This window comes from Lucilia sericata, unplaced genomic scaffold (assembly GCF_015586225.1).
Source record: "Lucilia sericata isolate MDLA Ls3-8-SP2 unplaced genomic scaffold, ASM1558622v1 Contig000003F_arrow, whole genome shotgun sequence".
NCBI lineage: Eukaryota > Metazoa > Arthropoda > Insecta > Diptera > Calliphoridae > Lucilia > Lucilia sericata.
The window spans coordinates 985,282-1,129,460 of NW_023994044.1; the positions used below are offsets into that span (position 1 = coordinate 985,282).

General features: G+C 32.1%; 6 protein-coding genes across 7 annotated transcripts; 3 read left to right on the forward strand and 3 right to left on the reverse strand.

Annotated features, from left to right (window-relative positions):
- Positions 1-49,080: 49,080 nt before the first annotated feature.
- Positions 49,081-55,098, reverse strand: LOC119599637 (mitochondrial uncoupling protein 4). 2 transcript variants are annotated; one of them, XM_037949503.1, is made up of 6 exons: positions 54,608-55,098; positions 53,873-54,515; positions 52,301-52,410; positions 51,925-52,241; positions 51,667-51,847; positions 49,081-49,708 (listed from the first exon to the last, which is right to left on the reverse strand). In XM_037949503.1, exons 2-6 carry the CDS (start codon positions 54,203-54,205, stop codon positions 49,534-49,536), a joined length of 1,116 nt encoding a protein of 371 aa, XP_037805431.1. In that variant the 5' UTR covers positions 54,206-54,515; positions 54,608-55,098; the 3' UTR covers positions 49,081-49,533. The 2 variants fall into 2 exon arrangements, with proteins under 2 accessions (XP_037805431.1, XP_037805442.1); XM_037949514.1 differs by having other exon boundaries at positions 49,169-49,708; positions 53,873-54,376; positions 54,608-54,986.
- Positions 55,099-56,037: 939 nt separating this feature from the next.
- On the forward strand, positions 56,038-62,885 carry LOC119599598 (5'-3' exoribonuclease 1). Its single transcript, XM_037949426.1, has 19 exons — positions 56,038-56,288; positions 56,477-56,560; positions 56,659-57,096; positions 57,569-58,010; positions 58,071-58,204; positions 58,264-58,359; positions 58,428-58,543; positions 58,733-58,925; positions 58,988-59,161; positions 59,225-59,515; positions 59,574-59,842; positions 59,904-60,223; positions 60,296-60,849; positions 60,965-61,105; positions 61,164-61,371; positions 61,458-61,837; positions 61,906-62,346; positions 62,406-62,468; positions 62,767-62,885. Exons 2-19 carry the CDS (start codon positions 56,486-56,488, stop codon positions 62,833-62,835), a joined length of 4,404 nt encoding a protein of 1,467 aa, XP_037805354.1. The 5' UTR covers positions 56,038-56,288; positions 56,477-56,485; the 3' UTR covers positions 62,836-62,885.
- Positions 62,886-63,298: 413 nt separating this feature from the next.
- On the reverse strand, positions 63,299-68,135 carry LOC119600018 (probable ATP-dependent RNA helicase DHX34). The gene is made up of 14 exons (XM_037950019.1): positions 67,427-68,135; positions 67,208-67,374; positions 66,685-67,048; positions 66,468-66,616; positions 66,191-66,412; positions 65,935-66,132; positions 65,674-65,868; positions 65,471-65,607; positions 64,804-65,092; positions 64,447-64,742; positions 64,158-64,390; positions 63,810-64,095; positions 63,617-63,738; positions 63,299-63,535 (listed from the first exon to the last, which is right to left on the reverse strand). The coding sequence occupies exons 1-14, from the start codon at positions 68,019-68,021 to the stop codon at positions 63,354-63,356; spliced, it is 3,435 nt and encodes a 1,144-aa protein (XP_037805947.1). The 5' UTR covers positions 68,022-68,135; the 3' UTR covers positions 63,299-63,353.
- A 6,566-nt stretch (positions 68,136-74,701) lies between these two features.
- LOC119599614 (dynein assembly factor 5, axonemal) lies at positions 74,702-79,659 on the forward strand. Its single transcript, XM_037949467.1, has 4 exons — positions 74,702-75,695; positions 77,564-78,918; positions 78,975-79,208; positions 79,509-79,659. Exons 1-4 carry the CDS (start codon positions 74,881-74,883, stop codon positions 79,631-79,633), a joined length of 2,529 nt encoding a protein of 842 aa, XP_037805395.1. The 5' UTR covers positions 74,702-74,880; the 3' UTR covers positions 79,634-79,659.
- Positions 79,619-80,399, reverse strand: LOC119599621 (28S ribosomal protein S14, mitochondrial). The gene is made up of 2 exons (XM_037949479.1): positions 80,119-80,399; positions 79,619-80,059 (listed from the first exon to the last, which is right to left on the reverse strand). The coding sequence occupies exons 1-2, from the start codon at positions 80,179-80,181 to the stop codon at positions 79,736-79,738; spliced, it is 387 nt and encodes a 128-aa protein (XP_037805407.1). The 5' UTR covers positions 80,182-80,399; the 3' UTR covers positions 79,619-79,735.
- Positions 80,400-80,559: 160 nt separating this feature from the next.
- Positions 80,560-89,738, forward strand: LOC119616527 (N-alpha-acetyltransferase 15, NatA auxiliary subunit). Its single transcript, XM_037972930.1, has 6 exons — positions 80,560-81,004; positions 85,700-86,188; positions 86,255-87,406; positions 87,483-87,546; positions 87,616-88,262; positions 88,791-89,738. Exons 1-6 carry the CDS (start codon positions 80,948-80,950, stop codon positions 89,001-89,003), a joined length of 2,622 nt encoding a protein of 873 aa, XP_037828858.1. The 5' UTR covers positions 80,560-80,947; the 3' UTR covers positions 89,004-89,738.
- The last annotated feature ends 54,441 nt before the right edge of the window (positions 89,739-144,179 follow it).

Below are 144,179 nucleotides of genomic sequence, written 5' to 3' on the forward strand. Positions count from 1 at the left end.
TAAGGTGCCTTTTTTGAGATATCCTATATCCTTGACTTAGACGTTGTTTTATGTCATGATTCATACCTTGAAACAGAAATATTTTAAATAAAATATTTTCAAACTGCAAGACATAGGTTTTAATTAGGAACTAAAATTAATACTTGTTGAAATCTTAAAAAATTTGAACTTTGAACCTTAATAAAATCTAAACCGTAATGAAATTGGAAATTTTGATGAACTTCGTATTGATACAAAGAATGTGTGTACCAAGTTTTATCAAATTCGGAAAGGGTAAGGTACAAAACCTGTTCGAAAATTTGTTAATGCCCCTAAGAATAAGTATATACATATATATGTATGTATAACTAATAACACTAGGTAACAACGATTTTGTTTAAGATATAAAACCTGTATGGTTTTCTTTGTTTAGGACGTCTAAGACCAGAAAAAGTATTTAAATAGGATGTCAAATCTTTTAATTATTCATTAAGAAAAAAAGGTTTCGGAAGAAAAAATTTAATATTTATAGTTTTAGTTATTTTTTATATAAACAATTTTATGGGTCTTATTCACAACACTTTTGCAGATGTATTCTTATCGCAAAAATATTGAAAATTCAGTTGAAATAATCTTAAATCTTGGTGAATAGATGTCAGATTTATTACACATACTTCAAAGAGCTTTTAGGAAACAATATAAATGTTGATGTAACAAATGAATTATGAGGGTTATATTCAAATACGCAAGTTTGTAATTCTGGAATAAATTGTCAATAATATTTTCGAAATTAAAAAAAATTTAATAAAAATAAATTTCAAAAATTTGGTAAGAATAAAAATAACTGGTTACATTGAATCTTTTTTTCTGAGTTGATTGTTAAGTTCCCAAAAGTAGCACAAGCACCCCAAAATCGGTACTCATTTTCTCCAAATTTAATAGCACTCCTGAAGGATGATGCAAAATTAAATATAACTTTAATAAGTTTGATAGGATCTTAAATGTCTCTATCAAATTCCATAAGAATCGGTCTATATTATATCCAAGCGTCCATAATAACTTGCTTAAAATCATGTGCAGCGATGAAATTCAAGTTTCATAGGTTCATAGTTTACCTCTATATATGTAAATCCTCTTTCAGAAAATAAATTTATTCTTAATAAATTATTAAAACATATTAGTATTATGATACATTCGAAAAAATGATTTGTTTTAAAACATCCTTCTTAGAGCTCGGTCTGTGATCCAAACCATTACCCCCCAGCAAAAAAATTTTGAAGCTATTCAAGAAGAAGGGATACTTTCACGATTTCTTTTGTACGTATTCAATATAATGCGTTTTAAATACATTCCTATATTCTAATAAATTTGTCATAAGTGAACGCATGAAAAATTGCATCCAATTCACTCATGTAACTGTAATATAGGAATTGTAACATTTTACTGTAATTTGGTATTCTCTTAGGATTTAAAGGACACGTGAATTTTAAACCAATAAATATTACAAATAACATTAATTCTATTAGGTTTTTGTATATAATATTTGTTAAAATTAGTAATATCAAGTTCATTTTTAAATCTTAATACGAAAAGGAAAAAACCAAGTTGACTGACTATTTAACGGATTTGAAAATATAATGGGTATTTTAATCCATTTTAAAATCAGTCATTAATGTTTTATTTTGTTATCATACATAATTTTTATCAATATCACGCTAAAAAATTAATTTAAATCGTAAAAATTAATTCATAGTACCTTCAATAATGTATTTTAAAATAAATATAGTGCACCAATGAAAATTCGCATTAAAAACATTGAATGTTCATTGGTTATAAGCACTCATTTTAATGACGAATTATTTTTCCAAATACAAACCCATGTTCGCCAATGACACGCTAATGTTAAAATCATGCATGTTTCACCTAAATATGAACCAGTTCATTATCAGTTAAACCCATGCATTTACTACTTTTTTTGCACGTCTTTTTTTGCTGGGTAAGATCGTATTTAGAAAATAATATCGATACACGATAATAAAATTTAAGCATAAATCTAATAAATAAGCAAATCTTGGTAAAACGTGTTGTGTTGGTGCGTATGTAAGATTCGGCATTCCCGAACTTTTACCTGTTTTTACATGCTCATACATTTTTATTTTATTGTATATTTTAAATTTTAATGATTTTTTTCAAAAAAATGTTTTTGGAAGATGTTAGCCTTTTTAGCATGTAATCACTTCATTGTAGTGACACCAAATTTTTAACAAAACAACGCTCTTTTAGCTGATTTTTTCAAACATTTTTTACAATTATTGCACAATAATATTCAAAATAATTCACTTCTTAATTTAATTTACAGTGTAAATTATAAATTACAATAAACATATGCAAAAAAATTTTTGTGAGAATTTCTTAAAATTTCACAAAACATCTCAAAACTAAATTTTTGCAGTTCTCTAGAGAAATTAAACTTTAAAGTTCATTAATTATAAAAAGTGCAAAATAGAAGAAAAAATGCCAAAAATGCACTTTTAATGCTAAAAATTTCTAGCAAAAGACGAAAAAGTGCTAAAAAGCATCTAGCACTTTTTTCTAGAAAATAAGTGCAGCCGACGAAAATAAAGTGCTAGAATTGCATTTTTAATGCCGTTATGGCAACACTGGTCTATATATATAAAAGAGTAGCGTTACTGACTGACTGATTCATCATCGCACAGCCCAAACGGCTGAACCTAGAATCATGAAATTTTGACAGTAGATGTGTTTTTGGTTATGTAGATCCACTAAGGAGGGATTTTTGAAAATTTGTACATTTACGGGTAAAAAGGGGAAAAACGGGTAAAACAGGTTTTCTTAATTATCTTACACAATATTAGTGATATAAGTAAAATTCTAAATGCACCTGTATCTACTCTTAAAATGAGCAGATGGGTGTCTGGTACTTTTTTAAAATTCGTACTTTTAAGGGGTAAAAACATGTAACAAAGGTGATTTTGGTACCTTTTTTGGACCTTTATAACTTTTGAACTAATTAACATAATAAAATTTTTATAAATATTTTGGATACATATCCCAAAATTATGAGAAACCTATTTCGTACTTTTTACAATTCAGTACTTTTTGGGTGTAAAAGGGAGAAAACTGTATTTATGATACTTTTTTTAGCACATTAAGAAAACTTTTTCAGTTTATTGAATTATTCTTATTAAATTACGGACTAACTCTGTAATATTTATTGTAATAAAATTTTTGCTATTTCACTGGGGAAAAAAGTACCAAAAAGGGGAGAAAACGGGTAATTTAATTTTATTCAAACTCATTGAGCCAATTTTTATAAAATTTGAAAAAGTAGTTTATTTACTCACACAAAATAAGCTGTTGGTATATTATTTTGGAATTCGAGTACTAAGGCCTATATAGGACCAAATTCGAGTAAATTGTTTATTTGTGATATATAGATTTAAATACGGAACATTTTGTAAACTTAATTCTCGAAAAAGTATATTTCTAAGCGAAAAGGGGAAAAATTGTATTCTTTATTAGTACTTTCCACTTTATTTCCAAATTTATTCCACTTTTGGTACTTTTTCTTTCTTCAAATGATACTCTTTATATGTTCTTTAATATGAATTCAAAACACATGATTATTAAACATACACGGTCCTCACTGAATAAGATTCTTTAAGAGAGAACTTTTTAGTACTTTTTATCTCATAAATGGTAATTTTTTAATTTTCTTAAATATACAACCTAGGAACAACCTAAATATACAACCCGGAACACACGGATTTTTCGTTTTTCCGATGGTACTTTTTCATATTTTTACGATATTGAGCATAGATATTGAAAATAAAATTTAAAATGTAGGGACCTTAGTGAATGAGAATCTACTGAAAGGGACTTTTCGTACTTTTTCATTCATTAAAATTATATTTTTTGAATTGTATATAATATTAAACACAGAAACATACAATTTTTGATTAAATGATAATCTACTAGAGGTATTTTATAGTACTTTTTTTAAAATATCTATTTATCTATCTATCTATCTATCTATCTATCTATCTATCTATCTATCTATCTATCTATCTATCTATCTATCTATCTATCTATCTATCTATCTATCTATCTATCTATCTATCTATCTATCTATCTATCTATCTATCTATCTATCTATCTATCTATCTATCTATCTATCTATCTATCTATCTATCTATCTATCTATCTATCTATCTATCTATCTATCTATCTATCTATCTATCTATCTATCTATCTATCTATCTATCTATCTATCTATCTATCTATCTATCTATCTATCTATTCTATCTATCTATCTATCTATCTATCTATCTATCTATCTATCTATCTATCTATCTATCTAGCTATCTATCTATCTATCTATCTATCTATCTATCTATCTATCTATCTATCTATCTATCTATCTATCTATCTATCTATCTATCTATCTATCTATCTATCTATCTATCTATCTATCTATCTATCTATCTATCTATCTATCTATCTATCTATCTATCTATCTATCTATCTATCTAGCTATCTATCTATCTATCTATCTATCTATCTATCTATCTATCTATCTATCTATCTATCTATCTATCTATCTATCTATCTATCTATCTATCTATCTATCTATCTATCTATCTATCTATCTATCTATCTATCTATCTATCTATCTATCTATCTATCTATCTATCTATCTATCTATCTATCTATCTATCTATCTATCTATCTATCTATCTATCTATCTATCTATCTATCTATCTATCTATCTATCTATCTATCTATCTATCTATCTATCTATCTATCTATCTATCTATCTATCTATCTATCTATCTATCTATCTATCTATCTATCTATCTATCTATCTATCTATCTATCTATCTATCTATCTATCTATCTATCTATCTATCTATCTATCTATCTATCTATCTATCTATCTATCTATCTATCTATCTATCTATCTATCTATCTATCTATCTATCTATCTATCTATCTATCTATCTATCTATCTATCTATCTATCTATCTATCTATCTATCTATCTATCTATCTATCTATCTATCTATCTATCTATCTATCTATCTATCTATCTATCTATCTATCTATCTAATCTATCTATCTATCTATCTATCTATCTATCTATCTATCTATCTATCTATCTATCTATCTATCTATCTATCTATCTATCTATCTATCTATCTATCTATCTATCTATCTATCTATCTATCTATCTATCTATCTATCTATCTATCTATCTATCTATCTATCTATCTATCTATCTATCTTCTATCTATCTATCTATCTATCTATCTATCTATCTATCTATCTATCTATCTATCTATCTATCTATCTATCTATCTATCTATCTATCTATCTATCTATCTATCTATCTATCTATCTATCTATCTATCTATCTATCTATCTATCTATCTATCTATCTATCTATCTATCTATCTATCTATCTATCTATCTATCTATCTATCTATCTATCTATCTATCTATCTATCTATCTATCTATCTATCTCTATCTATCTATCTATCTATCTATCTATTATCTATCTTCTATCTATCTATCTATCTATATCTATCTATCTATCTATCTATCTATCTATCTATCTATCTATCTATCTATCTAGCTTATCTATCTATTCTATCTATCTATCTATCTATCTATCTATCTATCTAGCTATCTATCTATCTATCATCTATCTATCTATCTATCTATCTATCTATCTATCTATCTATCTATCTATCTATCTATCTATCTATCTATCTATCTATCTATCTATCTATCTATCTATCTATCTATCTATCTATCTATCTATCTATCTATCTATCTATCTATCTATCTATCTATCTACATTGAAAAGTGTCCTGACATAAACGGTTCTTTAGTAAGGAACCGAACATTGTCCTATTAGGTATAAACTTATTCCGAAACTTTATCGGCTTTGGTGGCGGCCGTAGTATTTTGAAAAAGAAGTGCTCGATGGTCAGAAAAGGAGTGCTCGTCCGAAACTCTCCAATCCTGAATTTCGTTTATAAGCTCTTCTGAACATATAGTTATATCTAATACTTCTTCTCTGATTCTATTGGCGAAGGTAGTTTTATTACCTAAGTTCGATGTGATCAAGTCTTTAGTGTTTGTACTACTCCTAGCTACATGGTGAGAGTTGGCATCACAACCTATTAAAATTTTCTTATTTTTCCTTTGTGCCTCTTCGGCCAGTTTCATCAGCTCCGACGTTGGTGGTAGTGTCGGAGAATCGAAAGGCAGGTAAACAGATGCAAGGTATATGTTGCCACGACCTTGCTTCAGCACCGTTGCATCCGATGTGGATAATCCTGTTAAGAGGAGAAAACATAAGTTCTTGTTCTAAGATACATGTTCTCGGTCGAGACCCTGTATCAGCGTAGAAAAGTTGGAAATTTACGTGATTTAATCCAGAAACCTTGTTGCGAATCGTCCAAGGTTCCTGGACTAAAGCTATATGTATCTTACCTGTGTTAATTTTAGCCATCAGAGCATTGGTAGCTGTCTCGCTCCGATGGAGGTTTATTTGGATAACCTCAATCATTGTCATCCATTTAAACTGTCTTCCAGCGAGTTAGTGATCACATCCCCGCTCGTTGGATTTGACTCCTCCGGGTAACCTGAAGTGGCTATTGATGCAGTGGGTACCACTGCGGTGTCCTTATCAGGCATAGCAAGAGCAGTCTTTTTAATCGACATTTTCCCAATTTTGGACAGCACTGCTATTCTGTCTTCCGGCGAGTGAGTGATTTCCTCCTCGCTTTTAGGATTTGACTCCTCAGTACTTGCTAATGATGCTTTGGTTACCGTCTTAGGTGTTTTAGTGTCCTTATCGGGGCCGGTTTTGACATCCCTTTCAATCGGCGCCTCCCCAATTTTGGAAAGGGCAGCTGCACCTTCTTTTGGCGAGTAAGTAGTAGCATCCTCGCTTTTAGGATTTGACTCCTTAACGTTATCAGTAGTTGTTACTGATGCTGTGGTCTTAGGTATTTTAGTGTCCTTTTCGAGGCTTGTTGTAACAGCCCTTCCAATCGGCACCTTCCCAATTTTAAATATGACAGCTTTAGAGGCGAAGTAAGCCGTACCATTATTCTTGGCAAGACTAACCATAGATTTCTGGTCGATACCTATTACAAATAAAGTTCCCCCAGGTTATTTTTTCCTGTAAAAGACATCCCATTTTTCTACGGCCAGCTCAGCATTTTGACCACCAAGAATTTCCAGTATACGTTCATTAGCCAGTTTACTGCCCCATCCTTTTATGTAGACAGTGGACTTTAAGAGCACCGGAAGCTCGCTCTTCTTTGCCAGTCCCAGGGAGGAGGGATACTTTCCACCAAGTTCTTTAGGGTGCTAACACATTGGTGAGATGCCAACCTCATCAACATCACGCCCATGCTGAACTCACAGCTTACGCTCTCTATTGGTTGTTTGCCCTTTGAAGCGATTGCATGGTCCACTATCTTATTGTTCACCAGATCTTCTACCTTACTCTGTCGGTCTATTGGAATTTTGCCTGTCGGATTACCGGCATCGTAAACTGCATAGCAGAGATCGTCCCTCTGTCTTCTTCTGAAAATTTTGGCGTAAGATGTCGGCACTTTTCCTTTTCCACTGTCTAGCCTCTCTTTCCTCGCTTTTCGGGGCTTCTTTTGAGATATCCGTACCCTCGAGTTTGATTTGCCGACGTGATCGTCTCCGGAATATCTATCTTGGCGTTGTCACCCTTGCTCGAAGGATTCTGACTTGAGGTTCCTTTGAGTGAAGTATGGCTTGGCTTCGACTGTGTATTAGAAGACGGGGAGCTCTTTTTCTTCTTAGGTTTATTCTCAGTTGTCAACTCTTCGGGAGACCTGATCCTCTTTGCCTCAGAGGAGCTCTTTTTCTTCTTAGGTTTATTCTCAGTTGTCAACTCTTCGGGAGACCTGATCCTCTTTGCCTCAGATCTTGTGAGAGAGTCCGATTTTTCCTTTGGAGTGTCGTTGGATTGACTAACTATGATTTCCTGAAGCATCTTTTTCAACTTCCTCCTCTGTGCTCCAGATAATCTTTTCTTAGTAATAGGTAGTTTAGCTATGCTACCTGTTTCACCATTTGCTCTACTTCATCCTTTTTGGGATTTGCTATAATGGTGTTGTTATTATCATTTGAGGATTTAGAGTCTGAATCCTCACCTATAATTAAAGGCTGAGGTAGCTTAAAGCTCTCTCCGAGTACATCCTTCTCTTTCACCCCTATGTTTTTGCCAATGGCATGCTGTACACTTGACGCATTGTCCGCCACGGAGGCCAAGGTACCCACCACCGTAGTAGTATTTTGCTCACGATTGCAAGATGACGACGACACGTGACTCGCGAGTGGATCAACAGTTGCCGCCGGTACTGGGTTATTTAGGCCCTGCACCGTAACTTTCATCTTTTTATTTTCCATGTTGTTTTTTTACATATTCCCAGGTTGTTGACAATCTGCCCTCCCTTAGCTTGATTCAAACTAAAAGTGTGGGAGGACAGATGGTCCATCACCACCCCCTATCCGCCACCCGGGGACGCGCTCGGTAGGAAAAACGGGAAAACTCCCCCGTTAAGGGGGCAACTTAAAATTAAAACAAACAAACAAACAAAATTTAAAATATCTTCAGCGTAGAGAATTTTATAAACGATTCCACATAAACACAACATCAGTTGATTTAGTTTCGTTCACTAATATAGATACGGATAGGATTCATATATCCATTATAAAGAATGGATTTATACTAATCCACCAGCTACTTTTATATTAATACTTTTCAAATTGATCAAATATTTGTAGAAATAAGTTTTCTTATGTCTTAAATAGAAAAGATCTCAAGATTTAAACAGCTTAAATCTATTACAATTCCAAGATTTATTGAACATTACAAACGCCATTTTCTTTATATTTTTATAGCGCTTAGCGATATTTAGTAATTTGCATGTGTGTGAAAGATTTAAGGATTTTCAAAATACATACAGTATTTTTCGTTTATAGCCATCACTGTTATAGTCAGTCACATTAGTCATATTGTCAATTTTATTAGATTTAAATGTCTCTATCGATCAATTTCATATAAAAATATTGCTTTATAGTCCATTTTTGATATAAAAATTTTTTATTTGAAAAAAAAAAAATAGAAGATACAACTGTAACCAACATGCTGATGCTAAAACTGACTAAAATTATAGTTTTCTTTATAAGCACATTGTGGCATATACAAATTTTGTTTATAATCACTTTTAAATTTGAAATATATTTGAAAAATACGTTTGATTTCTAACTGCCTTTTTGTTTGAGAAGGCCATAATTTTCCATTTGAAAACAAAAATTTTCAAATTTGTTCTCAAAGGCTATGTATGAAATTTGAATAGGTTTTCAAATACACATTTACATCATTTCAAAGGTTTTTGCTTATTGGGATAGAACTGAAACTGAGTATGACAAAACCTCCCAATAAGCAAAAACCTTTGAAATGATGTAAATATGTATTTGAAAACCTATTCAAATTTCATACATAGCCTTTGAGAACAAATTTGAAAATTTTGGTTTTCAAATGGAAAATTATGGCCTTCTCAAACAAAAAGGCAGTTAGAAATCAAACGTATTTTTCAAATATATTTCAAATTTAAAAAAAGGCTAGAGGTAAGCTTGAAACTAAAAAAATGTTCAAACGTATTTCAAGTATTCTTTATTATTATTTTCATACATATATCAAACCCTAATTATAATGCTAACTATTGCAAAATTCATATATTTTTTTACATCATCTGAAAATAAAACATTCATACATTTATTTTAGCATATTTTTCTTTTATATCTCCGATTATTTCTCCTATATTTAACGTTTTTTCGCTCCCTTGCTGTAGAAAAAATGTTCTGTTTTTATTTTTCTAAAATAATTTATTTTTTGAAAGAAACTTTTCTAAGTTCAATTAAAACTAAACTTTGAAAATTTTATAAATATCACACATTATATTTTTTTAAACGTTTTTTGAAATTATCATGTTTATTTCAAAGGCTAAACTTTAAAATTTGAAAACAATTTGGAAAATACATTATTTAGTTAAGAAAATTTTCAAAAATATTCACAGGTTTGAATCGATGTTTATTGGGTTGGGCTAAGTCTGCCCAATAAACATCGATTCAAACCTGAGAATATTTTTGAAAATTTTCTTAACTAAATAATGTATTTTCCAAATTGTTTTCAAATTTTAAAGTTTAGCCTTTGAAATAAACATGATAATTTCGAAAAACGTTTAAAAAAATATAATGTGTGATATTTATAAAATTTTCAAAGTTTTGTTTTAATTGAACTTAGAAAAGTTTCTTTCAAAAAATAAATTATTTTAGAAAAATAAAAACAGAACATTTTTTCTACAGCAAGGGAGCGAAAAAACGTTAAATATAGGAGAAATAATCGGAGATATAAAAGAAAAATATGGTAAAATAAATGTATGAATGTTTATTTTCAGGTGATGTAAAAAAATATATGAATTTTGCAATAGTTAGCATTATAATTAGGGTTTGAAATATGTGTGAAAATAATAATAAAGAATACTTGAAATACGTTTGAAAATTTTTTTAGTTTCAAGCTTACCTCTAGCCTTTTTTTAAATTTGAAATACATTTGAAAAATACGTTTGATTTCTAACTGCCTTTTTGTTTGAGAAGGCCATAATTTTCCATTTGAAAACAAAAATTTTCAAATTTGTTCTCAAAGGCTATGTATGAAATTTGAATAGGTTTTCAAATACATATTTACATCATTTCAAAGGTTTTTGCTTATTGGGTGCTGTCAAAAACCTAATCGTGAGAATGTATTAGTTGAAAAATATGTAACCCAACAAACACAAACTCTTTCGTTTAAAAAGTTTTTATATTATTGTTTGATATTATATTTCGATATTTTATGAAATAATGGTTTAAATTAGCCATTTTTATTCAATATCAGTTGACCAATGTAAAGGTATTTTCAGACTACAATACTGAGTATTAACACACTTCAAATTAAAAATATTATAAAAATAATTCGCATTTTCAAAAAATCAATCCGAAAAATACATTTTATGTTTACACTATAATATTTGTAATATTTTTTATCCAATTTTCAATTATTTATGCACTTTTCGTTCTTATTTTTAATGTATTTTACACTTTTTGTTTGTTTTTTATTGTATTTATAAAATACATACCGAATACGTTTGAAAATAAAAAGTTTTTGAATTGTTTAAAAAAATTTATGAATACCGACCGTATGCCAAAAAAATCAGTAATATTTTTGAAAATCAAATTACAAATTATATTTAGACTAGTAAATTGTATTATGATACAAACATTTTTGACAAGTATTAATACTCAGTATTGTAGTCTGAAAATACCTTAAGAAAGATCTTCATTAAAAATTATTTTTAATTTTAAATAAACTCTTTGTGGTTGCTGGGTTGAGTCAATATTGACACTTGAAAATAATATTAAAAAAATAAAAACGATTGAAAAATTTTTTTTTTTCTGAAAATGTTTTCAATAATTTTATGGGAAAACATAACTTTTAGCAGTGTTTATTGCAGCAGCAGGGGCTATTTTGCCAAAGGAATTGTGCTAATGCTAAAATTAACGCTTGATATGAACGATTATTATTAATTTCAAAGCAGCCCAAATGCAGTCAAAATACATCCTACACCACACTAATGGGAACGGTATTTTGTTTACGTCTTAAAGTTTGTAACACCTGCGTCGATGTAATGATGTAATCCGCCCATAAATTAGCCTATTGAACTTTTTTGTAAGCGGTACATGCTATACAAGAATAGAGTACATATTTATAAAATTTGACTCAACAAATTTTATATATACGAAATTTTGACTATATATTGTTATAATGAGTAGTACATTCATTAATTAAGCAAACATCAATCTCTTGAATATAACTTCTACATTAAAAAATACTAAATTACTTATTGCTACTTACTCGCAATGTGGTAGGGTATGGTGTATTCGGATACATTTTGTACTTTCATATTTTTGTTATTTTATGTAAACAAACATAAAAATACTCATACAATTGTATGAAATTCACACAGAACCTGTACATGTGAGAGAGTAATATTTCTTATTCTCAGTTTCAGTTCTATTTATTTTTCTATGGTTGTGACTATAAGCGAAAAGTACTGTATATATAATTTTGTTCTACACAAATTGATAATGCAACTAGTTAAATACGGTTAAAGCGCTTTTAGGGACAGGGCCTAGTATGGGAGATATGACCAGTTATGAACCGATCGGAAAAATTTTTCACAGTAATATTTCTATGCAATACTTATACCAAATTTTATATGAATATCTTAATTTAGTAATGAGTTATGCGTGTTTAAGTGATTTTCGGGAGGGGACCCTGTATGGGAGCTATGACCAATTATGGACCGATCGGAAAAAATTGCATAGTAATATTTCTGTATATAAGAGCAATACTTGTACCAAATTTTATATGGATATCTTAATTCACTAATGAGTTATGTGGTTTTAAGTGATTTTAGGGACCGATCGGAAAAAAATTTCAGAATAATATTTTTGTGCATATGAGCAATACTTATACCTAATTTTATATGGATATCTTAATTTACTAATGAGTTATGCGCGTTTAAGTGATTTTCGGGAGGGGACCTTGTATGACCAATATGGACCCATCCAGAAAATTTTTTCTCTGAATCAATTCCATTTGCATAAGATTTTAATTTGTAAAATTTTGTGAAGATATCGACATGGAGACGGAAGTTATTAACAAAAAACCCATTTTCCGGTAATATGTACTTTTGTATGGGAGGTATATGAAATTGTGGACCGATTCTCGCAATTTTCAGCTCTTGTGCAGAAACTAATATATGATTTTCATGGAATTATATTGCATAGTTTTCGAGAAAATTACATCAGAATATGTAAAAAATGCGTATTTTTTCGAGGTTGTTTTAAATTTTGATTCATAACATTTCCCTGTGTGAACCGATTTTGCTCATTTTCAATACCAAACAACTTAGGGGGTTATTTCGTAAATCCCCTGCGTTAAACGCATCACCTACACTTTACATTTAAAGGTGAACGCTTTAGAAAAAATAGTAGATTTTATAAATCACTTCGTTATTGCGTTGGATTGTCACTATACGCCTGAATTGTGTCTTGGATTAAAATTATTTATCGAATGTACAAACCAATTATCAGAATTACAAGCCTGTTCATATAAAATTTAAGATTTTTACCAAAGCCACTACTAGTTTTTAGTGTAAATGACATATTAGTTTTTTAAAATCCAACAGGTTTTTGATTTGGTCTAAACGGCATATAAATGTACAATTTTCTTTAATATGCCATTTACACCAACTAAAAACTAATAGTTTTGCCTTTATTTGGTTTTTGATTGAAAAACTACTAAAATTTCTTTGGTTTTTCCGTACAAATTAAAAACTACTTTCAACTAGTTTTTGTTGAAAACTTGAACAAAAACTAGTTAAAATTACTTAAAGCCCATTTTCCAACACTTATTTTACAAAATATTTAGCTTTTTTATATATTAAACAAAAGAAAATGTCAAAACAAAAAAAAAAAATAAAATTATAAAATTTTAAAATTTCAACAAATTAAGTTAAAAAAAATATTTATTTTTTATTAACTTTATTAAAAAAATTAAATTCCTGTGATGTGGAAAGTAAAAAGTGCATATTATCGTGAAACAAAATTAATTATGTGAATGTGTTGGTAAACAAATGACAAGCAAAATCCAAAACTGATGGTATAAACATGTTGGTTTTTAAAATTTGGTTTTTGAAAAACCAACTAGTTTTTGTTTTGGTATAAACGGCATATAAGGCCCTAAATTCAATAACTAATTTAAGTTTTACAATGAATAATTAAAACTGAACATGACAGGACAAAACACAAAACATCACTGAACTTAACAAAATTTCTGCAATATTTATTTGTATTTTTTTTCGCGTTTATGCTAAAAAAAATGCAGTATTTATATTTTTTGTTTTTGTACTCTTCTAACTATCATCCGGAATTAACCTAAAAGTATACTTCCAGACGGCGAAAACGTGAAATCAATGTATTTTGTTTTTGTAAAATGTGTGCTCTCGTCTGACATTAGTCCGGAAGTGACTACAATGTAAACTTCCAGATGATTAAAATGCAACATTAATGTGTACACTCTTCAAACTATCTTCCAGAAGTGACATAAGCATACAAACCAGGAAGATAAAAAATTCGGAAACAATGTATCCCTACAAACATTTTCTATTGCGGAAGTTACCCGTGTGAAACTTCCAAACGTGCTAAAAGCTCGCTAGCGATGTTGCGGAAGTATAAGAATTCTTGTCACCAGTCGGGAAGAACTGATTCCGAGCTGGGGAACGTCTAAGAGTAACGCGGAAGATACTTCTAGAAGACCCGCAGAAGAAACTTCTAGATGACTCTTGCAAGTAAGGTATTGCCAAAGACTCTTCTAGATGTGACTAGGAAGTCACTTCTTGAAGTGACTACTTAGTATCATCTAGAAGTGTTCCTATCTTATCTTCTAGAAGATGAGTTTTCTCTTCTTCTAGAAGAAGAGTATTCTTTTCTTCTAGAAGATGAGTATTCTCGTCTTCTAGAAGATGAGTTTTCTCTTCTTCTATTTGTATACTCACCAAGATAAAATCTATAAAAATAAATCTAAATAAAATGAAATTTGATAGTTTTTATTGAAATAATTGAAATTAAAATAGTAGAAAAAATAATTGATTTAACAACTAATCTAAAAAAAGTAAAAAAAAAAATAATATATATTAGACCGACTCACAAAAAATGGTGCTTGAGTTACCCCCCTCACAATATTCGCTGTTATGTAATATGATGTTACCCAAAATATTTTCGGTTAAGTGTTGTCCATTCGTGAGCTGGACAGTTTTAAAGAAAATATCGTATGGGAACACGATTCTTCATGTTAAATTCAATATTTTACCCAGCTTCAAAAAATCTTTGCCATGTTTTATAATGGTTCCCAAAATATTTCTAGTCTATCGCGCAGTGGGGCAGAATGGAAATTTTTTGGAAATAAATCTGGCATTTCGAAACGGCTGATCCGATCGGGATAAAATTTGGCGTGAGCGTAGCCAAGGAGTATTCGAGTTTAAGTTTTGAAGATGAACCATGCAGATGCCCCAGGGACGGCGCTGTGGCGGCTCAAAGTAGGGTACCTACGACATGTAAAATTTTTAAACTCGTGCCATTTTTTTGTTTTTTACCCAAATACAAAGATTTTTATATTTTGTGAAAGCGCTCGACGAGATCTTGAAAAAACATGCTTGGACATACTACTTATCTCTTATAATATCCGAGTTATAGGCATTTAAAAATTTAGTGATACAAAATTTACCATACCTTGGTCCGCCTTTTTTTGAATACCGGGCGTAATTTTGGACCAAATGGACTCAGTTTTTTCTTGTTAGTTAGACAACAAAATTTCCAATAATATACAAAAAATTTCAGATCAATATCGTTTACAGATCCAAAAATATACGTTTTTTAATCTAAAAATTCAAAAAATTTTAGATTTTTGGCGTTTTTTTTGCCAAAAATGTGTCTTAACTCTTTTATTAATAAAATAAAATTTTTATTAAGAACATATAACAATTTTATAGTTTTCTAAAAGGTATCTTTACGCAGAACGCTTTGGCGTAAAAAACTTGTCCTATTTTTTGAAAATGTTGCCACTGCGTCCTTCCGAATATGACCTATTTTTTATCAAAACTTCAACTTTGGGCGACATGTTCTAAAATCCCAAAGCTGGGATCAGAAAACTGAAAGCAGTTTTGGAAACCTCAATATGTTTTCTATTTACTCCAAAAGTATTTTCCCAGCCCTGAAAGAAATGTGGACCCTATGGGCAAAAAAGTAAAAATCCCATTTTTGGGATTTTCATTCCTATTTTTGGGAATTGCGGGATGCCCTTTGACCTTTTCAATTTTTTTTTTTCATATTCTTATTTGAAATGACAAATTTAACAAGCGTTGAAAATTTCATTGAGTTTTGTTCATAAATAAAGATTTTGTCATATATTACATATTTGTTTAATTTCTAAAACTATGATTTATATCAAAATTTTAATAGGATCGCAGATAGCTACAACAATTTAGTCCATATTTATCCCTTAATATCATTTTTTAGTTAGATATGGAAATTCTCGACCCTTTACAAAAAATTTCAAGCCAATATCTCAATTACATTCAAAAATATGTTCATTTAAACCTGTGTCCTTTAATTTCATCTTTTTCATATTTTAGTATTAAGTATGACAGAACATACATTTGGTGTTGAATAAAATATTTGGACAATTTTTAAAAATTATTTAGTTAATTATTTTATTATAATATTGTATATAAAATAAAAAAAATTATAATTTTATTATGAGCCACGCACAACAACACCTAAATCACCCCACACAAATTACCTTTCCCGCCCACCGAAATATAAAACACAATTTAATACAATATCATCAGTTAGTATAATAGCTTTTTTTATTTGAACTGTTTATCTTAAACATAATACAATTAATTCTTACAACCTACTTATATAGTTAATTCCTAACACTACTTATTTTCTATAAAATAATCTGTCATATCGGTATACATATCCAGAAGGTAATATAAGTCCTTTAAATCTTCCTTGTTTTGAGATGATAGAGTTTCATAACAAATCCATCTTTTTCGCATAGTTGAAAGAACAGGATCAGAAGATAGAAGTAAACTATTAAAAATATCTTCATTCTGTGATTGCCTGGAGCATTTTCTTGAGCTGAATAGTTGAACATGCTTAAAATCTCGATTCCTCGCTTCCTGGGCTTCTTCTGTTAACCCTCCAAGTGGAAGAATATTCGATTCAATTATTATTTGACCATGACACAATACTTTGTGTACTGTTGGTGTTAGTTCCCTGCATGGATACAGAGATACAAGTAATTTAGAAATTTCAGATGTGTATTCCCCAAATCGATTTTCATTAATTTTATGTTTACTATTCAGTGCCATTAAAATAGTTTTAACTCTTCGAAGCAACTCCTTGTCGATTCCAGTTATTTTTGAAGTAATTTCAAAATCAGGAAAAAACCTTCTCGCCGTATTACCGTCATTTGTACTACCGCAACTTGAAAGTGGTTTGTCGATGTTTAATCCCATCTGAACTTTAAATCCTTCTTGGATTCTGCTTTTTTCCGCAGCTCTCAGTTCTTTCAATTCTTCATTATTTTTTGTTGATTTAGTAGGATAGTTTGTTTTTTTTTCCTGGATCGCCTTGTATGATGGTAATATATTGTGTCCTTTTTCATGCAGAGCTTTCCTTAATATTTGGTACTTATTTCGACTGAGACCCAGTTCCAACATAAGCGCTATTGCTTCCTCTTCAGTAAAATTTGATTATGATGTTGGAGTTGGTATACTTTCCACAATTCGCTTAAGTCGTTTTGGTGATGCATTAGGAAGAATAGTTGCAATATGTACGACATCCATATGTTGGTTTTCCTTTTTCAGCATTTCGTTAAATGTATCAGCAATTTCCTCATTTGAGATTGAAAAAAGTTTTTGTGTGACCCTCTTTTTTTTTACCTTGAACATAAGTCTTCGTATGACTTGCAAGGCGCTCCTATTGATGTGTTGTTAGTTGAGATTTCCGTAGTAGTTTCCATCCAACTACAAAATTTTAATCGAAATTTCTTTTGATTTCCATCCACAGACTTACTTTTTACATCAAAAAGTTTTAAAAAGTTTTCAATTTTTGATATGCCTGTTTTGTCTACTTTTCTACTATATGTAGTTTTTATATAATTTGAAATGTCTTCAATTCTTTCTGGACCTTTTGAAGATATACTCCATAAAACGGAACACAACTCTTCGTACTTTAATGTAATCTTCATTGTAGATTTATTAAATATGGTACTTAAAATCTGAGAAGTTTACTTATATACCAATTCTTGTCATTTCCGATACAGGTATTCCAAAGTAAAAAATTACGAATTGTCTACCTATTAACATTTAGGACTATATTACTATAACCTGTAATTCAGTCATTGATATTTCTTATTAGTGAATGAATCGAAATTATCATTACCTGTATATTTTTACCTACATGATCATAAACGAAACAGAACGAAATGATCTGTCGAAAAAATTTAGGTAAAAAATAGTTATAAATTTTTGAAAATTTAAGCATAATAGGACCTTTCAATTATAACAAATAGAAAAATAGGTATTTATAAGATTTAAATATGTGCTGTCATACTTAATACTAAAATATGAAAAAGATGAAATTAAAGGACACAGGTTTAAATGAACATATTTTTGAATGTAATTGAGTATTGGCTTGAAATTTTTTGTAAAGGGTCGAGAATTTCCATATCTAACTAAAAAATGATATTAAGGGATAAATATGGACTAAATTGTTGTAGCTATCTGCGATCCTATTAAAATTTTGATATAAATCATAGTTTTAGAAATTAAACAAATATGTAATATATGACAAAATCTTTATTTATGAACAAAACTCAATGAAATTTTCAACGCTTGTTAAATTTGACATTTCAAATAAGAATATGCAAAAAAAATAATTGAAAAGGTCAAAGGGCATCCCGCAATTCCCAAAAATAGGAATGAAAATCCCAAAAATGGGATTTTTTACTTTTTTGCCCATAGGGTCCACATTTCTTTCAGGGCTGGGAAAATACTTTTGGAGTAAATAGAAAACATATTGAGGTTTCCAAAACTGCTTTTAGTTTTCTGATCCCAGCTTTGGGATTTTAGAACATGTCGCCCAAAGTTGAAGTTTTGATAAAAAATAGGTCATATTCGGAAGGACGCAGTGGCAACATTTTCAAAAAATAGGACAAGTTTTTTACGCCAAAGCCTTCTGCGTAAAGATACCTTTTAGAAAACTATAAAATTATTATATGTTCTTAATAAAAATTTTATTTTATTAATAAAAGAGTTAAGACACATTTTTGGCAAAAAAACGCCAAAAATCTAAAATTTTTTGAATTTTTAAATTAAAAAACGTATATTTTTGGATCTGTAAACGATATTGATCTGAAATTTTTTGTATATTATTGGAAATTTTGTTGTCTAACTAACAAGAAAAAACTGAGTCCATTTGGTCCAAAATTACGCCCGGTATTCAAAAAAAGGCGGACCAAGGTATGGTAAATTTTGTATCACTAAATTTTTAAATGCCTATAACTCGGATATTATAAGAGATAAGTAGTATGTCCAAGCATGTTTTTTCAAGATCTCGTCGAGCGCTTTGACAAAATATAAAAATCTTTGTATTTGGGTGAAAAACAAAAAAATGGCACGAGTTTAAAAATTTTACATGTCGTAGGTACCCTACTTTGAGCCGCCACAGCGCCGTCCCTGGGGCATCTGCAGGGTTCATCTTCAAAACTTAAACTCGAATACTCCTTGGCTACGCTCACGCCAAATTTTATTCCGATCGGATCAGCCGTTTAGAAATGCCAGATTTATTTCCAAAAAATTTCCATTCTGCCCCACTGTGTATCGTTCGTGAGCTGAACCGGTTACAAAAAAGTCCCTTTTTAGTTATTTTTTAGTAAATTATACAGCATTTCTTAAACAATATATACAGTATGTGGTTTCTTAAACAATATAAACAGTATGTGGTTTGAAAGGTTTTTTGAAGCCAAGTCTAGTGGTGCGCAAAATTTGCAAAATTGTGCATACATTTTATTTTTCTTAGTGAAAAACCTAACAATTTTATATATTTTGGAATATGACAATTATAAGCAGACGGTTATTTATGATTAATACATCATTGGACGCGGCTTTAAAATACCTTTTAAACGATACCCCGTATTGGATATTTTGTTTCAAAACAAACAAAAATTTAAAAAAAAATAATTCCAAAACGCCTTTTTATACCCACCATCAAAAAAGATGAGGGGTATATTGATTTTGTCATTCTGTTTGTAACACATCGAAATATTGGTCAGAGACCCACAAAAGTATATATATTCTGGGTCCTCATTAAATTCTAAGACGATCTAGCCATGTCTGTCCGTCCGTCCGTCTGTCTGTCTGTTGAAAGCACGATAGAGTCCGAATGGAAAGAGCTAGAGGCTTGAAATTTCACATAAATATTTCTTATAGGTAAGGTTTGTTTGGTATTGAAAATGGGCAATATCGGTCCACGTTTTCGGATAGCCCCCATACAAGTGGCCCCTAGAAAAGCAGCTTTAACAGCTATAACTTGTTTAAAAATACGAATATAGCGATGAAATTCGACATAAGTAAGTTTCTTGTGATCCAAAATCACTGTGCAAAATTTTATGAGGATCGGTCCATAATTGACCCTACCCCCCATATAAGGTCCCCTTCAGAAAATGACTTTAACGCTCATTACTGGCTTAAAAATTCTAGTATATAGATGAAATTCGACATAAGTAATTTTCATACGAGTCAAAATCTATCTAAAAAATTTTATGTTGATCGGTCCATGATTGACCCTACCCCCCATATAAGGTCCCCTTCAGAAAATGACTGCAACGCTCATTAACGACTTAAAAATACGAGTGTAGCGATGAAATTCGACACAAATAAATTTTATACGAACCAAATTCTGTCTACCAAATTTTATGAGGATCGACCCATAATTGACAATACCCCCCATATAATGTCCCCTTCAGAAAATTACTTTAACGCTTATAACTGGCCTAAAAATACAAATATATAGATGAAATTAGACATAAGTAAGTTTCATTCGAGTCAAACGAGGTTTGATGGTGGGTATATAAGATTCGGCATAGCCGAATATAACACTCTTACTTGTTTTTAATTGCTTTTTGGAATTTAAGTATTTTTCAATTGGAAATAATGAGACAATTCCAATATAAAAAATTAGTTTAGATTTTTAGAACAAGCATAAATCAATGCAATTCAATTATGAGATGTTTAATCAATCATTAAAAAATATAAAATATAGAAATTGATGAAATAACACAAAGAATTATTAAAAAACGCAAAATCTTTAACTGTCAAAGGAGAGCGACTTGTATCCAAGCAAAAACCATTGAAGTCCTCATTTATCTTCTCCAAAGTCCATATGCGAACTTAAAAGAACACTATGTTTAAATTTAGACCTCTAAACAGACCTTAGGTTGCTTAGAAACAATATAAAGTGAACTATCATGTGGTACGGGAAAAATACTTAATTTAGATATTTACAAATAGAGGCGGTTCTCATCACCTAAGATCCACAACAGCAATATTTTCAGCTTATACATACACTTATATATAGTTAGAACCCAAATCAAGAATAACTATCCAAATCCAACTACACCTACTGTGTATTGAAAAATTCTTATTGGTATATAGCAGAGAAGCTCAATATGGCCGTGTCATAGCACGCGTGATAGAGTAAGAGAATTCTGCTGACGCTAAGTTGATACACATACACTATAGGTTTAATTCTTCTTCTTTTTATAATGAGCAATATCAGTTGGTTTGCTCTCAACTTGAAAAACAAAATCAAATCAGTTGCTGATCAGCACTTGTCAAAGCAAGGTCTATGCGCGACGTTTTTAAAATACACATAGAAATACAACAACAAAATTTTGAGAAAGCCGAATTAATGTAGGAGAACATGGAAGAACAGTTGATAGTTTTTTATATATAGACGTTGCTATACGCTGGCCGTCAAAATCCATAATAAATATTTGACAGTTAGCATATACTTTATAGTTTGTAGTCATTTTATTAGTATACTTTTATTTTGAATTGAATTCTGTTCTCTGCTGCTTTACCAACACAAATAAAACTATGTTTGAGCACCACTGCTTTATAGGGTCGGAAAATTATATTGTGGAAATTAAAAACATACCAATATTTTACGTTTGTATAAGCCTGTATTTTCCGATGTACATATTTAAGAAAAATATTATTTTTTTACATTTTGGCAAATGTTATGTTTTGAGAAATATTTCTATCGTTTTTTTATTCCAATAAATAAAATACTTTTAAAAGAATAATAAATTTGTTTTTTTATGTATTTCACTAAAGTCTACAAACGATGGATTTAAATGTTTAATAAAATAATAAGTTGCTTTCCGAAAAGGTATTTTTTGGTTATATATTCTATGTAAGTCTATCTAATATTATATATGAACTATTTTGATATGTTTGCTCTTGTAAATTTTGAAAATATTGGCCGCTGGATATTCAGGAGAGTGTTTTAGCCAAAGTATAATAAGTAATCCGACTCTCACATATAGGAAATTACTCTCTCACATCTACTAGTGCCGTGTGAATTCTACTGTCTTGTGAGAAATTTAAACTTGTCAAAACACTTAAATGTTTAACTTACTTTTTTGGCCACTTTCAAGGATCGTACGCGAAATTGCAGTTATCCACAAAAAAACTGCAATTTTTTAAAATAGTTTTAACGCACTTTTGATTTAGAATTTTGTTTAATTTTCTTGAACTGGAAAACAATTTTTTGTTTAATTATTGACATTTCATTTTTGTTGTTGGCTGTCAAGCCATATGGCTTAGCGATATAGAGCGGAAACTCTGCTGTCAAGGACCTAAGTCTGTTGTCAAAAACCTAAGTCGATTGAATGTAGTAGTAGAAATACTTATGGTAGTATTAGTATATTCCCCATATTTGAAATAACCCAACAAACACAAAATCAAACGTTTGAAAAATGTTATTAATTTTATTTAATATTAAACATTTACGGTTCTCTAAAAAGAGAAATTGATTTAAAGTTTAAATTCGATTTAGAGTTTTAAAATTTAAAAATAGTTTGATTTACAACCTTTCTCGACTTTACATGAACCCTCTGTGTTTGCTGGGTAACGACATTTCAATTTATTTTTAAAATTTTACATAACTTCGGCAAAATAAACAGATTTAGGTGACCCAAATTCAAGAGAAAACACTCGACATTCTTACGAGTATATGGGTGTGGCGAGGTCCATATACCCTTGATTCATTCAGTAACTTATTCCTTTGACACCAACTCTTCCCTATCTTGATGTTATTGCAATCCGGTTTGCCGGGATTATAAACTGGTGATGCTAAATGTATAATCGGACATCCCTTGAAATTATTTGAACAGGAGCCGCACCAGGCAGCCTTATAATTTGATACCACGGGGCTGAGTTTCCACCTTTGTCTTGTCTCGGTTATTGGAGTGTTCCATTCTGTATGTACGTGGTGGCTGCGGTTTTAACCCATACTCGCGGGTGCTTAGACCCAGCTAGCATTTTTTGAAATTTTTGATCACATTCGAGTCATTATCATATCATACATGCGCTCATTTTCTGATCATAAATGATACATTCGTCGGGAGAAATGGTACCCTACCCGCGACTCTTCTAAACGAGTCTTTTATGAGCCCCACTTCTGATCGGTTCTGACTCATTTTATAATATTTTTTGAGTCATTAATGAGCCGACTTACTGGTGGTTTTAGAATTATTTTTGAATCATATTATAGTCATTTTTGAGTCTTTTCTGAGTAATTTTTATGTTTGTTACAGACAAATATAATACAACAGCAAACACGTTTTGATCTTCCGACTGCTCGAAATGTAACTACAAAATAAATTTATAAACAATCAAATTTCGAACACCTAGAAGACCTATTTGTGATTACAGTACATGTTATTGTTTTTCAAATAAATCAGATTTTAAACATTAATTAGAATTATTTAGACTTAGTTTAGTGATTAGACACCCAATTATCTTCCGTAGAAGATCATTAAACATATAAAATTATTATAATTAAAGCATAATATAATTTAAATTTCCTTGACAGAAAATCGACTTTATAAATTTCATACAAATTGAAATACTTATACATTTAATTTTATAAGCGAAATGAGAATTATATCAACTTATTTTAGGCCACATAAAATTTTTTGCCAAATCATCTAAAAGAGTCTCTTCTGGTCCCATTTTCTAATCAGTTTCGACTCATTTTTGAATCCTTTTTGAGTCATTTTTAAGTGTAAGTGCAGCTATTCCATTGCAAACAAAAACAATTACACAAGAAACAATTTTTGATCTTCCAACTGCTCGAAGTATGATCACAAAATAAGTTTTTAAAACCATCATATTTTAAACACCAGGATGATAAATTTATGATTGTTATACATTTTGTTATTGTTTTTCAAATAATCAGTTTTCAATAATATATCTGGATCATTTTCGAATCATTTTTTAAGCGCTAAACTTATTAATCACGTTTAGGTCATCAAAAGGAGTCAAAAATGAGTCAGTTTACTGATTAATCATCCAACAATCTTCCAAATGCTAGCTGGGGAGTTAAGTACTCCTGTCAAAGAGTCGGAATACTTGTTATACTTTGGTTTTAGCATTGATCTACCCATTTATATTTATTATTGCTCTGCCAGCAAATTTGAGTTTAATTTTGGATATATGAACTAAATAGTTACTATAAAGGCTCAAATTTATGTTTCTCAGTGCTAAGTTAAAAAATTTACAAGAACAAAATACATTACTTTCTAATTTTCATCATAATTTCGTTAAATTTGAGTGCGTTTAAATATACCAAGAAGAAACTTACATGATAATATTTAGATAGAATAAAAATTTCAAAAACGAATACTTTTTAATACACTAACAAGATAATTTAATGCAGAATCATTAAAAATTCAGAAGAAAAAATGTTTGCACATTTCAGTAAATATATTTATTTCATTGTGATCAGTTGTGTGATATATTGTGAAATTTTGGTTTTGTAATAAATTGTGTTAATTTCAAATTTAATATTTTAAAAACATAAGTTTAACATATAATAAACATAAGTGAGAGATTAGTGAGTATGAAACAGTTTTTAAATTATTCATAATGTAGGTTAGGTTAGGTTAGGTTTTTCAGACTGCTTACTAACACGAGTAAGTCTATACTTGGGTCCTATTCGGTCCCTTTGTACGTCTGTAAAGAGAAAAGATAAGGGAAAACATTTGGAAGGGGAAGAGTAGTAATAAAGAAAGTAGTGAAGAAACAGATATAGAAAGTAGAATGATGAGTATAGAATAGCGAAGAAGTTAAGACTCTATTACCAGAAAAAATCATAGTGTGTATTTAGTTACACACCCACTTCGACAATTTCAAGAATGCTAGTATACACTCAGGTTGAATAGCTGACAGATCAGATAGATCAGAAAAGTGAGACGAACCCAGCGCCTGATGACGGAGCGATTCCAGGGCCGGGCAGTTACACAGAAAATGAGTAATAGTTTCCTCTTCTTCTTCATTTTGACAGCTCCTACAAAAGTCATTATATGGAATACCAATACGTCTAGCATGGTTTCCAAACTTTGAATGACCTGTAAGAACTGATAACAAAGCGCTCAGATATATTCTGTTTAGCCCTAAAATGTAGGATGTTTTATGAGAATCCATACGAGGCCACAGTAACCTAGCGATCGAGCAAGTGTGCTCCTGAGACCATCGCTCCTGAGCTGAATTGAAGCAGTAATCAAGTATTTGCTTCTTGATGACCGCTAAGGGGACACCACAGAACTGGTCAATATCCAGTATGGTCATCCTCGTGCCAGCTTTTGCCAGAATGTCAGCAGTATTATTGCCAATTGTTTCCCCGTGTCCTTTGACCCAAATAAGGGTAATTCTTGAATATCTCGCCATCTCGTTTAGAGACGCCCGGCATTCTTGGACAAGTTTTGATGTAGAATATACACCTATCAGGGATTTGATAGCGGCTTGACTGTCAGTATAAATTCTGATATCTCTGTTGGATATCCGATAGTACCTAAGCCAATTAGAAGCCCTTTTTATAGCTGAGATTTCAGCCTGCAAAATAGTACATTCGTCGTTGAGTCGGAAAGAGATTTTCGTCCCGAATTCTTCAATGAATATGCCCCCGCCGACACCTCTAGTTGTTTTTGAGCCATCTGTATATACATTAAAGCTTCTAACACTTTCAGGTGCTAATTCATTATAATCGCAGATTAAACTATACCGGAAGTTCCTCGAAATGCACGGTTCCGGAATATGGTAGTCAATAGCTTGATGTAGGTTTGGTACAAGATCTACAATCTTTGCATGACCTCTGGAACCGTAGTTCCATCTATTCGTAATACTTAGTCTGGCTGCAGTATTCATTGCCAGTTGTTTAGCAAGAAGATCCACAGGCAGCCAGTTCAGCATGGCAAACAACGCTTTACTGGGCGTAGTCCTAAGTACACCTGTTATGAGAAGAGCAGATTGTCTCATAACTTTAGTAAGAATGTTTCTGTTAGATATTTTGTCAAGTGCATGCCACCAGACAATTACACCATACATCATTATCGGTTTAATCACCGCCTCATATAGCCAATTCACATTTCCTGGGTTGATACCCCAATGCAGGCCGATAGCCTTTCTACAAACGTATAACGCCGTAATGGCTTTGGAAGATCTAGAGATGATATTCAAGCTCCAAGACAATTTTCTGTCGAGAATAACACCTAAGTATTTTGCGCTATCCGACAGTGTGAGAACCTCACCGTTGAGGCGTGGAAGGGAGAATTGAGGAATTTTGTATTTATTTATGAACAATACTAGTTCCGTTTTTCCTGGGTTTACGCTGAGACCGCATTTAACACTCCATGAGCTTATTATCTTCAGCGCTTCTTCCAATCTCTGAGACAGAGTCTCAAGATGCGTACCAGTTACCGCTACTGCAACATCGTCAGCGTAGGCAACCGTCTTAAAACCTAGTGAGTCAAGTTTGACCAATAGTTCATTTATTGCCATATTCCAAAGAATAGGGGACAACACCCCTCCCTGAGGAGTGCCCCGGATGGCTTTTTTACAGATTGTTGTATCACCCAGTGAAGATACAATAGTCCGTTCAGATAGCAAGTTCTTTACAAAACTCACAATGGATCGTTCCACACCCATCTGTGAGAGGGATTGACAGATAGGTGAGGATCTGACGTTATTAAAAGCGCCCTCAATATCGAGAAAGGCAACCAGAGTGAAGTTTCCATAACTCATGTACTTTTCAATGTACCCAACCAGGGAATGTAAAGCCGTCTCAACAGATTTACCTTTCATGTATGCATGTTGAGAGTTTGAGAGTAAAGATTTGTCAATAGATATCCTGACATTGATATCAATTATCCTCTCCAGAGTTTTAAGCAAGAATGACGCCAGACTGATGGGTCTGAAGTCTTTTGCCTTGGTGTGAGATGTCTTTCCCCCTTTTGGGATAAAGATCACGTTACACCTGGTCCACTGCACAGGTATGTAGGACCAGTATAAACAGGCCTTATAAATATTACTTAGCCAGGGAATGATACGATCTAAATTATTTTGTAGATCCGCTGGAATAATGCCATCAGGGCCCGGAGATTTATAGGTGTCAAAACTCCTTATTGCCCAGCGAATGATGTCATCATCTATCATAACATCTTCAGCAGTATTATCTAGTTCAATACCGTGCTGATTATCTGCAATTGATTCACCAGTTGGGATACAACCAGGAAAGTGAGTATTCAAGAGAAGCTCAAGTGTCTCTTGACTACCTGCAGTCCAATTTCCGTCCGCTTTTTGTATATAGCTTGGGACGGAAGGAGATTTAGACAGGATCTTACTAAGACGACTCGTATCTGATGAATTTTCTATAGAACTACAGAATTTTCTCCAGGAGCTACGTTTCGCACTTCGTACCTGATTTTTAAATTCATTAACTTTTGACTTATAAAGAGACCAGTTACCAGATCTCTTTGCCTCGTTAAATAATTTACGACATAACCTTCGAGTTTTCGCAATTTCGGGATCCCACCAAGGGGGTTTGCCCTTAAGCATACCATTTGATAATCTACAAGCCCTTTTTGTGGCTACACTAATAGAGCTTGAGATACAGTTAACGGCTAAATCAATGTCACTTCTACTTTCTATCGTCGGAGCAGTAGGAAGAATATCAGTCAAGGTCGCTTTATGTACCTCCCAGTTCGTCTTTCTCCTATTGAGAAATGGTTTTATAATCTTTGCCTGAACCACTATTTCGAATTCTATATAGCAGTGATCAGAGAAGGAGCATTCTTTTGAGACCTTCCAACCCTGAACTAGGTCAATATGGTTTGCATTCACAACCGTTATATCCAGTACCTCCTTTCTATTTGCAACTATGAAAGTGGGTTCTGAACCTCTATTTACTACTACTAGGTTATTATCTAATAGAAAATCTAAAAGAGACTCACCTCTTGAGTTAATGTCTGAGCTTCCCCAGACCGTGTGGTGCGCATTTGCATCTGCACCCATGAGAAGCGGAATGTGTCGCCTATTTGCCTCACACACAATTTCCCTCACCAGGCGATTTGGTGGCTGGTCGCCATGGTCGTGTGCCATATAGCTACTTAGAAGCCAGATGTTTGAGTTACCAGACTCCCAAGCAGCCGCAACAGTATCTTCGTCGCTGTAATCAGACAGGATAAAGATGTTTAAATGGCTCTTAGCCAAAATACAGGATCTTATATTACCTGAACAGTTAGCATGAAGAAGCTTATAGCCTCTAAACGAGAGTCCACGAACTTTACCATGGTGGGTCCACGGTTCCTGGACCAGGATTAGCTCCTCCCCTCTTTCAGCTAAACGGAGGAGGAGGGCAGCAGATGCTGCTTTGGAGTGGTGAAGGTTAATCTGCAATACCTTCACCATCTCCTAAGTCAGGATCATAGACGACGGTTACGTCGACATCTTCCAGATCAGTATCCGAAAGGGTGTCGTCGTCCTCCGCCACTTTCAGATCGCCGAGAAGTTCTCCCAATTGACCTGTGGTCGATTGAGAGTTCTCCCCGCCTTCTGAAACAGCGGGATCGTCGATGTTTTCATCGTCCTTCTTGGGCGGAACCTCTAGCTTAACCTTCGAGGCAGCGGCGTTGCGTTTGTCGTCACTGCGGTAGGTACGGAGAGTAATACTATCAAAGCCATAGTATACTTTGCTTCCGCACTCTCGCAGTGGCGACACGGACTCCTTATTAAGGACCACAATCGCCTTTCTGATCGTTCCTATCGGTTCGGAGACCTTCACCACCTTCCAATCATGGGTAGGTAGATGAGGGTTTCCGCTCTGAAGGAGCGCCAGAATCTCCGCCGGGTCATGAGGCTCAGTTGGGATGGTGGCAATGGATCTCGGTCTGCGAGGAATTTCACATACCGGGACCACGTCCAACATAGCACCTGGCCACACTTCCCCAAGGGACTCAATCGCTAGCTTGAGAAGTAACGCAGAGCGCTCATTCGAACAAGCCAGCAGTTTTATATGACCCTGGAACCAGCCAGCGTCATCATTTTGGGGGGCGGGTCCTGGATTTTCCTTAAGGATTTTCCAGTACACCCCTAGCATTCGTTGACGGATGATCCCCCATTTATCTTGAGAGATGGCCCCGTCACTATTGCTCCTGTCGATAATAGCCCTTACCAGTGGATTTTTGGCAACCTCACTGAAAGGCCTATTAACGACGACAGTTTGCGCCTTCTTTGGACGTTTAGTCGTCGACTGGATGGTTGACAACGAAGGGGACTATTCCTCTGATCTTTGCCGTTTAGGCGCCTCAGCAGCAGACTTCGTCACTTCTGCTTTGGCTGGAGGATTTGAGTCCTGTTGTCTAGCCAGGATACTTTTGGCCCATTCAAGAGACGATTTCTCGTCCTTGGACAATACATTGTTGAAAAAAGAGAAATAAAGAAAATGTATTATAAAATCGCTTTTTTAACATAAAAGAGTGTAGAATTAGAATAATTTCCAGTTTCCCTATTGTTATGGCAAAACTGGAAATTTACCTCTTTTACGCACTTTTATGTTATAGTAAGTGACTTGAAACTGAAACGAAATCGTTTCAGTTTCAAGTTTCTTCCGAACGGGTTCAATTTTCATTCCCTCAGATTATATCAAATTAGATTATTTTAAGCTTTAAGCTGTTACGTTATGGTCACAATTTGGATAGAAATTATTGGCAGGGTGCCTTAGCATCAGAAAATTATGTTAAATGTAATTGTCCGACACAGAGGTGATGAGAGATTGGCATTCGGATGCAGTTTTCCGATGATTTCAACTATATTGTATTTCAAAACATCCCAGCAAAAAAAGTGAGGAAATTAAGTAGAATTTTCACCACAAATAACATATGTACTTGAACTACTTCCAATTTTGGTGAAAAACTTATGAATTTTACATTAGCGTGTCATTTTATGGATATTGTTAATTTTTGACAACTTTAAACTACATCTAATCTTATTTTTAGAAGCAGTAAAAATCGATATTTGGATGTCAAAAATAAACCACATAAAGCTATTTGGCGTTGTGAGCTATATAGTAGTACTAGCTAGCCTTCGTTAAATCCTTCAGAATTTACTGTTCGATCATTTTATCACTAGTAATTTTTATTCGTCATCGCACGAATTCATGAAGTTTATAAGCTCTTCTTGCTCTTAGGAAAAGTTTTCATCATTCTTACTTTTTGATGACGGCTTTATACCAAATTTTAAATCACCAGGAAGCTTAAGTTATGTTCCAAAAGTAATTTTTGCAGGTGTTCAAGAGATGAAGTCGTGAACGACTGTTCTGCCCACATTGTATTGTAACTCTACACCATAACGACATATCCATAACTAGCACTAAATGCTGTCTTCTCTTTATCTTTGTCTGCAATCACTACTTGCCAATATCCCCTTTTTAAGTTGTTATAATTTAATGTGATTAAGTTCCAGTTTGATACAGTTGTCACCAGAAAAATGTGGAACAGCGAAGAAAATTCCATAAACCTGGGTTTTGCCTTAAAAGCAAATACTTCTGTAGTTCTTGAAAGCGTATCAGCGAACAACAGAAATATGTAATTATGACGACATAATGGAGGCATTACAATGAATGTACGATGGTGAACATAAAAAAGAACTGTACCGAATTGCATGATAGAGTACAGATGGCTAATGAGACTCTAGAATCGCTTGCTACAGCTTACTTATCCAGGAAAACACGACCCGATTTTGGATAACTTTGTTTCTCTAAAAACGCAGTTATAACATTCTCCAAATGTAATATCTGCGGTAAAACCGGTATTCGGTTACACCACTAAGAAACAACTAGCATGCAAATCATCAGCCACAACAAGAGTTTTAATTTGAAAAAAAAAAAACAATGTTTGAATTTAAATTTGATGAATAAAACATAGCCCGAACTGATTTTTAACAGTCTAAAAGATTATAAATTTAGATCTAGTCGTCTGATTTACATTATTTCTTTAATGTAAAAAAAAAAATGGAAAAAGTGGAACACTTCTGTTAAACATAAGGAACTATTATAAATAATGTTGATTTTGATATGTTGGTTAAATAAAAATAATTTATTTATAATAATTTAAAAAGAAAATTTAAGACAAGTTTGTCTATGAAAATTTTACAAGAGAGTAAAGAAATATTCTTTTAATATTTCAGATACTAAAAACATAAGTCTATGATTGCTTTTCTACAATACCCCTTCTCAATCATGCAATCCTAAACAATTACAAAGTTTAACAAATCTACAATTATCTAAAGTTTTTGTAAACATGTCAGCCAGTTGATTTGCAGTTCCAATAGCTTCCATTTTAATTACTCCTTTTTCAATATCTTCTCTGATAAAGTGATGCTTGATATTTGTGTCTCTTGCTCTCAACATTGGACGCCATACATATACATCCATTGTTATCTTCATAAATTGGTACAGCATCATTTTTAATTATTTTTAAATCCTGAAGTATACCGCGTAACCAAATGGCCTCTGATACAGCAGCACTTAATGCTACATATTCTGCTTCATTTGAAGATGTTGAAACCGTTTGTTGTTTTCTACTTGCCCAGGATACTGTGCAGCCATATACCTTAAACATATATCCACTAACAGATTTTCTGTCTACTTCATCACTGGCCCAATCAGCATCTGCGTAGCCCACTATTGGGTTTGAATCATTTGGACTATATATAAGTTTCTTCTTTACGGTACCTTTCAGATATCTTAAAATTCTTTTAAGTGCTTGCCAATGATCATCAGACGGATGTTGTTGAAAACGACCTAGGTAACTGACATGAAAGCAAATATCTGGTCTGACACACAGCATAATGTACATCAAACTTCCAAGCAATTCTTTATAGGGTTTATCGATTTTATTTTGATTTTTGTTTAAATATAATTTTAACCCTTTATCCATCGGCGTCTTCACTGGATTACAATCCGTCATTGAGAATTTTTCCAAAACTTTATTGATACTTGCTTCTTGAGATATTATCATGTTTTCTCCATCGTTTTCAAATTTCATCCCCAAGAAATGCTTAAGTTTTCCGCAATCAGACAATTGAAATTTTCTGCACAATTGATTTTTGAAACATTCTATTAGATTTGAACTACTTCCGGCATTTAGCAAATCATCTACGTACATTATTATATACAAAACGTCGGAATTTTCGAACTTTGTATATAAGCAGTAATCATGTTTTGATCTAGTGAATCCCATTGTAATAAGATGTTGATTTAATGTATCGTTCCAACATTTGGGAGCTTGCTTCAGTCCATATAAAGATTTTTGAAGACGACAAACCATGTCATTTTCTGTTACAACCCCTTCTGGCACTTCCATGTATATTTTCTCTTTAAGCTTCCCATTTAAAAAGGCAGTTTTCACATCAACTTGATATAGAGTGTTACGAAACCTTGTCTTTCTCTTCGGTGACCAACGATGCCGCCTCTTGCCAGCTCAGACTTCGGCGTGGGAACTCAACCCGCATCTACATCACCTATGGCTCGTCACAACAAAAAAAAATATTTCACTCTAAACATACAAATCCCTAACTATACATATTATTTTACAACACCAACATATTAACAATGGGTTTAGATGTTAATCCCATCCTCGTCGCCCACCCTACCTAGGTCATTTTCATGAATTATGACCCCTTCTCAAATTCGTTAACACATTCAACCACTCACCATTTAACGCAACTCACACATCTTCGGCCCACTGTACCTGTAACAATTAAACTTTAAGGACACATTTTGTAACAATTAATCTTTTCAAAAATCACATTTATTAACTAATTTAAACAATAAACATAAATAAAAGCTTAATACTAAATTTTGTGTTAAATTATCTATTAGCAAATAAAGGTCTTTATCAATTTCATTAAAATTGGTCAATCCTAAGTAATTTGTTTCTCTTTTAATTTTCGTTTATAATATTATTTTTATAGTGAAGAATAAAAAAAATCTTTTTCTTTTTAATTAATAATAATAAAAATTAACCGAACGGTCTTTTCAACCTTATTTCGTTTCGTTTTCTCTTTTTTTTATAATCTTTCTTGTAAATCAAAAATTTAAACAATGTGGAATTTTTTTATATAATAATCTTCTGATCTTTATAAATACCAAAAGACTGAAAAATTCCTACAATATATATTGGTTTTTCATAGGATGAGAAACTATAATATTGTGGCTTTCATTAACATCATTTAGTTGTTAAACAACGATAAAATTGAATGAAACTATTAAAAAGGAAATAAAACTTAATCTCTAAGGAAATGAAACTTAAACTAAACAAATTCACTTAATCTACACTATAATAAAAAAAAATCAAAATTATAACAATAGGCCTACGGAAGGATCACTAAAAGAACGTTATTAAGAGTTTCACTTGTACTCAAATCTTATCCGTTTTAATTTTTGCTAGTACTCTCTTTGATATCCCTAAAGGAGCTCCCTGAAAGATATATATATGTCAAGAATACAATAATCTACTTCTTGATTCTTTTTCCTTTTTTTTTATCTTTAATGATCTTTTTCTACACTATTCTTTTAGATAAATCCCTTCACAAACATTAAATGACAACAAATTTATCTATAATAAATCTTAACAATAAAAAAACAACATATCTTAATAAAAACATAAATAAATTAACCTACCCTAACTAGTATTGCCCTAATGCCTTTTTGCTATAAACGTCTAATTATGGATTTTAATTGTATGGATCCTATTTAGGTTTAGGTTCTCAACCAAGGTTCTTGCCCCGACTTATTTATCTTGTGGATAGAATTTATCCTCGGATTTTCACAACTAGGTGGCGTATTCCATTCAGAAATTACCGGGCTACCAATATATTTTCCACTTAGACATATACGGTATTATCTTTCTGTATTACCTTTCTTTTTCTTTAAAATTTGAATATTCTAATTCCAATCGTGTGTCTGTCCTGTGGGATGATATGGCCGAGTATTCGCAAGCTTCTGGAGAATTATCCTTGCTGCTTGGCTTTCTATTTCAGTGGCACAAATCTATTTGAATAAAATATTCATTTTCTTCAAAACTATTTTCGTTTTTGTTTTAGATTTTTTTTTCTTTTTTTTTTTTTATACTCACTGGTTTTTCTTTTATTCTATAACTTAGTAATGAAAGATAAACTGTCTTTAAAATTGCACCATATATAATATGTAATTTGAATTTGAATTTTCGCACAAACATACAATTTAAAGTTTGTCCTATTATCTTTTCAATGATCTAATGTTATCTCGGTAGCAAGTATTTGTTAACTGTCTGTTTATTTAGGCTTATGATTTTCGTAATCTTGATTTTTCCTTAAAAAGTTCACACAAGAAAAGTAACTGAAGTTTTGTAAAAACAAATACTATTAAGAAAAAAAATAACGTATTTTCTACCAAAAAAAAATATAATGTACATCAAGAGAGTTTCAGGTCAATGTACTTTCTGTTGTAGCCTTGAAAAGTTGCCTTTTTTCTTAAGAGAATATAATGTTCAATATAATTTTTTTAAATTTCTCTTCCTTGTCTTAATTTCGACATGGTAACTCTAATTGCGTAGTGATTTTGACTAATCTTGAATCACCCTGTTAGGTTTACATTCCACATTTTGACGTTTATGACTGATAAACAAAACCATGCACATTTAGACATCGAAAGACAAAACATAATGCTGGCAAATCAAAACAATGAACAACAAATCACAGACCACAAGAATTAAAAAAACTACATACAATCAACAAGAAAAACTTAACAAACCTAAGCAAAACAAAAACAAATAAAATAAACTGGAAACAAAAAAAATCTATGCAAGCAAAACAAAGCAAGGAACAACAAAAACGAAAGTGCAAGACGAGCCACTAATGCTTGGAACATCCAGGAAGAACATGCCAACTCCCCCGCTATCAGACCTACAATCTCAACAAAACTCTATATTTCCCAGACTTGGTGCAGGAAAGATAGTGTGAGATTACAAATTAAGGTAAGTTATTTTGCTTGTCTTTTGATCATGAGTGCCCAACGTAGGCTACACCCACGGATACTCCGCACTAGTTAGCCGGGCAATCAACATTCAGAGCATTAGTTAAGTAACTTCACCCCTTTTTCCTAGCGTTGCTCTTCTGTCCTATATGTATATTCCCTATTTCACTTCTACTCTCATAGATCTAAGTTCACGGAAATATCAAATAGTTTCTATCATATTTTATTGTAAACATTGTACGACAGGACATAGGTGTATAAATTTCAGAATAAATTTCACATTGAAGACAGGACACAAATCTTATACTAATATTGTACATATAATAGAAGATCTGTTAACGTATCCTCAATATTGCATCTATCCCTAATTTATTTTCCTAAAATTCGTAGAACATATCATGGACAACTTTGTGTAAATTCAGACAAACAGTTAACACATATAAGACTACAAGATACATAAACTTAACTTATTATTGCACATTATATTTGTCAAACATAAGTCAAATCTATTAAACTTATCTCTCATATTGTACTGCTTTCCTTTACTACACTGTACAACACTTTATATAGGTATAATTTTGAAATATAATTAAACACTTAGACCAACAAAACACATCTTAACTTATTTTTCTATGTATGTACTCTTATAACTATTCTATTTCGTCAAGATAGTGGTTTTGTTTATCCTAATTATAACTACTTATTCAAAATCAAACCATATTGCACTGTTATCATTTTCTATTGTTTTATGTCCTTTGCATGATAAATTCCAAGAGGAGTTCCTGACAGACTTTCCAACTCGTACATATTGTTTCCAATAACACTACGAATTCTACATTTCACGAACTTCCTGCAGAATTTCGCATTTATGTTGTTTTTGAAGTCACTCAAGACAAAGTTTCTTTTATAAACTTCCTGGCCTGGCACAAATCGTACTACACGAGCACCTCTATTAAATCTCAGAGAACTTCGTTCATATGCTTTATGTATGTTTTCCTTTATTCTTTCTCTAATAAGTCTAATCTTATCTGACCTATCCATCATGATTTCGTTGTCTTCTAATGCTCTTAATTGTTTTGCCAATTTGTAGTCAGAGCCACAAGTGAACATATTGTGTCCAAACAAAGCAAAGAATGGAGTAACACCAGTGGTTGTATGGACCGATGTTCTTAAGGCTAGTTCAATTGAAGGTAAATTTATATCCCAATCCCTATGGTCTTTTTCCAAATACGCTCTTATCGCTGATAAGACACTTTGGTTGACCCTTTCGGAAGCGTTCGATTGAGGAGCATATACAGCTGTTCTCATGTGGTTTATTTTATATGTTTCGACCATTTTCCCGAACTCTTTGGACGTAAATTGTTGTCCATTATCCGAGTGTATAGTTTCCGGGACACCAAATTGATGAAAAACTTCTTCCGAGAGAAATTTTATCACATTAGATGCAGTTGCCTCCCTCATCGCTTTTAGAAAAACAAATTTGGTCATATGGTCCACAACTATAAAGATGTAGGCATTACCTTTTTTTGACCTGGGATATTTTCCTAAAAAATCTATGTAAAGTTTCTGAAATGGCCTTACTGTGACTACTTCAGATCCTATTTCCGGCATTAGATTTACATTTGCTGATTTAGATTCCTTACAAATTGTGCATTTCTGTATATAATTCCTAATTTGAATAATCATATTCGGCCAGTAATATTTCGTTCGGAGACGGTGTAATGTTTTATGAATTCCGCCATGGGCTTTATCCACTGGATTATGAGCTTCTTCTATAAGTGCATTTGTCACACTACTGGGGACCCACAATTTCCATTGAAATTCGTCCAAATCATCTAACTCTATGCTTGAACTGGTTCTTTTATAAATCATACCGTTTACAACCTTGAGATCCGGTAGTTTCGCCTGGTTTTCTTTTATGGATTCTATCAATTCCAGATATTCTTCGGACTCGAATTCTGTTGTATCAAAACCTAGTATATCATTTCCATCTAACATAACCTCTTCCACTAACCTCGACAAAGTATCGGCTACTACATTCTCTGAACCTTTTCTATGCTCTATTTGAAAATCGTAAGATTGAAGCTTTAATGCCCATCTCGCCAGTCTTCCACTTAAATCCCTTAAAGACATGAGCCATTTCAAGCTAGCGTGATCTGTGATAACTGTGAAAGGCATCAATTCCACATATTGTCGGAATCTTTTGATCGCCATTACAGCCGCATAGCATTCTTTTTCAGTAACACTGTAGTTAATTTGGGCCCGGTTAAGTTTCTGAGAGAAGAATGAAATCGGTCTTTCATTATTCTCTTCATCTTTTTGAAATAATACCGCGCCTATGCCATAATTCGATGCATCGCATTGAATGTAAAATCGTTTTCTAAAGTTTGGATGTGCTAGGACTGGAGCTGTCGTTAGGGCTTGCTTGAGTTTATTAAAACTTTCTATAGCCTCTTCTGTTAACTCGAATTTCGTCCCTTTCCTAATCAAGTTCGTTAGGGGAGCCGTTAACGTTGAAAAGTTTTGTATGAAACGGCGATACCATCCCGCTGTGCCTAGAAAACTCCTTATTTCTCGGACTGATTTTGGCAACGGTATATTCTTGATTGCTTCGATTTTGACTGGATCTGTTTTCATGCAACCTCCTCCCACAATGAATCCTAAGTATCTAATCTCCTTGAAACAAAACTTAGACTTTTTTAATCCTATCGTAAGGTTAGCATTTCTGAGACATTCAGCTACTTTACTTAATAACTTTAAGTGATCTTCAAAATTTGATGAAATGACTAGTAAATCATCCAGATAGACGAATACATTGGATTTTAATTCCTGAGGAATCACTTTGTCCATGAGTCTACACAGCCTTTGCGCAGCGTTGCACAAGCCAAAAGGCATTACAACATATTGATACAACGGACGCCCTGGTATTGTAAAAGCTGTGTAGGCTCTGGACTTTTGCTCTAATTCAATCTGCCAGAATGCAAATTTTAAATCTACGCTACTAATATAGTGTGTCTCGTCTAACCTGCTCAGTATTCCCTCTATATTCTGTATTGGGTATGCATCTTTGGTTGTCCTTTCATTGAGTTTTCTTGCATCCAAGCAGAGTCTGTTTTTACCGGGTTTTCTTACTAATGTGGAGCGGTTACTCCAAGGACTTTGACTAATTTCGATTACTCCTAATTTCAACATTTCATCCACTTCAGCGTACATGAGTTCCTGTACTGCAGGTGAAACAGGATAATATCTGTCCTTTATTGGTACCGTACCCTCAATTAATTCTATTGTATGGATTTCCATCTGAGTTCGCCCTAATCCATGTTCCTCATAGGTCCGGAATGAAGATTTTACTTCATCCAATTTCTTTTGTTGTTCCAAAGTGAGTTTGTGTTCATCAACATTGTCAACATTCAGGGGAAAATTACTTTCTAACACTTCCGGTTCAATGGCATCTAATTCAAAAATTTCCGGTGCAATTTGAAATTCCCTCCAGAAATTTATCCCTAAATAAACCTTTTGTATCAAATCTGGAACTAAATAAAATTCTACCCTTCCGGATTTGCCTTTGTAGTCAACATTTAAAGAAGTTTTTCCTATTACATTATACTCCTTTCCACCTGCTGTTCTTACTTCAGCCAGAATCGGACTAACATTCAAACCTAATTTATCAACTAATTCTAAACAGTCTTTACCCAGTATGCTAATTGATGCTCCACTATCGAGTAATCCTTCCAATCTACTTTCTCCTATTTGTATTGTAGTGAATGCTCTCGGATCATTATTATTATTATTATTTATAGCACAACATTTTTGGACGGATTGAGTTATATTCTTAAATAAATTCTTCTTGCCTTTAAACCTATTTCTTGTTCTTTTAACTTTTATCAACTTTTCTATATCCGGTTCTGATTCAAATATCCTTTTCCTTATCTTCATATAGTTCTCTAATCTTTCTTCATAGGTGTTACTACTATTATTGTCTTTCAATTTACTATCTGTTCTCTCATTCATTCTTTTCAAACCTGTGATTTTATTCTCGTTTGATACCCTATTTTCAGTTTGAGTACCTACACTTTTGAATCTCCGGTTGTTGTCTGAGTCGAGCGTGATTCGACCGGTTTCCTCACGCTCGCCTGAAGGTTTTCCGAGCAATTAGGACATGTGGTAGTCACTACCCCATTTAAACCACATTTGTAACAAAACAAATTTCGCTGCATCGATGGACATTCTTTGAATACGTGACCAGGTAAGTGACAATTCCAGCATATAATGTTATCTACTTTATTAATCTTTGGTTTGTTTCTAGGGTATATTTCTTCTATTATCTCCCCTTGTTCATTCTCTACGATTTCCTCTATCTGTCTCCTCTGTCCATACCTTATCTGCGGTTGTATCGAAGCTCCTAACTCTCTTCTTCCGTAATTTTTTTCTATTTCCTTGCACTCGTCTCTTAAATGTTCTACTGTAAAAACTTGCATAGGATAAACTATTTGGGATATATTCTGCCTGATATTCCTCTTGATAATCCTTATTACTTCATATTCAGGTAATGGTGTTCTCAATCGAGATCTTAGTTTTCTCATTACCAGAAAATAAGCATCTATAGATTCCCCTGTCCTCTGCTTACGCTCTTCAAAATCACGCATGAACTCGTATTCGCTACGATTCGAGCCATACTGTACCCTCAGAGCCTTCTTTAAATCATCCCAAGTTTCAATAGTTTTCTGTTGTACTAACAACCAGTACCAATCCTTAGCATCTCCTTTTAACAACTTATGAAATTCACCACATAATTCCCTCCATGGACAAGCATGATATTTTTGCAAATACTCAATTCTGAAGATGAAATCTTCGATATTGAGTTTATCTGTATCGCCGTCAAAACTTATGTCCCATTTGTCGACTCTGACATACATGTTATGGGAATATCTCTGCGAATCAGGGTTTACATTAGTTGTAATATTGGTAAATGCCTCATTGCGCACGCTATTCTCACTTACATTCATACCATCATCAGACATTTGAGGAAAATCCAATCTTCTTCGAGGAGGATGAACAGTGTCATTTCTCTTCTTCTCCGGAGCTCTTGTGATGCAATCTACTGGTGGTTCAGTGTCTTCACTAATTAGAGAATCTACGCCTTCAGAAGATTTTTCATTCAAACTAATCTTCCTCATTTCTTTTATTATTTCAGCAAAACCTTCCTGTAAGCTATTTTGTATTCTCCTATCTAATTTATTTTCTAGCTCATCCCTATATTCCTTATTTGTTTCAATAATGAGTTCGCGGATTAAACCCGCGTATGCTCTTGGACTATGTCCTATAGAGATACCTCTCTGCAATTGTGGAATTGGTGGCGGTGGCATACTATAATTGGCTGGTGGTTGAGGATTCTGTACTTTTGGAATTGCTCCTGATGATTGCCCTGAAACTACTTTAACAGATTCTGTACGATTCATCTCGTGAGTATTGTGTGTTTTAATGGTTTCAGACATATCTATAATGTCTCCTACTTCTACGTTTTCAGATCTTGGAGGAGTTCTTTGAATTGGCATAGTGGTAAAATATGATTAAAAAAAAATATCAATTTGTTCACATATAACACTAAACAATACTATACTTGCTAGAACTAAGAACAATACAACACAATAAACATATATCACTATACTAATTTTACAAATTTTTTTCTTAAATAAGATTTCACAAAACACAGGTAATATTAAAGTTACAACAATGACACAAAATACATATAACATAAGGTTTCACAATACAAATATACTATAAAAGTTAAAAAAAAAAAATAATTTTTACAATGTACGATTACACAATTGACAAATAACATATACAAGATACAGGAACAGTGGTTTTCCAGAAGATAGATGAGTTTTTTTTTTTTTTTTTTTATGGTGGTTGATATTACGAGGTTGAATATGTTTTTAAGACGATTTCCAACAAAAGATGTGGTGTTATAAAATAATATATTTTCCTTTAATTTTCCTAATATAATTTGAAACAGAAAACATAAAAAGAAACACGAATCAAATACGCAAACTAAACATATATTTTACTTATTTTAGGACGATATTTGATTCATAATTTTGTTTCCGGTTTCCTGTTAAAACAAAAGCATCAACTCAAAACATGCTAACTTTATTCATTCATTATAATATAGGTCAGGTCTTGATTGATCCTTTATATATTGTCATCAATATAACATGCAAACTGTATCTTACAAAACAGGACATTTATATCAAACAAAAAAAAAAACTAACAAATTCAATACGCAACTTAATTATATTCAATTTAAGGACGATTTTGAATGTTTAATTAATTTCTCCTAAAAAAAATATGAATGTATGATTTTGATTTTATTCCAAAACACGCAAACTAACATCTTTTCAATGGTTAGGACGGTTTTGAATCAAAACGAAATCATAATATCTCAATAAAACTGTTTTCCTACAACGCGTTTCGATGGTATACGTGTCTTACTTCTGATACTACTTTCATATTGGGCGCCATTTATTGTTACGAAACCTTGTCTTTCTCTTCGGTGACCAACGATGCCGCCTCTTGCCAGCTCAGACTTCGGCGTGGGAACTCAACCCGCATCTACATCACCTATGGCTCGTCACAACAAAAAAAAATATTTCACTCTAAACATACAAATCCCTAACTATACATATTATTTTACAACACCAACAGATTAACAATGGGTTTAGATGTTAATCCCATCCTCGTCGCCCACCCTACCTAGGTCATTTTCATGAATTATGACCCCTTCTCAAATTCGTTAACACATTCAACCACTCACCATTTAACGCAACTCACACATCTTCGGCCCACTGTACCTGTAACAATTAAACTTTAAGGACACATTTTGTAACAATTAATCTTTTCAAAAATCACATTTATTAACTAATTTAAACAATAAACATAAATAAAAGCTTAATACTAAATTTTGTGTTAAATTATCTATTAGCAAATAAAGGTCTTTATCAATTTCATTAAAATTGGTCAATCCTAAGTAATTTGTTTCTCTTTTAATTTTCGTTTATAATATTATTTTTATAGTGAAGAATAAAAAAAATCTTTTTCTTTTTAATTAATAATAATATAAATTAACCGAACGGTCTTTTCAACCTTATTTCGTTTCGTTTTCTCTTTTTTTTATAATCTTTCTTGTAAATCAAAAATTTAAACAATGTGGAATTTTTTTATATAATAATCTTCTGATCTTTATAAATACCAAAAGACTGAAAAATTCCTACAATATATATTGGTTTTTCATAGGATGAGAAACTATAATATTGTGGCTTTATTAACATCATTTAGTTGTTAAACAACGATAAAATTGAATGAAACTATTAAAAAGGAAATAAAACTTAATCTCTAAGGAAATGAAACTTAAACTAAACAAATTCACTTAATCTACACTATAATAAAAAAAAATCAAAATTATAACAATAGGCCTACGGAAGGATCACTAAAAGAACGTTATTAAGAGTTTCACTTGTACTCAAATCTTATCCGTTTTAATTTTTGCTAGTACTCTCTTTGATATCCCTAAAGGAGCTCCCTGAAAGATATATATATGTCAAGAATACAATAATCTACTTCTTGATTCTTTTTCCTTTTTTTTATCTTTAATGATCTTTTTCTACACTATTCTTTTAGATAAATCCCTTCACAAACATTAAATGACAACAAATTTATCTATAATAAATCTTAACAATAAAAAAAAACAACATATCTTAATAAAAACATAAATAAATTAACCTACCCTAACTAGTATTGCCCTAATGCCTTTTTGCTATAAACGTCTAATTATGGATTTTAATTGTATGGATCCTATTTAGGTTTAGGTTCTCAACCAAGGTTCTTGCCCCGACTTATTTATCTTGTGGATAGAATTTATCCTCGGATTTTCACAACTAGGTGGCGTATTCCATTCAGAAATTACCGGGCTACCAATATATTTTCCACTTAGACATATACGGTATTATCTTTCTGTATTACCTTTCTTTTTCTTTAAAATTTGAATATTCTAATTCCAATCGTGTGTCTGTCCTGTGGGATGATATGGCCGAGTATTCGCAAGCTTCTGGAGAATTATCCTTGCTGCTTGGCTTTCTATTTCAGTGGCACAAATCTATTTGAATAAAATATTCATTTTCTTCAAAACTATTTTCGTTTTTGTTTTAGATTTTTTTTTCTTTTTTTTTTTTATACTCACTGGTTTTTCTTTTATTCTATAACTTAGTAATGAAAGATAAACTGTCTTTAAAATTGCACCATATATAATATGTAATTTGAATTTGAATTTTCGCACAAACATACAATTTAAAGTTTGTCCTATTATCTTTTCAATGATCTAATGTTATCTCGGTAGCAAGTATTTGTTAACTGTCTGTTTATTTAGGCTTATGATTTTCGTAATCTTGATTTTTCCTTAAAAAGTTCACACAAGAAAAGTAACTGAAGTTTTGTAAAAACAAATACTATTAAGAAAAAAAATAACGTATTTTCTACCAAAAAAAATATAATGTACATCAAGAGAGTTTCAGGTCAATGTACTTTCTGTTGTAGCCTTGAAAAGTTGCCTTTTTTCTTAAGAGAATATAATGTTCAATATAATTTCTTTAAATTTCTCTTCCTTGTCTTAATTTCGACATGGTAACTCTAATTGCGTAGTGATTTTGACTAATCTTGAATCACCCTGTTAGGTTTACATTCCACATTTTGACGTTTATGACTGATAAACAAAACCATGCACATTTAGACATCGAAAGACAAAACATAATGCTGGCAAATCAAAACAATGAACAACAAATCACAGACCACAAGAATTAAAAAAACTACATACAATCAACAAGAAAAACTTAACAAACCTAAGCAAAACAAAAACAAATAAAATAAACTGGAAACAAAAAAAATCTATGCAAGCAAAACAAAGCAAGGAACAACAAAAACGAAAGTGCAAGACGAGCCACTAATGCTTGGAACATCCAGGAAGAACATGCCAACTCCCCCGCTATCAGACCTACAATCTCAACAAGAGTTAGATTTTTCTTTACATCTATAGCCAAGAGAACACGAACCGTAGTCAGCTTAGCAACTGTACATTCACAGCATTAGATCAACTGTACATTCCTCGTCATCAACAGGCACAATAGCATCTTGATTTGATGTAACAGGCATAACATCATCCTCATCCCCTTCTTGCATGTTACTTCTAATTACTAAATTAGGTTGTTCATCTTGTACTTCTGCATATGTTTTCATCAAATTTTACATCTCTTGAAGTTATTATCTTCCTTGAATACATGTCCCATAGCTTGTAACCATTTGGGACATATCCGATCATGACAAGCTTTTGACTCTTAGCATCAAGTTTGTGACGTTTTTGTTTCGGCACCCAAGCATAAGCCTTACATCCAAAGATTTTAAGTGAACTGATGTTCGGCTTATACCCAAACCACAACTGAGCAGGTTTGACATCTTCCGAAAGAGCTTTTGTTGGACTTCGGTTTATAATATACATCCCAGTCAAAGCGGCTTCATTCCACATATACTTAGGCATTTTTGATTGGAGTAACATTGTCCTCACCTTTTCCACTAGGGTTCTGTTGTATCGTTCGGCCACTCCATTTTGTTGTGTAGAATAGGCTATGGTTTCTTCTACTTGTATTCCTTTAGATTTGTACCAATTCTTTTGTTCTTTTGATCCGTATTCCCGGCCTTGATCAATAGTGAGTTTAGAAATTGACGTTCCAAATTTAACAGTCACCATCTCGTACTCTTTGAAACAGTTGAACACATCAGACTTCTTCTTAATTGTGTATATTACTGAAAAGTGAGTAAAGTCATCAATGAATGACACAAAGTACCTTGAACCATCCCATGCTGCAGGTTCTATAGGTCCACAAACATCAGAGTGAATTCTCTCAAGAGGGCGGGTAGCTTTTGTATGGGCTTTGATGAAAGGATCACGGCAACGTTTCCCTTCCACACAAATGTCACAGAAATCGAACTTTTCTGGTTTGACATCAATTCCAGAAACCATATTCTTACTCACCAAATCTTAAAACGATGATTGACCAATGTGACCATAACGTTTGTGCCACAGTTGATTCTTCTCACTGGTACTGCTGAATACTAAGGCGTACCTCATATAAGTTTCCTCGAAGGTAACCTGTTGCTATTATTTCATTTCCATTTGAAATTAATGCTTTGTCTTTGCAGAATCTTATTTCAATTCCAGCAGCAGTCATTTTCTTCACTGAGAGCAGGTTATCTCTTAGCTCAGGAACGTGTAAAACATTTTTCAATGTTATATCAACACCTCTGTTGCTTTTTCCGTTGATTATACCAAATTTATTTGCATAAAGGGACTGATCATCTTTTGCAACTCTAATTTCGATTGGGTTTGGAAGCTTTTTGAACGAATCGAAGTACCATTTCTCGTTTACTAAATGGTCACTTGCCCCAGAATCAAGTTTAAATTTCAAAAAAGAATTACTGTTTTTTGACTCACTTGATTTATCGGCCATAAAATAAACCGATTTCGAATTTTTAACACCTTTGGCGCTTTTTCTTCAACACGATTTGTCATCTTGGTTTCTTCAAGAAGTAACCGTTCTTTAACCAGATTGTAATTTAATTTGGATTCTTCTATATTTTGCAATGTTGTGATTAGAGGATCGTATTTCTCTGGCAATGCCATAAATAGTTGCGTAAGGACATCACTTTCTTCGATGTTAGCGCCAGCCATCTTTAGATTCCTTACCAAATTTTCAAATTTCACTAGATGTTCCATCATCATTTGCCCCTCTTTCATTTGCGGATTCATAATCTGTTTCCTTACCAAGACTTGATTTACGATGGATTTCTTTGCGAATAAATTCTGGAGACTTTCCCACATTTCTTTGGCAGTTTGCTTTTCACGAATGTATCCCAAACAATCATTACTTACGAATGATACCAGCTATCATTCTTCTTAGATTCCAACAAGGCAGTTGCGTCTGTTGGTGGTAGTCCCGTTAAAACCTCCGACAAATTCAAATTTTCAAAATGAATTTTTACGCGAAATTGCTACTCATCGTAACCGCGACCGTTAAATTGCGGTATACCAAAACTTTCTTTTTGATCGCCCATAACTATTATAAATAATGTTGATAAATAAAAATAATTTATTTATAATAATTTAAAAAGAAAATTTAAGACAAGTTTGTCTATGAAAAGTTTACAAGAGAGTAAAGAAATATTCTTTTAATATTTCAAATACTAAATACATAAGTCTATGATTGCTTTTCAACAATAGGAACTATGTAATCCTAGCTTATTCTAAAATCCCTGTTTAGACAATTTCCATAGGTATTAAAACACTTCCATAATATTTTAGCCGCAAATTAATTATTGTAATTGGAATATTACTTTAAGATTAATAAAATTTTATCCAATAAATTTTACAAATTAATTTTTTTAATTAATTAGTAAATCAAAAAAGTTTAACCAAAGGCGCATTAGAAAAATATACTCTAGTTCCAGGACTCCAATATCTTATCTGGTATGCGATCAGGCACGTCCGATGATTGTGTATAACCTTCCAATGTGTCCAGTATACATTGATGACGTGTCCTATAACCGCTTTTGGTTAGTTGGCCTAAAGTAAAGAGCCGTTTGGCTGTAATCGCCGCCTCATATCTTAAATATGTTTCAATAGGTGGAATATCTAGCAACGTTTCCAGAGCCTTGGTTGAAGTACTACACATGGCACCACTTATATCCAAGCAGCATGTACGCTGAACTCCCTGTAGTATTTTGATATTGCACTTTTTGTCTAAAGTAGTCCACCAGATTATTGAAGCATAAGCTAGAATTGGTCTAATTACACTTTTATAAAGCCAATTTGTCATAGTAGGATAAAGACCCCATTTCATGCCTATAGTAGTTGGAGTAAATATCGAAAACATTAAAGCATTTGGCCCGGAAACTTTTTTTAACTGTCAGGAAGAAGGGATATACTTTTTCAACGTACTTATTTATACTCTATGTGTAGAACACAACCAACTAGCAGCATTCCTCGACAGCCGATTCTACGATTAGAATTATTCGGCTAAAGGCTTTCCGGCATTGCTGCTCCGCATCGGTGCCGGAGTTGAATTAAATCTCGGACCATGGTTCTGCACTGTTTGCCAGAACCGACTCCACCATATATCCACTCCATTAAGGTGCAACTCTTGTTTGGGCAAGTTTCATCTCAGGAACTGCTCCGGACTTAATCATCATCTTTGTCGCCCCACGCTGCTTGCGGGATTCAACAGCGTCATCGACAACAACATCGTCATCTTCTTACACTACCCCTCCTCCCTCTCCTCTGCAATCACAACAACAGTCCACCTTCTTAATTGATGATGCCACCACACGTAATATGGGTATCTGCACTAGCTCGCCTATCACCAACTACGCAACATGGCAAGCCGTAGTTTCTCTGGGATCAGACCATTTACCCATAATCGTTTGTCGGGATCGATCTATCGATTTTATCACATCTGAACGCCGTCAATACGTAAACCAAAAGAAAGCAGACTGGCACGACTTCAGAGAATTCACCGAACGCATCTTCAGTGATCTAAATTTTCCCTCCAACGTCCACCATGCAGAGTGGAAGTTCCGTGAAACGGTCATCTCAGTAGCTGCTCCCTTTATACCTGTGGTCGAATATCCGTAATGCGGCCGAACTTCCCAGCAGAAGCAGCAGATGACATCCGAAATACCAGCCCAGGTAATCCAAGACTCGCCCATCTGAACCTTGAATTCAGCATGTTGGTAAATGAGGATAAGCGGAAGAGATGGCTGGATCACTTGAAGAACTGCAACTTGTTAGGGTGTTAGTAAGTTGTGGTCTACGGTTCGATCACTCTCCAACCCGACGAAGAAAGATGACAGGGTCGCGATTAAGTTTGCAGACATCCCCATCCCTGAAGGGTGCTCGCACGCATTTGGCCGGCAATTCATTGAGCACCTAGAGAGAGACAAGGTGAAACGAAGCATTGTTCGCAAATTTCACAACCTTCCAGTCACGGACATAGCACAGCCCTTCATCCCAGCTGAAGTTGCAGAAGTCGTCAACAGCGCCAAACCATCTAAGGCGATTGGCCCCGACGGAATATCCATGCTGATGTTAAAACAACTTGTCAGTGAGCAGCCTCGTAACTCCCAAAGCCTAGGAAAACCGTTTTAAAACCTGGAAAAGACGCGACGGAGGCACTATCATACAGGCCGATATCCCTCCTATCACCGGTCTTCAGGTGATACTACTCCCTCAGCAGCTCGTTACCAGCATGGTTTGCGCAAAATTCACAGCACCAGCACAGAATTAACCGCCATTGCCACTCACAATCGTTTAATTTAAATGCAAAATACAATTTCGTAACAATATTTAAATAAGAGTGCCATTGGAAGAATGTGGTTTATTTTTGACATTTAAATATCGGATTTTTACTAAAAATCTTCTAAAAATAACAACATCCCTTCAATGGCAAGCTATGCCCATGTAGAAGGAGATTTTGAGAACAACAGCTTGTGGGTGGTGGAAACAACAGATCTAAAAGGTTGGATTATAACAGCGGTTCTTGTAAACAGCAGTCAAAGTTTATAGACTTAAATTCCTCATTGTATCCTAATAATGCAAATGATTCACATTTATTTATGATTTTTTCTTTTGTTTATTTTTATAAAAATCTTAATTGGATATTATTTTAAAAAATTATCAGGCACTAGGAAAAAACCTAAATTCATGGTAGAGGAAAGCAAGGATATTTTAATTTATAAATAAAATATAAGAAAGTAACAATAAAAATATTTTAACATAAAGTACTAGTAATAAAAATAAAAAAAAAACATTGTACATAATATATACATAAGAATGTTTAAATAGATTTAACCAACTTTATACATATGTATGCGTGCTTGGGATGATGTTTCTCTTTTTTCATTTCACTTTTTGTTGAATAAAAAATAATTATATGTAAATTTACAATATTAATGACAACAAATAACAACAATAATTATTATAATATTGCATTAGGGTTATATGTATGTAATCAATTTCAGTAAAAATTTTGAATTATTTATGTGTTATTTCTGTGTAACTCGTGTTTAATAACTTGATGCACCCAACATTGTGCGTATTTGTTCGAATGATAACCAGAAAGTAAGTGACCAAGGCGCCATACGAATCCAACAGGGCAAGAAACCTTTGTAGAGTGCAGTTAAGCCTTCTTTGTTTACAGTTTGACGTAAACAGTCCACTGAACCTTTATATAAAAGTCCTCTGAAATTTTAAAAAGAAAAATATTTCAATAAGTTTCCCAGCAAAAAATAATTTATGTAATTTTTTCCAAACGACATCTTAATCACATCTAAAAATGACATTATATATTTTTCGCATTTATAAACCAAATATTTCCTTACAAATGAAAACCAAGTTAATAGTGAGATGAGTGATGTAGATAACATATTCGAAGTATGTACATCAAGTTTTGGAATGTGTGTATGCATGTATGTATGTATGTATGTATGTATGTATGTATGTATGTATGTATGTATGTATGTATGTATGTATGTATGTATGTATGTATGTATGTATGTATGATGTATGTATGTATGTATGTATGTATGTATGTATGTATGTATGTATGTATGTATGTATGTATGTATGTATGTATGTATGTATGTATGTATGTATGTATGTATGTATGTATGTATGTATGTATGTATGTATGTATGTATGTATGTATGTATGTATGTATGTATGTATGTATGTATGTATGTATGTATGTATGTATGTATGTATGGTATGTTGTATGTATGTATGTTGTGTATGTATGTATGTATGTATGTATGTATGTATGTATGTATGTATGTATGTATGTATGTATGTATGTATGTATGTATGTATGTATGTATGTATGTATGTATGTATGTATGTATGTATGTATGTATGTATGTATGTATGTATGTATGTATGTATGTATGTATGTATGTATGTATGTATGTATGTATGTATGTATGTATGTATGTATGTATGTATGTATGTATGTTTGTATGTTGGTATGTATGTATGTATGTATGTATGTATGTATGTATGTATGTATGTATGTATGTATGTATGTATGTATGTATGTATGTATGTATGTATGTATGTATGTATGTATGTATGTATGTATGTATGTATGTATGTATGTATATATGTATGTATATTTGTATGTACTTACTTTTATTATAAATTAATGGTATGAATTTAAAATAAAAGTAACCATGGGTAATTATGTTTATCGAAAAAAAATATATAAATACACATTGGGCAAAAGATAACAGTTGCCAACTATATTGAGTTAATTATATAATAATTATATTAGAAATCCATTGTACCACATGACCCACTATATTCAAAAGTTTCAAAATTTATGTTTAGCAGGACTTTGACAAACACTTGATTTAAAAATTTTCCCTAAAGAATTGCATATTATAAAAGTTTTAGATTATCTTCAAATTGTTCTCCAATAACATTGAAATTTTCCCATTTAATCTGTTTATTGACTTAAGCCATTATCAATATAATAAAATATATTATCTGTACTTTAAGTTGTGATTGATAAACAAACTAACAAACAGGTATGTACATATGAACTATGTATGTACGATAACACTCAATCAACTACAATAATATTCTGCGAAAATAAACAAACGTTAAAAATAGAATGGCACAGGAGAAAATTAAAACATTTTGTAGAATTAGAACTATGCAACAGTTAATTATCAACAATAACAATCTCAAGAGAAGTTGTACACATTAACAGTCAATCAATTTAGATTAGTATTAAGAGAAAATAAGAAACGTGCCTCCAAATCATATTATGGATGTTGTTTGTGCAAAATATTATGAATATAACAATGTTATAGTTTTGTTTGTGTTCAACTGTGCTAATCTTATCAAGTTGTTTAAATCAACAACATCCAAAAATATGAGACCACTACATCAAATATGTATAGTGTGATATTAGTAAGATTTTGTTAATGATAATGTTTAACAAATGATTTAAAATTTATTTTCAAAATATTTGAAATTATAATTTTAAAGTGAAATATGTATATTTATGATGTATGTATGTGCAGTTGTGCATCTAATTAGAAATTGTATAGCAAAAAAAGGAGTTTTAAAAAGTATAATATGGATTAGTATTAAAATTTTACTTAAATAAAATCCATATATGTAATTTTGATACATACCTTCCTTTATCATCGGTAGGTTGATTCATGATACGTGTTTTTACCACGTCAGCTGGAGTACCCATAATAGCTGCTACAAAACCGGCACATATAGAGGCCAGAACATGAACAGTATGACAATCCGGCATATGCAATTTATTCATAATCATATGTTTAATAGTATCGTAGGTTGTTAAATCACCTATTAAACAAAGAATAAACAATTATTTTAATTAGTGCTAAAATAAGTATTTTATATAATTGCCATTAGATTCCTACCCAAGTTTACTAAAGCTGCACGCTGTACATTTGGTATGCTACCTTTCCACAGTCCTTTTATACCACCCCTTCTTATGATCTCTTTTAAAGCATGAGCTGCTCCATGAACACGTGGAGCTTCTCCCATTAAACGTCTTTTACCCTCCATTTGTATTTGTACTTTAACTAAATCGGCTGGTGAGGCCAACCATTGTGCTAAGCCGCCAGAGAAAACGCCACACAGAGCAGATTTGTATAGTGGTAGTGGTATATTACTGCCATTTTCACTTTTTGCCATTTCTTTGCGCATAAAGTCATAAGTACATATTCTTACACCACTAAAATTAAAGTATTTTAGAATAATAATATAAAAATATAAAAAATAATTAGTTTTTACCTGTAAACGATGTGTCTGTAAAGGGCAGGAGTAACACCTTGCCATAGTTTGAGCGTTCCCTCCTCACGGGCAATGCCAACTGCAGTAGCAAACATTCCTCGATATTGAACCTAAAATAGAAAATAATTTTGAATATATATACCCTCAAACCTCGTTTTATGCGTATTTATTTTATGCGAATTTGAATTAGTGCGGTTTCAAAATTCTAAAATTTTTCTTTGCAAAAATAATTTTGAGAAAAATGTTGGTCCACATACATCGAAAAAAATTTCTCAACAAAGTACTACTACTGATTTTTTACCAATTCCGATTCGGATATATAAAGTATTGTTGAAATCCTTTGTACACGAAGAAATATTATTTTTTATTTTTAAGAAATTTTGTACATATACTTCATTATTTGGAATTTGTATTGTGTTATTATTTGTTACCTTTATTTTTCATCATTTTTTAATAGTTTCAGTAGAGAATAAATTTTTTTTTGATTTTTTTACGCGATTTTGTTTGACTTTTAAGGGAATAATTTGAAATAGTGCGCTTTTTTATTAAAAACCCAATTACTATATTTTGTATGGAGATAGTGTATCGTTTTGTGCGAATTCGAATTATGCGTTTTTCTGCGAAACGAATTAACCGCATAAATCGAGGTTTGAGTGTATACATACGTATCTTGAGATTTAATTAAAGTTTTTTTTTAATCTGCAGACAGGCGCAATTTTATATTTTTTAGAGAAATTTATATACAAATAATTCTGTTATAAAACCTCAATTATGTAATAACTTAAATTCGAAAAATCAAAATTTTTTTAAGATCACGGAACAAAGAAAACTTGTATTAGTTCAATATTTTCTTATAATATATTTTTTTCTTATAAGTTATTTAAAAAAATTCAAATAAATACCTCAAAACAATGAAAATCCGTTTTCAAATCATATATGATATTTATATTAAAATCAGAGATATATTTGCAACTAAAGGGACATAACACAAAAAAAAAAAACCTATATACCGTCACCTGAAACGCAGACGACCCCAACTAACAACTTTTAAATTTTCTAAAAATAGTTTTAAATTCATGAAAATTTTAAAATTGTTCCTAACTTCGAAGTTGGAAATGTAAGGTGTTGACTTTTAATGAAGGAAATCACCGTGTGGAGTTGCATCTTCTTAAGCATAAGCCTTCTTAACCTATACTAAGGTGATGGCTTTAGAATGGTTTACAGGGTAAGGGATCAAATTTGCATATATAGAACATTTCTCTCAAGAAATAAGTTTTTATAAACAATTTTTAATTACATTTTTATGAAAATTTGACTTTAAACTATCACTTAAGTGGGTTATATGAAACTTTAAGCTCAACGACTAAAAACAAGTATATGTATATATGTTTTTGAGAAATTATTATATTAACATAATCCGCATTGGATTTGTCCTTTCAACATATTATTTTGCTGCCAGATTTATTTGGGAAAATATTGGATATGATGGTTTTTGTTGTTGTAATTGTAATAACGTACGTAACGGTAAATATAAATTTAATATCTTCTAATAGTAATTAGAAACATCCTCACCTGTGATTTTGCTGTATTTTTACTTCCGCTAACTGCATGATGAGCACTTGCAGCAGCCTCACCCTGTATTTGTAGTCTTGTCTTTGTAAGATCCAATGGATATGTAACTAATTCAGCATTTGATGCAGCCACAACAGATACAATATAGGTACATGCAAAACTATCAGCATAGTCATACTTTACGGGACGCATTTGATTACGGGTAACTGTAGCATTGTCTACATTTGCTGCTGTCGCTCCGGAGGCGGTACTGGTAGTGGCGTTTGTTGAAGCCTCAGCTGCTGACGATATTGTTGCAGCTGCAGCCGTTGCAGCCTGTTTTTGACTTTGCATGGTTATGAAATATTTTTGTTCGAAAGTTCACGTTGACGATCTTGGCGTATAATACAAAATATCACAAAAAAAATTGTTCTTTTCTCTTTGGCTGATTATTGTTAAAAATAACTTAACAACAAACAAAAATCACTTGTTGGAAATGTACAATGAATGGCGCAGTGGCTGGTACTTGCATATGATTAAAAATAAAAAATGTGAGCAATAAATAAAAAATAAATAAAACTAAAACAGTGTAGATGTAAAGACGCCAAGTATTGAATAATAATTTGTTTAAAAATGATTTCGATTCATCACAAATTGTCACAACCTTAAAAAATAGCAAAACAATTTCATTAAAACAAATTCTACTCTGTCCGTCCAACACTTTATAGTTTGTTCAATTTGTCCAGCAAAACTCACATGCCCTCAATCAACAAAACTTGCAGTAGTTTAATGGAATTCCTTCAATTAATTTTTAAGCTTTTGTCTGTCGACTGCACAACAACCAATAACTTTCGCCTTCTAACTAGTTGTTGCTTATAATGGGGCCAATATCACAACTCCTTCCACATCAGTTTTTGCGTAGAAATTTAACTTTTATTATTATTTTTATATTTTTATTCACTTCACTTTTATTGTGTCGCCATCCCTTTTACATAACTTTTTATTTTTGGGAATTTTCTTTAACTATTTTGTAGCTAACAAAATAAATAAATGTTCGTATTTTATATGTTTTTGTTCTGATATTTTTAAGATTTTCTTATTCCTCTAACGTCTTCGATGTTGTTTAATCGAATGTGAGTTTTTTAATTTGCACATTTTATTGTATTTATTTGATTTTGGGTTAAATTGAGTGAGTGAGCCTTATCAATACATTTTTTTGTTTTTATAAAATCAAAAAACAATGCAATAAAAAACAATAACAATAATAAATTGGTCCAATTGGAAAAACAAAAACAAATAAGCCGACAGTCAGCTGATTTATTTAAATGACACAGAGTAGTATTATCAACTTACAGCTTTCTACATTTCTTTTAAGTGCTTTTTTACAATTTGAGAAGCGATTGTGTTTTATGGCAATACCATTTTGATTTGTAACTCCTGATTTCAATGTTAGTTTCGAATTTTTCGCCTTTAAAAAATCTATAAAATCGTTTGATTCTTTTTTACGCATTAAATTAACAGCAACAAAGTTTATATATATTTCCAATAATTTTCGTGTTAAAATAAAAACATTTTTATATCATATTTTTTTATTTAACAAGATACCTGATACCTTGGTTTATATAATTTATAAAAGTGTATATATTAATATATTTAATTAATAAACATTGAAACAGACAAGAAGAAGTCTGGCGAATTTTTTATATACATATGAAGTCAGTTTTATAAAAAGCATGTTAGATATATTGATATACCATAATAATGGTTTAACTGCCTAGACATAAAATTTCATTACCAAAAACGAAACAAAAACTGTTGAAATAGACTTCTCTTATAAATTCGCTATGCTTTATAGGTATACATATAAAAATATTGAATTCACAAAACAGACAAGATAAATATAGACAAAGTAGAACGTATTTACCAATTTTTAATAAGTACGTAGAATTTGACGATTTTGGTATACATATGAATGCAAATCTCTAAATAATTCCTATATAGACGTTTCGTATGTTATATCTCTTTGATCCGACAAAACAAAATCTATAGTGAATATTTTTTTATATAATTATTTTTGACAATAAAATTTAAAAAATTCCTTCCTGTCATGATTTAAATAATATATTTTACCAAATAATAATATGTATTACCAAATAATTTTTCGGACTACCTACTAAAATTTTCTTCTTCTTTTTAATACTTATTCAAAAATCTCTCTGGAAAATAATAACATTTAATATGCAACACTGAATAAAAAGTGAAAAAATAATGACAGTTTATATTTTTTGTTGAATTTGTTACTTATCTGTGGCGAAATTTTCTTGAAAAATTTTTTGCAATTTATAAATTTCCCAAGAAAAGTAATTTAAATATTATATTTAAATAACCAAAAGACAAATACTGTAAAGACTATTTAAAAATATAGAAAGCAAATCAAGTAAGTAAAATAAAAGAAAACTAAAAGCCCAAATGCAAAAAATGCCATTTGTTGATTTTGATAGAAAGAGAAAGGAGAAAAGAGATTACAAGGCATCTGCAAAATAACAACAACTGCACATCTTTTAAGCGTACATACACAAAAAAAGAAATCATACAAAAATAATTTTTTAATTTATTTATTCAAAGGATCTCATCATGGGAGTACCAAAATTTTTCCGCTATATAAGTGAACGCTATCCCTGCCTTAGTGAATTGGCTAGAGAACAATGCGTAAGTTTTGTGATAGAATTGACATTTAGAAGTGGCTTAAATCTTTTATTTGTGGTTTAAACTTTTATTTGTTAAACCTAAACCTTTATTTGTTATAGATTCCTGATTTTGATAATTTATACTTGGATATGAATGGCATCATCCACAACTGTTCACATCCAGATGATTCTAATATTCATTTCAACATTACAGAGGAGGAAATGTTTAAGGATATTTTTAATTACATCGACAAGTTGTTCTTTTTGATAAAACCTCAAAAATTATTTTTTATGGCAATTGATGGCGTTGCACCACGTGCTAAAATGAATCAACAACGTAGTCGCCGTTTCCGTTCAGCAAAGGAGGCAGAAACTCTTGAAAAGTTGGCCAATAGCCGTGGTGAAGTGAGAGAACACGAGCGATTCGATAGTAATTGCATTACTCCTGGTACGGAATTCATGGATCGCTTACATGAGGGTTTGCGTTATTTTATTAAAAGTAAGATTAGTGCTGATCCTCTTTGGCAAAAGTGTCGTGTTATACTCAGTGGTCATAATGTAAGTAATAGGGTTTTGAAAAACAATCTCGTTAAAATATTTTATTTATGTACTGTAAAATTTCAATTAATGAAGTGATTAAGTTTAACTCGGATTTCAACCACATGACAATATATTATTTGCTACTAACTTTTATCAAAAATTTCGAAAAACAGCAATTGGTTTTACATTTCAAGTCTTGAACAATATTTTTCTTGTTCGAGTTTTTTATTTAAATTAGTAATAATTTATAGTCAAGCCTCCGATCTAATAGTCCAACCCTTACTGAAACTATTAGAAAGACTTGTGCAATTTCACTCAAAATGCATACATATAGGTACATTTTTATTTTTTTTCTAACCTTTATATATATGAGGTCAGTACCACATATCCCTTTGTAAAAACATTAGGTATGCTTATTTCTTTTTTAGTTTTAATATAATAAAACTATAATGATTTTCAATAGAAATTTTAAAATTATTTTTATTAATAGTCTCCTGGAGAAGGTGAACATAAAATAATGGATTATATACGCTATTTAAAATCTCAAAGTGATTTCAATCCAAACACTCGTCACTGCCTCTACGGTCTCGATGCTGATTTAATTATATTGGGTCTTTGCACCCACGAACTCCATTTTGTTGTGCTTCGCGAAGAAGTTAAATTTGGCAAGAAAAGTAAGAAGGCATCAGTTGAAGAGACACGATTTTTCTTGTTACATTTGGGTTTATTGCGTGAATATTTGGAATTGGAATTTAATGAGATAAAACAACAAGACCCGAACTTCGATATTGCCAAATTAATAGATGACTGGGTATTAATGGGATTTCTAGTGGGAAATGATTTTATACCGCATCTACCATGTTTGCATATTTCATCTAATGCTTTGCCCTTGTTATATAAAACATATAAAAAGGTTTACAGTAGCCTGGGTGGTAAGTTCTAAGGACTAAAAGTATGGATTTAAAATATTTCACTGAATTATGTTGTTTTAGGCAATATTAATGAAAACGGCAAGCTGAATTTGGAGCGTTTAGAAAAATACTTTGCAGCTTTAGCCGAAATAGAATTTGAAATATTTCAAGAAAATCATGCTGATCTCAAATATTTTGAAGCTAAACAATCAAAGGTGAATAGCGAAATATTTATGGATTTATTCATTTTTAAATAAAATCTAATTTTAACTAGAATGGCGTTGATGAAGCTTTTGACTTTGATGTGACTGAAATTAATAATGAAAATACTGATAACGATTTGGCAGCTTTGATTGAAAGCAGTAGACAGGTATATTTATGACCAACCACTCAAAAAGTATATGTAATAAATATACATCATATCATATTCAATTTTAGTTCCTTGAAGATGACGATGAAGATTTGTCAGATAATGAGCAACACATAAATGATGAATTTGAAAATTACAAACGTAATTATTATATGAATAAATTGAATAAGGATAATTCCAACAGGTAAGTAGATATTTGATTTATTTCAAACAATCTAAATATAAACTTATTGTATGAATTGATACAAATTAGTTCAAATGCAATATTTAAACAATCCCTACGTTTTATCCTAAATCAAATTCGAAAAACTTAAAAGTAATAAGCTAACAAATAAGTTATGATATATGATTAACATGTCTTAAATTGCTTTAGTGAACATACAAGAGAACAGGCAATTTGTTATATAACAGCGTTACAGTGGATATTAGACTATTATTATCGTGGTGTCCAATCATGGGATTGGTACTATCCTCACCATTATGCTCCCTTTATAAGCGATTTAAAAGGCTTCCAAGATTATGAAATCAAATTTAATATGGGTAAACCATTTTTACCATTTCAACAGGTGTGTTTAACAATAACTTACTATTTGTATCTCTCCTGAAACTCTTTCTTTCCTTTTTAAAGTTATTGGCAGTGCTGCCAGCCGCTAGTAAGACTCTATTGCCAGCTGCATATAGAGATTTAATGACCAGCGCTAGCAGTGAATTGATTGATTATTATCCTGAAGATTTCCAAACAGATCTTAATGGCAAGCAACATGAATGGGAGGCTGTTGTTCTTATACCTTTTATAGACGAAGTACTATCTCCAAAAATAATTTACATAGAATTTTATTCAATTATATTATTTCTATGAATTTAGAAAATATTATTAGATGCCATGGCAGCATGCGATCAAAATTTGACTCCTAGCGAACGAAAACGTAATCAACACGGTCCCATGTTGCAGTACGATTATCATCCTGAATCTCAAGGACAAGTTCCAGGCATATATTCCCTAAAAGCATTGTATAGTGTTTTTTGTACAGAAAAACCATTTTGGTCACAAGATATTTTAGTATCTCCCCAAAAGACTGTCTGTGTCGAACTGCCTAATGCCGCTCGCACAGTATTTTTCCCAGGTTTTCCCACGATGAAACATTTAAATTATAAAGTTTGTATTTCTATGATAAAACTAATTATTCAAATTAATAATTATCGTTTTATTGCAGTTTGAAATCAAAAACGCTCGTGTAAAAGTTTTTGACTATCCTAGTCGTAATGAAAACATGATTCTTCAACCGGAAAGTCGCAAAAATTTGGACGATGTTTATACGGTAGCTGAGAAATATCTTAATCAATTAATTTTTATTGGCTGGCCTCACTTGGTTAAAGCTAAAGTTGTAGGAATATCAAATAAAGAAAAATACATAGATATTGATGGCATTAAGGATCTGGAACCAAAAATATTCGATTTTCACGTGAAAACAGCCCAAGAACAGTTGAGTATTTGTATATTTGTTTGTAATAAATTACTAATGCAAGAAATATTTATTCTTTAGTATATCAACACGTATGGGCATTGAATTTCCAGATTATTCTGTTATGGTTCATGTACGAACCTACATAGGTTCTTCGTATGTATATGGAAGCCAAGGAAAAGTTACAATTAACGAAGTGTGGAGTCAATCCACTACAGTCTATCCTGCACAGGGTGTTGTCTCTCAGATTGCTGTTCACAATTCCTCGACAAACCAACACAAGAAGATTGAACAATTGTTTCCTGAAAATAGCAGAATATTTTTTGTGGGTAATCCTTATTTTGGCAGTGAAGGTGTAGTAATGAATCCCATGTTGGTTTATGAATGTGGCAGATTAAAAGGCAAGAGATAAAGGATTCTTTTATTCTTACTTAAACTTCTAATTAAAAACTTTTATTTTTCCTTAATTTTAGTAAATATTACCGTTTTACCGGAACCGGACTTTTCCGAAGCGAAATATGTACAAAATCAGTTAGAAAGAGACTACATTAATTCGTATCAAGCAGCTGCTCAAATTGGTATACATGTAAAAACTTTGGCCCGCATTACGGGCTCTTTGTTAGTGGTTAAAGGTGCTCGACGTCCTAAAGCAGATCTTCCCGAAAATTTGTCAAAATTAAATATCGGCCTACAATTTAAATATATTAAACAACAAGAAGAACTGGCTGGTTATGCTAGACGCGTTGATAATCAGTGGCTTCTATCTTCTAAAGCCATTGATCTTATACAATTATATGTCGCAAGATTTCCCGTTGTGATCGAATATTTAAGTAAAGCCTCAGATCGCGCAGAATTAATTTTCGAACAGGATCTATTTCCCGAGGATGTCGGTGAAAAGAAAGTGGAAGAAATAGTAGCTTGGCTAAAAGAGCAAGATCACATTAAAGCTGAAAGGGTAGCTTGTGGATCAAAGACTATGGAAAAAGAATCTGTAGAGAAAATTTTAGAAGCCATTGAGCAATTAAAGGTTTGTTTTATAATACGCTACAAGCTAATTTTATTTATTACTTCTTATACCACCATTGTAGTTTTTGACGGTCTAACATATTATAACATATTTCTTATTTTCATTGAATTCTTAGACTCTACCGGTTAAAACTGTTAAACTTCAAGTGAAGCCCCATCTGTTGCTTAAGCCAGACGTCAGTTTGCCGGATGTATACAAAGCCAAAAAATCAATTAAACTTTTTGATCGGGTAGTTATTGTTAAAACTACTTACATGGTAAATAATGTGTTTATAACAAATACTTGATAAATAATGTTTGTCTTGTGAATTCAAGGTCCCTCTTGGTTATAAAGGTACTGTTGTTGGAATTTATCCAGTAAGTGATCCAAACCCTGTACGTTTGGAATGTGTTAAAGCTGTGGACAATTTCTATGAAGTTCTCTTCGATAAACACATACCAAATGGTAATGATATTCATGGCGTTGCCCCACAACGTGTATACAAAGTACCAGAATCTTCCGTCCTTTTAATATTTACACAAGGTAATTTTCATTTTAAACCTTATTACTACAGTTCTATTCCTAAATTTAAAATGTGTACTCTCAATTGTAATTGTCAAATCAATTAGAAGACAAGAATGTGCCTACTAAATCCTGGAGACAGAGTACGATTCCAAATACAGTAAACTCTGTTAACAGCAATGATTCAATTGACACGAAAGCAGATTCAAATCCACAAACTCAAGTCATACAAAAAGGCAGTGATGATTTTTGGATGCCTGCTGTAAATACAAAACAGAAACATACAAATACAATAAAAATCATGCAAAATCCCAATCAAACGCAATCAAATTCATCATACAATAGCACTCAATCACAACAACAGCAAACGGCGGCCGCGGCTGAATCGCAGCAGTGCAATAATGATGGTACTCAACTTTTGAAGTCGCTTTTGGGTTTATCCGCTAATCAAGCTCAAATTATGCCCGGACCATCTGTTACAGCTAAAGTAAGCCTATTTCATTCATTCTTGTAAACATAAGATTTTTTGCTTAATTTAAGTTTAATCTGCCACAGCCACAATTGCCGCAACCTCCCACAAGTTGGCGTACCGATGCCCAAAAAATGCCATTACATAATTTCCCTCGCATGACTGTTCCACAACATCCATCAATATCATCGAATGCACCATTAGCTGTAATCGGAGGCAATATTGTTCCATTGCCCACTACTCAACAAATAATGCCCCAATATCAACAGCTACAATTCCAACAAGGAAGTCATACAGCTCAGCAATCTCCTAAATACCAACAATTGCCACAACAGCAGCAGCAACAAAATTTTAAAATGTCACAAGACAAAATATTCAGCTTAAACAGTTTAAATCAAAAGGGTGCATTTATACCGCTACAAGTTTCCCGCGGAGTTAATAGTTTCTCAAACAACACCCAAGCGGCTAGCACTTCTACGAATAAGCAAAATGATTTAACATCAAATAAAGATGTTATCGTTCAAAATGTAAATATATTTATTTTTGTCCTTTGTAAAATCTATAATTCCACTTTGTATTATTTTAGTTGAATGAATTGAACAGGAGCAACGATGGAAATAATATAAAGCAACAAAGTGCTGATATGAAGGTAATTTTATTCAAATATTTTTATATTTTAGTAGTAGATGGGTATCTAATGGAATGAAAAATGACACTAATTTCGAGAAGACGATACGAAAGTAACCACTGAAGACTCTAAGAAAAGTTCAATGGTAGAAAGTGTAGTCGATATTGAATCCTACTTTAAGCTATGAAATTACTTTAGTATTTTTTATAAATTTAACCTTTATTAAATTAAAGGTTTGGATGTTTTAGCGCGTTAAATATTAAATTAACTTAAACTTAAATTTGAAATCCCATAAATAAAATTTTATAATTTATTTCAGCCTTCTTATGGACGCAAGAAACCGCCACGTACTCCAAAAATTGGCGCTAGATTTGATAATGCACAATAAACATGAAATGGATTCAATTAAAATCATCGTCATTATTGTTTTCGACGTCGGTAATAAATAAGTTTAATTTATTTTACTTTGGTTTTTATTAAATTTTACCAATTTTTGGCATCTGTATACTTAAGCTATTTTAATGTTAAATGAAACTTATAATTTTTAAGTTAAGAAAAACAAAGGTAAATAAATCCATTGTAAAAAATAAAACTTAATAATGTTTATGGTATATTTCTTACAAAAAAGCAAATAAAAAGTTAATGGTATAGCTTGTGGACATCATAAGATTAAGTTCACAAAACAACTAGATGTTGTAAACCATAATTAAAAAATATTTAATGTTGTGTTATAGCCGAGACAACAAAACATTTTGTCTGTTGTGAACCATATTTGGGGCCTAAACTAAAATTAAAAAAAAAAAAAAACACACACACACCGGAAATAGTAGACATTTTGAAAAGTAGTTTATAATCATGTATTTATTGTCATCGTTGTAGAGATAAAAAGGATTTGTATTTTATTTATCATCTGCAAGATTTCTTATGTTTTAAAATATCAATTTGACTTAAGAATAATTCAATGGAACATGTGGGACACTTATATTTTATTTTGTTCTTACTGCTGCTACCGCTGCTGTTTTTATGGGATGATGTTGACAATGTTTCATCCGCATTTTTTTGGTAATATCTTTGACGTTTTGTACAATCTATGTGTATAAAAGGCGAAACAAATATGTAAGTTTTAATAACTTATTTAAGCAAATAACTTAACGATAAAATATACTCACTTGTTTTATGCAATAATTTTTCAATAACATTAAACTCCATTTCATAGTCACAATAGTTACAGGTCCACATATGTGTACTCAATTCTAAATCCATATTTAGACACCATTGCTGTTCCTGCAGGCTGAAGAAATGCAATTATCATTTAAGATTTCTTCTTATACAATCTTATAAATATTACTATATAAAACTTACCAATTATAAACTACATTTTCGGAAATATTTATGCCACCTTTCTCCAAATTTATTGTTATTTCATAATCCTTATCAAATGGATTAGTTTTGAATTTTTCCTCCACATCTGCTGGAGTTTCATGATTGTATATATTTTTTAAATCTGCCGGCAGTAGTCGTTTAATGGTATAAGGAACATTGGCACTCATAAGCTCAATTAATTTATGCCACAAATCCTCTTCAGTGTATGTATTTGATTTAGATGACGACTTTCGATTTAACTGGTTTTCTACATTTAGTTCTAAGTCTTTAAATAAACAAAATATTGGGAACAAACGAAAAATCTATATTAAATGTTTTTATAGTTACCAGTTAATTTATCCATTAACAGTTTATTCCATAATCTACGCAATTTAATGGCCCTTTGTAATAATTCACAGCCTGCTTCTGGTGTGGGAAATTCCAAACACAACCAAGAGTCACAAATTAAACGAGTAATGGAAGCATTCGTATCGATACTATAAGAAAATAAAAGCAAACATTGGGCAGCTGGCATACGAATGCAATTCATCAAATAGGGTTTGGCTGTCTCTAATAAATTTCTAATAAAAAAAAAACAAACAAATTAACAGAAATAAACATTGTCCTACTAACTTACTGATAACATAAAACTTGATGCCTTTCACTTAATACTTGTTTGGGTGTATAATACGCAGGTTTATCCAAAATATCACTGTCATTCAATTTAAGAATATCAAAAGCTTTAGCAAAATATGAATTAGGATGTATAGATATGAAAGGCTTTAAAAAAGTATGAAAAAATTGCTGAGTTCCACCCTTGCAGTAATTAAATTCATCGGAAATGGCTATTTGTGGATAAAAGCCGCTAACTATAATAAGTTTTAATAAAAGAACATCACGCAACTTATCCGTTTTGGATGAGTTAAGTAAAACCTAAAGAATGTGAAAACAAATATAGGAAAATAGATACATATCATTACATCAAAATATTTACCTCAAGTTTTGCACTATCGTTATAGAGACGAAAATCTACATCACGTATATCATCTGCAGCATCTTCAAAATCATCTTCGCCATCATCACCTGCATGATGTTTTAGTAGCTTGCGTTTTCGTGGTTCTTGATATTTCTGTTTGCGCTTGATTGCTTTTAACATGCGCACTTCACCATGGCGTCGGCCTCTTTCCGATCTTGAGAGCTCTTCAGTTGCTTTACTTGTAGTCATATTACAAGACTCCAAAATATTTTGGAATTGATTTCGCAATTTGGTAATTTCATAAAATCTGGAATAAAACAAATTAAAATTTTATGTTAAAAAACAATCTTTTAAGGTTTATAAGATTATCGAACTACTCTCGAATTTCGAAGATACATATCTTAAAATCTACTAAAAATATTTTAAAATTCATGACCAGTTTTGAAATATAGCATAAAATATATCAAAGATGAAAGGAGATATAACAGAGGTTAAACCTTTATTTTAACACATTGTATTTTCAGATGACGCCACAAATTGTATAAATAAAGATGTGTTCGCGCTGTTATAACGTCTCAAAAATTGCAAAAAACGGCAGTTTTTACATTTAAAGGACACGATATCTTGATCTGATAGAGACATTTTTAGACCGGTTGTTGTTTTTTTTTAATTATTAGTAATTTACCTTTGTTCTTCTATGCCTAATTTATGGCACCATTTGCGAGAATTTTCTCTTTCCCATTTGATTTGTAACCATTCGTGATAGGCGCGCATTAAGGTAAAAACATCTCCTTGGTCCGATTCTAATTCGGAACGAGCTTCCTAAATTGTAATAAAAAAATCAGAATATATTTAGTTTTTTACATAAAATAAGATTGACCAACTTACTTCACATCTGGGGTCAGTATAGGCACGATTAGTAAATGGATTTTGAACACTCATAACTGCGGCCAAAGTTAATATCTTTTCTACATCTGGAAAAACGCATCCCATTAATAACATTTTTCCAATAGAAATTTCAACAGGTAAATTTGAAAGAGATTTTCCCAAAGCTGTTATTTTTTCATCAGGAGTTAAGGCATTCTGGTATTGAAAAAAGTTACAATTAAATATTTAAACTATTAGAAATGAAACTTGGATAAGATTTACATGTTGTTTTAAACCCAATATAGTTTGTTCAATGTTCTCCTCTTCGGGAGATTCTATAAAAGGAAATTGTCGAACATTTGGCAAACCCATTGATATCATTTGCAGCAGTATGGTATCAAGTGGTACACGAAATATTTCTGGCGTTGGATATGCCTCAAATGCGGCATATTGTTTTTCCGAAAACAAACGAAAGCAAGTCTATAAATTTTAAATTATAATTATATGAAATTAACTTAAAAGTTTATCAAATAATTACTCCTGGTCCTGTACGTCCAGCACGTCCTTTTCGCTGTTCAGCGGAGGATTTTGATACCCAAAACTCTTTAAGTCTCTGACCTTTACAGGAAGCATCATAAGACATTTCTTTAACTTTGCCAGAATCTATGACAAAACGTATACCATCTACGGTTAAAGATGTTTCAGCAATATTTGTCGATACTATACATTTACGCATTCCCTCGGGAGCATAGTCAAATACCTGCAGAGATATGTTATTTTATTAGCGCTATCAAAGTCGAGACGACAAAATTTACCTTATCTTGATCAGCTAAAGACAGACCACTGTGTAGAGGTAAAATAATCCAATGTGATTGTTGTTCTGCATATTCTTTGGCTGCATCACAAACTGTAGTGATTTCATTTACTCCACTGACAAATATTAAAACATCACCCCGTTCATTTGCTAAAGATTAGCAGTTTTATAAATGTATAAAAAATTTGTCAAACTATAAATTTCGTTTTATTACATACGTAAATACTTTTGATCAATTAAATTTAGTACTTGAACAAATGGTGCTGGATCTAAGCGACTGGAAGTTTGTTGTGAACGTGATGAACCTTTGCCTTGCAGTTCTAAAGCTGGCGGTGGCATAAATAACGTTTTGATGGGATACAGTCTTCCTGGAACTTGTAAAAGTTTAGCACCTTCTTCTTGAAAATAATTATGAAATAATTCAACATTTATAGTAGCCGACATAAGAATCAGCTTTAAGTCTGGTTTAGCACGCAAAAGACATTTAGTTACACCTAACAGGAAGTCGCCAAAGAGATTTCGTTCATGAATTTCATCGAGTATTAAAACATCATATTGGTCGAGATTAGTTTCAAGAGCCAGCTGTCGTTTTTAAAAAAAGATTGAGATTGTAAATATGAAGCTGGTAATTTTAAATTAAATTTAAATATACTTCTACATTGTACATATAAACAAAAACTTTCGCGTAAATAATTATATTATAACATATGTATGTATTTATATAGGATTATTAAAAATTACCTGTCTAAGGAGTAAACCTTCTGTGATGAAAAGGATATTTGTATGCATGGTTTTATTTTTTTCAAATCTTATTTGGAATCCAACCCTAGAACCATAGTCCTCTAACATTTCATGAGCAACTCGTTTTGATAGAGAAACGCAAGCTAGACGCCTTGGTTGTGTACACGCTAAAGTAAAATAAAATTAATTTTTTCCAATTTAATTTCTATCTTGACTTACCAATACTTTTATAACCAAATTGATATAAATATTGAGGCACTTGAGTCGATTTACCACATCCAGTGTCACCGGCAATTATTAAAACTCGTGTCTCCTCCAGTGAGCAGCGTAAGGATTTCTTAAATTTCCATATTGGTAGAGATTTTTGGCTCTTTCTTAATTTTTTAATTTTAGCAAATCTTTCTTTTTGTTTAAAATCCAAATATATAACAATAATTTCTTGAAATTGTTTTATTCTTAACGGAGTCACATTAGATTCTCCTGAATAATGGCGGTGTTCCAAAGTGGCCTTATTTGCTTTACCTTCATCATTTAATTGCAAACTTATACATTTCAATTTGTGACTGGGTGTATTATCACTATATTTATCTTCTTCTAAGGGAGAAGCTAATATGGGTTGGCCCAAATTCTTGAGCATTGTTTCATATTTGTTGACAAATTTCCAGAAATCTACGCGATCTTCTATTATGGTCATACGTTGATCACGGCCTACAAGTAATGGCTCAAATGACGATTTGTAGTCGCAAAATGAGAAATTGATTAAATTAGTTTCATCCTGAAAGGATTTATTGTATTTTGTGTGATTTTTTTCCATTTTAATTCAATGAACAAAAAATGTTTATGCGAGAGATTTGTTTGTTTACAAAACAAAAGTCAGCTGGCTGCAATTTTTTTTGCACTCTTTTTTTTTTCAATTTCAACTCACCATGGTGAGTTGCCATATTGTAAAAAAATATTTCATTTCTATAGCCAAAATATTTTATATGATTTTTCTAATCAGCGCTTATCAATAATATTAATTAAAGTGGAATATATTCCACTTAATTAGGTGAGAAACCTAGAACACTGTGATTGTATGGTAATTTCTGCCACCTTCGGTTTTAAGTTATTTAAATGCAAAAACAAGACCCACTCTATCCTTCTTCGCATAACCTATTTTCTTAGTTCCAACACAATACATTGAAAGAGTAGTGGTAATAAAAAAAGTAATTTTTACTATTGCCCTATAAGAAATGAATGACCGAAACTAACACATACAAAATGATTTTACTAACACACATGCAACATTTTTTTTATAGAATTGTCGAAAAAAAAAAATTAATGGATGATTCCATCAACAATGACAGTCAAATGACCGGTAAAATGACCGTTACTGGACCCAATGTGTGGTATAGGGTTGAATTTGCATTTGAAAGAATGAAACAACTACATTTTGATTAATATGTATTACAATTTATATTTTCATCAACAATGACAGCCAAATGACCGATCAAATGACTGTCACTGTGTTACAGAGTTGTAATACATCTGCGATGGGTAGTCATCTTGACGTGATGCCATGCTGGAGGGAATGGCCATCACAAGTTGGCTATTCCTGGTAGGGTCACCCATTCCAGAGGGGTCTACTTTGAGCGCGAAACTAAGAACTACCCTCCCCCTGTCTGGTAGCGTCTGTTTCCCTATGGGACGGCTATCAGACGCTTTCCACGGCTATTCTCCCCTCACTGAGAGGGGTGGTCATGGAAAGCAAGTCCGGCTGGTTCTATGAACCATACACTTGAATGTGTAAAGTCCGTCTGAATCCACCAGCGTCTGTTCCCATATTGGGCGGCTGGTGGTCTGCGTCTGTTTCCCCTGTGGGGTCGGCAGTTTAACCTGGCAGAAGGTTAAAAATGCACCTGTCACTATGACAAAAATGGAAGAGAAGAAAGAATCATGCCCCGCGTACCCGGTCAGGGGCTTCATAATCTCCGGGGACCCTACTTCCACAGCGACGGTAATGGGCTGTGGAAAGTCGAATGCGACTGTTACCCAGACTAGTCAGGCGGCCACACCGGGTCAGGCTAGTTTGCGAGTTACCGGCGTCGCAGGAGGTCAGTTTGGTACACCCAGGCTGGCTGAATGTAAAAAATTCAAAACAATCCGTAGTTGTTCACCAAGTGGCGAGGTACCTCTGGACTTCTCAGCAAGTACCTCCAAAGCTGCTGCAGCCCAAACCGCCAAGACGGTTAAAAACCCTGCTTCGGGTACTGATGATAAGGGGTCGGCTAAGTCGTCTCTTACACCAGCTTCCCAAGTGCCAATTGTACCTCCAGGTTCAGTGACGGTATCCTCCTGTCCTGGGGATGTACCACCCCCTGCCAAGTCCGGCAATCAACAATCGACTCGGCACAAAAAACCCTCCAAGCGGGCGGCAACTACGAGGCGTTCCGCCTTTAGGATTATCGAGCTACTCGGGTCCAAACCACCCGGAGAACTCACCACGGAGCAATCAGCTTCCCTCCAATGGGCCAAGACCCAGATCGCTGGTAACGACAATGCTTCTCCTCCCGCCGAAGTGAAAACGGAAGCGGCGCCTAAACGGCAACGTTCAGAGGAGGAAGCAGCTTCTGCAAGCCAGCAATTAGGGACGAAACGTCCAAAACAAACGCAGAAGTCAATGACGCGCTCCTTCAGTGAGGTTGCTAAAGACAGCCTCGTTCGGGCCGTCATTGACCGAAGCGATGTTGACGGATCCATATCCCAGTCTAATTGGGATGTGGTGAAGCAAAAGCTAATGGGAGTGTTCTGGCAAGTTCTCAAAGAGAACCCAGGTACTCCTCCTCAATGCGATGACGCTGGATGGTTCCAGGGTCACGTTAAATTAATGACTTGTGCAGACGAACGCTCAGCATTGCTGCTCAAGTCTGCCATTTCGCTATTGGGTGAGGTATGGGGTGGATCTAAGCTTGATGTGGTGACTCCTGAGGAGATACCACGCAGGCCTCGATCCATCGCCAAAATACCGTCAGAACCCTCCACTCCCGAAGAGATCTTGGAGATCCTAAAGTGCTGCAACCCTCAGCTTCCAACTAATGACTGGAAAGTTGTAAGGGTTTCAGAGGCTGACGGACCTTCAAGACATGTGATCGTAGTCCTGAACAAGGAATCCTTGGAACCGCTGCGAGAAACAAAGGGGAAGGTCTATTACGGCTTCGGAACGATCTTCCTCCACGTTTATCGTAGCGATTCCAAGGGCGATCCCTCTCCGAAGGTGGAGGTAGATGATGAGGTGACCGTGCAGTCAATAGAAGGCACGGTTAGCAACACAACCTCTGATCCCTCCGAGAAAGATGATGCTCAGTCAGTCTCTGAATTGATGAGCAAACTCTCCACTCGGAAGGATGATGAGGTCGACGATGACGACCTTCTGGGGCTATCCCAGGAGATCGCCAACGTCGATGTTGTTACCCCAGGAGATGGTGAGATTGATTCAAATCAATCTACACCACTCTAAAGCAGCATCAGCTGCATTGCTCCTCCGAGTGGCGCAGAGAGGGGAGGAGCTAATAATGGTCCAAGAACCATGGATCCATCAGGATCGGGTTTGCGGACTACAACATAAGGACTATAAAATCCTGTATGTTAAAAGTTCAGGTAAAGTAAGGTCCTGTATTCTGGCCAAAAGCTCTCTTCACATCTTCATCTTATCTGATTTCAGTGATGAAGATACGGTCGCAGCCGCACTAGAACATGGCGGCACTACCACATGGCTGGTTTCTAGTTATATGGCCCATGATCACGGGGATTGTCCTCCCAATAACAATGTCCGTAGATTGGTAGATAAGGCGAATATGCACAATATCCCTGTCATCATATGTGCTGACGCTAACTCGCACCACAGTATTTGGGGTAGCAGCGACACTAACACAAGAGGTGAGCAACTTTTCAATTTCATTATTAGTAGAAATTTGGAAGTAGTAAATAGGGGTTCAGAACCCACTTTTATTGTATCTAACAGAAGAGAGGTACTAGACATAACGCTCGTGAGTGCTAAGCACCGCGTATGTATCACGCATTGGACCGTATCTAACGACTGTTCTTTGTCAGACCATCGATATATAGACTTTATGATTGGTAATATAAAAGGGAATATGAATAGTATTCTTAATAGAAGGAAGACGAATTGGAAAGTTCAACATAACCTGCTTTCCTCGTCTCTTATTTCGCTCCCTACTCTAGAAAGTACTGAGGACATTAACGCAGCAGTTCACACCCTAACGGATGCTTTCCGTATGGCGACCACAACTGCCTGTAAACCCTCCATCAAGAGAGGAAAATCCAAACCCTCATGGTGGAACACTGAAATAGCAAATGCTAGAAAAGTATGCCGTAAACTGTTCAACGAGGCAAAAAGGACCAATAACTGGATACCCTATAAGACCTCAGTGAATCGTTTCAAAAACTTGACTAGAAATGCGAAGAGGAAGGCGTGGAGGGACTTCTGCACGAACGTTGAAGGTTCCTCCGAGACCAACCGACTTCGCAAGATTCTGTCTACCTCACATGTTGTCCCGAGCTATATCCAAAGCCCTGTGGCAACTGGACTATGTCCTGCAGAGAATCCTTGGAAGTGCTGCTGGACACTCATTTTCCGGGATGTCAACCTCTTAATGAGGAGACGGTAGACCCGGTTCATTTAGCGCCTGATACTAGCTCTATAGTCATTAATAGAGAGAGAATCCAATGGGCGCTTAACAGTTTCGACCCATACAAATCTCCGGGTCCAGATGGTATTATACCTGCGGATCTTCAGAAGAATGAAGATCTCGTCACTCCATGGCTGCTATCGATCTATAAAGCATGCCTAAGGTTGCTATACATCCCTCCTATGTGGATGAGATATAATGTGGTCTTTATTCCTAAAGGGGGAAAGACATCACATACCAAACCAAAAGACTATAGACCAATCAGTCTTGCGTCTTTTCTTCTCAAGACTCTTGAAAGAGTCATTGATGTACACCTGAGATTAACCATCCCCACGGAATTGATCTCCAAATCACAACATGCCTATACCAAAGGCAAGTCTGTGGAAACGGCTCTACACTCGCTAGTGGGACATGTAGAAAGCTCACTAGCGAATAAGGAGTACTCTCTTGTTGCCTTCCTTGACATCGAAGGTGCCTTTAACAATGTCGAACCCTATGCCATTATAGACGCACTTGATGGACTAGGGGTTGATCATCAAACTCAGCAGCTTATTAAAAAACTTCTGAGTAACAGGGTCATAAGTGCAACGATGGGCGGAGTCAATGTCTCAAGACTTGCTAGTCGTGGCACACCACAGGGGGGAGTCCTTTCTCCCCTTCTCTGGAATGTGGCTATGAACTCCTTACTAAATGAACTGGATAAAAGGAGAATTAAGACTGTCGCTTATGCTGATGATGTCGCGGTAGTGGTATCTGGCAAATTCCTAGATACTATATCAAACTGCATGGAATCTGCTCTTAACTTGCTTAGCAAGTGGAGTGTTACCTGTGGCCTCAGTGTAAATCCACTGAAAACTGAACTTGTTCTTTTTACAAGGAAGTATAAGATTGAAAACTTTATGCCTCCAAAGTTAAACGGAATAAGACTCAATCTCACTGATCATGCGAAATACCTTGGAGTAATCCTTGACAGTAGACTATCCTGGAATATGAACATCCAAAACAGGATAAAAAAGGCAAATATAGCTATTTACACCTGCAAGAGGGCAGTTGGTTCAAACTGGGGCGTCAACCCTAAAGGTATCAACTGGATCTTCAAAGCGGTTGTTAAGCCCATACTATTCTATGGTGTTATTGTATGGTGGCAGGCATTGGAAAACGCTTCTCATTGTGCAGCCATCGAACGTACCTTACGAAATATTGCAATCCTGATCACGGGAGCAAATCAGATGGTTCAGTGAAACCACCTGTCTCAATTCGAGGTCAATTTGGCCTCTATACGATGCTCCCAGGTCAAGCTTACTATTAAGCTTTCGCAGGGAACAGATAAGAGTGCTGGTATCAGTCATAACGGGACACTGTACTATTGGCAATCACGCCAGAAGAATGGGTCTCGAATATAACGACTACTGTAGAAGTTGTAACAATGAGGAGGAAGAGGAAACAATACCTCACCTTCTCTGTAACTGCCCATCATTCAATGAAAGCAGAGAACAATGTTTCGGCCTTTCTGCTTTATCTTGTCTGGATGAGCTATCTGGGATATGTCTAAAGAATATCCTAAACTTTGTAAATCAAACTGGTTGGTTTAAAACTGGAAGTAGAGAGTGAAAATCAATTGAACTCCTACGACCACTAGGGTAACACAACGGGACCACAACTAGGTGGACCCAAGTGAGCCACTCATGTTTGATTGAGTGGCTGCCCTTCTTACCTAACCTAACCTACAGAGTTGTATTTTTCGTCGTTACAAATTAATAGTTTCTGCCAAAGTAAATTAATTATTAATATACTTTGGTTTCTGCGAAAGCCAAAGATCAAGAAGCGAAGAAATAAAAAAATTACAAAGTCTTTAAATTATTAAAAATAAAGAGAATTATTATAAACTAAATTTTAAAAAAGTGCAGGAAGTGGAGCAGAAGATAAACAATTCGGAGTTTAATCAATCAATGGTAACATAAATAAGTACTTATGATTTTTATATTTCGATATTTATGAATTTATGAATACTTATGCATTTCTTTACAGACAACTTATTTCCACAAATTAATAGGAGCATCAGAGGACTTAAGATTCTGCGAGATATGTAAAATGGTGAAAAGACTGGTAATTTATGTATATGATTACTGTATTAATAAAATTAACAATATATATATATATATATATTAAAATATCAATAAATTTTGTTTTATTATAAATTGATATAGCCGTCAGATTTGACGGATATATTCATCAAGTGTGATTAGTCAACAATGACCGATTAATGCATCATTTTTTTATTTGTTAACTGTGATGGATATATTCATCAAGCATGATTAGTCAATCATGACTAATATTTATATCATCCATGATTAATAAACAACAAAAGAGTGAGCAGCTCAAATATATGTTTTAAAGTTGATAGAATTCATAAGTGCGAGGGTGATGCAACATCACATGTACACAAATGTTTCCATCACTTTTTACATATTGCCCTTAAGAAAGTGATGGGAGCTTTGTTCTACGCAATGATGGGTATATTCTCAGTAGTGACAGTCAATTGACCGGTCAAATGACTGTCACTGTTCTTATAGGGTGGTTTCGCTTTTACGTCAAATATTTAACATTCTACCTCTATTCTAAAACATTTTAAGAATAAATTAATACTTTTTTGTTTATTCAAAATCGCTCAAGTGTTAATACTGTGTTATCTTTTGAAATCAAAGTGTATTAATTTACGGTGTGTGTAGGTACACAAATTGGATGTTAGTTACCACGATGTCAAAGTACACATGTAGAACATGTAACATGCCTCTTGTTTTTTGTAATTTCTACATTTGAAAAAATAATCAGCTGGACTTGTGTAGTCATTTTGAATAATAAACTTTGAATCGAAGTAAACAATGTCACCAAGCAACTTGTTATTGTTAAAAAATTTTGCATTTGTTTGTGAAATTAAACAATTTCCCTGACATTCTGGAAAAATAAATATCAACTAAAAACCTCATGGAAAAAATGAGTTTAAACCTTATTGAAATTTGTGAAAAATTGCAGTTGCAAGACCGTAGAGCCAAAATCTCTACATTGGGATTTTTGCAACAAAAGTGTTTGGATGCGAAAGATACTGCCGATTCAGAGATACTGCAATTATTCGATGAAACCTATTTGCACTTGCTGAAATGCTACAGCGATCGCTTTGAGAGTGTACGCGATCAGGCCGTACAAACTGTCAACATGTTTTTCGAGCGTTTGCCACCAAATGATTTCCATTTAGTTAATATTGTTTCTACTTTGGTGGAGCGCATGGGTCAGCATGAAACTCTTGAGGAAAGTGAAGAAATTCGTTTGGTCTTTATACAGCAATTGTTAAAAGTAGAAAATCGTTTTATAGCGACCGGCAATAAAGACAGTCTGCAGGATTGTTATGAAGACATTGTTCGTATTATTGTAAAAGCTTTAAATGACCCATATCCAGCTGTTCAGAAAGAGGCCTGCACATGTGTTGCTGTATTAGCTGCATCGGCAGATAGTTGTGCATTTAAGCCGTTTTCGGAACGTTTGGCTAAAGCTCTCTATGGAATGTTAAATCACAAGCACTCTCAGTCTCGTATTGCGGCTGTTAATGCATTGGGTTTTGTCGCCTTACATATAGATGCCAGTGGTGATGCTTTGTCAAGTTTGATTATGGAAGTATCACCACTTCTGATGGATTCTATGCCTCTGGTAAGGAGAGAATGTGGTGAGTTAGGCGTACGTTTGTTATTGGAATTACGTGATCGTTATTCGTACTTTGAAAGACTTATTCCATTGGTTTTATGTTGGTAAGTGTATAAGAAAGGTATTAATAATATATATACATACATACATAGTTATAGCGTTACATAAATTATTTTATATATCGACGCCTCGAAACTATAACGTTATAAGTGCGTTTCTCTATGGTTATAAGTATACTAAGAAATTTTTTAATTTATTAACACTCAAAATTTGTATTTAATACGACAATCAGTTCAGAAGTTGTTGGAAAAAATTTACATATCGACACATATTGATATATGTATTAAAATCTTATACTTTGGGAGTTTCTTCCGAAAAACTGAGTTCTATTAGTTAACTGGTTTCTATGTTTTTTAATTTCATTGGGGTGCAGCTAATTGTATATGTAATGTCAAAATACGGTTTATGAAGAAAAATGTATATAGCATATAATGAATTCCATGAGAAATGGTCTTCAGATTTCTTTAATTTTTTTGTAAACACATACTCTATTAGACATATAAGACATATCAAAATTAAATTCTTAAAAAATCCAAAAAACGCGAGTTTTATTGCGATTTTAATTTGTTCTAAAACTACAAAAAATCAAAAAGGTATAAAACTTTAAAGGTTCATGTCTTTGAGAGTTTATATCGGATTTCGTTGATTTAAAACACAATCTAATACTATGGCTGTGCTCTTTCATTCTAATATAATTTTTATATTAAAAAGTTTAAGATAGTGCATTTTTTATGGAAATGCACTTTTTGAATGCATTTTTGAAATCGTTCTCTCTGTTTAAAATTTTTTAAAAGTGCTTTAATCTATTATGAATCTTTTTATGCAAAATATTTTCGATTTTTTAAAATGTTCTATATTAGGAAATTTTTCAATTTTATTGATATTTTATGCATTTACAGAATTTAAAACTCGATTACCACTAATATACACTTTCATCAAAATGCATTTCAAAAAAATATTTTTTAAGGTAAATGCATTTTTGATGCATAATATATCAATAATATTTAAAAATTTCCCAATATAAAACATTTTAAAAAATCTTAAAAATTAGATATACTGAACGTCACAAAAAAATATTTTTATATTTTGCATAAAGAGCTTCAAATAATCGATTAAAAATTTTAAACAGGGAGAACGATTTCAAAAATGCATTCAAAAAGTGCATTTCCATAAAAAAATGCACTATCTTAAACTTTTTAATATAAAAATTATATTAGAATGAAAGAGCACAGCCATAGTATTAGATTGTGTTTTAAATCAACAAAATCCGATATAAACTCTCAAAGATATGAATATTCAAAGTTTTATACCTTTTTAATTTTTTGTAGTTTTCGAACAAATTAAAACCGCCACAAAAATGGCGTTTCTTCAAATTTTTCAAAATAAAAAACAGAGTTTTATATTCTACATAAAGAACATATATTGATAATATGAAGGAAATTGAAAGACATGAGGTCAAAAATTGTCAGTTTTTCTGTGTTCTTTCCTGGAATTCATGATATATATAATGGTTTAAAAAATGTTTAAACTCTGAGAGGTTAAAACTCAAAATTCACTTTTTCGACACAGAAAGTTTAAGTTTGGCCGTATTGTGATTTCAACGGACAGGCGGAAAAAATACATTGCAGTTCTCTATCAGCAATTTAAAATCCAGAGTTTTTTGAAATGGGTCTCAAAAAAATTCCTTAAAATTAATTTTAGTGGACTTTGATATTATTTCGCTTTTTGCGATAATCTCAAAATTAGAGAATTTTTAAGACTCATCCCTGAGGACATTATAAAATCGTATGAGAGGTGTTTAAAAAGAAATTTCACAAATTTTTGACAGAAAAATTAATTAAGATGAGTCTGAACACAAATTAATTATTAAAATACTCAGACCTAAAACATTTTCTTTATTTTCCACTTTTAGTTTAAAAGATGATTCACCTGAAGTACAATCATACATTTTGCCATTGTGGGAAAAATGTGGTAAACAATATTATGATGAAAACGAGACAGAGTTGAGCAAACAGGAAATAGCCGATATAATACCCCCAAACTATCCACCAAATATAAAGCGTCCAACAATCGGTTGTCGTGGTATAGTTCAGCGTTCACTACGTCTATTAAAATTAATAATGAGAGAATCGACAGATTGGAAAGAAAATGTTCGTTTACATTCACTAAAATTATTGTATCAATTTGTTCTGCATGCCGAAAGATCTATGACGGCTAAATTCTTTGAGATTTATGAAGATGTTGCTAGAGCGACGAGAGATGCTGAGCCAACAGTGGTGGAAGAAGCCTTCAAAGTGTCTGACTTAATGGGCCGCCTTTTAAATTATGATGATTGGTATGAACATGGCTTCGATGGTTTAGAAAGAAATGCCAAAGAAGGTTTTTTAAAGTGTTTTTATTACATGTATACTCCAGCTTTGGGTGTAAAATTTGAGCATAATTTGCGTTTATCTAAAATGCTCGTACAACCGGAATTTTCTCAAACTTTAAAATGTAATTTCCAGTTGTATGTCTTAAAAATGGTTGATACAATATTAGAGAAATGTAAAAGTGCAGATAGTGAGCAGAAGGATACTATTGATTTGTATAAAAATTGTTATTGCGCTACAATTAAAATAATGTCTTTATCTTTCGAATCTGAACAAACAAACTCTGAGGAATTGCAAACTAAAGCTTTGAACATATTAGATAACATTTCCGAATGCCGTAAGTGCAATTTAGATGATTTGCACGAACAATTCTTTATCTACGCCTTAGAGTCAGTTCAAGACATTGATGCACAGCTAGATGCTTTGAGTGAACCTATTTTACTTTTATATGGACTAATAAAACTGGCAAAATTTCGTCAAACATATTTAAAACAATTGCAACAAAAGATCAATGTAGTATTTGAACATTGTGCCGACGAGTCAAAAGTGAAAATATTAAGTGCTGTATCCATTGCAATGTTAGATTGGAACAAGACGATGCGTAGATCTCTAACAGAAAGTTGCGAACTTCTAAAGGAGTTTGTGCTATCAGTAGTGGAACCTCATCTTATTTGGAAAGTCGGAGCAAATGCCGAAGCAATGCGTTCTTTAGCTACCGCAACATTATGTTCTCTGTCACAAGGTGCAGCAGAAGAGGCCACACATGTTTTACCACATTTTGCTAAATACTTCCCAGCACTCTTGGAAGATCAATGTGTTTCTACACGGCACTATGCCTTAAAATCTCTATACAATTTTGGTGAGGTTGATATTGAACATTTAAAACCTATTGCTTATGGTTAGTTTAAACATGAATTGTTAAGAATTTCTTATACAACTTGTTTTCATTTGTAGCTTGTTTACAGCGTTTAGACGATCCTTCGGCTGGAATACGTATATTAGCAGCTTCAGTAGTTCCGCAACTAAAATGTACTGAACAGGACAAGAGCAGTGGTAATGGAGACAGTGAAAATAATAAAAGCAACTGCTATGAAAGTGAAGTTTGGTTGTCCTTTGTTGAAAATTGTTTCGATTTATTATTTTTACATTACGATACTCCAGAAGAACGTCTACAGGCGGCCATTAAAAGTAAATAAAATATTAGTATATGCTAAATACTTTTAGGAATTCCTTTCAAACTATGTGTATTGATGTGCTGAACATTTTGTTGTATTAGCTTTACTAGTTAAAAGGGAGGCACTATATTTTTCTAATATTAGTTGTACATTTTTCATATTGTATTATTGGTGAACATTCTTCTGTTTTAAAAACTATAAAATGATATTTTTAAAATTTCGAAATCAATATGCATCATTTAAGAGAAATTTTGATTTCAGATAAAAAAAATATTTTACGAAACTCTACTAATAATCTATTTTTCTCTTACAGATACAATAATTGTGTTGGGCAAACGCCATCCAAAAATGTTAATGGACTCTTACCAACGCACCTTGGCTGCTACACACAATTGTTATAATTTAAAAGAACTTGAAAAGCAGTTGCCATTAAATTAGATTTTCTTGATTTTATTCTTCTACTCTTCTATGTTTAAACTATAGTTTATTTTAAAATAAATTTAATTTTAACAAACAAGTTGTGTATGATTCCTTCCCTCTCTACCACATTGCTCTTTGGACGCCCGACAATTTATTGTAGTCAGCTAGATGACGCCAGACAATACGACTCAAACGGTATTTGTGAACAACACCGCGGGAACGTGACGTAAGGGCACAACGTTCGCGCACACGAACTAAACAAGAATCTCTGGGAAAGGCGGCTATTTCAGCATCAGCTACTTCTCTCAATTCGGCAGGAAGTATATCATTTTTACGTAGGGCATTAACACGTAAGCGATCCTTGGCATTTTCAGCTACACATTTACGGCGTTTAACATCCCTAATCATTTTCCAATCGGCATATTTGGTACGAACTTGTTGGAACTGTAAGTTTGTCAGTGTAAAATTAAATTAACATTTTTAAATTATAAATGAGAACTTACACCGCATCCGGCAAATTGTATGGATTGGCTGACAAAACTTCCAACACGGGTCAAAGAATTCATTTTGCTCCTTGAAACTATTCTGTTTTTGCTGTTCCTAGTTAAAATTTCAAAAACAATAAGAAATAAAATTGAGGTTAGTTTTATCAAACAGCTGATTGGTTTTCAGTGTTGGTTAACGTAAAATATTAAATGTTAATTTATTTCTGTTTTTAATAATTAGTGGAATGGTACACAAAATATGCAGATATGTATCATTAATTGAATTAATTAATTTGTACATTCACTACTTTGACTAAATACATTTTATATAAAAATATTTAATTACTGTTCAGTTGTGTATTGTTTTTCGTTTAAATGTCAAATATATATTTTTGCATTTTGACGTTTCTCTCGTCATTCGTGCATGTGCATATTTTCCGTCGTTGGTATTGGTTAATTTTAGAGGTGTTTTTCATTGTATGTGTGTGTATTTTGTGTGATTCGTTTTTCAATCATTTTCCAACTTTGAGGAAACCTCGATTTGCTCGTGGTTTCCACGGTACAATAGATATAAAGAAAAAAATATTGAAATATATAGTGAAAAAATATAAGAAATCCAGCGGAAAATTCTTACGCTATTAAAACAGGAGTGCACACTAGCTATTAATAATCGCAAATATATTTTTAAAGAAATTAACAAAGTGGTGGTGGTCAAACACATCAAATAAAAGCGTGCTTTATAATACAACCAACGTTCGCAGTAGTCACAGCAGTCAGCAGTGTAACCGGTGTTTGTGAAAAAAGCAGCAAAAGATTATCAATAAATAGACCAGGAAAAAAGAACAAAATGCCTTCCAGCAATCCACTGCCTCCCAAAGAGAGTGCGCTCTTTAGGAAATTAATGGTAAATTATTTTATTAAATGATAAAATATCTCAAAATTAAACACACGTACCCCATACCTTGTATATGTGCCCAATATTCGTACCTCTCTACATACATATAGCAAATATTTTGTTTTGTAAGATTAACTTTTGAAATATTAATTTTCTGCGGTAGATACCATCGAAAATGAAGCAAAAAATTAATTTATTTCTATAAAATAAGCTGCTGTTAATAGGAAAATCAGTTTTTGTTATTTATTTTCGATTTTAACAAATAGTGATTTATTTGCAAATTCATTTCAACATAACCTCAAAGTTGAGGGTGCTACCTAACTTGGCCCCCAATAGTGAAACCAAAAATTACTTAAACATTGTACAAACACGAATGTATACTACATATCAATATACAAATCATATTTATATACATTTTTATTTGTTATTGATGTTAACGATAATGAAGATTATGGTGATATATGTATATTCCAAATGTACCTATAATAAGGACAAAATTAATAAAAACGTTGTGGTATAGAAAAGCTGGTGGGTAAAAATGTACACTTTATGACATGTATTTTAAAATCTACTTGTTAATGATTTAGAAGATGTAAAAAAAAATAAATGTTTTAGTTATAAGGGTGCCTATTAAATATAAGTAAATATAGATTCCCTAATACTTAGATATTATAGCCATTCTTTATTACTTATTACCAGTTGTTACAATTGTTCTCGTTTTTTATTTCTTTTGCGAAGAATATTGCCGATAATCCATTACTTATCTCTAGTTTAGTAAACGCTATACAGGCAAAGAAGCCAGTAAAACTTGCTTTAAATCTACAATGTTCTATTTATAGAAATTCAAATCAAGACGAATGTTGTCAAGAAACAAACAGGTGCATATTGCTAAAGATGCAAAAAGATGTCATGAATCTTTTAATGACTAAAACAAGTAGGAAAGTTTGCTGGAGCTTGGCCGATTATAAAGTAACCTACATCAGCTTAGAGTATGTATGTGTAATTCAATTTTCAGAAGGAATAGGATGCATGGATTAATTATGGATAGACGCTTCAAAAAATGTCAGTTAACATGAAATCTTTTACAAAATTTCTAAAAAGACTAGACATTTTTATGAAACTTTTTTAATTCAATAAGAGCGATATTCTTTCAGAAAAAATCCCGTAAGAATTCGGATGACTTTAAAAATATTAATTCTTAATTTTATAAATTTCCGAATTTGTTACAAACATCGGCACAGACGCGTATACTCTTCCCACTATTATAGTGTATGGTGTAAAAACTCAACGAAGAAATATAAAAAACAATAAATTTTACTAGTTTTGTTTTTTTTTTTACATATGCACTTAACTAATTTTTTTTTAATTTTGATTAAAAATAAGAGCATTAGCATTATAACATGTAGTACTAGCATACCCTGGGTGCTTCGCTACCCTTACTTAAATTAAATACATACAAAATTTTGTTTACTTTTATAGAAAATTAAAATTGATTAAACATTTTTTTAATGTTTCAGTTTTATAAGTTCAATAATACGTGATTAAATTCGCATTCAGTTAGAAGCTTGTATTTTTAGTTTTATTCATTTAGCTTCCACAATATGGAAAATTTCGAAAGTACTATTTGAAAAATGTACTATAAAATACCTCCAATAGATTATCATTTAATCAAAAATTTTATGTTTCTGTGTTCAATATTATATACAATTCAAAAAAAAAAAAAAATAATTTTAATGAATGAAAAAGTACCAAAAGTTCCTTTCAGTAGATTCTCATTCACTAAGGTCCCTACATTTTAAATTTTATTTTCAATATCTATGTTCAATGTCGTAAAAATATCAAAAAGTACCATCGGAAAAACGAAAAAGTACAAAAATCTCTCTCAATAAATTCTCATTTAATAAGGACCGTGTGTTCCGGTTAACCATTATAAAGAATCTAAAAGGTACCATTTGAAGAATAGAAAAGTACCAAATAGTTCCCACTTACAGAATATTATTCAGTCAAGGCCATGTATGTTAAAATTAATGTTCCTAGGTTGAATATTTTACAAAATTTAAAAAGTACCATTTATGAGATAAGAAGTACTAAAAAGTTCTCTCTTAAAGAATCTTATTCAATGAGTTCATATTAAAGAACATACAAAGAGAATCATTTGAAGAAAGAAAAAGTACCAAAAGTGGAATAAAATTTACCTAAGTGGAAAGTACTAATAAAGAATACAATTTTTCCCCTTTTGGCTTAGAAATATACTTTTTCGAGAATTAAGTTTACAAAATGTTCCATATTTAAATCTATATATCACAGATAAAACTTACTGTGATATATATATTTCTCATTTGTTCCAGAAAAATAGTGCTTTCAAAAAGTGCCAAACAATTTACTCGAATTTGGTCCTATATAGTACTTAGTACTATAGACTTAGTACTCGAATTCCAAAATAATATACCAACAGCTTATTTTGTGTGAGTAAATAAACTACTTTTTCAAATTTTATAAAAATTGGCACAATGAGTTTGAATAAAATTAAATTTCCCGTTTTTTTCCTTTTTGTTACTTTTTTCCCCAGTGAAATAGCAAAAATTTTATTACAATAAATATTACAGAGTTAGTCCGTAATTTAATAGGAATAATTCAATAAACCGAAAAAGTTTTCTTAATGTTCTAAAAAAAGTACAAAAAATACAGTTTTCTCCCTTTTACACCCAAAAAGGACTGAATTTTAAAAAAGTGCGAAACAGGTGTCTCATAATTTTGGGAGATGTATACAAAATATTTATAAAAATTTTATTATGTTAATTAGTTCAAAAGTTATAAGGGGCCAAAAAACAAATCACCTTTGTTACACATTTTTACAGCTTAAAAGTACGAATTTCATAAAAGTACCAGACAGCCATCTGCTCATTTTAAGAGTAGATACAGGTGCATTTAGAATTTTACTTATATCACTAATATTGTGTAAGATAATTAAGAAAACCTGTTTTACCCGTTTTTCCCCCTTTTTACGCGTAAATGTACAAATTTTCAAAAATCCCTCCTTAGTGGATCTACATAACCAAAAACACATCTACTGTCAAAATTTCATGATTCTAGGTTCAGCCGTTTGGGCTGTGCGATGATGAATCTGTCAGTCAGTAACGCTACTCTTTTATATATATAGATTGGGCCAATAATAAGAGCAGCCTTTGTAAGAAACATCTAGGATAGTTATTTAAATAGACTACACAGCGATTGTGGTTTTATGTTTGTAACGACTAAAAATAATTTTCCTTTCTATCTTTTAATCAAGTAACCTGTTTAATACATTTGGCTATAAAAATTTATTTTTAAATATTCCTTTTGAATTGGGTCTCTTGCAATTGTTTAGTTTTGTAATGATTAGTCCAACAATTTTCGAAGCTCCCATATAAGGCCCTTTCAAAAAATTAATAATCGATTTTTATTTATTTATTTCATTTATTTGTAATACAAAGCCTACAAAGGCCAAAATATTGATATTACACAGTAAATAACGCCTGCGATCATATAAAAATATATAAATACTATTATATATAAATAAAATATACAAATCTACATACTTAAATACAAATTTAAATTCAAAATAGAAATACTTATATTAAGTCCCTTCTATAGAATATTCAGATTCTCATATCAATTTAACCTTCACTTTGAGATAAAAATGGTCCACGCAGCAACCGATTCCTTTAAATAGTAATTATGGAAAAAAATAAATTCCAGAATTAAAAAATTGTAACAGTTTTAGTTTAAAAACATTATTAGATTGGGGGAAAGTGCGTAAATAATAGGGTAAAACGTTCCACCACCTTGCAATGCGAACTAAAAAAGATTTTTCCAAGAAAGACGAAGATAATATTTGTGGGTTTCTTATAGATCGCGTAAACATAAAAGAGAAATACAAGGGAAGATTTTTTCGATCAACTACCATTTTAAAGTAGATTGTTTGAACCAAAAATCAAATTTTTGTTCGATTACGATACTATTAAGGAATTTTGAATATATGTTTTACAAAAACAAGTTGTATTCGCCTATACCGAAACTAAAATACCAACGATCAAATTGTGTGTAGCAAGTCTAAAATAAGTTTCAGAACATAGATCATCATGGAATACGATGTATTCATGTATTAGCTTCTATTATCATGTGAAGCATGGAGACAAATAAGCGAGTAAGACAATTTTTCACACTGGTCGGTTTGAAATTAAACGATGTTCGGAAGAGAACCACTAATGGGCGACTTGGAACAATTACGGACTTAACTCCGCAGAATTTAACAATGACAAATATCTTAACCTATTAGTGGACATGAGTTTCATAATGCACTCAAATTAGTGTAATGTCTACCTATTAGTGGACATGAGTTTCATATAGCAATAAAGTTTAAAAGTCAAATACTGAAATTTATTTAGTTTTTTATTTTTATTTAGAGTTATTATTTACATATTTAGCTGACATTAAATTTACATGCTTAGGAACTCAATGAAATTGATGGGATTGAAAGAAAAATCGACGATTTTATTTATAATATTTAATGAACAGTTTTCCATTTATCCAAATTGCTCCAAAAAACAAAGTTATTTTAAAGCAAATATATACATTTATACATGCCAATATTTGTGTTATTTCCTATATAACTTATGTTATTAATTAATAAAATGTTTTTTTAATATAATTTATTTTTTTTAGAAATGTTATGAAATGAAACAATACAAGAATGGTCTTAAATTAGCCAAACAAATACTTTCGAATCCAAAGTATACCGAACATGGTGAAACATTGGCCATGAAAGGTTTAACTCTCAATGGTTTGGGACGTCGCGAAGAAGCCTATAAATATGTGCGCTTGGGATTGCGTAACGATTTGAGATCGCATGTATGCTGGCATGTGTATGGTCTACTACAGCGTAGTGATAAAAAATACGATGAAGCCATTAAGTGTTATAGAAATGCCTTGAAATGGGAAAAGGATAATTTGCAAATTTTGAAGGATTTGTCACTGTTGCAAATACAAATGAGAGATTTAGAGGGTTATAAAGAGACTAGACATCATTTATTCAAATTGCGTCCATCTCAGCATGCATCTTGGATCGGTTTTGCTATGAGTTATCATTTGTTAGGCGATTTGGAAATGGCCAATAGTATATTGGATGCTTTCAATCAATCGCAAACGTCAGTGGTAAGTATTTAGATGATTTGACATTTACAAATGTTTTTACTATTATGTGAACATATTTCCTTGCAGGAACCCAATGACTACCGCCATTCTGAGTTGTTACTTTATCAAAATCAAATATTAGTCGAGGCCGGTAAATATCAGGAAGCCTTGGATCATTTGATTAAATACGAAAGTCAAATGGTCGATAAATTGGCCGTTCAAGAAAGTATGGGCGATTTGTACATTAAATTGGGCCAACAACCTAAGGCTGTGCCAATTTTTAAAGAACTTATACGTCGCAACCCAGAAAATACTCTTTATTATGGACAATACTTCTTGGCCAAACAAATCGAAGATGTCGATAATAAATTGTTAGCTTTCAAAAAATTGCAAGAGACTTATCCTCGCGCAATGTGTCCACGCCGCTTGCCTTTGGATGTGGCTACTGGTGATGCATTCCGCCAAGTATTGGACGACTATTTGAGACGTGGTCTACGCAAAGGAGTTCCGCCACTCTTTGTCAATGTTCGTTCATTGCATTCGCAACCGGACAAGGCGGCAGTTGTGGAGAAACTCATATTGCAGTATTATGAAAATCTAACGCGTTCTGGTCATTTCTCGCGTGAAGATGCCGACAACAATCTACCCGTGGAACCAGCCTCAGCGGTCGTTTGGACGCTCTTGTTCCTAGCTCAGCACTATGACTACAAGCGTGAGACAGATAAGGCATTGGAATACATTAATGCCGCCATCGAGCACACACCAACCCTAATTGAATTATTTATTGCTAAGGGTCGCATTTACAAGCATGCTGGTGATCCCGTGGAAGCCTACATGTGGTTGGACGAAGCTCAGAGCATGGATACAGCCGATAGGTACATAAACTCGAAGTGTGCCAAGTACATGTTGCGCGCAAATTTGATTAAGGAAGCCGAAGAGATTTGTGGGAAGTTCACTCGTGAAGGTGTGTCACCCATGGAAAACCTCAACGAAATGCAATGTATGTGGTTCCAAACAGAGTGTGCTTTGGCCTATCAGCGCATGGAGCGTTGGGGTGAGGCTTTGAAGAAATGTCATGAAGTTGATAGACATTTTGCGGAGATTATTGAAGATCAATTCGATTTTCATACGTACTGTATGCGTAAAATGACAATGCGTGCCTATGTGGGTCTGTTGCGTTTGGAGGATGTGTTGAGACGTCATCCATTCTACTATAAGGCGGCCAAGTGTGCCATAGAGGTAATGAAATATATTATATACAATTTGCATATCTAATTAACATGTATTAATTACAATTTTGTTATTAATCTTCTAGGTTTACATCAGACTATACGACAAACCTCAGAAGTCTGAGGAAACTATTGAGGAAAATGATATTGGTAAGTATTCTTTATTCCCATCTCATACTCGTTGACCTTGTTTACATTTAGCTCTTATTTCTCTTGTAGAAAATCTACCACCTTCGGAACTAAAAAAACTTCGCAGCAAGCAACGTAAAGCCAAAAAGAAAGCCGAACTCGAAAGCCAACAAGCAGCTCAAGCACAAATTAAACGTGAGCAACATCAGAAATCGAAACAACAAGCCAATCAGGAAGCGGATCCCGAAGCCCCTCAATTGGATGAATTAATACCCGAGAAATTGGAACGGCCCACTGATCCCCTGGAAAAGGCTATAGAATTTTTGAAGCCTCTCCAGCAATTAGCCAAAGAACGTATTGACACGCATTTGTTGGCTTTCGAAGTCTATTCACGCAAGAGCAAAATTCTTCTCATGATTCAATCGATTAAACGCGCCCGTGCCATCGATGCTGAGCATCCCGAGGTACATCGTTGTTTAACTCGCTTGATGCAGGTACTGCCAACGTTGACGAAGGATTTGAATGCAAGCGTTAAGACGGTCGTGGACAAAGCCATTAAAGAACTGATAGGTACTAAGAGTGTTAAACAATTGAACGATGAGTTCATTGCGAAGAACAACTCTTCCATAGCGCATTTATACGAAGCAGCACGTATTATGTACGATTTGGATGCCAGTAACCAGGAGGCGGCAATTAAGTTAATTACCTCTTTTGATGTAGAAAAACTTAAACTGGATGTAAGTTTTTATTTTTTTTTTTCAAATTTGGTATAGACATCCCTTTTTTATATGATTTCGATTTAATCAGATTTTTTTGTCGTGTTAAACGAAGTTTTCGATTATACGATTAATTTTACTAAAACACTAAATTGAGACGCTAATTGCATGTATTGATGTTAAATTTACACGTTTTTAAAATTGTGTTTTTCGATTTGTATTTTTTTCTGGAACGAATCTATCTTCTAAAAGAGGGATAGGTTTAATTTGATATCTTCTAAAATTCAGTTTTTTATGAAAACATCACAGAGAATTGATAAGTCGAGATAAAATTAAAATATAATAGTCTAACAATTTTTAATATTGTGATCCGGGTTATTTTTAAACTGTAAACATTAAAATTTATTATAATTCCATGTATTCATTCTGTTTGAGACGAGATGATTTTAAATTTTCCGACAGTTTTTTTTTTGCAATGCGAGAAATATGGAAATGGTGTACAAGCCTTTACTTAAAATTATTCAATATTTTTATTTTTTAATCTTTTAGGAAGCGACAAAAATATACGAATCGCTGCGCGATGGTATTTTTGGAAATTGTGAAAATGCGGTGCAAAACTACAAAGAAACCTGTCATAAACGTTTTAAATATGCTCGTCTATTTCGTGATAATTTAGAGGAAGCAGCAGTTTCAACAAACACCTCTACAGGCAAGGATGCTTCTGATAATCATGTGGAAAATCAAGTGTCGGCTGATTTGTAATAACACTCAGCAAAATATCATTTATCACTTTTTACTATTACTACAACTACAACAAGAACAACTAATAATTAATTCAGTACTCCTAGCAAGTACTCCGGAACATCTGCGATGGATCGACTTATCGAATATAGTGATGGAACTTCTGCAACAATAACAACACCGACTGGACGCAACAACTAAAATACATACTACAAACATTTTTAACACCAAAAAATCCAAACAACAACTTATAATTACGATCACGGGAAAACTGCTGCTGTTGATGATGATGAATAAGAATAAAACAAAATATATACAATTAAATAAAATGCAAAAGAAACATCAATAAATAAACAAAATTCTAAACAAAAGAAATACCACATTACAAAAAAAAAAAAAAAAACATGAAATTAAGCTTAATTTTTTATGTATAATGTAGAAAAAACGAAAAAGAAAATGTTTTAATCTTATCTATCTTTGGTTATAAAACTGAACTAGTTCTTTTACAAAATGCATTCATTAGAAACGTTTACAATTTATTTTTTTTTTGTATTTTCATTTGTTTTTTATATTTCTAAATACCTCCATCTTTATCGATCTATTAATATTAATTTTAAAATTATGTAAAACTTAAAATGCAATTTTTTCATGTTTTTATTTAATCTGCTTCTATGAGAATTATGAGAATAAAGAAATTTCAAACAGTGGGGAAAGAAGTAAAACACAAACTTAAGAGCCCCATGGAAATTATACAAATAGCAATGTTTACACAACAACACCAACACATAAATACAACAAACAATTAATTTTTTTCAATTTTATTTAAAACCATTCAATACAACACATATGCATACATATTTTATAGTATATAATATGAAGTAAATACATAAATAGATCATAAACAAAATAAATAAATAAATAAAAACCGAAAAAATACTAAAATCAATAAAACAACAAAATCAACCACAACTTCTTATTGATAAAAGAACAAACTAAATTTTAATATATTTTATATATAAATAACAACAATAAAGCAACAAAGAGTAAAAGCCCGAAAATAAAAGAAATAATAAATAAATGCAATTCTTAATTACAAATTGTAATTAAGAAACAATTAAAATGTAAAAAATATTTGTTAATATGATTTTAAAGTGGTTAATAAATGTTAAAAAAAACTCGAGAAATGCATCACTGCACTTCACCTGATTAGTTTGCGCGGCTGCAAATAAACTGATGAATAAGATTTTAACGAACTGCTGCTCAACAGATGCAGTGATGTATTTCCGAACAGGACTCGGCTCATTGAGTTTCTCTGTAGGCAAAATAAGCCAAAGCTGATATTTGATAACTCCTTAAGAAAGGCTAGAAGTGCCTTCTCGTTGTCGCTTCCAATGGCACCACCAAATGCAACAAGTTTTTACGAGTACGTCAACTAACGCCCAAAGGATATTTTACTCCAAAAGCAGAAATTTGTTCGCAGTCATTTTATTCTCAGATTAACTGCCACAACAACTTGTAGTCTTGATGCTGATGTCGACCTGGTTAAATGCCTCAATCGCTTACACTCAGATACCATCGTGCCATTTCATCGTTGTCGCTTTATAATACGTCGCATAATGTTAAGACCTTGGTCTAAGCTGATGAAAAATTTTATTAGATCATATCCATCATTTTTATTAGATCATATCTATAGCACTTTCCGCAAGCAATTTCACATCCCACAAAAATTAATAAAGGTCTTCACGAACTAGCGAAATTATATTTGTTCTCCTGAAAAATTGTGTTTAATAAAGAGACTACTGCATATAGTCCCTTGATATGTAAAATATTACTGAATGCATGCTTTGCAGTTAGATCGAGGGAAAACGTTCCAGAGCTCTATAATGTCTACGTTCTGCCAGTTGTCCGATACTAGAACCTTATTACTTAGATGGCGGTATGCGTCTGGTCCTTGGGGACTTCATCATCAGCTCTAGACCGGTGTGTCGAAATAAAATGTCGAATCCGCCTTCTGCACCTTCAGTGATGATGCCCTTAAGCATATTATGGGTAACAGGCCCCAGACATAACAATATAGAGCCCTTCGTGGTCTGATATACTACACAACCTGGAGAGTAGTGGCTTCACTAGCTTTATACTATTTAGCCATAATCGTCTGGGTCGACCCAGCGATTTTATTGTCTCTGAACACCGAAATTATATTAGCCTAAAGAAAACAGACTGGCTCATATTCAGAGATTTCACTGATCGCATCTTCAATGATCTTCCAGCTCCTACCAATGTACATCAAGCATGCACAAATTCCGTAAAACTTTTACTGTTAGCACATTTTATTCCTGCAGGTCGACTAGCAGATGAGCGCAATGACATCCGAAGTACCAACACTGATGAACCACATATGGTCCAGCTAAACCAGAAGGTTGGTAAATAAGGACATGCGGTCTACAGTTGTGGTCTATAGCAAGATATCTCTCTAACCCATGAAGAAGGATGACAGGGTCGCGATTAAGTTTGTATACACCACCATTACCGACCCTGCACAGTTTTTTATTGAGCACTCATAAGGAAAAGACGCTAGCCGGCAGCACTTGCTATGTCCTCCCTCTCAAGAAATAAAATGACCAACGAGTTTCTCCTGGGAACTCACCGAAGGTGTCGGTCAACATTACACAGTATGGTGCTCTCTCGAGGCATGTTAGAACTTCGTGTATACGAGGATAACATACGAATATATGTGCAGCTAAACCAGAAGGTTGGTAAATAAGGACAAGCGGTCTACAGTTGTGGTCTATAGTAAGATATCTCTCTAACCCATGAAGAAGGATGACAGGGTCGCGATTAAGTTTGCATACACCAACATTTCCGACCCTGCACAGTTTTTTATGGAGCACCCAGAAGGAAAAGACGCTAGCCGGCAGCACTTGCACTATAAAACAATTGGCCGGTCAGTGGTCAATTATGAAGCTCGCTGAATAATACCCAGTGAAGAAATATTCAAAGCTGTCAAAATTCTACCCTGCACGGCTGCATGCAACTAATCTCTACACGAAAAAACGCATGTCCTCCCTCTCAAGAAACAAAAAGACCAAAGAGTTTCTCCTGGGAACTCACCGAAGGTGTCGGTCAACATTACACAGTATGGTGCTCTCTCGAGGCATGTTATTACTTCGTGTAGTCGAGGATAACATACGAACATATGTGCAGGATCCTTTAGATCGTAATTCATATACTGCAACTTTGAATGACATTCATAGAGACGCCTTCAATGCCGCGGTTTCAGGTTACCGCATGGATGTCGTCCACGGTAGTAGTTTGATATTACACTTTTTGTCTAAAGAAGTCTACCAGATTATTAAAGCATAAGTTAGAATTTGTATAATCAGACTTTTATAAAGTCAATGTTTTACAGTAGGAAGAAGACCCCATTTCGGGCTTTGGTTCTCCTACATAGCGCCCTATCATCTTTCGGTCAACAGTATATCCTTGCCCAAAAAACATGGTTTGTATTTCTTGTGAAAAAATTAATTTCAGTCTTCGCCGGTTCAACATTCGGGCATCCCGATTGAGCTCTTTCCTCTTAGAAGTATTGAGATATCATCTGCATAGCAGACAGGTCTATGCCCTTTTTCGGTTAGGTTATCCAAAGTAAAGATAAAATGACACCTAATGGTTTGCTACCGAAGGATTCACCTTTATAGTGGTCAACTTCATTTAACGCGGTTTCCACCGTCCCTTTACATAAGCATGTTTTATATATTTAAGGTCGCTAATATACTTTTTTTAGCCATGCCATCGATTATCCGTTCCAAGGTTTTAAGTAGCAAGGACGTAAGGCTTATCGGTAGATAGGACTTTGAGTGGACACACTGGATTACGAGCACATCTATACAAAATTGGACGTGCGGACTCATACGAATATAGAGCATGTGGAGGGGACAGTGAAACTCCAATCGACTTAGAATAGTTTTCTGAGTCGATTAAGCTATGTACGTCTGTCCGTCTGGCTGGCTGTCCATATATGTAAACCTTATGCGCAAGGTATAGGTCGCAATTTTCAAAAAAATTGGATGAAATTTGGCGCAAGGACGAAGCCTATTGAAAATGGTTAAAATCGGTCCATTATTTCATTTAGCCCCCATACAACAGAACACCCCGAAAAGGGCTTTTGAGCTCATAATTATGTTAAATATACCTGTATATTGATAAAAAGCGGCACAACTAAGTTTTATACAAGTCTTGATGACCTCGCCAAAGATCAGGCCTCATTTGACCCTAGCTCCCATACAAAGTCCCCTTCAGAAAATTACTTGAATGTCCAAAATTAACTTATAAAGACAAATATCGCGATGAAATTCAGCACAAATAAATATTATATAAATATAAATTCATTCCCAAAACTTTATCGGGTTTGGTCCATACTTGCCCCTAGCCCCCCATACAGAGCCTCTTTCAGAAAATTAGTTTTTCATCCATAAATTGCTTAAATGTATCGAAACAAGGTAATATTGAAGATAAATGCTTTATTATGAAAAATAAATCACATTTAATATTCATAACTGTGTAGGGTATCATATGGTCGGTCACGCCCGACTATACTTTCTTACTTGTTTTCTTCTTAGGTTTGTTTTAAGTTGTTTGCTCCTCGCTCCTCTTTAGCTCAGATATTGAGAGTGAGTAGGATTTTTCCTGTGTGCTCCAGAAAGCCGTTTGTTAGTAATATGTAGTTTATATGTATGTATATGCTATCACTCACAAACATCACTACCTCCTTTCTGCCACTCGAGGACGCCCTCAATAGGAGAAACTGGTAAACTCCCGCGATTTTACTATATAAAACAATTCGAAAAACACTTCTAGAGCTAACGTAAGGCTTTTGAAAATACCCCATTTTTGCGACGCACACTTATAATGTTGCATTTAGACTCCAAATTTTAGAGGTCTAGAACATTGCGTGATTGTCATATCTTTTAATATCCTGCTTTAAAATTTGTGGCACATGTTTCAAGGTGCATTCACACCTAACAAATATTTGAAGAAAAAGACGTAACCACTATTTTTTGTAAATGTTTTTTTGATCTTACATGATAACTTTAAAGATATATTATTTTTGTGGAAATAAACATGTATTTAAAGGAAATCAAAATGTCAATATTTTAGGGCTCACGTCATTATCGTCAAATATTTCACAGGTGTGAATGTGGCTTTATTCCCAAAAAAAAATCTAAAAAATAGCGAAAATTTAATTTTAGTTTTTTTTTAATATTTTGCGTCAGAAAGTATGATGTAGGAAAATAACCAACGCTTTTTAACACTTTTCGTGATATTTCACAGCGCTATCTGTTCATAAATATGTATACAACTACATATGCAGTATTTAATATGAAATTTAAATAGTTTCGTGTGATATACCGATCGTTCACTGCATTTGTGGATTAAATTCTATTTTTAATTTGTATTATTTTACATTCTACATTTACACACATACATACGTACATACATACAGTACAACGACCATGTTCAGAAGGCAACATTTACAAACATATTTCGAATTTAGTTATGTGTTTAAGATGCCAGAACTTAATCCTGTGTATCTTAAAGATTGCAAGAGAGCATTTGAATTAGGGTTCCCAGTCGGGATAGATAATAGTATGATTAAGTTTCATACTTACAGAGAATGATTGTGTGATGATATTTCTTAGGAATGGGAAGAAGTAACAGTGGTATTCATTCTCATAGCTAGAAAATTATAATATCGCAAAGTACTGCAGATCAGAGAAAATAAAGATTTAATTATATTTTAGAATTATTTACGTTAATTTCAAATTTGTCTTTAAATTTGTTGATGATTTAATTTTAAAATTCAATAGGAATGGTTGAACATCAATCAATTGGTAACATTTGATGTTAATGGCAAACTACATCGATACCCAGCAAAACAATTTTGCAGTAGTGCAAAGTGAATGCAAGTTTCATGACTTCTTTAATAACAGTGCTAATACAACTCATTCTAAATGCCTTCCTAAATTCAACCTATTCCGCAGTTAAAAAAATCATTTAAAACTTCAAAAATTAATTTAGATTGTTATTTTAATCAAATGAAATTTATGTGTTATTAGAAATATTTTTGATTATTAATATTATTTTATATATTTTCCCAAATTTATTATAATATTTTCCTTAAAAATATTTAAAATATCATCCAAAAATACATACAAAACAAATAGCTTGAACTAATGAAACATCGTTTTCGAATCATTGAAATTGCATTGGTTCGATTATTCGAAATTCTCGCATAAACACATGATCTCCAATGACACGCTAATGTTAAAATCATGCATGTTTCACCTAAATCGAACCACTTCTTCATCACTTGCACCTCTGATTAAACAACATCTTTGTCATGTAATATTTTGCTGGGTAGCTTTAAGAATTGATTTCTAGGAATAAAATCTCATGACATGTGTTAATAAAATTGATAGTTCTTTACAAAATAAATAAATTTTTCTGAGCTTTGCTATAGTCCAAGTATAAATTTTTAAACTCTGCACTTGAAAACTCTCGTTCATACCCAGCAAAAAAAGACGTGCAAAAAAAGTAGTAAATGCATAGGTTGAACTGATAATGAACTGGTTCATATTTAGGGGAAACATGCATGATTTTAACATTAGCGTGTCATTGGCATGCATGTGTTCGTATTTGGAAAAATAGTTCGCCATTTAAATGAGTTCTTATAACCAATGAATATTCGATGATTCTCAAGCGAATTTTCATTGGTGCACTATATTTATTTAAAAATGCATTAATAATGGTATTTCGATTTAATTATCAATATTTAAATAATTTTTTTGTCTGATATTGATAAAAATAAAATAAGATAAAACATAACTAACTGATTTTTATTGGATTTAAATTCATGCAGAGGAAAAATACCCATTGTGTTTTAAAATCCGTTAAACAGTCTTGGTTTTTTCCTTCTCTTATTAATGTTAAAATGGACTTAATATTACTAGGTAGGTAGGTACCTACAAAAACAAAAATCTAATAAAAAAATTAATGTCATTTTTAATATTTATTGTATGAAATGCACGTTTTCGTTAAATCTCCTAAGAGAATACCAAATTATAGTAAAATATTACAATTCCTATAGTGGAGTTACATGAGTGAATTTGGGTGCATTTTTCATGCCTTCACTGATGACAAATTTATTAGAATTTAGGCATGTATTTAAAACGCATTAAATAGAATACGTACAAAAGAAATCATGAAAATATCCCTTCTTCTTTAACAACTTCAAATTTTTTTGCTGGGTATATATAAAGGTAACCATATTATTATACCAGTTAAATTTGATTAAGACATTTTTAAAATTAGTATTTCAAGGAAAATGAGAAACTTTTGAAGATTAATGGTCACAAAAAACTAAAACTCTAATTTTCTTTACAGGATAATGTTGATTAACACTACAATAAGTACATATTTCAGATTGAATTTTGTATAAAGTATTGTATTTACCCAGTAGTTCGACAGAGAGTCAATGCATCCGAAAAAGACAGTAATTTCCACTAACATCTAACCACATGTTTGGCTCTAATTCGTCTTTCTTCACGGATGTACCTTTTGTAAACGAGGTTGAAGATAATCGTCTCTATAGTGTCCCTTTGTAAGCGAAAGAGTGGACACTTAAAAAACAAACTTAAGCTTTTTGTCGTCTCTTCGTAATCTATGGGGTGACGATTGACTTCCTCGAACAAGCACATGTTAAAATAGGAAGTGACCTGGGCAGTCGGTGGATAGGGGTAGCCTTAAATGGGGGAAAAGGGAAACATCTTTACGTACATACATATGTATGTTAATTTGTATTTAAATATTTATTAGAGTTAGAGTGCTCCAAAAAACTCGATATCGTCTGAAATTGTTATTAAGATTTTGAAACATATTCTGAAAAATATTTTTATGGAAGTCGCATCTGCAGTGAAAGGAAAAAGTTTTATGAAAATATGTTTTTTTCATCTAGTAAATGCACTTTTGCGAATTCATTTTTGGAGCTATTTAATGTTAACGCAGGATATATAGGATGTTTGCTGTCAAATAATCGTATGCCAAGTGTCCTTGTTTATACTATTTAAACACAAACACATAAATCTACATATCAATACATACATTATATACTTACACACACATATGTACTTACATACATTTGTGTATGTTCATTTTATAGTGGCAAATGTAGTATGTTCATACCAACTGAAATTTCACACAGTGAGGCAGATAACAAAATTAATACATACTTTTGTATGGAGGTCAACAGGCGAACACAAATGTCACAATTTGTACACATAGCCAATTGTCTTCAACCGTTAACTTCACCCACTGTGCACCCGAGACTTGGTGTTCTCTGTCACGCTTACGAGGCTCTGACGTCCGATCGTGGGTGGTATCTCCAAGCGCAGCATGGAGTAAATAACTGCTGCACCTCAATATGCAGAGTTACTCCTGCACGATTACGATGAGACCGTGCAATAGTGATGGCAGCGGATGAGCCAAGTGAATGGCCAACGGTGACGCCCAAAGGACTTTAAAATATTTACTATCAGCAAACCCTAACCTAGAGGGTTACTGGCAGCCCCAGCACTAGGTGCTGATGCGATGACCCAATCAGTCATCCATCTTTAACAATCTTGATTGCTGAAACATCAAAAAGCTATATAAAAACTGAAAACCATCTGTTGACGAATTATGGATTCAGAACCCGGTTTATGATTGGAACATGGAACCTAAGAACAATTGAAACATAATAAAGGCTAAAAAGAGATGTCAAACTACATTCTTGGCATCCTTGGTTTAAGTGAAGTACGCTGGCCACAAATATTGTAATTGATGTTTCGTATTTGAAATTTTATTTAGAATAAAAAAATTTTTGTTTTTTCAGTACAAATTATTCAATGCTTATAATAATAATTTTACAAAACAATATTTTTCAGAAGTTAAAATATAAACAAAGTATTTTGTTTCTACACTCCTCCTCTTTGTTTACAAATTAAATAAGTCCTAAAAGTGTTCTTAACATTAGGAAGTGGTTTTGTTAGAATATCTGCTATCCTACTTTCAGTAGGACAATACTTAATACTTATAAAATTATGAATACAATAACCTTTTACAAAATGATATTTTATATCAACATGTTTTGTTCTAGCATTAAATTTTTCATTCAAAACCATCTTAATGCAACTCTGATTATCTTCCATAATTGTTATAGGTGTATTTACATTTACCTGCATTTCTTGAAGTAGTCCATGAATCCACTTTGCTTCTTTACAAGCTTCTGACAATGCAATGAATTCTGCTTCAGCTGTAGATAGAGAAACACAGGTTTGTTTTCGGCATGACCAATTTATAACACCACCATTTAAATAAAATACGTAACCACTGTGGGATTTTCTATCAATTTTGTTTTCTGCCCAGTCCGCATCTACATAGCCGTATAATTCATTATTTTCTGTTGTACTACTTAATTTTAAAGATAAATCAGCTGAACCTTTAAGATATTTCATAACTCTTTTCACTTCATTCCAATCTTCTTTGGTAGGAGCTTGAGTTTTCTGAGCTAATATTGCATTACTTGCAGTAATATCTGGTCTTGTATTTACTGATAAATATAAAAGTGTTCCAATAGCCTTTTGATATAGTTTATTATCCAAAAGTTTTTCAGATTCTGCAATTTTGTTATATGAAGGTATCAAGGGAATATCTAAAATTTTTGAGTCTTGTAGTCCAAATTCGTTTATAATTCTTTTAATATAATTTTCTTGACTAAATAAATAATGACCATCTTTATCTTTTGTAACTTCATTCCGAGATAATGTTTAACTGGTCCTAAGTTAGTCATAGTGAATTTTGTACTTAACATGTTATAAATTTTATTTCTTTACTTGCGACAATCATATCGTCAACATATACCAATAGATAATCAATCTTTTCTTTAGATTTTCTTATATATAAACAAGGGTCCATTAAACTTTGCTTAAATTGAAATTCAATTAATGCTTTATGAATACATTGATTCCAGGAACGAGCAGCTTGTTTTAATCCGTATAAACTTTTTTTAAGTAAGCATACTTTGTTTGGAGTTTCATTTGACGTAAAACCTGGTGGCTGCTTCATATAAATCGTTTCCTGTAAATCACCATTCAAGAATGTTGTCTTTACATCAAAATGATAAAGATTCATTTTCTCCTTTCCAGCAATTGAAAATAATATTCTTGTTGTTGTTTGCTTAACGACTGGAGCAAATACTGCGTCATAATCAATTCCGAATTTCTGATTATATCCTTGAGCCACAAGTCTTGCTTTGAACCGTTCAACTTCTCCTTTTTCATTTAACTTTTTCTTAAACACCCATTTGCATCCAATTGCTTTCCGATCTGGAGGAAGATCAACAAGAACCCAAGTTTTGTTCTCCTTTATAGATTTAATCTCCTCCTGCATAGCACAAATCCACTTTGACTTCTCCTCCTTAATTGAAATGGCTTCATTGAAATTACTAGGATCAGGTTTTAAAACGGCAGAATTGATTTGGTATCGACTTGGAAGTACTCCTTTATTGGCTCTATTAGAAACACATCTAACAACATCTGGACTTTGTATAGCATCTTCAAATGTTTCTCCAGCACCAGACCATTCTGAATCAGAAACTTGATTATTTGAAATAAAACTGTCCACACTTACTATTGTACTTTCTGAAATTTCAGTTTCATCGAAACTATTACTCTCATCAGGATTTTCTTCAATTTGATTTTCAACAACTTCACTATCGGGAATGTCTATTATGTTTTCCGTTTCATCAATGTTTATAACAGCTTCTTGGTTATCTTTATGACAATTCATAGGAAAGTAAACAACATTCTTATTTTCATCTGAAATTTCCTTATGTAAACTTTCATTACTAATTTCTTTATCAGATTCTATGAAAACAACATCACGAGATATCTGAACCTTATTTGTCTTATGGTCAAAAACTCTGAATCCCTTTGTGTTGAAATCATATCCAATAAAAACTTTTTGAATTGCTTTCAAATCGAGCTTCTTCCTTTTTTTCTTTAGGAACTTGTACATAACATAAAGATCCAAATGTATGAAAATCCATTAATGATGGCTTCTTTCCATACATCAATTCATATGGTGTTTTTGTTATACTTCTTGAAGGTAGACGATTTTGAATATAACACGCCATCATTAAAGCTTCGCCCCAAAAATTATTGTTTAACTCTGAATCGATCAACATACATTTAAGCATTTCCACTAAAGTTCGATTCTTTCGTTCTGCGAATCCATTTTGTTGTGGACTATATGGAACTGTATATTGAATTTTAGTTCCGCATTCTAATAAGAATTTCTTTACATTTTCTCCAATATATTGGCCACCTCTATCTGATCTAATGGCTTTAGGATAATGGCCGACTTGATTCTTTACTAAATTCCAAAATTCAACTAATTTGCTGTATACTTCATCTTTAGTCTTCAAAAGGTATATTGTACAATACCTACTGTAATCATCTATAAATGTTACGAAATATTTGTAACCACTACATGTTGCAGGAGATATAGCACCACAGACGTCAGAATGAATAAGTTCGAAACAATTTGCAGATCTAGAGGAGCTTTCCTTCGGAAATGGAATTCTAGCAACTTTCCCTTGTAAACAAATTTCACACGTTTCCTTATACTTATTGCATTCAGTTATCTTTATGTCTGCTAATTTATCTTTCAATAATCGTTTAATACCTTCTTCATTATGATGACCAAGAACTCTATGCCAATAATGTATACAACCTTTATTACAATTATGAACAGAAAATACTTTTTCAGAAGTTGCATTAAGTGTGTACAAACCATCCTTAATATAAGCTTTACAAATAATTTTACAATTTTTCTTTAAAATACATTCATTTTTTTATAAAACTTACATTATATCCTTTTTCAGTAATTTTTCTAACTGATAGTAAATTTGAATTGAATTCGGGGACGTAATAAACGTCATTTACAATTAAGGACGCTTCTCCAATCTTGATTTTGCATACTCCCTTACCTTTGGCTTGAGAACTGTTTCCATTTGCTACACAAATTGACTGACCTTTATCGTTATAATTTATTTCTGTAAATAATTCTTTATTACGGGCAATATGGCAACTTGCACCCGAATCTATTATCCACGAAGCTTGATTTCCAGGAACCATATTTGACATTAAAACGAATTCATACTCATCTTTTTGTTCTTCTACTATATTTAAAGATTTCTTATTGTTTTTGCACCAGACTTTATATTTATGGCAATCTTTCTTGAGGTGTCCGGATTTTTTACAAAAGAAACATAATTTACCTTCAAATTTCTTTACAGCTTTTGATTTGAATGCGGAAATATTAGATCCATCATCTCGATTTGTCTTTTTAGAGTATTCTTCCATTAATTTTCCTTTAACGGTTTCCATCGTCAAATCTTTATCAGGTCTTACCTCAAGAGCAGTGATTAAACCATCATAGCTTGTTGGTAAACTGCTAAGAATCATGGAGACTTGCCAATCTTCAGTAAAATTTTGATTTCCAATAGCCCGCAGTTTATCGAATAATTCCATCATAGAATTTATATGCACTTCCATATTCTCACCTTCGCCTAACCGCATGCTGCATATTTTTCGCATTAGATGCACCTTTGAGCTTAATGTTACCCGCTCATGTTGTTGTTGCAGATTATTCCAAGCATTTTTGGCAGAAGTTTTATTTCTAATATGGATGAGTTGCGAATCTTCAACACATAATCCTAAAATTGCAAATGTTTCCATATCCTTCTTTCTCCAAGCATCTGTGTCCTGAACAGGCTCTTGAATCACGGACCACAGATCTTCCTTCACCAGATACATTTTTATCTTGAATTTCCAATTATAATAGTTGTCTTGATTCAGCTTTTCTATTCCATAGAACTTGTCACTCATCTTGATAATTTCTTTAATATTTCTTGATTCTTGATTACCTTTATTAATATCTTGAATGTAATCCTTTATGTTAAATCCTCTTTATTAAATTTCTTTAGTGAAACAACAAAGGCCCATAACCTATTGTAATTGATGTTTCGTATTTGAAATTTTATTTAGAATAAAAAAATTTTTCTTTTTTCAGTACAAATTATTCAATGCTTATAATAATAATTTTACAAAACAATATTTTTCAGAAGTTAAAATATAAACAAAGTATTTTGTTTCTACAACAAACAGGGACAATGAACCTCCACAGGGACTACTTTCTTATTTTCTCTGCAAATGCAGTAACCGTATACATAAATGGGGTTAGTATTCTTTTATCACCAATGGCAAAAGTGCAATTTCGTTCTATAATACCATATCCGAGCGATTCATAACAGCGGATTAATCTTCAAATATCGCAGAATATCCATAGTGCAGTGTTATGCCCCAAACCAATGATCATGAAGGAAAGGATCAATTATACTCCCAACTTGGTTCAAGCGTACGCTCTCTGACGAAAGAAGATACGGAGCCCATAAGGCAGATGAGTGGTAATAACATAAGGCCTATGGCGACAATTAAGTATGATAACGGGTCCGAATTAACAAATCAAAACAACAATTAGACCGTTGGTGACAATTTTTTATTATTAGTAGGATCAGTAACAGTCGATCACTTCAACCCCGTTAGTCCGAGAAAGGATGTATCTACAGCTCCACCTTCCTGTGAAGAGATTACAGCAATCCTGAAGACGCTTAAAAATGGCAAAGCTGCCGGTCCAGATAACGTCCCCACGGAACTGTTCAGATATGGATCAGAGCCTATTTTCCGAGCTGTAACACTAATTATCAGGGAAGTTTGATATGCGAACTCCTTTCCTACTGAATGGAAAAGGCGATAGTGAATTATTAAATAACGTTATTAAATACCATCAGCAAAGTAATGACAAGTTTACTACTCCAACGCATCTCTCCTCTGCTTGACTCCATTTTACTCAAGAAACAAGCTGGTTTCCGTCGAGGGCGATCTTGTGCTGATCACATTAACACCTTGCCACATAATCATTGAACTTTCAGTGGAGCTTAACATACACCTATGTATATCTTCTATTCATTGATTTTGAACGGGCTTTTGACACTGTCTCTCGAGACGCTATGTGGACGGCTTTTTTAGGCAAAGCTATATCCACGAAAATTGTCAAACTGAAATTACATTTCGCTTTAACGGTAGGGAGAGTCTTCCCTTTGGGACCCACAAAGGTGTGAAACAAGGTTACATCTTCCTTCCACATCTTCCTAATACTCCTGGACTCTACTTGAATGGAAACAGGTCTATTATTAATGGAATTCAACCCAAAAGATTTACCAAGTCAACTCCTAAAGAAAGAAATGTGAGATAATCTTAGTTTCCCTATAAAACCCAGTCAAAGAAATGACTAATTCCCTCAAAGATGGTAAAGTCCCGCAATTTCCCCCAGTTCTAGTCCTTCAATCTTTTCACTAAATGATTATAGAGAAGTTGAAGATGAACATGCAATTTGATCGGGTACGTCAGATGTTTGAACATATCAGTTCAATATACCCAGTATACACGTAGTCCAGCAATGGTTCTTCAGCGTTGGTGGACGTAGTGCTCATAGTCCCACTTATACTCAAGCAAAATATGAACTTCCTTCATACTTATTGGGTTTATGTATTACGGTGTTGTTATTATTCGCGGATTCCGAGTCAGAACCCACACTTATATTTAAAAGCTGAAGTTGCTAAAGTCCTAAATATATTTTTTGCTGATTCATATGTTATAAGTTTATAAAACCAAATTAGCGGTATCAGAGTAGTCAAAATGACCATCTCTTACACTTGAGAACTTGAGAAATTAGTAAATTACTAATGATATCTGATTTATTACCATATTTTTTTTCAGTAAGTCCCACTGTGCATCACTTACATGCATTTTATATTACTCAAATCAAATTGTACTTAAACATTTATGTCTGTATGTTTGGATACAGAAGAAAATAAAAACAACTACAATAACAAAGACAGCAACAACATTAACAACGATTTATTTGAGGTTTCAATGTGTGCTTTAACATCCATCGTATTTGAAGTTGATTTATGGTAAATGTCACGTGTAAACATTGACAAAACACACTTAAGTTAAATTACACAAGTTCAAATATTTTGCTAAATCAAAAGCAAAAAAAAAACGTATTTAATTCGTATGAACATCATTTGCACATATTACCGACATATTGAATAAGTTAATTTGTTTAATTTTGTCAAAAATATTTTTCCATTAAATTATTTGTTAATCCAAAAGTTTATTTTACATTTTTATTAATTGGCAATTAACTTTATTGATGTTGAATAATAAAATTTATAACAGAAATTATCTGAAACTTTAACTTGTAAATTTGAATAACTATATATTTGAAAAAAGATCATATTTAAAATGTTGGAAATTTATTTATGTTTTCACCTGGTAGGGGCAAAAATTATCTTTAACTAACATTTAGAAATTTTAAGTCTCTATAGAGATTATAATACCATCAAAACGCGTAGGACGTATAATAAGTGAGATATTCGTAAAAAACTGATTTTGTGACCTTTGGCCTCCAATATTTCGCTTAGCTCATACGATAATTATGGTGATTTTTAATAACTTATTAATACAATTTTCATTTAGCTATCAAAAATTCCGTCACAAAATCGTTATTTTCCTGGCTAATTGAACATATCTTTGAAAAGCAGTGAATCTAGAACAAGTTCAGCCAGAAGAACTTCCAATTCTGGAACGGCGAACTTGGAACTTCAATAACACGTTTTTTGGAAAATTATTTTTATAACTAACTAGTATTAAAATGAATCAATTGTATGTTTATAAATGGTAGTGTTACAAAAGAAACTAATCACATAATTATAATAATTATTGCTAAAGGTCTTTATTAGGAAGAGGAACTTAAATATTTCAATAATTGTTTCCTTCATTGCTCCTGTAGTTATACATATATCCATTTGTCTGTCATTAAACAATTTTCATTATTGATTGGACATTTTCAATTTGAATTTTAATTGAATTGTGCTGTTAATTAAGCAATTAATTCATAATTACAATTATTGGATGCGTCATGATTACTTTTGCAAACAAATGACAACGCTCTCGACCGCATCATTTACCAGAAGGAACTCCTACAAGTTGTATGTGTAGGAACATATAAATTACCATCAAATAAAGATATGTACATATACATATGTATGTAGACGATGTCAGCTGTCTTAATCTTTATTTATATGTACATTGGTTTAAATATAATACGATAATAGTCTGAAAAGGCCTTAAAACGATATTTTAGTTCCAAAAACAATACTTTTTCCTTGACGGAGTCTTTGGTTTTTGAAAATTAAACAAAACTCTCCATATTTGTTATATAATTTCTCGTTTAAAAGATAAATTTCTTCAGATTGTCCTCGTTTGAGTTTATATTTACGCATTTTGTATTTTATTGTTATTTCCGTTAAAATTATTCATTAACAAGTTGTTCACTTTTATGCCCATCACGTTCATTTCAATCTGGACATTTAACATACACATACAAATTACTACAAATTATTACATCTGAATAATATTACTAGAGTAACTAAAAATGTGACCATAACAAAACGTTTGGAAAAACTTTCTATGAAAACCGCACAGTTTTTAAATGTTATTGTGTAATTGTAAAAGTTCAAAAAAAAAAAAAAAAACAATTACCAAGAAATTTTTAGTTTCTAATAAAAATTTGTAAATGTCTGTAAAATATCAGTATGTTCGGATCCTTAAATGCTTTGAAAAAGAAAAATTGTGATACACCCTAATGTGCTACATATAGTACTGTGTAAATATGTGGACAATTTTAATATTTGTTTAAGTGTGTGGTTGACCATTAGTTGGTGATTATTCGATGTTTAATTATAACTGATCGATTCATCAAAAGAAAAATTTAATTAAGAAACACTCAAATGCAAATTCCAAAATATGTGGTCTTATTGTTATTGTTGAAATTTAATACAAATAAATTATTTAAGAAACATGCATTTATATAATTTGGAATAAATGTAAAATTAGAACGAATAAAGGTATCGGAACAAGACTTTAAAAGAACAACGTTACAAGTGTTTTCATTTTCTATATGAAATTACCAAAATTCCAAAAACGGGGAAAATGTTTGCTACATTAAATCAGAAGAAATACACCTAAACCACTATTAGGATTGTTGTGAGCTTCATTATCAGCGTACGTATTTAGTAGGTATATATTTATCGGAGGCAACCAGTATCTTACTTGGTTTGCCTTTAGGTCGTGCTGAATTCGAAACTTATCCCCCTCACATCTGAGATTTGAAATATTGTGTCCTGAAGTTAAAAAATTTAAATTTTTGTCTCTTTTTGAGACGTTATAACAGCACCAAGAAGCCATCTGAAAGTCCATTCTATCAACTTTAAACATCTGACATACATATCTTCATCATGGTTTGATCTTTATAAAATTTTGATTTTCATTGTAAACTTGTTTATGTCGAATTACGTCACAATATTGATATTACTAAGCCAGTTAAGCTAATTTGAGTAAAATTTTATAATGATTGCTGTATAATTACCTAATTTATGAGATTTTAAATAGTATTTCGAATGGCCACTTACCCAGCAAAAAAGTACTTCCAAGGAAGCGAAAAAGAAGTAGAATTTCCTCCATGGAAGTACTGAAAAAGGCCTGAAGAAGTGGTGATTTGAGGGATCACCTTTTTATTTGATTCCAAATTCACTACTTCTGAAGTTATTCTGAATAAGTAATTTTAATGCTCTTTTTATGGAAGTTGTTCGGAAGCGAAATTGTAGTATTATAGAATATGTACATTTAATTTGACTTAAATAATATTAACATTACTTAGAGTAATAGACACATTTAATACAAAAGCTCAAATATCAAAAGCCACCACCATCAGTGGTGATATAGGGTATGTGTATATAACTTTGTCATTCCGTGTGTAACACCAAGAAATATTCATCTGAGACCCAACAAAGTATATATATCAGGGACCGTAACAGTTATAAGTTATATCAAAAAAGTTAATTTATAACAGTTATTTTGTGACTTTAAAAATAAAAATCCATCTGAAAAAGTTATTTTTCAACCTAAAAATAAAAATTCAAATGAAACTTTTAAAAAAAGAGTTTTATTTTTCCGTCGTAAAATAAAAATTATTTGAGGAGTTTTATTTTTTCCATCAGAAAATAAAACTCATTTTCAATAATAATGCCTTCCGAAGAAATTAAAAAAGCTTGTGTTCAGTCATAACAGAAAATTACCATTTGCCGTTTTTGATTCAGATGTTTTCAACGTCAGTTCAAATCAGCTATTTAATGGACTTGGTCAGATAAACTCAATAAAATAAGAGACTGAAAAAATATATAAAAACATTGTTTGATTTTTGACGGGCAAAACGAAACTCCCCAAATGAGTTTTATTTTCTGATGGAAAAAATAAAACTCCTCAAATAATTGTTATTTTATGACGGAAAAATAAAACTCATTTTTTAACTGTTTCAATCAGACTTTTATTTTTCCGTTAAAAAATAACTGTTATTTGTAGAGCTAAGAGCGTTTTTTTTAAATCACCATATATTCTGAAAAAGCACTTCAATACGATTATATTGGTATATAATAGTATAGGTCTACGTTGACTCCAATATAGAGATTTTTTGGGTTAAAATTTTCAGAATAACTGTTATATACAGTCCCTGATATATATTGATCCTTATAAAATTCTGAGTCGATTTAGCTATGTCCGTCCGTCTGTCTGTGTAAAACACGCTCACGTTAAAACGAAGCAATATAAATTCACGAAATTCATCCAAAACATTCTTTAGTATCCGGTACAGTTTGGTATTGAAAATCAGCAAAATCGGTTCACGATATAAAAAGTTATGAGTAAAATTTTTTTTCGAAATATGTTTAGTCTATATATGAATCACTCTACAAAGTTTTTTCGGTAGACCCGTAATTGGTAATAGCTCCCATACAAGGTCCACTTCAAAAAATCATCTTGATAAAATTCGACACAAATATGTTTTGTGCCCTCCACCAGGGTATTTAAGATTCGGCATAGCCGAATATAGCACTGTAACTTGTTATCTTATAAAAATGTAAAAACAAAAAAATATATATTCAACATTGAAAAAATATAATTATTTTCGCTTCTTCGCAAATCTTTAAACATCACTTCCTCAGAAGGTAAAAAAATCAATTAGTGCTGCTTTTGAAGTGGTGATAAATGTTATTATGGAAAACTTCGTTTTATTTATAGAGGGGATATTGGGGAAATTATATACCGATATTGCTCATTTTCAATACCACACAAACATTATCAATAAAAAATATTTATCAAAAAAAAAAAGTGTCTCCCTTGTGGTCCCTATTGCGAATTTAATAAGGACCCAGAATACTTTTATGGGTCTATGTCCAATATTTCGATGTGACACAATCAATATATCCCCATATTTTTTGATGGTGGGTATTAATATTGTCGTTTCCGGAAAAGCTCAATAGAAAGTTGTATGTGTTAAAAACCGATTACTACTACCTTAAGCACCAAAATTTTTATGCATTACAAACATCATCATAAATACACTAAAGTGATGTAGGGCACAATTATAGGTAAAGTTTAAAATTACTTATTACGGCAAAGTTCATTATTCTTCACTAAAATTATTTAGCAGTGAAATAAGCAGGTCGATCGCAAATATTATATATATATTATGTTCTTCTTCTAATTAATCACAACTAGAATTGTGAAAATGTTTTCCATTATTCGTATTTTAAAATGATTTTAAAGTATTTGAAAATGTAATTAGTTAATGTAATGTAATATATATACATATATAAGTATAAATATAAAATAGCATGCATGTGTGTGTATTTGCATAAATTTGATAAATGAATATTTCTAATGCGATTTGATTTTAAAGGTTGGACTCTGGTCACTTGCATTCGTAGGGCGTAACTTGCATTCAAAGGCGTTTACATTTGACGTCATTAATAATGAATATGCAAAACGTCATATGAAATGTTATGAGAAAAAGTCATTTATATAGTTTTCGGTTTGTTTTTATTTATAAAAGATTAAATCATGGCTTGAACTTGTACTTTAATAAATTAAGAAAAATAAATGCATTGTTTTTTTGTAAACATAAAACTATTACTTGAACACTTGGCAGTTTGAAATTTATTTTGTGGCCTTCACTGTGGTTAAAGTTTTATATTAAATTGTTGGGCTTTAATAAGTTCTATTTTTGTGGTATCAATGAAAATTTTTAATAGAATGTTGTTTATAACATTAAACCACAAAAATGTTTATCACAATCAATTGTATGTATGTATAACTAAATATAAATTTATTAAAATATATATATTTATTTATACAATAGAAAATTGTGTATACCTTTTATTCGGACATTTAAACAATAATAATGATTGTATCAACAGCAGCAGTAGCAACAAGGCGGTTAAATAAATTATTTAATAGAATGTCTAGACACGCTATAATTTTTTGGCACAGAAATCGTACACAAAACAATCACAAGAAAAATTCCAATGAATGCATTTGAAATAAATAATGTTTGAAACCGTAGGATAAGTGCAAAAGAAAGAAAAAAATCTGGGAAAAGAAATACAACTAGAGAATTAAGTTTGTGTGAATGTACTTAGTTGAACATACTTTTGATGTCCATTGTTTTGTTTCATTTCATTTCCGTTCTACCTCCATGTTTATTACATGAATTCAGCTATTCGAGTTTGTTTTCTTTTTTTTGTAAATTTTTACGAAGACAAGTAAAGTGAAGAAATTAAAACGATTTTATGTTTTTTTTTCTATAAAAGAGTTTACTTTTTGCAATATAAAGTTGTTAGAGAAAGAATTTTTTTGCTGTTGCAAAAAGAAAAATTACATATAGTTTTAATGCTTTTTATATTGTACGCTACTTAATGTCGGTTTTATGGATTAGTATAGCCATATTCTTATAACTTTAAAAGAATTTTATCAAAATTTCAAACGAAAAGCTGTTTTTAAATGTTCATAGGTTAGGTTGATAGAAAGAAGTATATGAATACGAAGAACTACACCTAGGTCAGTATCGGGCTTATTATGGAAAATGTTTGTTGGTAAAAAAACTTATATGTATATATGCATATAGTGATCAATGATGATATTATCGTCTGATGTTCAGAATCTCAGTTTCCTGAACGCAATTCCTAAGAATTTTCCAATCAGTGTTCGTAAGCGAGATATTTGGATATAATTTCGATGAAAGTAACCTTAGATTTGCTCATTTTGAGGAGGCTTTTCGTTCTGCTCTCATTAGGATCACTCAATAGAATCTGTGTGGTTCTATCCAACGTTTCATTATATCAAGAGGCCTTATGTAATGGCCCGGTTTGGCCCCCGGATTTCTACGGGTATTTTCTCTAATGTTCCGCTTGATTATAACATTCTATCTGGGATCATTGTTTTAAAGTTCCCAACATATTCTATGTCTGGTATGCTATCGGTCACGTCCAATATTTATGTACAGCCTTTCAATGTGTCCAGTATACATTGTCCTATAACCGCCAACAATATTTTATATTTTCTCTAACGAATAGTCGTTCTTGACCAATAGTACAACTCTTACTACTACTTTATAATTGTTGTCTGTAGAATACGGAAACGGATATGGTTTTGTGTTTTGTATAAACATGTACATTTTCTCAAATACACATACATAGAAAAACTCTTATTGTATGTACACAGCTTTCAGGAACTTTATGTCTGTTTTTACTTTCATAGAATAGTTCTTATTTGTCATTTTATTTTTTGTATTTTTGCCTCTATACTTCTTAAAAAATGATCTGCATGATTTTTACTTGAAGCAAAAATGATACATCTCAAATTTTAATTTTTGGAATTTTATATGATTACAGCAGTGAAATTAACAAAATATATGTAAATAAATTTTATGTATAAACTAAAATATTATTTTATTTAAAAATAAATTTTTTGATTTACAACCGTTTGGCATACAGATATACATCCAGTCCATCGATGTATGATTTTTATTGTTGATGTTGTCATACGATGTTATATGTATGTACGAAACTATTTGTATGGCTGACTAGGCGATACTGACTAATACAACTGATAGCAAATGTCTGCATTCTGTAAACTCAATGAAGCATTTATTCGAACATACATCAATACACTGAACAAAAAAAGAGAACTAAAAAAACTCATCCATTGAACAAGAAAACGAACATTTTCAATAAAAAAAAGTAAAAAAATAATACGAATATAAAAACACTACTTTAAATTGAATAAACGAATACAACAGCAACAACAAAACTGGGAACTAGTAGGAACAAGGAACGAATGCTTATTGAAATGAAAAATACATCATATAATATCATGCACACACGTACAAAATAAACGTGCAAATACCCTGCAGGACATGAACAGTTCCATCTCTAAATAACTGACGGCCTTATGTGAAAATGGACTAGCGAATGGAATGGTGAAAAGTAATAAAAAAGTACCCGATCAATGATTTTCAACTTAACTCAAATAGAATTTTTTTCCAAAGGAATCGTTTCCATACATTTCTTTAAACGATATTAGAGTATTTTAAATTATAGAAGCGGTTGGGTATAATAGTCAACTAATACTTTTAAAACTACAGGGTTTTGAAATATCTTCACCTATACAGGAAAAAAAATACAGTTTTTGTTTCTTATTTGTAAAAGATTTTAGTCGAACGTACATAAAAACTATTTCTTTATTGCCATTTTTATGTCAAACTACCATGAAGTGTGAAAAATACGAAAATCTTGTTAAATAAAGAATAAGAAAAAAATCTTTCAAAATAAATGGCTGGAAAGAAGTACAGGGATGCCAAAGTTTATTTTAACATGGAATTAAATGGAATTTAAAATATCCCGAGATAAGAACGGATAAAGATGTTACGCATTCTACAATTATAGTAATTACGCATTACAGTAATCAAAAAATTGTTGTATTACTTAGAAAGTTTGTTAATTGTTCTGTCTACAATTTCCCAAAAATCATTATAAAACTTAAAAGAGGTTTTAAATCAATCAGAATCAGAATTTCTTTTTATAATTACGAATACATAGTTTACAAGCCATAGAATTATTATTGTCAAACATAATTGTTCATACTATGCGTATGATTAACTCAGAATTTTTAATATAAATAAATATTACGTATACGTATCCATATTCATAGAGAAAATATTTTTAATAGTCAATTGTTTGCAACAAATTCAATTTTATTTAAATTCATTATAAAAATTCGGGATCTGTAAAAGCTAGATTTTGTAAATTCTTGCCTTAATAAAACCAATATTTCATTTATCAGTTAGATGGCAACCTTATTTGAATGTTGAGACAATAATGCATATTTAGCAAAAATTGTTATATAACATGGTATCTATGGTATCTATATTAAAAGCCGGAATAAAAATAGTTGTCAACATTTTCCTTAATAATATTTTACAATGGATTTTAATCTATTTATTTTATCTACTAGGGTCAAATAATGTCCGATCATTAAAAAATTGGAATAAATGATTTTGGTATATGCACTAGTGATACTGCTGATTTTTTTTATAAACTAGCCTCATTGGACCCTAGTCTGAATGCAAATCCTCTTCCAGCAAATTACTTGATTTTTGAAAATGTTTTTGGTGGGGCCGGCCAAGTTCTACGATATCTTAACTAGCTCAATAAATTCACTTTTCTTTATTTTTATACCCACCATCAAAACAGATATGGGGTATATCGATTTTGTCATTCCGTCACACATCGAAATATTCGTATGTATATTCTGGGTCCTTATTAAATTCCAAGACTATCTAGCCATGTCCGTCCGTCTGTCTGTTGAAAGCACAATAGAGTCCGAACGGAAAGAGCTAGAGGATTGATATTTTCCGTAAATATTCCCTATAGTTAAGGTTTGCTTGGTATTAAAAATAGACACGGTCGACGTTTTCACATACCCCATACAAGTGGCCACCCGAAAGCAGCTTTAACGATGAAATTCATCATAAATAAATATGAGGATCGGTTCAATATTGACCCCATCTCCCATATAAGGTCCCCTTCAGAAAATTACTTTAACGCATATAAACTGTATTAAAAACACGATGCGAGCCAAAATTTCTCTACAAAATTTAATGAGGAATGGGTTAAAATTATTATTTTAACTCTCAATACGAGTATAGCGATGAAATTCGACATAAACAAGTTCTGCACAAAACAAAATCTATGTAGAACATTTTATGAGTATCGGTTTATAATTAACCCCTAACCCAAACAAGTAAGAGTGTTATATTCGGCTGTGCCGAATCTTATATAGCCACCATCAAAGATTGTGCTAGAACGATTTACCTATATATTTGATATTCATATGTTAAAATTTGTTATGGTTTTATCGCTATACATGGGGTTTTAAGCAAGTTATGAGAGCCTTAGTGGGCCTTTTATGGTTTCTTGGATCCATACCGATTCTTATGAAATTTGACAGAGAGATTTGAATTCATATAAAACTTGTTTCGTACGAATTCTGTTCTGCTATACTGGTATTTTCAAGGTAGTTATGGGCGTTTATATAATATTATAAAGGGAATCTAACATGGGTGTATGGTAAATTATGGACTGAAACTTTTTAAATTAAGTAGAGGGATTTATATTCATGAATACAAAATTTGTTTGTTTCATTGCAATACAGCTTTTTTGTTATCAAGTTATAAGAAGTAAAGTCATTTCCTGAAGGGGATCTTATATGGGAAATAGGGTCAATTGTGGATCTACCTTATAAAATTAAGTAGGAAGATTTTTGTTTCTATAAAACTTGTTCTTATAGAATTTCATTGCAATATTATTACTTTTATGCTAGTTATGAGCATTAAAATATTTCTTTTAAGCCAGTTATGACCGATAAATTAATTTTTTGAAGGGGCCCTTATATGCGAGGCAGGGTCATTTATGGACCGATCCTCATAAAATGTTGTAGAGCGACATTGGTTCATACAAAATGTATTTATATCAGTAATGAGCGCGTTAAAGTTATTACCTTATATGGAGAATAGGATCAAATATGGTCCGGTCCTCATCAAATTAAGTAAAAAAATTTATATTCCTATAAAACTTGCTTCCATTGAACTTCATTGCTATATTAGTACTTTTAGGCCAGTTGTGATCGTTAAAGTTTATGATGGGGTGGGGGATTCTATGGGGGATAGGGTCAGTTATAGGGGAATGTCAGACATAATTTACAGAATAGTTTCTGGGTACTTAAAACGGATTGACAAAATCAATATACCCCCCATCTTTTTTGATGGTGGGTATAAAAAGATCCCCTTCAGAAAATTATATTTACGCTTATGACTAGTTTAAAAATACGAGTACAGTGAAAAAATTCGAAACAAATAAATCCGAAACCGAAATCTATCTATCTTGGTCTAAAAATTTAACAAAAATATTTTGTTTTTAATAATCATTATTTTGTTAATTCGAAAGAGCTTAAGCCCTATTCCAAATATCACAAAAGATCCAAAATAGTGTCGAAGTGCAAAGGGTCCTTTCTAATTTTCCTTTTACGGCATACTGTTTGATGGTGGGTATATATGATTCGGCATAGCCGAATTCAACAAACTATCTTTGGTAGTTTATAAGAATAGTACTTATGAATTAGGGGGAAAATGAATTTTTTTCGAGGGAGTTTAATACCAAACTGCTTACTTATGATATCAATGAATATTTCTGGTAAATTTGGATAATTTCGTTTGTTTAACGTGTTTTAGACAGACAGACGGACAAAACTAAATCGACTGAAAATTTCATAAGGACCATATATACTTTGTTGAATCTCAGATTAATATTTTTTGGTGTTAAACACGGAATGACAAACTTATATATACCATCTATCACCACTGGTGGTATTGGAAAGTATATATGTACATTCTGTTACATTTTCATACATACATATGTACATATGTAAGTATATCTGTATAAAACAAACTAATAATAAGACACATACTTAAACACAAACGTACATGAATTTAGGAAACAAATAAATAATAAAAGCTTTATTTATTTAGTTAACAAAAAAAAGTACCAACAGAATGAGTTCCTGTTAGTAACAAGTTAACAGTATTGGTAACAAAGTAAACAATGAAATCAAAAAAACTCAGCGTAAATGTTAAGATGCGTGTCAAATATACTTATGTAGATACTATTATACTAGCAAATTTAAAGGCACAGACAAAATACTATTTCAAACGTAAAGGACTTAAAAGGCAATAAATTTACATACATACTTATGTACATACATGTAAGTAAGCTTTCTAAGTCAAAATTAAAGCAAAGTTAATAAAAGAGAGAGAACAACAAACAAAGAAGTTACTTTTTATTAAAATTGTACAAATGTTAAGGGTTTGTCTAATAGAAATATTTACATGAAATATTTAATTACATTTCAAATTTTAGTGGAATAGTATATTTTTGATCACCACGGTGTTTTAATTAAATCTTTACCTCTGGTAGTTACTTGTTAAAATTTTGTGTTTTTTGATCATTTTACTATACGTGTAATGTAGAGATGTCACTGAGAAATTTAAAGCTTTTCTATAGTATTTTATAAAGGCGTTATTTAAATCACTATTTCTAAACAAAGAGAAATAAGATTTGAACCTATCAACTGCTTGTTTGGGGCTGTCAGCTGGAACTGCTAGAAAGCAAAAGGCCGTTTTTAACGCGTGACTAGTACATGTGATATTATGATATTTACATGTGATATTTACATTTGTATCTACATATGTATGTAAGTATGTGTATAGATGAATGTCCTTTAGACCGCTTTAAGCAACAAATGTTGTTTTCATGTCAAATACTCATTTATCTCCTTAACACTTGAAAGCTTATTCTAGTAAATTTTTGTTTTATTTACTTTTCTTTCTTACTCTATTTCAAGTTCCTGGTTTATTTACAATGGAACAACAACTTAAACGACAAAAAACAATAGATGTCATCGAAAATGGAAATAAGGAGATGAAATGAGATACAAGTAGATAGACAAGCCCCTAAAACTTACACACGTATCTACATATGTTTAATATGTAAATGTAGAATCAGACTCCTCTTATCGCCGTAGTATTTGCTCTAACACTTTCAATACTTTTTCAACGTAAAGGTAATAGGTACAAAGAACTCCTGTTGTGATGAGTTGTGGAAAATTGTATACATTCAATCAGTCAGAGTTAAATCATTATTTAAACAAAGGCTGAAAGATCTGTACGACTGACTGATGAATGAATATTTTGGGTATTAATAGATGTTTTTACACAATGTGCTGAGTATGCAGACTATGAGTTTAGCACCTGTTTGAAAACAAATCAAGTGTAATATTTACGTATTGTGTACAATTGTGATAAATGATTCCTTTTATTCACCAACTAACAGACTCGTTTGGAAAAAGCCAAAAATTCAGCACACGTTTCACCTCTGTCACTATTTCTTCTTCTTCTTGTCCACCCGTTCTCTTTCTATATTTAGTTAACTTCATTCATTGGTATTAGGCGAGAGAAACAGTTTTTATGTCATTTACCACATGCGAGTACATATTGACATGTAAAGTAATAAAGTATACCTGTTCATAAAATTTGCTTGTGATAATAAATGTAATTGAATTTAATGTTGGTGTTTATGTTGATGTTTTTTTTTTAGCTCAAGGACGAATAATATTTTGAATACCAACAATGACTGTAACACCTACTGTGAAAATACGAATGTGTAAAGCTATGATGTGACACTTTAAATTGCTCAGCCACAAGTATAGTTTGAATATTATAGAGGTTAAAAAAATAGTTTGACACAAATTGTAACACGCAGTAGGAAGTGACTTGTCAGTAAGAATATTATGTATTTATTTTATTTACTTTTTAAAGAAATCGTAAACAGGTTGGGGGTATGGAGTTTTTAATAATGATGATAAGATGTGACCGTTTTATCGGCTTGACATCGGCAAGACTGCTGTTGCTTTCAGGGATAGACTTTGGATAATTCATTATAGTTATTATGGTAGTAGTCAAAATTTATTATTGATGATGGTTTCACAATTATTAAAGCAATTTGAAAACTATTGAAAACATAATGGCTTACACTATGTGGCAAAATGGAATGTGGAAAATGTCATGAGATCGATGAGGACATAAACTAAGCCAAAAACCGATGAGGGAGGTACTGAGGTACGAGAAATCCATATTCCGGGGAAAAGAGGCAACTCCGGAAAAACCAAACTCTCCTAAAAGGTAAACAGGCCCTACAGCAACTAAACCACAGCAGCTCTCCCACAATGATGTAGTCAAGTTTATTAGGCTAGGTCATTCCACCTGGATTCTCAACTGAAATGTGCAAGTTGAAGTTCATCTAAATGACAGTTCTGGATAACATTGTGAAGATGAAGAAGAGCTCAATAAAACTGCAATTTTCTGCCTGCAAATGAACACGTTCCAACCTTTAAACCATAAAAAATGCCGAATTAAAAGTAGTATCTGCGGAAGAAATCCCGAAGACTGATATATTCTTCTGATAATGGCTCAAATGCAATCGATTTTGAAGTCGATGATACATTAACAATGCCTACAGTAAAAGCTGCCAGTTAAAATTGAAATGCAATGATCGCCTATAAGAAAGTACTCACAGAATATAACAAAGGAATCAGGAAAGGGAAAAGGTTCAAATACTATCTTCTGACCGAAATTAGACTACAAAAGTTCTTATCATACTACTGTGTCGCCAGAAGAAACTTGTAAATTTCTATAACACACACTTCCCAGGATTCATTTCAAAAAATATAGCTCCAACCTCATTGTGGTTAACTAGGTTTACCAAAAGAGACGGGGAGTTTGGCAAACAGGATATATAAGCAAAAAATAATATTACGGGCTCTATCTCAATTGTATCCCTATAAATCTGGAGGTCCTAATAGAATGTTTTCATGTTTTCTTCAACAGGATTAGTGCGGGATCAAAGTGGTCTTCATTCCAAATTCCGGTGGCAAATCGAAATAACTGCTAAAATCTAAGCATTAGTTGTTTTTTTCGTAAAAACTATGAAAATCTACTTGAAAGTTATATTATGGAAAACTACTTGCCAATCAATCCCATGTATTAATAACTGTAATTGAGAAGTCTTTAGGCGTCAAACAAGTTTATCAAGCAATTAAAAATGGGTTGTTGTTGTTGTAACAGCTAAAACTATACAATAATCTAGTTGGGGGGTTCTACATCAATGTCCAGGCCTAAAAATTGGGCTACTTCAACTGGAGGCGTCCATAAATCCATTGGATGGAGGTGGGTGTCATGGGGACCCTGACCACATACAGGACATTCGTTGGGAACGGCACGGTCTATACGTGACCAGTAGGCATTTAGCCTGTTGCTTCATCCCGATCGTAGTTGTACCAGAACTACTCTTGTTTTCAGTGGCAGGTTTTCTTCCGTGTCTGCTATGGGCGGTGGGTAACATGGTTTCTTTATCCATACCCTAAGTGCTGCCGGCTAGCGCTTTGAGGACCTTGTTTCTACTTCGCAATTTGTGAGTGATTGCAGTGGCGTGAGCTGAGGAAGTAAATAGGCTATCAAATGTGACCCCCAAGAATTTTGGGTGGTACACGGTTGGAATTTGGACTCCATCGACCAAGATGCCTAGGGTTAGGTTTACTTCCTTCGCCCAGGTCGTAAAAAGTGTTGTTGACGACTTCGCTGGTGATAATTGCAGGTTACGCGCAGTGAAGAACTGATGTATTTCATGGAAATAACCATTCACCAGAACGCATAATTCATCAATATTGTGGCCCGTCGCCATAATTGTACAGTCGTCCGCATATGAAATCACATCCATACCTTGTGGAGGTGCGGGGAGCTTAGAGAGATAGTAGTTAAACAAAAGTGGCGATAGTACTCCACCTAGAGGTACGCCTTGTTTAACTCCACGGGGTTTGGTGCGCCTGTCTCTAAACTCTACGAACGACTGACGGCCACTGCTGTTATTACATTCCCCGACAGCCGGTTCTACGTACCGGAATGACCCGAATTATTCGGCCAAGGGCTGTCAACCCCAACATTTTTAAAAATGGGTCATATAACCTGGTATCAAAAATATAAAAAAACAGTTTTAACTATTTCAAATATTTCCTTAAAAATAATATAGTAGTTTTTTTCAAAAAAAGCGACATCAACTTTTTCATTAGAGTATATAAATAAAATTAAATAATTAATTAGCAGAATTAAAAATAATATATTGACATTAGTTATTATAATTGTCTCTAATTAACCATAAATTTCCTTAAAAAACAAGTTAATGTTGAAAAAATGGTAAAAATAAATAACTCCGTTTCTAAATATAGACAAAAGTGTGTTGTTTTTGTTAACGTTTCTCATTAAACACACTTCAGGAAATAATAAAATACAAGAAAAAAAAAAATAGTTTCAAACTTTGTGAATTTTTCCTATTCATAAATATTTATCAATAAGACCCAAAGTGTTTTTTCTGTTAATGTACTATACACACTTCAAATGTTAAATCAATCAGTCCATGAAAATAGTGTTTTGCTACGGAATTTTAGATTGCTATATAATAATTGGCACATAGCTTCTCCTCACTAACGTTAATTAGTAAGTTACTAAAAGTCAACTTAAATATCATGTGCACTGAGCAGATATTTTATCATTAAAAAATGATAATTCGCCTTTCCAAATCTTACATACCCTTGAACATAGTGTGTTTAGATTAATTTTATAAAATTTCTATTTATTTAATTTTTCCCAACTCTACTCTACTCCCCTTCCCCCGGAGCATGTTTCCTTGATGAAAGACCATCATCTTGGTGTATTGCAATCCTTGGGTAACTTCACTTCTCGGCTAGTCCTTGGAATGATTTGACATGGGGTCAAAACAGAGAACCACATAATTTAGTACTACGGGTGGCCAGTTGCCCGAAGAATAAGAAGTGTGCTTGGTAGAAAAGATACATATAAGTTATCATACTTACATTAACTTTGAAGGTGCTGAACAGATTCCAATTCATGTGCTGGAAATATTCGTAATGTCGTGATCCTAAGAGGTAGAAGAACATACATTTCATATTTGATGTAAAGTGCGAAAAATATTCAGGGTATTAAATTGGTGTTTATACGCATTTTCGACGAGCAAAATCTGGGAAGTAAGTCACGAGACATCGATAATAATCATATAAGTAGACAATCGTTCACCCATCAAGGCCTATAACTCCAGAAGAAACGGAAATCAGTTGATCCCTGTCATTCTGAGGAAGGGACCTTGAGTTTTTGGTCATTGATATAGAATTATTCTTTTCGTGTACTGTATGATTACATGCATGTAAAATTATATGGACCATGCTCTTTTAGATCGCTGACTATGATACATTATTACAAAGTTATTTCCTATCAAAAATCTCACAATCTTATAAAATTTCTTAGAAATACTGGTTGGTTCTCAAAGGCAGGATTCACAAGCTTCACTTAGATCATCCCATGTAATGTTATCTAGTTTTATTTCTAAAATTATTCCAATTGAAAAATGTGTTATTGTAAAAATAAAAATTAATAACATTGAAAAGTTAACGTAAACAATCATGGTTTAGCTGCATGATTGGTGCGCCACCATTTCTCTTAAGTGGTAATAAATCGTGCCATGTAATCTGCAAACAATAGCACGTTTCACAATTTATTATTATGAGTTTTTCGAAATATTTCGAATGTAACCTTGAAATTGTTTACAAGAATTCCTTGTACATATAAAAATATTTCGACATAAAAATGTAAGTACATTTTAATGTCTTTTTCCCCCATCCAATGAATTGTCAATATGTATGTATTCACATGAGTGTTTTATTGAAACAATGTTATACGGAGCAAAGGTATCTAATAAAATCCTTGTGTATTGCGGAAATTTCTTTTTTAGGATACTTAACAATTAAGGATCCTTTATTTTGTTGCTGTTACTGTTGACGATAACTATAATATAAATATGTATGTATGTATATACATTGTACATTGCGAGACATTCTTGTAAAACATTCTCAATATTTTTCCCATATAAACACGTACTTAGGACTTGTTATTTACCTGTTGGTGTGAGCGTTCGGTATTGTTAAATTAGTAAAAGTATATGTATGTGAATTTGAATGTATATTTGAACTCATAAACACTTATGTGTGTATGTTGATACCCTACACTACTATAGTCACGAAAAGGCTTAGGCTATGTCTATTGCAATTGTAACTGTTATTTCTTCAATATAATAAAAAATTTAAAAAGTATCTTTTGCAGAAGGAAAAAGTTTTAAAAAATCCTTTTTTATATGATCTCACTTACTCTGGGCTGTACATGCTTAATTTCATGTTTCTAGGTTCAATATTATAGACAATTCAAAAAGTACCTCTTGAAGAACGAAAAAGTACCAAAATGTTTTTATAGGTTCTCCTTACTCCGAGACCTACATGCTTAATTTCATGTTTCAAGCCAATAACAACATACAGTTTCCTCCGTAATGTGTTGCGTCGCTCTGCTTTGTTTTTATAAACAAGCAAGTGCAAGAATAAAATTTATCCTATGATTATGTGTGTTGTTGTTGTTTGTTTACTATTTTTATCTCTGCACGGGTCAAATATCTCAATTTTTTATGAAATTTTCAGTGGTTGTCTCAGATTTTTGCTCATATCTCCGTTTATGGATCAATTTTGATGTTTTAAATAGCGTTCTTCTCGATCGTACGTCTGATAGAATTATTGAAGATTCGAATTTCGCAGATATCTGGGGTCTTCTGAAAACGGCCAGCCGAACATGTTTAAATCGACTCCGCTATCTATAAGGATCCAGAATATATATATACTTTATAGGGTCGGAAAATTATGTTATAGAAATTTTAAACGGAAAGACAAACCTTCTCACGAAGGTTATATATAATATTTTTTCTGTGTGGCTGTAAAATATCCGTAAATTTTGAAGTAATATCATTATTATTGCAAAAGATCCATAACTCCATTTATATCTGAAAGGATTAGTCCATTTCAGATTTTTGTCTCCATAATAAGTCTTATTTCGAAATTGCAAGTCTTGTAGGGTACACTTCCATACTTGTTTTGCCTTTGTAAATAAGTGTATATTTGGTATAAATATCTGTACGTCTGTCTATCGGTCTGATTATGTGTCTTTTTGTTCTTAGTGTCCTGTAGTGTTTGCTAAAATCTGTTTTCTTGTACATTCCCCACTCGCATACTTAAGTAGTAGGTCTATCTGTCTACATGCATATGTATGTATGTAAGTATATCCTTAGGTATACAAAATAAGATACATTTTTGTATGATTTCCTTCTTAGACTCCTTGATTCTTCATAATGAAAACGTACTAACATAAGTTTGTTAGTAACTTTTGTATTGAATCCTCTGAGCTCCTTTGGAGAATTTGTATACATATGTGTGTGCTTAGGGGCGTGTGTGTAAGTGTATGCGTGTATATTGTTGGGTGATTGGGTGTGTTCCTTAGCCAGCCATGTCAATTCAAAAGGTGTTTTAGATTGTATTACACATTGTTGCATTATTTATTATTGACACTTTGATATGGTTGGCTGGTGTTATTGACTATTTAAAGGGTCACATTGCTGATCTTTTTATTGTGTTTGTTTCTCCTTTTTATTCTTTTATTTTTGGCTTGTTGGTTTTTTATGTTGGAAAAAATACTGTTTTTGTTTTTCATAGTTTTAGTAGCTTCCTTCTGAGTTCCCGTATGGTTTCCTTCTGTTTGTTACAAGCCAATAAATTTTTATTAACTGTCGGCAAGTGGTGCTCCAATTGTATGTTGTAATGTAGGGAAAAAAAGGAAACCGGAAGTAACACTATGATTTAGTATTATTTCTCTTGGCATTTACTGGTTTTAATTTAGATATAATTGTAGTTATTCTAATACTAAAAGTATAAGTACAGGTGTAACTTAAAATACGCATTATAATTGATATAAAACAGAAAGTAAAATAATACAATTGTATTGTAACACTATAATCGTAACTTATTGTTACATCTACATTGTCTCTATGTTGATTTTAACATTTTTATTTATTGATTAGCTTTTTTAATATTTTTGGAATATTTAATATCCAAGGGGTATTTTACAATACACTTCAGTTTTAAGGGTCAGTTTTATAGTTCACACTAAGGAAAACAAATTTTATTTAAGTTGGAAAATTTCTTAAAAAATGTAAAATTGTAATTCCTTTTCTTAGTGAGAACTGTAAATGTCTAAAAATAAATACAATTTTCAATACTTAAGTAAAATTTTAACATAAGGTTAAGCACAAAAAAATGCATATCTCAAGTTAAGCTTAACACACAAATCGGTCAAAATACCTGAGATTTCGTGTTCGATGTTAGCCTGAAACTCTTCGCATATTGCCGATAGCATGTTGGCAGCAACCCCAAGGAATACTATCAAAAAACTCTCTCCTTTTTACCGTTCTTAATAAAAAACCTTTTATTTACTTATATATTTTTTTCCTAAATTTTTATACCAAAATTGGTTGAGAACATTTATATTCGTTATTGTATTCTCTAGTTCTTTTTTGTTCTATATAATTTGATTCATTTTTTGCATCATTTGTTTGCCATAACAAACTGCATTTCGAATATTTAAATATTAAAATCTTTAACAGATTTTTAAATCGACTTTCCCATTAAAAAACTTAAGTGGTTTTATTTATTTCTATATACATGCATATAAAATCTATAAGGATATGTTCATATGTATGTACCCTGTAGTTTATGGGAAGAAAGTTTTGCAGTAAAGTGACAATACTAACACCATATTACACGTTGAATTTTCATAGGTTGTATGGTTTTTAAATGACATAATAATCGATATCCCCAATTCGAATGGGGATATCGATATCATAATGACTGTACATTGGACGTCATTATAAAATATAGGAAGGTAAATTTTGAGAGGGCGACAAAACACGATTTTGATTTCTATACAAAATGAATCGCTAAGAATTCACTCTCCCTGTATCAAGAGTGTTCGGCCTTAGGCCGGAAATCATCTTTACTAAGCGAAGTGGTGAATCCTTGCGTCCGGACGTAGGCTGGCTATTTAGGAAATATTTATTAAGCGAAGCCGTTGTTGGACATATCATAGAGTAGAAAGTCCTTGCGCCTGGGCGCAGGCCGGCTATTAAGGGAATCTTTATTAAGCGATTAAACTAAAATGTATTAAACTTTGAAGCCGCACACGAAAGTATGAGCGAGCTACTTTTTTTAGAAATGTCAATAAAACCGATTTGCTCCATAATTTGCTATTTTTAAATGGGAACTTATTTCATTTTAAAATTAGGGATTTGTTTCATATGAAATAAATCTCCAAAAATGGGGTGTTATTTCATTTTAATTGAGGAAGTTATTTAATTTCGTTGGGGTTTTTTTATTTTTAAATTGGGGAATTATCCCATAATGAAATAAGTTCTCAAATTTGGGGAGTTATTTCGTGTGAAGTTATTTCATGACATCAATATCATTAAGTCGTCCATGTACCACAAAAGAACAATCGACATTACTATAAAGAACATAAAACCACTAATAGAAACAATTTCTTTTAATGGACCTTAGGATGGGAAGAGTCTCTTTACTGGAGGTCAGAAGATCGTTTTCTATTGAGAATCGTCATCTGTCTGCAATTAAAGTACAAGTTTTTTTATGGAATCACTCATGTAACTGTTATCTTTCGAAAACTATTCCTATTACATAGGAATGAATTGCCACAACTGAAACTAACGGGTATGTATATAATTATAATTTTAATTTACATATTCAATTTAGATTTTGTAAGGGCAAAATTGTCCTTGTAGGTTAAGAAGTCAATATAAATGCGCATGATTTTGCATAGATATTTCTTCAAAACTAACTACTATAAGGAAATAGAAAAAATCAGAATAGAGGAAAAAACGAGCACTAAGTCTAGTCGACATTATGAAAGCCCTGTGAAGATATAACGGTATATACATATGTATGTGTTTCTATATTTTGGGTTCCCTAAGAGGCTGGTTGATATTGTGCGTTAGTCTATTGATTCGATTTCAGTGTGTCAATACAAAGGACGCCATCGTCACCCTGATCGGGTGATAATAAGGGAAAACTAAGTTTTAATAAGGAGAGCAGAGACACTACAAGCCTATTTAAAGAGTAAAATTCTTGCAAAAACCTAATACTTAATATTTTTATATAGCGTACAGTAAAAAGTTTAAAAAAATTCACAAATTGTAAGATGTTGAGTGATTTGTCAGAACAAAAAAAATAAATAATAAATAAAGACATAAAATAATCGGGTTGTTTTATGAGGCGTCATAAAAGGAACTGTTGTGAAAACAAAACAATTTTTATGGCAAACATCGCTACAAAAATAAACAAGTTAAACAATAAAAAAATGAAAACGTCTATTTGGTGGTCACTGATTTAGTTATTAATATTTTAATGGAGATTTTTATCATGATTTTGTTTTTTTCTTTGTGGTAAAGTAAAAAAATAAACAAATAAATTACTTAAATTAATTGTAGGAGTAAAAGTTTATATCAGGGAAGTCAAGTTAACGACAATGTAAATAGAATAAACAAATAAATTTGACGCTAAAGCAATTTTAAGGAAATATTGTATTTAGTTTTTAAAATAACAATAATAAGTCATAATATGTTTGTATGAGTGTGGAAAATATTCAATATTATCTTGACATAAGAAAGGCGAAAACTAGTGAAATAATGGCTTATGAATCTAATATGTATAATTTCATAATGATACTAATTGGTCTTTAGAAATTTACAATAGTTTTCTTGTTTAAAAACTTTAAACCTTAAAATTAATTTGGTGTTGTACGTAATGTGGTTGCCAACCTTATAATTAATTGCCTTAATTTATTATTAAAGTAAACAACACATTTTGTAGTTCGTTTTGGGGAACAATTTTATAAATTAGCGCTACTTAAGCCACATAAATAAATATTATCCCTTTCTCCAATCGTTCGAAGAAAAAAAAACAGCAAAAACTTACAAAACAAACACTTGAGGTAATAGAAAACAAATGAAGTGCCAAACTTCTACAAAGTATAATTTTTCTTTCTTTTCCATACATACAAGTACACACAAGAAAACCAACATAAATTCCAAAAAAAAAGTTTCCATGAGACATTTGTCACCCTTGTTGCTTTTGCATTCAACCGCTTAAATTGAAGATGAAGCAGAAATAAACGAACATTTAAGCAAAAAAAAAAAAAAATGAAAGGGCCAGTGAAGAAGTCATGAACGGTTATTTTTTTGGGGTTTAACTGGCAGACTGTTTGGTTTTATTTTAGGACTTTTTTCATTTGATATCAAAAGTGAAAATCAACATAAACTAGAAGAAAATAGAGAAAGAAATATGTGAAAATAATGTTTGGTTAAGTTTTCGATATTTTACCATTTTTCATTTTCACTCGAATATTTAAATGTATGCAAGTGGATGTGGTAAACATACATTTTTTATGTGATATACATACATAACAATATGTATATATGTATTTGTATATTGGTTATGGGAAAAAATCATCTTATTGTTGTTTAATGGCTCGTTATCGATATGTTAATAAATTGGCTTTTAGTAGAAAATCTAAAATATTTGATTATAAATTACCAGAGTTTCAGAATAATGCCTCTTGTAAGTTTTATAAAATAAAAAAAAAAAACAGAAACAACGATGAAGTGTCAAAACGAATTACAAATGTATGATGAAAATGGTTTGTTTCGCTTTTGTAATTTAGAAGTCAAATGCAGTAATTCAACTGTTCGTGTGAACATGGATAAGTCTCATTGATATACGGTACTACTAGTTGATACATAATATTTCATAGCACATATTAAGTATACGTCTGGTGGTCATATTACTTTGTAAACTCTTGTAAGAAATAATTAAAACAATTAATATCAATAACACAGGCCGACGTGTTTTTAACACAGAGACCAAAGTATACTTTCCTAAAGGATTGAGCTGCGGTGAATCCGAATCTGACCTTAGAATTTCTGGGATTAGAGATATTGTGAAGTTTGAATAAACGCGCCAGACCTATTTGATGGCGAAAATTTGATGTCAGATTCGGCTTAATCTGTTAGAAAAGTATAACTTGGTTTCAGGGTTTCGATTTTTTTCAAATTTAATAAAAATGAAATTAAAAAATAAAAATTTGAAAATTTATTAAAAAACATCAATTAAGTCGATGATTAATACTCAACAACGTTAAAAGGCTCTTCCGACTCAAAAGTTTTCCTAACTCCGGTATAGGTTAATTAGCGTAGATCAGCCTAAGTGTTGGTACTACCAGATATTGTCATTGATGATTGATTAATATTACGTATAAAACTTGTCTTTCAGCATAACCATTTGTACAGAATCCTAACACAACTTCTAAGTATCACATTTTTAATTGTTTAGTTGTGTGAATAATTAACTCTAACATTTCAAATTTGGATGATATATGTAATTGAAATTTTTGAAAACTCTTAAATGTATTATAAACTTACTGTCTCACTCTCCCATTTTATGTTTAACAATATTTTTTCATAAATATTTCTTTTGAAACAAATTCCATTTTAAATATACACAGAAAAAAGTTTGAGCATAAATATTATGAACAGCTTTCATTGACTAAAGTTAATAGTATTTAAGAATAAGTTCCTAAATTGTATGAATTTTTTCATTTTTATTTTTTTAAAAATAATCTAGAAGCCTTGACTTAAAAATTAAAAATTTTCTTTCTATTTTTCTATTTGTTAAAAAATTTTTGAAATTTTCTTTGGAAAATTTTTTATTTCTTTATGATTTTTAGATTGAAAACAATGAAAATGCGCGTAACTTGCAGGATTGGCTGAAGAATGGATGTTTTGCTATATTGCTGATGTTTTTTTATTTCATATTTTGTTTTCCAAAATTTTTATTTATTTTTCATAAAAATTCGCTAATTATTATTATTTTATTTTCTAAAAAAATGGAACATTGGATATTTATTGCAATGTGGATATTTATTGCAATTTTTTATGAAAATCAAAGAAAATAAGTAAAAAAACCAAAAAGTTCATTCATGTATAAATTCATACATTTTATGAACTTTTAATATTCCGAATGAAAATGGTTTGGGAAAAAAAAGTCATGTTCGATTCATACAATTTATTACAAAATTCATTCTAGTTATGTATTATTTTTTTCTGTGTATACACTAGGGTGGGTCGAAAAAAAAAGTTGAGTCAGTCACCCCCTACGATTAAAGATATGTTAATAACATTTCCAAAAATATAAAAAATATTTTTTTGCCACGCCTAGAAATACCGCCCTTTTTGTTTTTTATATATTACGCCGCCATTTTAAGTCCGATCGTAACATATAATATATCAATATTTATGGCTTGACTGTAGCTATATTTCACTCTTAGAAAATTTTTTAATTCGACATCATATTCTATGCGAGACTTCTGATGTGGCTATACTGGAATAAAGTATATTTAATTGTATGAGCTATTAGCTTTTAAAATGCTCAGTTTTATGCATAAACAGCTATTTTACAGGTATTTAAAAATACCTGTATAGTTCTAACCGACCGACCCACTCTAATATACACTTTCGATCAAGTGCAATTTTTTAAACTTTTTCCATTATCCAATACTCACGTTCATAGTTAAGTTGCAATACTATAATTTTTATACTTTCATTTAACTTGTAAAGAAAGTATTTGCACTTTGACATAAAAATAAGTTTAATTTTACTTTTTGGAAAATGCTATTGGCCAGAGACCAAGTATCCAAAAAAAACAAAAAAATACAACAATGAAATGACACTCATATACGCACTCAAAAGCCAAACAAATATATTCAATGACATTTTCCGGTTTTCCACTTGAACTAATATTAAGAAGTAGTAGAGCCAACTAAAAAAAAAAAACACAGAAATATGAAAAGCTAAAAAATAAAGAAATGGAAAACGTATGAAAACATTTCTTTTAAGTAAAAGTGAATTACGATAATGTTCTATAAAAATTAATGTCACTTCATTTTTATTTAAGTCATGAATAAGCCCTTCACAAAAATAAACGAAAAAACCCTAAAACAACTAACCCCTTTAACCATTTCTCTAAAAGTTAACTTTTTGTTTAAAAAAACGAAAAAAAAAAACAAAAAATAACAAAAAATAACAGTTTAAGTGAAATGAGTAGTTTTGTACATGTAAGTATTTTGCACTTTCATCCTCAATGTTAAATGTTTTTTAAATATGTATTCTTTGCTCTCGTATACTGTTGACTTTTGTTAGCAGGAGGGGATTCATTTCATTCCATCTTCCTTCTTTTCAATGTTCATGTATAAGATAGTTATCGCTATTTTGTGTTTTTGCGCTTGTGTGTGTAAATTTTCGAAGTAGATAGTGTGAGTGTAATTGTAATTTCATTTAATGGTATCATATCATAAACTTTAATATTTAAACTAGGCCAATTAAGTCATTAACTAGAGCTTGTTGTCTCATTTCTTATCACCGCCACCATCTTCATCAGAAACAGTGTTGCCATTGTTCGAGCCAGATAAGCTTATTTTCAAAGAAGCATTAAACAATTTGTGTGCTAAGCTAATTATGTGGCATACTATGACGATTATAAAGAAATTTTTAATAGAGCTTTGAGGGCTTAAATTTATAATTTTTTTATGAGCGATATTCATATAAAACTCCAGGAGTTTAAAACACTTCTGGGAAATAAGTATGTATGTAGACAAATATATAAGATAAAAACAACTTCTGTATTTAAATTTCAATGCGATGCCATGCGATTGTACACAGAAAGAAATTAATGTTGACTTTGTAAAGAGTTTTTTGTGTTAATGAATGTTACAATTACTTTATAAGATCGACTCTAAGCAATGTTGCCTAAGCCTGGTACTTTACTATTTGTCAGTGTTTTTATAGATTTGAGTTAAACATTGACATTGAAACGATGTGTTTGGATGGGTTTTGGTATTGATAATATGTCGGCCAAGTAGTCGGTCCATATTTCCAATTGACGGTCTATAGATAACGTTATTACGCCCATTGTGTCCTTTAGGGGATAAGATGCGGATCGGTTGTTACAATAGATCTTCTGAGCCCATATACGAATGAATGATCCGTAAGCGTTTTGTCGATTCTCTTGTCTTTGTTGCATCAATTTCATCCTTCGGTCTTCTTCTCTAATGGATAAGTTGCCAGGTCCCATCCGTTATCTAAATTTTGCACTTCTGTTGTTGGCATAAAATTTGATGTCTAGAAGTTTCCTTTAACATAGTCTTAATTACACTCCACCGTACACTTTCAAGTTTCGGTACTGCTACATATCGACGAGTCCTTCCCATGCCTCGATGAGGATGTTGTATTCTGTCATCGAATTGCTTATATTTCTATTAACAACTCCTACAAGAAGGTGATGGTCGGAGGATCCGTAAGCACCTCGTTTGTTTCGAACATCCAGCAAAGAGCGTCGCCATTATCTACTTATGATGATGTGGTCAGTTTGTCTTCACTGGGGATATCCTTTATTATCCACTTCAGTTGACTATAAAACTCCTCCCCGAGAACAGCTAGTTATGTGGGTGCAAAGCACGGGTGGAAATATGAATAGATATGCATATGTCTGATTAGGTCTCGCATAAGAGCAGAAAAATGAGTTCCTATTTCTGGAACTGTCGTCAACTGATGAGGATCAGTCTGATTTTGATTTGTTGTAGTTTCTGTAATCGCTCAAGTTTAAGATGGATTGGGGATTAACCAGTCGCTTCAAATTCTTCAAATGGCCTTTTTCATGAAGAAAATAAATAAATAAATAAATAAGTAAATAAAAAAATTGTTCACTGTATTATTTTTCAATGTTCAGAAACTCAGTTTCCTGGACGTAATTCTTAAGAATCTTCCAATCAGTGTTAGTCAGGAATGTTATTTCCTGAATATTACACTTCCAAGATACTTGGATCCAACTTCGACGAATGCCTAACAGTGGCAAAGAAAGTGCTCCAGAGTTTCACTGTTCTCTCCACATGGTCTACATTCGTCTGAATCCGCACGCCCAATTTTGCATATATGTGCTCGTATTCCTGTGTGTTCATTCAGAATACGTGCCACCATACTAACTTCAGACTTGCTCATTTTGAGGAGATTTTTCTTCTTGCTCTTACAACTTTAAACTTTCTTGCAATCCAATACGGTCTTAGGTCTATCACCTGATATCGCCCTAATTGCCTTCTGGCTGTCTGTAAATATATTAAGGGCTGTGGGCGCCATATTTATTCTAATCTAATTTACGCATTCCGTTATTGCTCGGACTTCTGCCTGGAAGCTTATGATTAGTAAACGGTGGTAGAGCCATCCGTGTAACAACGGATTTCTACTGGTATTTGCTCAAATTTTCCGCTTGACAAAGACATTCTATCTGGGATCAAAGTTTCAAAGTTTCCGACATATTTTGTGCCTAGTATGCAATCAGGCACGTCCGATGATTGTATTCAACGTGTCCTATAACCGCTTTTGATCAGTTCGCCTAAAGTAAAGAGCCGTTCGGCTGTAAGCGCCGCCTCATATCTTAAATATGTTTCAATGGGTGGAATATCTAGCAACGTTTCCAGAGCCTTGGTTGAAATAGTACATATGGCACCACTTATACCCAAGCAGCATGTACGCTGAACTCCCTGTTCCAATTGGATATTGTACTTTCTACCAGATTATTGAAGAATAAGCTAGAATTGGTCTAATTACACTTTTATAAAACCAATTTGTCATAGTAGGAATAAGACTCCATTTGATGCCTATAGTTCTCCTACATATCGCCCAGCACCGATGTGCCTTGTTGACCCTATCCTCTATGTGTTGTCTCCATTTTAATTTCCGGTCAAGGATTACACCTAAGTACTTGTCACATTGCCTGTCACCTGTATATTCTTGCCCAGGAAGTAAGGTATAAGTAGGGAGTTTTCCCGTTTTTCCTACCGAGCGCAGAAAATTTTTAAATTTTTAGAATACCGTGATTTTAGACCCTCAATTTTAATTAAAATTAAAACTTATTATACAACAGACTCTTGCACTTAGTTGGCAACACTTGCCACCATTACCCTCTAATATTTACATGCATAAATACTTATAGTCCTGGAGTAGTATTTCTATTGCAATTAACGCCATGCTCTACTTGTTGGCAGGCTTTTTGCCATTGTTATTTTTTTATTTTCGTCCTTTCAGCCTTAAAATATTTCCTTGCCATTATTTCAAGTCTATTGTTAAGGAACCAGAACCAGAAGAAGGGGAAAAACCAGAAAGAAGTATGTATCAGGAGATGAAGGAAAAGAAGAATAAGACAAACAAACAATTGCATGTAACAGTTTTTATTTTTGCCTCTTAAAAATGAAAATAAAAGTACATGAAAATACAAAAATAAAATAAGAATGAATGGGACAAAAAACGGAAATCATCTACTCCACTTAAGGCAATTAGTGTTACATGACAGACATTTTCAGTTTTGTGGTTCTCATCAACAACAACTACTGACTACTGACTGGCACTATTTATGACTCCTCTAGTACCATCCACACTTCCATTGTTGGCACAACCAATGAACATGTATACAGAGTAGTGGATCAAGTCAAGTGTTATGCCACTTTGTTTTGTTTTTTGCTTTAGTGTATCTCTATTTTAGTTAAGCCTGTTTTTATTTCTTCCTCTAGTACTCCAGCTGTCGATTCAGCACATACAATCAGAAATCTAAAGGGAAAAACTAAAAAATAAAAATTACTAGGATCAATGTAATAACCATCATCAGAGAATAGACTAACAAATAAAGAAGATAAAGAATGGAAAAGAAACAGGAGATTTGTATTGAGTAAAGACGAACATGACCAACAGATGTTGCAAATTGCTTAGTAATTTTTACATGGTTTATTATGTATGAATTTTGGTTTGGTTTGTTTGTTGGTTGGTTTGTTTGTTTTATTATTTACTTGCATTTAAACGATTCTTTTTGTTTTACTATATTTAACATACAATATCATTTGATATACAAGTTTCTGTATGTAAGTTCCGGTTAAATATTTTCTTAGGGCGGCCCCTTCTGTAAGGTGAAAAAATAAAGTACTGATGTTCCGAACGCAAATGTAAAATTGGTTTATTCAAAGATATTGTTTCTTCTAAAACAAAACAACTTTTTCCACTGCTTATTTGTAAGTGCTTGTTGAAGTAGTTATGTGCAAGCGAGCGTGGTGGGTACTGGACTCCAACGACATCACTGTATTCAAATAATGAGTTAAAACGAAAATGAATAAGTAATAAAATATGTAGTGAATGGAAATCAAAGAGCAGGCTAATCATCTATCTACCTATATCTATATCCTATATACATATATATATATATATATATATATATATAAATCAATATATGTTTGTTTATTTGTTTGTTTGTACCTTATAGGCGGCTAAACCACTAAAGCGATCTTCGTGAATTCTCAGTGTATGTTCTCCTATATGTTGAAGGAGCTATAGGCTACTTTTTATTTTGAAATTGCTAGTGGGAGGGGTGCAACACCCACTTCTCCAAAAGTCGAATATCTTGGAACATAGTACAACTAGCTTCCTCAAATTTTGTACGGGCAATTTTGACATCCATATGATTATTTAGAGGAAAAATTGTAGGACTAGCAATATTTGGATAATAAATTGGAGGATTAGAAATAGGGGCGTGGCACATCCCATATGAATAAAATAATAAATTTCGTATATCTGGAAAAGTATTAGAGCTAAAATTCTAAAAGTTTGTAACATTGAAATCCACATAAACAATTTGAAAAAAAATGGGAGGACTAGAAAGTGAAAAATGTGTATAATGCTAGTGTTTTCTCCCATGAAATGTAACTGTAGGGTAGCAAAGCACACTGGGTATAGCTAATGTAATATACATAAATACCCTGCAATTTATGAAAGTGGCTTATCTATAAAATTTAATATAACGAATTTTACATTTTTATGTATACAGGAATGATTGTTTTAGCAGTTATATCAAATTAAAGAAAAAACAAGAAATTATAGTCGGGTGAGGCCGACCATATAATACCCTGTTACAAAAATAAAATGTGATTTAGTTTTCGTAATAAAGCATTTAAATTGAATTGTACCTTGCCTTGAATTATACTTAAGCAATTTATTGTTGAATAAAATTGTGGACATTTAAGTAAAATTTTGAAGGGGACTTTAAATAGGGGCTATGGTTAAATGAGACCCTATAATTATAAAATTCATGAGGGTCATCAAGGCTAGTACAGAACTTGGTTTTGCTTTTTGTCGAGATACGAGTATATTTATTATGAACTTAAAAGCCCTATTCGTCGTGTTTAGTTGTATGTTAACCATTTTCAATAGGCTTCGTCTCCGGTACCATAGAAGATCATCTGCAAAATTTCATTGAATTATCTTCAAAATAGCGATCTGTAGTTTGTTTACAAGGTTTACAAGCAATATTCGGGGGTTCAGTTGTATGGGGGCTAGGTGAGAAAATGGACCGATTTTAACCTTTTTCATTAGGCTTTGTCTCCGGTACCATAGAAGATCATGAGCCAAATTTCATTGAATTATCTTCAAAATTGCGACCTGTAGTTTGATTACAAGGTTTACATGGACGGACAGACAGACAAACGGACTCAGAAAATGATTCCAAGATAAAAGATTGGTATACTTTAAGGTGGGTATAGCACCAGTATTATTGTGCGTTACAAACATCAGCACAAACCCAATATACCCTCCCCACTAAAGTGGTGTAGGGTATAATTAAACCATTCTTAAACATTGTGTACTTAAACATTGTGTAAATTTGTTTATATACTTTTAAATCTACTAGGCAGTTTTTAATTTACTTTTATTGTCACTTTATAAACCTACATACATGTATTTCTGTATGTATGCATGTACATTAGGGTTTTAAATTTTTTTGGGCGACAAATTACCGCTATTTTTAAAGTGAATTTAGTGAAAGAACTTCCCGCACCGAAAGCAATTTCTAAAATGCTTTTGTTCGTTATTTTTACTAAAATTACTTTAATATTTTTCGTATATGTAAATGAATACTATTATCTAAAGTGTGTAATATTCTCGCGATTTATTAGAATTTCTAAATAAATGTAGCATTACTTATTATTCTCATTTAGGAAAAGTTATATTTATAGAAAACTTCAACGCAGTTGGTGCGAAAACTTTTTTCACGATCGCGAAAAAATATCACATTTAGTAACATCTGTTCACGCTCTAAAAGGTCTTGTTGTTATATTTATGATATTTTCCAAAATTGCAAAAAGTTATTACCCTAATATACATATAAAATAATAAAATAAAAGTTTGTTATACCCTACACCACTTTAGTGGGGAGGGTATATTGGATTTGTGCTGATGTTTGTAACATACAAAAATATTCGTCCTAAACCCACCTTAAAGTATACCAATCGGCTTAGAATCGTTTTCTGAGTCGATTAAGCTATGTCCGTCCGTCCGTCTGGCAGGCTGGCTGGCTGTCCATGTAAACCTTGTGCGCAAGGTACAGGTCGCAATTTTCAAGATAATTGGATGAAATTTGGCACGCACGTTTTATTTGACCCAAGGACGAAGCCTATTGAAAATGGTTGAAATCGGTCCATTATTTCACCTAGCCCCCATAGAACAGAACCCCCCGAAAAGGGCTTTTGAGCTCATAATTTTGTTAAATTTACAGATATATCGATAAAATGCGGCACAACTAAGTTTTATAGAAGTCTGGATGACCCTGCCAAATTTCATAAAGATCGGGCCCCATTTGACCCTAGCTCCCATACAAAGTCCCCTTCAGAAAATTACTTGAATGTCCCAAATTAACTTATAAACACAAATATCGCGATGAAATTTAGCACAATAAAATATTATGTAAATATAAATATATTCACAAAATTTTATCGGGCTTGGTCCATATTTGCCCCTAGCCCCCATATAAAGCCTATTTCAGAAAATTAGATTTTCATCCATAAATTGCTTAAATGTATCGGAACAAGGGAATATTGAAGATAAATGCTTTATTATGAAAAATAAATCACATTTAATATTCATAACTGGTGTAGGGTATCATATGGTCGGCCACGCCCGACTATACTTTCTTACTTGTTTTTGTGCTAAATTCGGTCATGTGTTAAATAAATTTAATTGACATTTTAATTTGTATTTATTTCTTGGGGCACAATGAAATCATATAATCAAAGTAGAATAATACTTCATTACACTAAACCGTATACATACATATGTATGTATATTAGGGGCGCCCATAAATATCAATTTTGTTTTTTCGCTTACCCGATTGGGCTAAAAACTTACACAAATAAGTTTTAGATACTAATAGATAAAATCGATATTTTTTGACCCCTCTAATGAATATATTAAAGTAAAAATATTATTTCCTATTGGAAATTTTATTTAAAAAGTTGCTAATCGTAATATATACATACGTATGTTATTATCCATTAATATAGTTGAAATTTCCAATGAACAAATTGTAAATATTTGAAGTAACTCAACAAGAATACTGTTTAATTTCAATAAATGATTTGATATGTCAGTAACTTGTGTACACTTACTGAATCAACTCTTTGAACCACGAATTGGGGTAAACATAACCAATTCTAATGAATACATGGTTGCAGATTGGCTAGTAAAAAGTTTTTAAAAATTATATATTACAAACAACCACAACATTATTTATGGTCTGATGGAAAAAATAGTTGTTAAAGTGTGATTGATACAAAATTTATTGAGAATTGGTGGGTCGCAATGAAAACATAAAGTAACCACTTAACCTAACCGAAGTCCTTTTATTTCAAATTGCAGTTACGGCTAAACTATGATAGGTATTGAGCCCATTAATTTTATGTTTAATTCTCACATTTATCCATAATAAAATCCAATATAGACAAGTAAGAAAATATAGTCGGTCATGGCCGACCATGTGATACCCTACACCAATTACTAATATTAAATGTGATTTATTTTCAATAATAAATTTTATCAAATTATCTTGAAAATTGCGACCTGTAACGAGCGCACAAGGTTTACACGCATACAAAGACAGATATTACTTAATAGAATCAGAAAGTGATTCTGAACCGACAGGTATAATTTAGGATGGGTGTAGTGTTGTAGGGTATAAAAACGGGCTTTTTATACCCTACACCACTTTAGTGGGGAGGGTATATTGGGTTTGTGCTGATGTTTGTAACATACAAAAATATTCGTCCTATACCCATCGATTAAGCTATGTCCATCCGTCCGTCCGGCTGGCTGGCTGTCCATATAAACCTTGTGCGCAAGGTGCAGATTTTCAAGATAATTGGATGAAATTTGGCACACACGTTTTTTTGGTCCATGGACGAAGCCTTTTGAAAATGGTTAAAATCAGTCCATTATTTCACCTAGCCCCATACAACAGAACACCCCGAAAAGGGCTTCTGAGCTCATAATTATGTTAAATATACCTGTATTTCGATAAAAAGCGGCACAACTAAGTTTTATACAAGTCTTGATGACCTTGCCAAATTTCATAAAGATCAGGCCTCATTTGACCCTAGCTCCCATACAAAGTCCCCTTCAGAAAATTACTTGAATGCCCAAAATTAACTTATAAACACAAATATTTATATAATATGAATATTATATAAATATAAATACATTCACAAAACTTTATCGGGTTTGGTCCATATTTGCCCCTAGTCCCCCATATAAAGCCTCTTTCAGAAAATTGGTTTTTCATCCATAAATTGCTTAAATGTATCGGAACTAGGTAATATTGAAGATAAATGCTTTATTATGAACAAGTAAGAAAGTATAGTCGGGCGTGGCCGACCATATGATACCCTACACCAGTTATGAATATTAAATGTGATTTATTTTTCATAATAAAGCATTTATCTTCAATATTCCCTTGTTCCGATACATTTAAGCAATTTATGGATGATCTAATTTTCTGAAAGAGGCTTTATATGGGGGCTAGGGGCAAATATGGACCAAGCCCGATAAAATTTTGTGAATATATTTATATTTACATAATATTTTATTGTGCTAAATTTCATCGCGATATTTGTGTTTATAAGTTAATTTGGGACATTCAAGTAATTTTCTGAAGGGGACTTTGTATGGGAGCTAGGGTCAAATGGGGCCCGATCTTTATGAAATTTGGCAGGGTCATCCAGACTTCTATAAAACTTAGTTGTGCCGCATTTTATCGATATATCTGTAAATTTAACAAAATTATGAGCTCAAAAGCCCTTTTCGGGGGGTTCTGTTCTATGGGGGCTAGGTGAAATAATGGACCGATTTCAACCATTTTCAATAGGCTTCGTCCTTGGGTCAAATAAAACGTGCGTGCCAAATTTCATCCAATTATCTTGAAAATTGCGACCTGTACCTTGCGCACAAGGTTTACATGGACAGCCAGCCAGCCTGCCAAACGGACGGACGGACGGACATAGCTTAATCGACTCAGAAAACGATTCTAAGCCGATTGGTATACTTTAAGGTGGGTTTAAGACGAATATTTTTGTATGTTACAAACATCAGCACAAATCCAATATACCCTCCCCACTAAAGTGGTGTAGGGTATAAAAATAGATCACATTTAGTATTCATAACTGGTGTAGGGTATCATATGGTCGGTCACGCCAGACTATACTTTCTTACTTGTTTGAAACAGGATTTATTTATGGGTGTATAATTTATAATCTAAGATAGGTGTAGGACAAATATTTGAATGTTAAAACATCAGCACAAGCGAATAGAGTCCTCTCCACTATAGTTTTGTAGGGGGCCAGGGCAAAAAGTGGTACGGTCCTTATATTACTGTTTATTAGTGAATTGTGGACTCATTTTCCGAAGCGCACTTTTCGCAGTATTGTTTATGGTTATAAAAAAACATAGTTGTACCGAATTTTGGAATGATAGTAGTATATTTGACGTAGTTATGTGCTAAAAGAACGGACGGATAGACGGACATAGCTTAATCGACTCAGAAAGTGATTCTGAGCCGATTGGTATACTTTAGGATTAGAGTAGGATCAATAATTTTGGGTGTTACAAACATCAGCACCAACGCATAATACTCTCTCCACTATAGTGTTGTAGGGTATACAAATTTTTTTGCTATAAAATTTTTCAAAACTAAAATTGTCTCCCACATTTACATTTATGAATCATCCGTTACAAAAAACATCTTGAGGAAATTTAAATAACTTTAACAAATTTTAATAATTTTTTGGTTAATTTTTTTATGTTGTTTTATTTTAGATAACTATTTTGCTGTAAAAGCTAGAAAGTTAAAACGGTTGTATTGGGGAGGGGGGATCAATTTTCGTGCGACCTGTAAAATCTACTCAGGGCGAGATTCTGGGTTAATCGATAGTATTTTTAAAGATATGTGTATAACCAATATTTTAGTGCGTTATAAACATCAGCACAAACTCATAATACCCATCCCACTATAGTGGTACTATATATATTTTTCGTAATTTTGGTAACGAAATAGTAAGACCTTTTTCAATCCATTGAGTACTATTATATACATATCGCTCACAATAGACCATATTTAAGTAAATATACATATAAAAGGTGTGCTATATAAGTATTAGACACTATACATTTCATTTTATAATGCTATATATAGTTATCTGGCTTGGGGAATGGCAATTACATTTTCAATTATTTTAGGAGTAATTGCAATTGATTTTTATTATATTACAATTGAAGTATATTCAAATTACATATTTTTAATATTTTTAACTGTTACAAATATCCTGCTAACTGCTCTGAATTTTAAAATATTGATAAAAATAGAGATTTGTTTAGAAAATGCTCTGTTCTGCTGTTTTGTCCAATAAAAAAATTAAAAATATATTACAATTATCGTTACAATTTGGAAAAAATATCCCCAAGTGGGACTCGAACTCAAGAAAAGTATATTCCAATAATAAGATTGTTAAAATATTTTAACTATAATTGATTTGAAATTAATCATTACAATACTACTTATTTTGTAAACTTCTGAATTATGTAAAAAGTAAGGAATTATTTAATTTAATCTCTAACCCCAAGTCTGGAAGATCCATGTGTATTATACATAGTATGTTCATATAATTTGATGTCGTTTGGAAAACATATGAACATCCGTGCATGTTAAGAATTGTCACGTAATTGTGTTGCACTTTGAAAGGCAATTCAATAAGATGTTACTATGCCATTCTATTGAATGTTGAAAACTTTTTCAACATCTTTTTCGATTTTGTCTACATTTCTATACTTTCAAAATAAACTTTTGTTAACCATGAAAAAAAAGAAAAGAAAACAATAGTCACATATTTACTTGAAAATGAACAAGTAACACATTTGTTAAGACCTTCTTTAATAGAAACAAGTAAGAGTGTTATAAACGGCTATGTCGAATCTTATATACCCATCATCAAACCGTATGCCGTAAAAGGAATGCTAACCTATAAACATCAGGGAGATATTTGGAATAGACAATTATGAGCCGAGATCTTTTAAATTAACAAAATATTCATTTTTAAAAACAAAATATTTTTGTTCAAAAAATTGGTTGAAAGATTTCAGTTCCTATAGCACTTATTTGTTTCGAATTTCATCGCTATTCTAGTGTTTTTTAATATTAAGGGAATGTATGGACCGATTCTCATAAATTTTATCCAGCGATATAAAACTTGTTTATGTTTAAATTCATCGCTTTAGTGTATTTTTAAGCCAGTAATTAATGTATATGTATATGTATTATATGAGTTGTAGGTCAATTATTGACCGATCCCTATAACATTCTGTGGATTATATACATATACATATATGTACCTTGTTTCAACTCTGTACTCGTACTTTAAAGCCGGTAATGAGCTTTAAAGTAATTTTCTGAAGGAGACCATATATGTGGGATAAGGTCAATTTTAGATTGATCCTCACACATTTTGGTAGAGTGTTTTTGTCTAGTAAGGAACTTACTTATGTCGAATTTCATCCTTATATAAGTACTTTTAAAGCAGTTATGACTGTTAAAGCTGCTTTTCGGGGGGCCACTTGTATGGGGGCTACGCGAAAACGTGGACCGATATTGCCCATTTTCAATACCAAAAAAATCTTACCTATAAGAAAATTTCAACATTCTATCTCTTTCCGTTCGAACTCTATCTTTCAACAAACAGACAGACAGACGGACGGACATAAATCGTCTTAGAAGTTAATAAGGCCCCAGAATATATATACTTTAGTGGGTCTATGACCAATATTTCGATGTGTTACAAATGAAATGATAAAATCATTACACCCCCATCTTTTTTGATGATGGGTATAAAAATCAAACAAAGTATTAGACAAACATTTGTGAAAAAGTATACTATAGACTCAACTTATTTAAAGAATGGGCAAAATTTGTAACATTCCTATATGTAGAGATAGAAAACAAGTTATTTACTTTAATATTATGAAGATACCAACCTAAAGTTAGACTTTGGTTATATTTATTTTTTAATGTTTAATTTTTTGTTACTTAAATAAATTGTGACATTTAGGTCCTATTGTAATTTAATCGGTCTTGATTGTTGGACGGACGCAGAATGATATGTTTTCATCCATTAATTAGAGAAGAATAGAAGGACTTATTTTAGAGCTTCCGTATTTGGCATATTGTTAATGGAATAGTTAAGACAATTGCTATGTTCACATATATCTCGGAATGCACAGTGGGGCAAACTGTATTTTTTTTTTGAATAAAATTTTGCATTTTTAAACGGCTAGTTCGATTAGAATAAAATTTGACATGGTCGTAGCCAATGAGTATTTGAATTTTAAGGTCTGAAAATAGATCCCACAAATGCTCCAGGGGTGGCGCAATGGGGCTCAAATTACGGTACCTTGTCTCCCATCTGATTTCAAAGTTATTTTATTATGAGTCATATAATGGTTTTCACACATACAAAATATTTTCTTTCTATATGTGTAAGAGACAGTAGCGCGCGATAAAATAAAATGTCATTACGTATAAGTCATTATAAGAGTACATAATAGTAATGCTGACAGTATATAGTAGCCATTGAAAAGTAAGTGCAAGTCAATACCGAGTTTTTGCTCGGTATAATACCAAAAAATAAACAAATATGTTGAACTAGATATGACTTTTGTATTAGTGTTGGGTATCTAGAATCCAGAGGAGAGATGTAAAAGAAATTTTTCGAAAATATTTCCTTTTGATCAGAAATCGAACAAATGTATTTGAATAAAATGTTTCAATAATATCAAAAGTAAAGATAGTTACTTTTGCTCTTATACCAAAGACTTGAAATATGTGCAAATTTTCTGAACCCTAAAAATTGGTCAACTTTTCAATGCATTCAATAAAAAGCAGAAGGCCTTTGTCATTTTTTCGCCATATACAAATAAATTTTTTAAATGTCATTGATATGCCTAAATCTATGAATATGTGACGAATTTGTAATATTTTTATTTATCATCGTAACATCTTTCAATATCGTATTATAATGTAATCAAATATTTCTATTTGTATGATTTTATTATACGTCTACGTGCAGTTGAATAAATAAGAATTTTTTTCTCGTCGACAGAACATTTATACTAATAGTTAGTAAAAAATACATATTGTTTAAATAGAGCCCGGACATGTTTTAAATTTGTAATTTGTTAATGTATGTATGAATGTGTAAATCACAATGTGTACTACTATTAATGCCATATATTCATGTCCGATTAAATATTTACTAAATAAACATATACAAATTGGTAGTTTTATTAGACTTCTCCATGATTGTTTGGATGAAAAGTGTATAGCGATTGGCTGACACACTTTTTGATTGTTTCTTGAATTTTTGACCAGGCGCTAGCAACTGTTTTTTATATACGCAGAACGAAAACGAGATCTAGTCGGTATTTCTGTGCGTAAAACAGCTCTTTAACTCACTATTAGCAATGACTTATTTAAGTGTTTATTTGTGAGCTAACTTGGTAAATAGTTTTAATAGATTTATAACTTATTACTTTTCCATGTAATTTTTGGCTGGTAGTATCTAGTAGAGAGAATATGTGTGTCCATTTTTGAACCATACTATGTATTAAAAAAAAATTCTGCAAAGTAGGAACCACTCTAATATTCATACATATGATATATACACATAATTGTTTATTCAAGTAATCATGTCAGTTTATATAACCGATTTATTATTCATAGAATTTTAAGTGTCTAGTCTAAAAGGGTCATTTTCATTTTCAATGTATATATGTATACATGTATATATGTATACATACATATGTACAACTTGTAGTATGTGTGAATGTTTGTATACATGTGTTGATTTTATTTTAATAAATAATGATGAAAATTAATAGTTTTGTATATTTCATGAATGTTTAATTAGTTAATATTTTCAATTTAAAGGTAAACAATAATTTTTTAAGATTTCTATTTATCGGGGGTTAATTTCATCATAGTTAAATCGTAATAAGAAACGTTTTTTGAGTTCCTAATTTTTCGCCATTGGGTTCATCAAAAACGCAATGCAATGAGTGCCTGTTTGTCTCCCCAAACTCAGAGAGTGCCACTTTGTAGATTATATTCATCCAAATTCGTCCATCTTTTCAATTTGGTCAAGTCTAAAAGACAGATCACACTTTACGTACGTAAAGCGTAATGAAAAAGTAACATGAATTTCCATCCGTATGACAAAAAAGAGAATAAAAGTCGTATGATTTATATTTTTTGTGGAAACAGCTGTTTCACTTTGTTTGTATAAAATACATCCCTGATCTAATGTAACATGCTTGTTTTTTGAATAATTTCAAAAAATGAAGAGAAATGAAAATGAATTTAGAAATTTATCTATTTTTTCAGGAAATCCTCCTATTAGAGATTTTATTGATGCTTTCTGCTATGTACAATGTAAATGTAAATACATAAATAT

Bases quoted from the DNA above. Each gene is read 5' to 3' on its own strand.
- LOC119599614 (XM_037949467.1), top strand. From the start codon at position 74,881: ATGGAAAAAATGAGTTTAAACCTTATTGAAATTTGTGAAAAATTGCAG. The intron at 78,919-78,974 runs GTTAGTTTAAAC...TTTCATTTGTAG, and splicing joins TTTAAAACCTATTGCTTATG to CTTGTTTACAGCGTTTAGAC. The intron at 79,209-79,508 runs GTAAATAAAATA...TTTCTCTTACAG, and splicing joins TCTACAGGCGGCCATTAAAA to ATACAATAATTGTGTTGGGC.
- LOC119616527 (XM_037972930.1), top strand. From the start codon at position 80,948: ATGCCTTCCAGCAATCCACTGCCTCCCAAAGAGAGTGCGCTCTTTAGG. The intron at 86,189-86,254 runs GTAAGTATTTAG...ATTTCCTTGCAG, and splicing joins ATCAATCGCAAACGTCAGTG to GAACCCAATGACTACCGCCA. The intron at 88,263-88,790 runs GTAAGTTTTTAT...TTAATCTTTTAG, and splicing joins TAGAAAAACTTAAACTGGAT to GAAGCGACAAAAATATACGA.
- LOC119599598 (XM_037949426.1), top strand. From the start codon at position 56,486: ATGGGAGTACCAAAATTTTTCCGCTATATAAGTGAACGCTATCCCTGC. The intron at 56,561-56,658 runs GTAAGTTTTGTG...TATTTGTTATAG, and splicing joins AATTGGCTAGAGAACAATGC to ATTCCTGATTTTGATAATTT. The intron at 58,205-58,263 runs GTGAATAGCGAA...AATTTTAACTAG, and splicing joins TTGAAGCTAAACAATCAAAG to AATGGCGTTGATGAAGCTTT.
- LOC119599637 (XM_037949503.1), bottom strand. From the start codon at position 54,205: ATGCAAAGTCAAAAACAGGCTGCAACGGCTGCAGCTGCAACAATATCG. The intron at 52,242-52,300 runs GTAAAAACTAAT...CTTTAATTTTAG, and splicing joins TACAGACACATCGTTTACAG to TGGTGTAAGAATATGTACTT. The intron at 51,848-51,924 runs GTAGGAATCTAA...TTTGTTTAATAG, and splicing joins TGCAGCTTTAGTAAACTTGG to GTGATTTAACAACCTACGAT.
- LOC119600018 (XM_037950019.1), bottom strand. From the start codon at position 68,021: ATGGAAAAAAATCACACAAAATACAATAAATCCTTTCAGGATGAAACT. The intron at 66,617-66,684 runs GTATGTAATAAA...GCTAATCTTTAG, and splicing joins AATTGATCAAAAGTATTTAC to CAAATGAACGGGGTGATGTT. The intron at 65,608-65,673 runs GTAAGTTGGTCA...ATTACAATTTAG, and splicing joins ATACTGACCCCAGATGTGAA to GAAGCTCGTTCCGAATTAGA.
- LOC119599621 (XM_037949479.1), bottom strand. From the start codon at position 80,181: ATGAATTCTTTGACCCGTGTTGGAAGTTTTGTCAGCCAATCCATACAA. The intron at 80,060-80,118 runs GTAAGTTCTCAT...ACAAACTTACAG, and splicing joins TACAATTTGCCGGATGCGGT to TTCCAACAAGTTCGTACCAA.